At 33.3% G+C, this 121,896-nt stretch overlaps 3 protein-coding genes across 5 annotated transcripts; 2 read left to right on the forward strand and 1 right to left on the reverse strand.

The window, feature by feature from the left end:
- The first annotated feature begins 68,110 nt into the window (after positions 1–68,110).
- Positions 68,111–72,222, forward strand: LOC137926079 (uncharacterized). The gene is made up of 4 exons (XM_068769621.1): positions 68,111–68,188; positions 70,045–70,185; positions 71,032–71,241; positions 71,989–72,222. Exons 1-4 carry the CDS (start codon positions 68,111–68,113, stop codon positions 72,220–72,222), a joined length of 663 nt encoding a protein of 220 aa, XP_068625722.1.
- A 12,137-nt stretch (positions 72,223–84,359) lies between these two features.
- LOC137925888 (uncharacterized) lies at positions 84,360–92,596 on the reverse strand. 2 transcript variants are annotated; one of them, XM_068769366.1, is made up of 12 exons: positions 92,397–92,596; positions 92,056–92,224; positions 91,638–91,835; positions 91,213–91,347; positions 90,908–90,984; positions 90,230–90,426; positions 89,536–89,631; positions 87,349–87,483; positions 86,583–86,693; positions 86,280–86,485; positions 85,403–85,491; positions 84,360–84,616 (listed from the first exon to the last, which is right to left on the reverse strand). In XM_068769366.1, the coding sequence occupies exons 1-12, from the start codon at positions 92,514–92,516 to the stop codon at positions 84,563–84,565; spliced, it is 1,587 nt and encodes a 528-aa protein (XP_068625467.1). In that variant the 5' UTR covers positions 92,517–92,596; the 3' UTR covers positions 84,360–84,562. The 2 variants fall into 2 exon arrangements, with proteins under 2 accessions (XP_068625467.1, XP_068625466.1); XM_068769365.1 differs by lacking the exon at positions 87,349–87,483 and adding an exon at positions 88,111–88,245 and having other exon boundaries at positions 84,361–84,616.
- Positions 92,597–93,022: 426 nt separating this feature from the next.
- On the forward strand, positions 93,023–120,094 carry sp3 (spermathreecae). 2 transcript variants are annotated; one of them, XM_068769613.1, is made up of 19 exons: positions 93,023–93,179; positions 93,320–93,705; positions 94,506–94,790; positions 97,665–97,849; positions 98,446–98,557; positions 103,022–103,094; positions 105,160–105,352; positions 106,152–106,317; positions 107,138–107,299; positions 107,901–107,971; positions 110,061–110,184; positions 111,381–111,508; positions 112,310–112,478; positions 112,862–113,024; positions 113,872–113,978; positions 114,794–114,923; positions 117,614–118,419; positions 119,527–119,658; positions 119,879–120,094. In XM_068769613.1, exons 1-18 carry the CDS (start codon positions 93,083–93,085, stop codon positions 119,626–119,628), a joined length of 3,459 nt encoding a protein of 1,152 aa, XP_068625714.1. In that variant the 5' UTR covers positions 93,023–93,082; the 3' UTR covers positions 119,629–119,658; positions 119,879–120,094. The 2 variants fall into 2 exon arrangements, with proteins under 2 accessions (XP_068625714.1, XP_068625713.1); XM_068769612.1 differs by having other exon boundaries at positions 119,527–120,094.
- Positions 120,095–121,896: the final 1,802 nt, after the last annotated feature.

A 121,896-nucleotide genomic window follows, 5' to 3' on the forward strand; every position in this document is an offset into this window, starting at 1 on the left:
AATATTTTACATCTGAACATATCATATGTGTCACCGTTGGCAGATATTTTATGTTGAAATATAATATATATTCACGCTCAAACTTATTAAGAATATCCACTGAAATAAGTAATCTAATTACCGTTTTGGGTGAATAGGACATGCAAGTTTCGTTTTATGGTTAAAAAGATATGAGATTTACTAAAATAGGAACAAATTAGACTCGGGCCTGAGGTGTGACCGCGATCAAAGTCGCGATGCATCCGTGACGACGGTAATGACTGTAAATCTACATTTAATTAAAAATAATACGCCGGTTTCCTCGGTGTAGCTCATCAATTTTATACGTCTCTACTTAAGGCGGAGTTTTATTATAGTTTCTTGTAATGCATTTCGATCTGTAATTGCAATTAGATTTAAGTTTATGTTACAGAATGAAGGTTTCATGTTTATTATATATTATTGATTATATATATTATATAGGTTTTATTTTTTATGGGCGATTTTCAAAATAGTGTTTCGAATAGTTAGTAGTTTTCTTCAGTGAAAATTAATAGTTTATCCAAGTGTTATCATTATTTTTTGACATCTGATGAGTGTTATGTTGACCTTGGCTCAGATCTTCTCAACAACTACACTCAAGTCATCTTTAAAAGAAATTGGCGTTATCTAACTACTCGCATCGCCTTCTTGCTCAGTGCCATACTTGCATGTGTCACAAGGTATTTTGACACTTTCTCTTTCTCACTTATCAGACCTCCTTATATGAGACTGGCATAGTAGAAAAAAATTTTTGAACAGCAAAAGTAAAATATTATGTAAGAAACCATTGCAGTAGGTTCTGGTCAAACAGTGGTTGTGATTTAGCTGTAGCGTATCCCCGGATAGAGTTAATAGCAGAAAATGCTTATGTAATTAGTTAGTGATTACAAACTTAACATGCATTTACATACGTCATTGCACGAGGCAGATGCGTTCTTTTGCCTTCGTGTTGAATTATTTTATTGACCTTATCTAATGCCAGTGTATGGACTGATTTCTATTATTTTTAGTACTAATTGATTTTGTGTTCCTGTATTAATACTTGTTTAATCCATGTGTTTAAACTGTGTGTTTTACAGGTAATCAAAGCATTTTTCAATCTGTTTTATAAACGAGTGAAAGAGACAAATGTTTGTGGCGGGCATTCACAATCGTAAATTCTTTTAAGGATGCGTTTTTAAAGTAACCGTACATTTTTTTCATATTAAAAGAAATTCGTAAATATCTGCTCAATTGCCAGGAATTTTTCTATGTGCAATTAATGAATGGGTATGGTAAGGCATTGTTTTTTGTATTTATTAATATTTGATACGATTTTAAGACAATAGCAAATGAATAAATCAATGAAAGTGCATTTATATAAAGTTATGTTTAAAGAATCAGAACAAAAAGTGATTTAAAAATAATAAAAATTCAATGAAAAGATCTTTTGATTTTATCTCTGATTTGTTTAAAAACATAAAATATATATATTTTTATACATTATTGTGTAGAACGTAAGTGAAGGAATAAATACTAAAAATTAATCAGAAAACCGTTAATGGAATGGTACCTAATCTGAAGCGTGCCTGTAAACGTTACTCTAGGAATATTCATCTCTCTCCGCATTATTATGTTAAACAGAGACACAAACAGACTTCAAGCAATGCTAGTTTAAATTAAGCAGGGAACTGAAGCTCTTTGATAATGTGCGGTCTGCGCTAGGTGGGTGCATTCGACGAATATTAAGGCGGGCGTTTCTAAATGCAAATGGTGTTTATTGTTTCCTAGTTTATACCTGAGATTACGACATACGGACGAATTACGTTTTTCACGAATGAAAAATATTCTTCTGAAAAATATCAGTTACTCCGTTTGATATTGATAATGTTCATCATTTTATTTCAGTAGCAGGACGTCTACTGCTAATCATAGGTGGGAAGCGACCTGCATCCTGCCTTCTCCTACTATATTAAAAAGATCGTCTATAGATTTTGTGGGTGAATGTCATAAGCTGCGATATGTCTGTGGTCGCTGCTCCAGTACCTTAATTCTCTTACTCTTAATGTAAAGTACTCTTAATTCTCCGCCCCCTATAGTTTACGCGTTACGTGCCTGCCCACTGCTACTCCTAATATACGTAACTGACGATGAACATATTACAATTACGTTTATATAGCTTGATAACAAGCTATGACAGAAACATCTACATTACATAGTAATTCTTCTCTGTCTGCTTCTCTTGCTTTGCACTGCTTTTTGTTGGTGTAATTTCATAAAATCTATTCTATGTAATTTTTAACACGATAATAAGTATATTTTTGCAAAGTTTTACATTTATTAGAGCTGTAGTTTAAATATTTGCTTTTTTTAATAAACGCTCTTCCATCCCTTTTCTATAGGACTTTCTTAAAATGGCCTATACTTGGTTCATGGAATATTCTTACCAAATTTCAATTCTTATAGTTCTATTAACATCTTGATGCGCCAGTACGTTAGTATAAAATTCATACTTTTTTTTGTGTTTTTTTTTTGCTACGCCTAAAACCTCTCCCATAGACCAGAAGGGAACATTTCGTGCAATAGTTACAGGTTAATGGATGGATTCTTTAAAGTTTTATTTTCACTTAATTAAATATCAGAATTTATATAAATTAGTTTTTTAAATTTTTTTAAGCGTCTTTGTATCTTGAGGTAACACAGTCCAGCTAAGCTGATCTAATCTTCATGAGACGGTAATCTGAGTATCCAATTATTAGTTGTATCATAATATGTAATGGTTTATATACAAAGCTACGTAGTTATATGAGTAATAGTCTAAATAAAGCTAATTAAACTTAATGTAAGCTTAAACTACAAAATCTGTAACCTGATAAACGGAATAGATTTCACATTTCGATAAATAAAATAAATAATAATAAAAAATAAATAAATAATACCAAGGTACTTTATTTTTATGGAAGCAGACTTTAAATTCAATTGTAAAATGTTACACTACATAAAGAGCTTCTGTAGTATCTATTTATCCATTTTATAAATGTATACTTAACTTTATTGCCTTTATCTAAGGTGGATTTCAGAAAGGTTATCTGAGAACTGTAACAGAATGTTTACTTTAGACGATGTATTGGCATTGATAAAACATTTAATGCTCGAATTTGTTCAAAGTTACATACATAGAGCTATTTGCTTCGAGAAATCTTCTGCATTACTTTTAAAAGTCACAGATTTTTTATTCACTACGAACTTCTGTTGTTTGTAAGACAGTACAGAGTGATTGGTTATGGGTGTAAAAGCTTTTCAGTGGTAAATGTGTAGCTCATTTTCTTTCAACCAACTTACAGTACACCCTATTCGAATATCAATTGTGACAGAATTAAAAAGAATCGTAAAAACACAGTAATAAAAAGCGTTTTCGAAATTTAAATTACTACATATTAAAATTTATTACTATTTTCTATCCGTCCCAGCAGTCGTTGGCCTGTCATTTTTGTAGAATAAAGTAAATTAAAGACTGTAGTAAGAACTACAGCCAAACTTCTAATCTTGATATGACTTGATATGAGTACTCGACTATTACTTCAGTTATTGGTTTATTTTATCATTGTTTGTATAAAATATTCAGATCGTCATAATTTAAAAAAATATAGCTTATGTATAGCGATTTTAACTTCTCCTGTAACTTAACGATGAGAAGTGAATTATTTTAAATCTTCTTTTTTCTCCTTTTAAGCTGATAGATGCCCATTGCAAGGCACCGGCTTCCCTCATACATCGTCACGACGACCGGTCCAGCGCCAACCGCTTCTTCCCGCAACCAACATGTCTTCGATCCACCTATACGGGGATCCACCCACGCCACGTCTACCGGGTCGTGGTCGCCATTAGAGAACCTTTCAGCCCCAACATATATTGGTTGCGCGAGCTATGTGCTTCGCCCGATGTCACTTCAGACGAACAATTCTTCGAGTTACGTCAGTAACCTTGGTTCTTCTATTGATCTCTTAATTTAAATCTTAATAATTAATTAATTTTAATTTTAATCTAATAATTTTTTAAAAACTTTTCAATATTAGGGCAAGAGCTAACCGGTCACCACCACGTATTTGCCACCATTAGTAAATTTCATCGTAGTATAAATTATAAATAGTAATTTATTTGCAACTCGTGTTTTCGCTTCCTGAATGGCGGTTGAACCGTAATTCATTTTATATGTGGTTAAAATTATGAATATGTACTTGTTTTTGAATACAAACATATGGTTATAGAAAAATATAGAAATGTAAACAAGATGGCGGCCAGGGTGTACTTTGCATGCGCTGTTGAGAACGTGATATCGAGCGTGGCTCCGTTACCACTTACATATTTGATGAACGTGTCGGTTAAAGCCACTGCTGAGGGAGACGCTTTGCTTGTAAAGCGAGATCTACACCGGCGCTGCATGTGTTTTTATTTTTGTTCATTCATTACGCATACATTCACTGAAGTATATACGCGCTGCCCTCTTTATTAATCTAAACCTTAATCAAACATACACGAAGATTTTATATATTAACATTTGATCTGTCGAGTACAAGAAATAAAATGAACTCGGAACGATTTAAATTTGTTTTTTTTTTTAAATAACAAATTTATATTCTGTGTGTAAGCAAATATATCAAAGTTCCACAAGATATCTCAAACTTTCTTTGTCTTATGTTTAAATCTAAAATTAAAATTATATATTTGGTTAAATATAATAATAGCATTAAAGACTTTTTTATTGATCGAAATGTGTGCAACTTGCTCTGTTGACTCATTTACATGATTGATGTTTAGAGGTACGGAATTTTCGCAAAAAAAATCACCGATTTCGCATTTAAATTTTTAAAAATATTAAAATTTCGCATTTATTATTTCGAAATAAAATTCGGAATAAAAAAGTTGGGTAAATTAGGTATTTTTTTATTAAATACTTGTTTAGTAATTTTGTTACTAATTATGTAAGTAAAGTTTAACAAAATACAAAATTTCAAAGTACAAGTCTTAACATTAAATAATTTTAATTAATTTGAAGATAACATTGTAGAAATTTTAACATTCGACTCCTTAAGCGTCGTTCTTGGGTCTGTTACGACGACATTGTATATGCTGAAGAAGCGTTCAGCGTCCACGCTGTTGGTTGGACTCCAAATACTCTGTAATGCTGCTTCAGCAAAGGACGGAAAGTTGCATTTGACAGACAATAATATGTCCTTTATATTGGGGTTTTCATTTATATTAATAGACCGAAGAATAAACCTATAAAAGTGCGCATACCCATCAATTAGCTCATTTTAAGGAGGTCTTTGAAAAAAAAATAGCATACTGTCGACGTCGGTCGGAAAGTTACGTAGGAAGTAATGAAATTGTTATAAAACCGCCATCCCTCTTCTAAGATATTTAATTAAATATCTTAAAAGGGGTTTGGAACCAATCATATGAGAAATCACATATGATTTCCATATGATTGGTGCCATCAGCGGTACGTATCATAACAGATGCCGCCTGGAGTCTGCACCATACATTTCGCATTTATTCGCATTTATGTGTAATTTTCGCATTTATTCGCATCTATTTCGTAAATACGAAATTTCCGTACCCCTATTGATGTTATAATGAATACATCCAACATTGTTAAATATCTTTTAAAAGGAGCAATTGTTGATTGTAGGTAGTTCTTCTCAGCAGAGCCAGTAGTAGCTTTAGACTTATAATTATAAAATAATTGAAAATTCAAAAATGCATTTACTACTCAAAAAAAAGTATATTGAAATTTGAATAGCTTTGAAAACACATACGAACTTTTTTTTTAGTTATCAATCTTTTTTGCTCCTAACTATCTAGATAGTTAGCACAGCTTGGTTACAATCATTTGAGCTATAGGAAGTTAACCGCTGGTTTTCTAATACGACCTTATGGAAACGGAAGATGGACTATGCTGCCCTTCTCGGTCCGTGGTAAATGTGGGAAATTAATTGGTTTTAAGTAGAATATACTAAGTTTTAACACCAAAAATATAATTATTTATTGAACTTAGGATGACACATATACACGCCTTTCTCAAAAATATCTATGGGGGTATATACCATAATTATCACACTTTGCAGGCGAGTTGACGATCGCAATGTAGTGATTCTTGTGTGAAGTGGCAATTTTATGATTATTATTATATAATATTATTAAGGCACACAGTATGAATTATATGTAAGACTCTATCTCGGTAGTCGAACCCGTGACATTCGATCGCAAGTTTCAGTCCTTTACCGCTGAGCTACAACTGCTTGAACATTCTTATTTTAAATAAATTGAAATACATATCTTTATGCAAGTAACCATTTACATGACTTTTAGAAACAATTATTTTAACGTGTTGTAGTAAGTAACTACAGGCTTAAATTTAACAGTTGCTCTTTGTAAATAATATATTACAATTTTTGATGTGGAGATTATAATATCGACCATCTAAGTGAGCTAACAAACCGAACTCCACACTTCGATCAATCTAAAACTCCTAAATGCTATAACATGATTTATCTAATAACATACTTTTAATTATAGATTTAAAACTAAAAAAAGGAGATTCTAGGTTATCTTGTGTAACTTTTATATGCGTACACTCGAACCCTTGAAGGTTTTGTTAACTTTTAACAGTAAAATTTACGCGTTATGCATTTATTTTCATTTACTGAGAATTATGCAGAGTTCTGTTAAAATGTCTTCTCGTTTTTTATCCTCTTTTTTTGTTTTCAAATTCATGAAAGTCACCAGATAAGAGTCGGACTACACATAAAATAATGAATTCATCGTGCCTTATACAGGATAGTTTAATATTTCGGTCAACAGAGAGCACCAATATGTCTAACCGAGACTTTAAAACTACATTGTTACGATAATAAATAATTATATTAAGTAGTAGTAAATGGAATGTCTATCTAAAAATGGGAAGAGACCTGTGATTATAAAACCTTTAACGAAGAATAATGTATATTTTTTATTTTATAATCAAGTAATGATTTACTTATAGCTTTTAAATCAAGAGAAATTAAGTTAAATGTTACTACAGTGTCAAGATATTTTTTCTTAAATAACGGCTTAACGCTGCTATTTTATCATCCACTCTGAATGCAAACCACTCTTAGCCGGCTCTATTGAAAATCTATGGGGTGACCTATGTCCAGCTGTGGGCAGAAATGATGACGATAAAGATGTTATAATTTTTTTACGGTGATCTCACAAGTCGTCGTAAGGTGCTTTGAATTAATTTTAAATACAAAACATTGGATTGCATCGCATTATTATGGATGGATTATATTTTAAGTATTGTTTGATAACTGGAATAAAAAAGTGTCACAGAGGGATTACTTAAATAATGGATGAATATTCTTTCGTCGCTTTTAGGAATATATATTTAAATATTAACTCTCCTTCTTCCTTCTCCAGTGAGCCTATTTAAATCGGCTAGAGGGGATCTCGACGTCGGGCAATCGGCACTTAAACGTCACGAATCGCCAGTAATTGAGTATTCAATTCTTTAATAAATTGCTACTGGGATCATGGCGCTCTCTGCCTGTATTGTTTCCACTTCTCGCACTGTATATTTAATATTATTTTTTTATATGTTTTATTACATTGATAACATAAGCACAAATATACGAAAAACATTACAAGTAATCTTAAAACTAAGAGCGTACGTTAATGACAGACGTGTACACTTCAAACTTAAACATTTTTAAATAAAAACTAAAATATAAGAAGAATGAAAAAAAGAAGAAAAATGAAAGTGCAGCATAGTTTATCCTCAGCTTCCATTAGGTCGTATTGGATTTTGCTGAAATATTGTCTATCTTTTTGGTTTATAAATGGATTAGAATAGTATGTTATCAATAAACACAAAAGTTTGCAAACTGTAAAAACCGAATCGGAACGTTGAAAGCAAAAACCGCCCACATTGTCTTTAACAAATGAAGAATTTATAAAAAAAAATCTTTCATTTATCACACCGGTCGACATCGTAGATCAGCTTCGCTGGATTGACTTCACAGCATATCGTAGTCGCTATTTTCCGCCACACTATCCTGTGTAATATACAGACGACCATGCGAAAGGCAAATTTATCAAAAACAATGTCAACTTTACAAGAATGTAAAATTGACTACAATTTTTACATAGAAATATATTGAAAATACCTGGCAGTTATGATAACCATTAAAATAAAATCGTACTTACGTAATTGTTGAGCAGCGTTTTATCATCATCGGTATTTAAGCTTGGCTAGATGACCGCTGCCAGACAAGCCTTCTCCACAGATTTTCAATAAGTTTTGATGGAAACGGCCTGCATCCAGGGTCTTCTGATGATCTTAACAAGTGGTCTTCGCACTATAACCATAAGGCTCCAGTGGTCATCTGTTTTTCTTTCACTCCATGACATTGTATTTAAGTAAAATATTAAAAAAATATGTATGTTCGTAATAATCTTGAAATAAACTTTATGTCTTGATAAATTCATAATTAATTAATAATATGTAGAAGGGCAATGTATTCGTTATTTATTTTTTGAATCAGTCGTTATATTTCATAATAACTTCGATTTCATAAACTTTATTGTTTAACAAAGTAACAAATTTATTTTACAAAATTTGGAGCGCTCTATTTGATGCAAATATTGACCTCCGAATTACATTATCTCTTATAAATCTTAAAATTTTAACAATATCGTGTTCGTCAAACCTAAAACCACTAATTAATTGTTTTACCAAGGATAGCATTAAAGAAGTTTCATTCTGCAGGTATAGAATTGCATGGTTTTACGATGTAGTTAGCGAGACATCCCATTACTTCATCTCAATAACCCAAGCGCGTGTGACTATATTTTTACTACTTACTGCACGTGATAATTCTTGTCGTGTGACAATGGAAACGTAGACGTCTAAGACTTCATTTAAAAGCTGCATATTTAGGCGAATCCTGAACGTGCTTTAAGCTTTTAAAAAGAATCATACCGACGGCAGAGTACACATAGACGCAATGTAGTAAAAAGATAATTTAATATACTTTTAACTGTATTAAAATTTAAGAGATTAATACCTAAGTATTTATACAGTCTATTTTAACATTTTTTTATTATTAGAGTTTATAATATAATATTAACTTTTAAAAAATACTTAATTTACTTATTAGAAATAATTATCGTACATCAAAAAATATTGATATTGTTCGTATGTTCGTAATATACACTACTTAAAATTTGATCGACATTTTGGAATTTTTATTTTACTTTTTCAAGCCTTTTGAAGTTTTTTTTTGCATACCACGTCTCTTTTTTCACTTGAATACATACAATATCATAGTAGTTGCAATGTGTTTCCTGTTATAGAAACGATTATCTACCATATAGATCCATAACAGATTAAACATCGCATACCTTTCGTATTTCCTAGGAGACGGCTAGGAGGCTTGATTACCTTAATTTTAAACAATAGAAAGAAAGTGTCCGATTGACGGAAAGTGAACCCGGAACCCACGACTGTTAATCACAATCGTGGACAACTAAATGATTAAGTAAATAACGTCAGTATACATAATCTGTGGTTTTCATTCCATAATAACTATAGGTCATAATGTTGAATAAAGTTTATATTATATTAATAAATAAGATCTATGAAACCAACATAGCCGCCGGGTGTACAGACGCTTGACGCAGTAAAAGCTCGCATTAAATCCGTATGAGAAAATTGCCTTCCTCGATTTGTTTTGTTAGACGCATAAGCTTTTCAACATGGCTAAGTTCCGCATCCTGCATTCAAAGCATTCCGCTAAACTTTTAATTTTTAATTGTGTTTTACAATATTTAATACTGAATTCATATTAGTAGAATTGTTGTTCATCCATAGCGTCTCATACATACCTTGTTAAGACAAAGATTCAGAAGTCCAGAAGATCACGATCCATAGCAATGAAGAAAAGTATGCATGACGGAATAAAAAATAAAAGAATCTAAACAGAACATATCGCATTTATCGTTAATTTTAAAATCAAAATTCATAACACTGATGATAAAACAATCATCGTAATTGTACGTGGTTGTGATAGAGTCCGAGATTATTCATAATTTAAAAATCTGACCGTTATAATACCTAACAAGTTTAATGATATTCTACTTAATTCTTTATTTTATTGTAATTAGATTAAGTAAAGATCTTGGTTAAAAAAAACATCATTTCCTTCTTATTGGCTTAAACGGTATGCTCGCCTCTTATCTATTTTAAAGCTTAACTTAAAAAACTTGTGTATTATCTTAAATTTATATACAGGAAATTTAAAATATATTTTCCATTTTGTGCAATATTACATCCAATTGATTATTGAATGATGTACATATTTTTATTATCCCTGTCCGTCCAAGCTCTCCGTTGACGATTAGTCGTCTCTATCAAACGGCGTTACATTGTGAGTGTCCCCATACAATTTTCGGCTTTATTAAGTCACCATCGAGGCGTGTAATTAAAAAATGGATCAGCGAGAGGCGCTTCACACAGACAATTGTATAATTATTTGTTCCATATACTTTATTATCTTATTTTGATGCAAACACTAGTTATAAAACGATTTTACAATTATAAATTGTTACGTTAGTTGTTTAATTTGAAAATAATCTCATAATTAACTTCAGTTTAATTTACTTAACCACCACTGCTGCCCAAGTGGTATTTCCCGGGTTCCAGGGGTAGGGTTCAGAGGAGGTTTAGCCCAAGACCTTATTTAAGGTAGTGAAGTTCCTGGAACTCCCTGGAGAGTCTCGGCTCGAGCCGCTACGTACCACTGTTTACCAGATACGTTTTTTCGGATTGGGACGAATTGACGAGGGAATCTTGTGAATTCAATATATACAATTAACATTTCGACTCACGAGCATCCGAAACGGCTGGAACTTGACTTGGTCGGTTGTTTTTTACGTGGCTATCATTACTGTCATTTGGGATAGCAATAGAAAGAAGTGGTGGGAGAAACTACACCAACACTTCTATTTAGTATGTTCGAGAGCTGACGACTCCTGTGATGCACGGGCTGACCTCGATTCCGATGAGGTCGGTTGGTTTTCGAAAGCTTTCGTTAATTTCAGTTGTGGTGTACTTTGTGTTGAAATTTATTGAGTATGGACACGAACGCAAATGCGCGCGCACGGTAATTCGTTATTACTAACAAAACAAGTATTTGTCTAACAATTTAACAATCAAGAATTTTTGTAACGTAGCCTTATCGACACAAAATTATACACTAACTATAAAACTACAAGAGAATGGCGCGTATAATTAAAATTATCAAAGATAAAGAATAAATAGTAATTTGTTATATTTATACGTTTTTTTTAAAAGTACACCATTCTGTTTTGCAAATTTATCATTATTTTACTGTGCTAAATTTTAATTAAGGCGCTACAAAACCATAGAGATGAGAACTTTTCATTTGACGGTGGTCATAGGGACAACCTTTTGTAAAACGACACTAATCACCAAATAGAATCTTGCCGCATGTTAATTATTCGCCGGTAATGTAACAAATCCACACGGCAAACCAGGGGTCAGTAAAGAAATTATCAAAGCGCCGCTACAAACCGTTTGACAAAGCACCCAAGACATCAACGTTGGAAAATTGAGGAGATTCGTTCCGCTCGAGCCGACAAGAGCCAATCCCGCTTACCCGCATATTATTCTATAACTACCCTCCAATATCGCGCGTTCTACGGTATTAGCTGCTTACTCGGTCGTGTGATTAAAAATTATGCAAGCAATCGCTGGCGCTAGTGTTGTCCGCTGAACGTTATCGATAGATTTCTGTTTAATTATTTTTTATTACTTTATTTTCTTTATTCGATAAAACAGAAGTACTCATGATGTTGAAAGTAAACACTCGATAGATAGTTATGTAATGTAAATTTCTGTACAGCAAATCATCTGCCTATATTTTAAAAAATCTGTAAGAAATTTTTTTGGAACGATTTTGTAATAACCAGCATCACATTTCACCCATAGGACGTCCACTGTTGGGACATAGGGCACCTTTATAAATTTATAATAGAACCTCTGAAAGCCGTCTTCACGCGGTATCTTTTGAAGATCTTAACGAGGTCTTCTTTCATCCCAGCCAATCCGCTGTGCTGTGTCGGTTGCTTACATTCGTCGACGGGTCTCATCTTTCCTAATTCAATCTCAGACATGCTTTGATGTTATATGGTTGTATATGATTTGTAATTTGAATAATTGACTTAATGTCATATTGGTTACCTTATTATACATTTAGTTGCTGTTTCATATATTTTTTAAAAAAAGTTGTTATTAGGATACGTTTTAACTTTCAATTATTATTTCAGTAAATATAATAATAAATATTAATAGGACACAATCCATTTTTGTCGATAAATGAAGTTATGGGAACATGCCTTAAGGTGCGCACAAACGAAGTCGTGAAGCGGCGGCCGCTCGGCGCGTGTGGCTATTATTGCTTTAAAAGCTTTTTAAAAAGATAATATGCGGTCGTAGTAGCGACGTAGCGATTTTTAATTGTTTTCGAGAGGAATTTATCGGATAGGGACGTACTTTCACATACTTTGCTAACCACACATGATATTATATTTATCGTGGATTGGTTTATTCACCAAAATGTCTTGTAATTTCCATTTTAATTTTGACATTCACTTTTTAAATATCGTCATATTAAGGTACACAGTCAATTAACTTAATAAAATCTTAATGGTCGCTTTGTTTTACAATTAGATTTCTTAATATTAATAAATATAAATAAAAAAGATTATATATAACTCATAACGTTTATACTCGTAAATTTTAAATCAAAAGTTTACATATTCTGATTTTTTATCTACATGTATATGATGGAAAGGTATGTAAAATTTTTAAAACATACATGTTTAAACATATGAAAATATAAAAGTTTCTTTGTTTTTTATAAAAACGGTGGAGTAGAGATATAGTAACTTCTTTTTTAAACTTTTAGTTTCTTTATCGTTTTTAATGTTCATACAACAATAATATGTATCGGAATAAATATATTATAGTTAATGACCTATGTCATAAAGTATAACATAGCAGATTTTTATTTTGTGCTGTTGATTTGAACAAGCTATTAAAATAGACGTAACATTACAGGTGTAGATTGAAAAATTAATAAATATATATATATCTCAATCGCAGTAAGACATCAAAGTGAGATTGTGTAATAAATAAATTCTCTTTAAATATCTCAAAGAGTCTCCGTCCGGCGCACATGGGAGAGGGAGTGGGTGGGGGTGTTCGTGCATGAAATCGTTCGCTCTTGCCGTATATCGATTCGGGGCTTAAGCCCTCCTGAAAGGCATTAATAGACTACCGGGGGTGCATGACAGCCACTGAGATTTCGTATGATGTCAGTGTGAAGGCTGTTAGTGGGTACTCAGCTCTATATTACATGTTATAAGATGTTATTTTTTGTAAATGTTGTTTCACTATCGGTTCTTAATTGGTTAAGAAAAGAAAAAAATGATATCTTTATCCAAGTAGGCATTTACACGCACTTTTAAATTGTCATTTATTTTAACATTATGTAAGTTATGTTTAAGTTTAAATATGGTTAAGTAAGCTACCACCGGTTGGAATGTTGATTCTCTGAGAAATGACAGCCAGTAAAACAACAGTTGATCTTTTTAAATGAAATTTAATACTAAAAGGATTTAGATTACTAATTAAATAACTAATCTACATACTATCTTGGATAGTCAAACTAAGCAAGCCACTGTAAGGGAACTGTAAGGATTAAAGATATAAAAAGATATATTATAATCGTTACGCTTGGTAGGCGGTTTGGTGGTCGCAGCGTGTTATTTGGTACGTAGAAGACGCTACTGCCAATCCTGTGGAAAGTTGTTTGTGAGCAGTGGAACACCTATAAAATTAATGCACAAAATGTGAACATATAAGTTTTTAGAACACATTTAGGTTTATTTAAACAGATTTTTTAATAAAGTCTTTCTTAAACCTGTATACAATAATTCACACATCCTCTTAGAAAAGTATAAGTTTATTAATAATTAGAAAATCAGATATAGTAATTATTATGTACATATAGTATGTGGGATTTTAAATGTTCTTTATTATTTTTCTACGGTGACACTTGCATACTTGTTTATATTTGCACCGCTCTGGTTTTGTTTTTTTGTTCCTTTTGGTGTTTTCCTTTTCTTTTGGTGCCCTTTTCAAACATTAGATTATCATATTACTCCATCTGTTGTGTGTGAGGAAAAAAAATCATTTTGAAGTTGTTATGATTGGACAAGGCCTCGCTTGAAATGCTCCATTATTTTTAATTGTGTTTTTTTTTTTACCAAATAGCACTCTTTTGGCAAATAGCACTCTTTCACATAGCATACATAAGTGATCACTACATTTATATTAAAAACGTGTAAATGTAAAAAGTGACATTTTTTTATTTTATATTAAACACTTTAACTCACATAATATTGCTTGAATATTATGGTAATCAAATTTTTATTATAACAGCTACATTTCAGTAACATTATTTGCGTTATTATCTCTAAATAAATGTCTTATTTTATTAACTACCATTTATCCATAAGTATAATATCTCTGATTAGTTTAATAAACATAAATTAATTAGTCAATCGAAGCGTGAATTACCAGGGGATCATAGCGGGGCTACAAGTATGCAAAACAATGGAGCCGACTCAGAAAGTTGGGTACGATCTTGAAACTTCCAAATTCTCGTGCAAACAATCCAATTATATAGAGCCGGTATGATGACGCGACAGCTGCTCGAAGAGTTGTTCCGAACTTAGTGAAGTCCTTTCTTGTTGATTTGACGTTGTTTTAACATTGGTTTTAAGTGCTTATCAAGAATATTAAGATATATTACAAGAGTAACTTTATAATATTATGTAATAAAATTATATATAAATATAATATCTCTGGCAACGATATACCAGAGACTACGGATCGTCAAGCACAGTGTAGAAAATCCGAAAGGTGGGCAAACGACTTTGTTATTGTTGTCAGAATACACTGGTTACATGCTGCTTTCAACATATTCTATTGGAAAACTAGGAGTGAGGTCTATCTCCAGTAGTGGACGTCCTGTGGCTGAATTGATGATGATGACGACAGGTTATCATAAAACTAGAATTAAATGAGACATCTAACCGTGAGAATATGGTAAACACATAATTTTAAAATCCAGAAGATATAGACCATGGTGATGACATTTAATAATAATAATATCGTGGTTAGAATGATGTTATTCTTCTTTAAATCTTATAACCTTTTATAATATTGCTGATTATTACGTACATTACTTATTTTTTCCAGATAAAAAATTCATTTAATAACAATTCATTTCATATATGATATCACATAGGCCGTACCTATGTCCCATCTCGTACCAAATAGGTAAGAATCTTTATATATTCGGTACAAAGATAGACATAAAAATTAGTATGCTTGTGTATGCGTGTATTTTTTTAAGAAGACGATTTGCACAGGGTGCAAATGTTCGCGTAATTGGTTAGGAACGGTACAAACCCCTACTTTGACTTATAGAGGGGAAACATTCGTTTTACATGGAATCGGGTAATAAAAAGACATTGTAAAAGTTACCCATTAGTTCTACGTTACAGTAGGTCATCACTGGAAACACTTATATACACACACACACACATATATATATGTATATGTATATATATTTATATATACACCTGCTTTCTTGTTATCTCTACACCGCAATAGGTTTACTGTATAAGTATATAACGTAATATTTTATGTGTTAGGTACTAGAAACATTAGGAAATTTTCCGTCTTATCGAAAAAGGCTTTAAAAATATCGTCCACTCGCGGCAGTGGAGGAGTGTATGGAAACTGGGCGGCAGTTGTGCGGTGCAGGCGGCTTTGTGATGCAGATAACCTTAATCCGTGTCTGTCGGCTGCGTGTCAACACCAGCCGCAGGCCCGCGCTACCGTAACATGGACATGCCACGTTGTCATTTATTTTTATTAACTTAACTTTTACTTGCGTACAAACTTTTAACAAGTTAATTTGATTATAGATGATACATTCTATTCACAGCCCAGCTAATTAGCAAGTGGGACTGACAATAGCCAAACCACATAGGCCTTAAAGTTCTGGAGTAGAGAGCACGGACCGGCAAGCGCAGCGAAGAACTCCCTTCCGCAAGATGGACGGACAGACAACCTTGTTAAGGTCTTCGAAAGACGCTGTATAGAAGTGGTTTCTAGTTCCAGGATCCCTTGGAACTTCTTGGAAGCACTTCTATTGGAAATATTTGAAGGAGGCATATCTAACAATGGACGTACTATACCGGAAATGATAATGCGATATACTGTTTATTATTATTTTTTTTTTATTATTTTATTATTAACACCATAGTCTAATAATTATAAACCATAGTCTTTGATCCCTGTTTAGTAATGTTTTTATTTTTATTTGTTTTTTTCATTGTTTGACTATAAATCATTATATGTTCTCAGTGAGATAGTTATAAGGTAACAACTGTAACTAATTTTATATTTCTAAGCTTCTAAGTTTGTACTTTCTCAATGCCTTTTGTTACTGTTTATCTCCAATAAAGTAAATAAATAAATAATCACACGCATAATTAACCCACGGTACAGCGGCTTTGGTCGCTTTATAGTGACGTTGTCATATCCATAGATTCTTAGCTAAAAACATAAATATTTATCAGGTTTTTGAAACTTTTTTATTTTCTAAATAAAAGTTAATGTATATTTTTGCCAACAAATCAATTACTAATTTACGTTAACGGCAATGCCTTATCCACACAACATTAACGTTATACGGTACAAGCAACAGCGCGAAAGGATTATGAAGGGCTGAGATAGCAATTTGCGGTGTACTTAATTACAAGATAAATTAGTATGTAAATTAATCGTCGTATACACAACGAGCGAATGGCGCCGTCTGAGCGTAGCCCACTCCGTCTGTGTAGATGAGGGCTATCAAGAGTTGACGGTATTAATTATTCGTCACATGAAAAAAACATTTGGCAGAAGCTATTCAATGTGAGTAGACGTAATTATGCCATGAGTGCTACGAAGTCCTCAATGGCATGACGTTACTTTGTTTAAAGAATTCCATTTTCAAACCTCTTATGTCTAAAATTATATATCATATTCAGAAAGTTCAAAATAAATAAATGCAATAGTATACAACGAGAAGGTTTTTCGTAAAAGCTTCGTAAAAGGGGTCAATAGCTACATTTTCAGAGAATATATCAGTTTTTATACCAATTTCATATTATTCTGTATAAAATTACAACACTGAAATGTGCAACACTAATTTATTTTTTTATTATAACGTGTCACGTCAATTACTTCCACAGGTACAAAGTCACACGGACAGATAATAGACAATAATTCATTTTAATATGTAGTAATGCGAAATTATTTTAAAACGTTTTTAGGCAGTTAGGTAACTTTAAGATAAAATAATGTTAGTGAAAGTCAATTGCTGATAATATATTTTTAACTCCACTTAGGTTATTTGTATTATATGAATTAAGTCATGGAAAAATATACACAAATTAATAATTCTGAAATTCGAAATAAATTTGTAGTTCTTTGAGTTAAAAATAATGTACATTGAAAAAATAATTTATAAATATATCGTTATTCCTTATTAGGTCATATATATATTCCTTAGGTCACAGTTTGGGTTCGGATGCATTCTTATATATAATTCACACCTTGTGCATTAATTATAATATATCGGATTGCCGCCGCTCCCGATAAAGTTTACAGAGGACAGGCAGCAGTGTGTATCTATTGGCTGAAATAACGATTACCGGTGTAAAAAAGTCGTCGTTGGCGAAAAGATACTTTCTAATAGTCTTATTCTAATAGATGATAACATTTTATGTACCATCAATTTTTCCATTAGATACAAACATAGAACAGGATATGTTATAATTATATCTAACCTCGGATCGGTAAATTGGTAACAAAAAATGAAATTCTATTTATAATACAATTCCCACCGAAATCACTACTTCCCCTAACTTTACTTACTAGCTCTGAGGTTAGCTTTACACTTTATCTAATAACAGGGGATGGATATGGTCAACACAAAAATTATATTTTCGATATTCCCCTCGTTAAGAACAATGTGTTTGCTCATATAATATTAATAACAATTACATTCCGCTATCGGCGGCCATGTTTATTTAGCTGTCAAACGCGTGCCGCGACGCATGCGCTACACGTGACTCTTTGAAAAAGTTAAAATGTTATCTAATAGGCTCAAGAATAATGCCAAAGGCAAAAAATGTTATTAAATCTAAATTTCGGTTATTATATTTCACAAAAAATTACTATTCTTTAAAATCGTTCGGATAGTATTTGACTTTTCGTTTTAATTATTTACTTTTACTACTGGTACAGTAATGATAATGTTTTTTTTAGTTTAACATACAAAGTTGATAGATTTACCTCGTTTTTAGGTGACAGTTAAAATTTTTGTAATATATAATAAAATCATGAAAACAACGTTCACGGAAAAATATAAAGACTGTTGCATCTGCCAACAGTTGTAATTTTTTTTAAAAACAATTGATGAAATAAACGACTCAGAATATTCAGGGTGATTGGTTACATGTGTAAAACTAATAAGGGAATGAATGTTTAGTTCATTAGTCGGCAAAAAGCCTTAAAGCTTGCACATTTATTTCAAAACAGCCTATATAAAGTGATCACGCTAAAATATGTAAAATTCATTAATTTTTTCTATTGTAATACGACAGGCCAAAATAACTTCTGGTAGTACAAAGTCTGCAGAGACAGATAATAAACAAATTTAATTAAATCTGAATTATAACAACGCTTTTTTTACTATATTATTCTTACGTTATTTATTATTTCTAAAACCATATATTTTTGGATAGAGTGCCCCATATATTAGTTGACAGTAAATGTACTTAACATTCGCCTTTTAATAAAGCTTTTACACCTATTACATATTACACGTATACCAAATATAAGTGTTAGTTATATTATTTTGTAGATAGATTATATTATATGTCATTTATATAGCCAATTGGGACCTTCTTCATAGTTATTCCATAACAAAATCATTATAACGTTACTTTATAAGTACTAAAAAGTTTTTTTTTTAATTTTTTAAAAACAACAAAGTAAAAATACAGAAAATATAAAGTGGAATGAAATGACAAGTGATGATATTATTAGTAAAGAACATTATACAGTCGGGGGTTACTGTCAAAAGATATTAGATATCAAATCGCAATTTGGCGGGAGATGGTGTCGTCAGATCGGTTGTCGATAAGTCCTGGCAACCCTTGTTTGTTTGATTAGGTGTTTTTATCACGGCAGGGGAAGTTCAATTATTATTTGTTGCCAGAGAAAATTATATTCGGATGCCTGGGGGAACTTGAGCAAGAAATAGACGAATATGAAATCAATTTTATTTTATTTGTTTCGAACAATGTTTACTAAAGACATTTCTTTATATATAGATCTACCGTATATGGTTATATTGGGTTCTGAAGTACTTTTCAATCCCTCACTCGTGGTAAAAAAACATATTTAACATCAGTTTGATTCTAGTTTCTACCCATTTAGTCTCTAGTAGCATTCTCATTGAGTAATTAGTTTATATTGTGCTTTAAAATGTAAATCTATTTTTAAACATTTTTATACTGATAGGCGATGTTAGAAGAAGAGCGTTCAATTAAATAAGAAATTTAATAATGGTCAGGTCAATGAGGGTGCGATGCTTTATCAAACAATATGATAAAATATCCTACCTTTCTTCACATCTTATCACCAATTATCAAATATTCAAAAGCCTATAGTGGATGGGTGGCTAATAAAGAAGATACTTTCGAAAGTAGATGCGAACGCAAATAAGGAGTATTATTGATACTTATTTCTACAAGTAAGATGATAAACTAGACTTATACGTGTAGGAGTACAAGTTCCAAAATAGAACCTTTTGTCTATTTCTCTATTAGTAAATTATAAAAGCTGCTTCCATTATTAAATTTGTGTTACAACATTCTAAAAAATAATTAAAGACGCTTTCATATTTCTTCAAAATAATTTAAGCTAAATATGTACCTTGTGTGACGAGGTACACATGATTATCTTATTTGTCCAGTCATTTCTTTAGCTTTATCTTTCTTATTTTTTTGATCAGCCGATAGACACTCACTGAAAAGTATAGGCCTCCACCAAAGTCATCTATAGGGGGTTAAACCATAATCGCATTGACAGGCGGGTTGACGATCACAATGTGATGTTATGACACGCAGAGAACGCTGCTGCCTATCATATCTTTTGCTATATTGCTGTTCAATTAGAACACATTAATTACTAAGTAGAAATTTTGTGGCAGATATAATTGTTGTGTAGGGCGTACCTAGTTGCTCAGAGAAACAGTCGTAATAACAAAAACGTAACAATTACTAATTGACAGGTAATTAAAATAAACACTGCAAAACCCATTTGTCTTAATTAAGATACCGATTAATCTGAAATTAGTGACGCCATTGTTCCCCAAGTTAATTCGGAAGCAATTTGAACGTTTCGCGCGCTGCGGCCAAACGATAGCTTTGACATTTCTCTTTAAAGCATAATGGAATAAAGAAACGGTAAACTGGCAACCCTCGTTTGGGGGAGCACTTCGTTACTGGACGTACTGTACGTTCGAACCATTTTGATTGATTGATTTATTTCATTTGTACAATTTATATCGTTTCATTAATAACAACCAGATTCTTGATATTTCTTTAATGCGTTGTAAAAATAGTTTACATATTGTAAATTCTATTTTACTACACTCAAAACGTTATACACATAATAAATCATTTTATTTATAAAAAATCATGAGATAATAATTATTTTATCTGTCGCAAGCTTATTGAAATAACCAGAAATTTAGTATTGTCAATAACTGTATTCAGATGCTATTGATTAAAGATGAGATTTATTACAATTATTACATAAAGTATCAAGGACAATGGAACGCCGTACACCGTAATGCCAGAGGTAGCACCATTCATAGCGAATCACCGTACAAAATGATATTATTTGTAACGTAATCCGCGAACAACTATACGCGAGATTGATATTACACAGGGGTGAAATTGACATTAATTTATATGGATACGGTTTAAAAATGTATAATGGGTGGGTCGCCGACGCTAATAAAGTCCCTCGAGACGTACACGAGTTTTGGCGCCGAATTAATACATAACTTTAAAGGTTAGGAGCTGTAATATGAGTATTTACAAAGCGGTATATATTGTTTGCCAACACAGACACAAAACAGTATTACACTTATACACAACTGACGATTTGATAAACACACGACACTGAAAAGGTGTCTCTTTTAGAGCTTCATTGGCAAGCTAACAATTGCTCAACAACCCATGATCGGGATTTTTTACGAGATCGAATCATGAATGAGGTATTTCATAGAAGAAGGAACATAACCGACATAGCCCAGCGGATTGGTGTAAAGTGAGCTGGCCACATAGCGCGCAGAACAGACTTCGGGACAAAAGGTTCAGCAGTTGGATCTACGGACTGGTCAGCAAAACATGACAATCGATCTTGTCAAGGTGTTTGAAAGACGCTGGTTGCTGGCTGCTTTCAACTGATTGTAATGGAAAACTATAGGAAGCCCCATGTATGTTTAGTAATTCATATCCTAAGCCCAAAATGATCATAATGAAAATATGAAAACAAATCTTTTTTTTATTAACTATTATAATTATTTTCATGCAGCAAATACTCCATTGGATTGCTGAACCGTTGAGCGTTCAACCAGAAGATGTGAATTTAATCCAAGGAATGAGATTAATATTAACGTTAAAAAAACATTTCTGTTACTATGAAAAATGTGCATTGAATTTTATATAAAATACCTCTTATATTATTTTAGTAAAATAATTAGAGTATTCAGTTATGACTTGTTCATGTTTTAATCAATATTTATTCATTTATATGTATATTTATTTAAAACACTTTTTTATGCATTTTATATATAACGACGAATTTAATGCCCAAGACATTCTCTACCAACTATTAGTTAGGCTGTGCAGAGAAAAATTAAGAAAGGTTTTTAATCTTATTTAATAAACAAGTTAATGACTTAAAAATCGAAAAACGAAAAAAAAGTAAAATCAAAATATTCGTACTGCGAATTCTTAAATGTTAAAATGTATCTATGAAACAACGATTAACGTTTTAAAAATACAATTGCCTTAATCTTAAATTAGTAGGTTATTTCTGTTTGTCAAAGTTAAAACGAGTTCTTGATAGGTAGCCCGCCCATACAAGGTCATTACAATGTAAAAACGGCAAGGAATATCGATGCGTTCAAAAATGATGGATCGGTTAATTGTGCAGGATGACATAGAGGCGGCGTCCGATAACGCTGCTTGTCACGGAGCGGACTCTTTTTTTATCTGTGGTTATATAAAGCGCGGGAATTCCACTTAATTGCGGGTTGGTTGACAGCATTGCTGGCGTGATTGATAGCTTTATTTCGTGATAATCTAATTACTGTACTATTAGAAGTAAATAACATTTACCAATACATAAATTACTTTTAACGTTTTCGGATAGTTATCTAGCTGATAGCTTAGAAAATAATTTTCGGATTGAGATTTTAGTAGAAAGCCGCTAGCTTGTTGATCACTATGAAAGTTAAAATGTTACCATTAATTAAAATTCAAATAAATTAAAGATATTCGTTATAATTGAGTTATTTTACAATTTTCTATTGTAATTTTAAGTTATGTAAAGGTCATACAAGCTTGCAATTCTTTTGATAATTAGTGCGAACTTGAAAACGAGTAAAGATGAAAGTTGGAACAATGTTCATTATTTAGTTTGATAACCAATTAGGATTACTTCGTTTACAATTAAGCTCTTATTTCTATACATTCAATTCTGTGTATATATATTGAAATAGAAATAATAATATATAATTCTTATAACTCAGCGGTGCTTATAAGGATCGCTAAAGGGGAAAAGTCTGAACTCCGCCAGATATTAATATAAAATTCATAGTTTTTTACTGCTAGAAAGAAAAATGGGCAGAGAATCTACATTTATACATTTAATAGCATTGGAAATAATGTTGTCGTTCTATTTAGGGAACTCGTTGATTTACAATATTTGTATATAAATTTTGCAAGTCATTTCAGAAGAATCCCACAGATATATTAAAGGAAAATCTTTGTGTATACAGTCCATTTCATAGAGAATACTTGAACGAGTAAGTAATCAAATGGTTCTTTATTAGAAAGTCTACCTCACAGTGACCAGTTTGAAGATTTTTGAACGCAATTGCTACTTTTGGATAATTAACGACGAACAAAAATGATATAATGTATTCTTAACGTGAACGAACTGAATCGTGATGTAACAATCGCAGCAATATTTGACAATGTTATTTAGCATATATTTAACATTACCAATAATGCTGGCAAATAAATTATCGTGTCACGCTATTAATAGAATTATTGGCTCAATAAATTAATTTAACTTTTAATAAATTTGATTATGCAAATTACGCTAAACACAATCACGTGGCCATGTCGATGTTAAATAGCGTGTAAAATTTATCCTTGCCGCCTTTGTATCGAGACAAGACAGACGGAGGGTAGTTGAAAATTTTTCGACCGGCTATTCTTCGTCATTCGAAATCAACTGCGTGTTAAATTAAAATAAACGATACTGATGCCCTTCCAAATTCAAATTTCAGCCAAACGCCGCGGTTTTGATGTCTTTATACAAAATGAGCGTAATAAGAAATTAGGTACGCATCAGTGAGCGCTTTCATATTTAAAATATATAAATTCTACCATTAGCGTCGTAATGATTTATTTTGTTAGGCTCCGTTAATTTTAATAAATAATTGTTCATATTTTTTTCTAAATTAAAAAAGTTTTTTCTCTCTAATCGGACAGCCGTAACTTGTTTTTAAATTGAGAGTCACTGTCGTTTTGTTTAGTCTACAATTACGTATTTAATTGAGTTTTATTAAAAAAAAATAATAAAATTAGAACAAAAATTACATTCTATTAGTACAAAACAAATAAAATAATTTTTTGCACTGTTCATTGGTACTATATAAAAACCAACCTTGTATGTTTTTTTTTAAATTACGGACTGGACGACAAAGACCAAGAGTTACGGATATTCTCCCAATCGTATTTTGTTGCCGCATATATAACTTTCCGTAAGCATTTTAAAAATTTAAATTAGAAAAAAAATCATGGATTTTTGAAAGAACAAAAAATTATGTATTTATAATTATTGGTGAACCGCGTTATTTCAAAAACGCTTAAGAAACAGAATGAAGATTAAATTTTTTTATTATTTATTTAAAATTGGTAAACGCCATCATAGTATGAAGGTACTAATTATCCCTGTATCATCCAAAAACGAACACCTAACGCTCCCAGGGCGGTGATAAATCAACGAAACTGAAATAACTCCCCCCTTGGGTGCTCTCGTATCTGTCAGTTGACATAATAGGGTCCTTTGTACCCCCGTATCCTGGTAACGAGCCGACCCAGCGATAGTTTTATCTTTCCGATCGTGTTAATGGAAAACTATGCTTTTCGATTGCGTCCTTTTGCATCTATCCGGCAAGCAGAAATTAAAAACCAAGAGTACATTATTATAGCATTCAACAGTTTTTAAGTGATCGAAATGTGTGTAAATTGGTTTGTTGGCTCATTAGAAGGGTTGTTATAATAATGTTTACATCAACTTCGTGATATTTTACGTAAAAAGAGCGACTGTAGACTCTTCTCGGCAGATCAGCATTCTAAGCCTATTGTAGTTTATTACTAATAAAGCAAAAATAATTAACGATTCAAAGATGCCTACTTAAAATTTTTATTTGAACATGCATACAACACAACTTTTTTAAGGATTCTGTTTCACCAGAAAATCGACAGATGTTATGTGGTTTTCGAAAGTCGAATGAATAGGCTGTCTACTCATTTGATTTTCGAACGTGAGATATTTGGAAAGCCGGGTGAATAGGCAGCCTATTCATCAAGACAAATTTGGAAGAAAACACGTCGGAAAAATATATAAATTGTGTTTTATTAATTTTATTTATAAAACTGTCATGAAAAATAATAACTAACTGTTTTATTCTCTTTTAAGCTGTTTAAATGGTTACTTAACAGATAATGTTTATATTATACTATGACCTTTTCATTTTTCGTTTTTTACTCAATACTAAATTTAATAATGTCTGTGGGTTATTTTGTCTTCTTTGCATGAAAATCTATCACGTGTAGAACATTCTAATTGTTCACAGTAGACGTGTGTTTTTATTACTCAAGTTTACGTGTAAAACAATAGTGCCCTTTATTATACATTCTTATATATTTGTATAATTATTAATATTTAGTTCAATTTTATTTTTAGTTTCAAAATAATTTGACGTTTTATTATTTAAAGTAATCAACATTACAACACACTGATATCATACTATGTAATATCACAGTGGAGTAATAACGCAGTAGAAACAGAAGGACGACCAAATGAAGTGTGCACTGAGAATTGAGAATTATGGAGAAATTTACTAACGGGAGACAATATGCTTAACAAGATATTATACATCAAAATGTCTTATTAACATCGGAGAAAACGTCCACCGCGGCACGTGTCCACGTAATTTTCCCCGCTTTAGTCTGCCCATTAAGATTCCCTCAGGATTAGCGGAATCAATGCGGTGCGTTAGCGCAGCGGGTGTCCGATCACTGTCATCCCTCGCGATGCAGTTGCTGCACTCCCGTTATGGTCGATGCATGTAATCTGGAATATTTATTTTTGCATAAAAACTAGTTATGAGCAACGATGTTGAAACGTGGTCTCTTACTGTGGAAACAAAAGCGCACAGTCGGCCAACGAGCCATGGAGAGGGCTACACTCGGAAATTCTCTTCGAGATCGATTGAGGCCAGCGAATTGGCAGTGAGAAGATTATATAGCACGCAGAAAAAATGGCGGCTAAGTCTTTAAAGTGAAAACCAAGGACACCCAAACGCAGCGCAGGATGTTCATTGGCAAAGTGGACAGGTGGCTTTATTAAGGTTCGAAAACTCTTTACCTTCCCCTACTGTAAATCTATGGAGAGGCTATACTGGACATAGTATATCTTAGCAAATATTCGGATGGTACAGATGGTTTATGAATAGTACTATCTCTTTCTATGGGAACGCATGTTCTCAAGTTCTGGTAATTTTACTTTACTATTAACGTAATGTAACAATTTTTTAATAGACGCCGCGGTGGTGTAGGTAGATCAAGGCTCATAGCTGATCATATTTGCCATTATACTTAAGTTATAAAGTCCAAATTCAAAAATAAAATTTTATTTAATCTTAATATGCAAGTAAAGTATTAAAAAAAATTAACACATGGTGTACAAAAATTTAAATGTCCAGATGCTATAGCAATTAGTTGATGATAGTTAAAGTATTTTTGATAAAATTCCACTTGTATGCTTCATTTAGTGAATTTTTAACAATAAAATGAAACAGAGTTGAACTCGAGAGTCCGTTATTCGAACAAATTCATTGCACACAGCGGTGACCGCATGCAGTGCTTCCGCCGTTGATTTATTGCCTGGTCCACCTGTTAACGTGGATTACGCGTAACACATTTTGTCACTGCGACAACGATGAACTGGTAACATCTAAGTAGATGACTTCACAACTTTACAAGGCCGTTTAGGCTTTCTGGACTTCACCCACCTATGTTGTATTTGTAAGTGACTTGTTCACTTTCAGCCGACTCAATGGTTACTTTTTTTTAATATATGTAAGTATTCTAACAAAAACGAATATTTAATCCGCATTTTATAATAAAGCTATAAATATAAAGAACAAAATTTTAAAAACTTTAATAAGTATATATAATCTCTCTATTTCCTACAAAAGTTAGAATATTTTCTTTCTTTGTATTATCATCATGATTATCATGATGTGCGCCAAGTATGGGGCCTAATTAGAAACTATTTTACCGAAGTACCTCGCGTCGGTGTCCCTTTCTTCTACTGATCTCCCCTCTCTCCATTTCTTATTCGATCCGCAGCATAACTTTAAGCATAGCCCTCTCCATTGTTCTCTTGTGCTGGAATATAATAATACTATTTCGTAGAAAAAAGTTCTAAAATTCTTCACTTTTGGGATGCTTTTTTTCTTTGCATAACAGTACGAATATATTCTTGCACAAGCTTGTGTAATATTCAAGTCAACGGAAAAAGAGGCATAATAGTGACATAACGAGTCTAACGTCAAAAGACCTTGAGATGAGATTTGTACTAGATTTAGTATAAGTCTACGTTATTTAATTATAACGCACAGCTGATACTGATACAGAAATAACTGAAATCACATTTTGCGGTCGTACCCTCCCCATGGGAGTCGGGATACTGGGTAGAAATCGATTCCGTATTCGAATAACTATTTGACTCGGACTCGCGGGCGCTTCCGTCGAGTGTTTGTACATCGGTTAGTTTGACCACAAAAGTTGGCTACGCATAGACATTTTATGCAGCATTATTTTACCCATTAAGTACAACACTAGCGTATTAGTAATGGTGTAGTAACTTAGTTAATGATATTTATTTATCATCATCGTTGCCGCTGTTGATATTTAATTTAGTTAAACATATTTGCTATAATCATCATTTCATTAGAACATTTACTGTTCTAATGAAATGATGATTATAGATATGAGAGTCCTCTTTATATTTCCAAAAGAACGGGTTGGATTTTTTAAAACACTATTTAATTTTGTCGATAAAATACAACCCTGGCATATTAGAAATGATGTAGGTATTTATTTTATTTACGAGTATTCATCATCATAACAGAGAGATGATGTCCTCGACCTCCTCAATAAAATTTCTATACCGATTGTAGCAGCCTGCGTGTAGTCTTCTGATGCCCTGTCTTCTTCTTTTTCTGCCACGTGCAAGTGGACGTTCTGTGCTGTGCAGCCGGTTCGTTGTCTCCATTCCAGAATCATAAAATCGAAGCGGCCATCTGTTCTGCGCGCTTTATGGCCTGCGCAGTGTCAGTTTTTGCAATCCGCCGGACTCCGTATTGTATTTAAAATTTTTATATTCAGCATTAAACGTAATATATCCTAACCGTATAACGTAAGTAGTTTTGAAATGTGGTACTTCAGTATAGTGTTTTTTTATATATATTTAACTTGCATAAATTAAAAGTGAGAATCTCATACCAAAAAAGTTTTTATGTAAGGTAAAAACTCTTACTATTTAACAGATAAGCAAAATATAAATTCTAGAATAGCAAATTAGCGACAACTTTTTTTCCAGCAATTGAAATCATTTTATTTACTTTATGTAAAAATAATGTTCTTATCACATATGTATTTGTAAACTTTGCTATAATTTGCATAGATTATTTTTAATATATTGCCTCTAACAATTCAAAAATTTTGGTCACCCTATAACGGTGGTAAAGAGTGTAATCGAAGATGTCGGACCTATTTGATGTGTTGTTGGCATAGGAAAGTAGGTTTCAAACAGCATTCGGCGAGTTCTTATTTGTGTACTAAAAGTTGTTATTTAAATTCGACCGGTTTCGATCCTATCAAATAAGAATTTGTATGCATTATACTTATGCGTTTGAATGATTTCGAGCCCTTCTCTTGATATGAAGTCGTTGATTGTTGTTGACGCGGAGTAATTTTTTACGACTGAAATAATGATAATAATTTAATTTTTTTCTTGAACATTGCCAATTATTTTTACATTGTTAACTATTTAGTTCTGATTTTCAAAAATAATAATAATCAAGTCGATCTTATTTTACCAATAAAACTAAATATATTAACGCTAAATGTAAAATAATTCTTTGAAAGACCTAATTTACTTTTATATTTGATTTTTAAATGGAAAAACGGTGCAAGACCTTTATTCTCCAATTACTTGGAAAAATAACCGTAATTTAAAGTCTATCACTTTAAAAGATTATTTTGTATTCCATTGACTTAAAACCGTTTAAGTTGTTACTTACTCTTTCCGTGTCCAATAATTGAAGTTACAGAGAAAATATAACGATTGGCATCATGTGAACTTATGTGTAATTTGTTATATTATCTGCTAAAGCTTCCTAAGCTTGACAAAGCCTAGCACTGATATCAGTACAATTTAGATACCATTTACACAAGCTCGGTCTTTAAGTAGTTAGGTAGATCATGTAGACCAAACTCTATTGATGTTAGAAGCGTTAGTGGAGTATCCTGAATGTTCACTGAAATTCTCCCAATGGTCCGATAGTATCAGTTGATCGAGCTGCCGAAACCGCTATACCGCTACTTAAGAAACTGAAGCAAGGTGGGGGCCAATAACAAAAGAATATAAGTGCCATCCCGAGCGTTGACGGCAACGTAACGGAATGGAACGGCCGATACTCCTCCGGCCTCAAATAAAGGTTAGGCAGTTTAGGCATTTGTTATTTCAAGAGAAGATTAAAATATGATATTCTTTGTCACTCATACTTATGTCTACTATTAATTAACTAATTATTCGTTCTTGAAACTATTGATACGTCTAACTAGTTTAATTTGCTGCTGATATCCATACACAAGTTCCCGGCGGCTAGAGTTCCAAGCGGATCCGGGGGGCGAGCGCCGGGCCTTTGGGGGAGGGAGGAGCCTGTTAAAACGTTAATCGAATTTGAACGTAATGGGATTTCTTTCTTGAGGGGCGCATTGCTAAAGGATTAATTTATATCAATTTAAATGGGTCTGATGTTTACAGGATGTCGCATTTTCGTTTATAACTTTAAACATCATATTAACTGTTACATCTGTGGCGATGAAACCTCCACGATGTCATATAATAATACTGTACATATAATTTACTTTTTTCTAAACTTAATTAAAAAAAATAAAAGTACGTATTTTAACAAAATAAAACATTTTTTAAGCTTAAAGCCGAAAATTTTATTACAGACTATATATACTCGTAGCATTGTACTTTATTTTAATCCCGGATCCTTTTTTGTTTATTATAGAAATGAAGTTACTTTTTCATGATACTGGTAAAAATATCTGCACGTGTGTTTAGTGTGTTACACCCATAACATGGTCAAAGCATTATTCTTAAGATTTTAGGATTTACGCCCATTTAGGGTGATAAACAGTGATCACTTATATAAGTCAAGAGAAGAATATCAGAAGACCCCATTTTTTTGAAATTAGAAGTACATCGAGTTCCCCTATAATGATATCTATCAACGCACAAGAGATACATTTATTTGTACAAGTATTTCAGTTGTTTAAATTCACAGACAACAGTTTTTTTGTCTGTTAATTATACTGGTAAATCATCATCTATGTAGACGTACTGATTTATCATCATCATTTTAGCCGTAGGACGTTCACAGCTGGCAAGATTCACCCTTAGATTTGCAATAAGACAGATAGAAGCTGCCCACATCCAGACGGTTATCGTCCATGATTTATATCTGGAGGGAATATTTAAAGTTTGATCGAGGAATTTCAATTAAAGAAATAAAATTTACTTTATTGTATACCAATTAGTTTGAACGTGCGATTGTCTTTTACTATGTGATATATTTTTTTAATCTTTTATAGAAAAAGTAACACGCTGTATATCATTCGCAGACCGCTCTTACGGGCCAGTCTAATCCGGGGCGTTTGTTTGCGTCGATCGTAATGTATGTGGGAGCGCGTGCACGCGGACAAATTAAGAACGAGCCGGAACACAGATAAAGAATACATATGAACATTTAAATTGATACTTTTGTTTTACGCTTTTTTTAAGGAATACGTCAATGCGAAAGTGATAAGTTTTTTTTTCGAGAATTATCGCTTTTTAACAAGTACTTTACCAATTAGTGGTATTTGTACTATTGAATTGTTATAATATTTAATTTAAATCAATTCACTTAACGCTGAGAGGGTGAATCAACGAAATAGTTAAGGTCGCGGGAAGTCATCAGTGCAAGACGGGTCATCGTGGCGATCACCGTGGGAGATTTGTGCCTTGCAGTGGACGTCTATTTTTTTACATGATGATGATGATGATGATGAATTGACTTGACTGGAATAAAATATTACACTCGTTGGTTAATTAGATTGTACTTCATGGTTGCAATAGTCTACAAAAGAACAAAGAAAGTTAATGAAATAGTACTGAGAATAAGTAGCAATACAAATTAGAAATGGACCAACAGTTTCACATTGTAATTCTTCTTTAATTTTTTAATGAATTTTATGAAAAGGTTATTTTTTTTACGCCATAAAATTTTAATTAAAATCAAATTCTAGACTTGCAAAACGTAGACATGTTTATTATAAGAGAATGTATATTCGATGAAATAACTGTTAATGGCTAATTAACTATGGCACTGTTAGATAAATATTGATCAAATAAATTACCCAAATTCTACCGCCTTTTCCTCCATCATAACTGCGTTTAAAAGCACCGTATCCCGTAAACTACTAAATTCACAAGACACTCGTTTTCATGCCATATTGCACAAATAGTTCAGCTATTAAATTTTGTTGTATAAAACCTTTAGCAACATTTCTTGTTGGAGATCGCTATAGCTTATTAAAACGTTGATGTCCTACTTGTTACGTCATCTTCAAGATTTAAAAAGGTTTTGATTCATTTAGGGTAATGATATCAGCGTGATGTGCCGCAAAAAACATTGTTGAGGATGTATGGATATTTGCAAGTATTTTTGGAGGTGTAAATGATAACACATCAGTGGCACAGACGGAGATGTCGCTCGCCGCCAGAATGTTCAGATATTGCTAGGACATTATCAATCTGTTCATCGAATGTAAGAATATCCTTCGAAATCATGTTTAATTGGAAAAAGAATTATCCAAAATTATATTAGTGTAATAGAGCAGCTACGGTCACTCTTTTTTTTTAAACACTCTAAAAGACGGGGAGTCACAAGAGACTTGAAACCACATCAGTTCATCAGCGAAATAATGTTTATGACCTCGTCATATACAATTCTCAAAAAAAAAAATGTTAATTTGTAACTTTCTCTTAAAGCACTGAGACCGGGTTCTCAAAGTACACGAGACCGTTTTCATTCAAACGACAAGTATCGGAGTCTCGCCCCCGGTCTGCAGGAGTGCGTGTAATCTGCGCCGGTCACTTTTTGCTCGCACTGGCGGCGCTTACAAAGCCCCGGATCTCTTTACGCTCGTAAACGAACTCTTTTTTATGTACATTCAAATATATTTCATTTACTTCCCCATATTAGAAAAGAGAATAGAGGGAAATAATAAAAAGAGCGAATTAATATGATCAGGAAATGATACGTAAGAAAACACGAACCGTATAACATATGATACCTCTTCTTGTCAAACATATTCTTAACTTCTGTGTACACTTATAATGAATGTTTTAATGACATTAATTAAACAATAAGAACTTATATGTATTGCACTTGCAAGCTATTGACAACTTGATAATTTACGATAGTGAAACGTGGTGTCTCTTCAGGCCTCATTGGTTAGCTCGCAGTTGCTAGTACGAAGAGATCTATTGACGGATCAATATAAACCAAATACCTCCGTAATGGCAATGTGAAATGGCAGTTGGCGTAGAGCGTAGAACTGGTTTTTGCCGGTACCTTAAGGTTTTAGAGTGAAGCAGACAGAAGACGCTAGATGTTAGCAGCGTAAATGGGGAACCGTCGAAATCTATGGAAAACGCATATACACAATAGTACATTTACGGCTGAAGTGATGTATTGAGTGTTGTTGAAGACAAAGATAAATTTACATTTAAATTACAAAAATAATTTCTGTAATTCATTAACGTGCAATACTATAACCAACATAATCCCTGAAACCACGTTCGAATGAGAAGGTTAAAACTTTTGCAACGACGGAAAAAACAGAATTGCAGAACCACGAACGTTCCAATCGTGTTTGCGGATACAAACACAAACTATATATTCAATGTTCATTAAACTTTCTGGAAGCGCCAAAATATAAGTATCATTGCCTTTTATTTTAAATTTTTCAACAAATTTTTTAAAACTTTCTGCAATACAAGATCTTGAACAGCGGCAATACAAAGTCTTCAAGGAAAAATAGTAAACAATAATTAATTTTAATAGCGGTAGTAGCAAGCAATAATATCCCAGCCATAGAGGATTAAAATTTGCGGTCGTAGGTCTCGGGTTCGATTCCTGAAATACAATCTTATATAATTCACACTTTGTGCATTAATTATATAGGACTGTCACTGCTCACAAACAGGTTCCAGGGGGTTTAGTAGCAGCGTCCCCTGCATACCATAATACCACACTGCGATCGCCAACCCGCCTGTCAATCGTTAAAATTATGGTACATCCCCATCGATATATTTAGGAGAGACCTATGCCTTGTAGTGAGTCTATGGACTAAAACGGCGACTACGAATTAATTCAAATATGTAGTATTTCAAATTTCGAAACCTTTCCTTGCTATGATAGTATCGTTACGTTGTTTATAACTTATGAAACCAATGACTTTGTAAAGTGTTTATCATACATTTATCCCTTTAAAGCTAACTGGTACTAATATTATATAAATTAACATTAGCCTATGAGATTTTTACAAATATTCGTTTTAATAGTAGTATAATAGAGATATATATTGATGTATTTCTAACATATTTTGAATGCGAGCTCTAAAATCGACATAGCTATAAAATGTTTTGTTAGTCGTCACCGAATATGAATAAAAGTATTAAAGCGACTTGAATATTTAATTTACTGACTGGAATGTTAAAAAGAGATAAAGCAAGGTAGACAAGTAATTAGATAACGGTTATCACTTCCTATGGGAACTAACATGGCAAATATCACAAAGGAGTACATTGTGACCAAGAAGCTAGATGTGTTCACAACACTCGCATAATATTTTATGACTACTTTTCATTGCTTGTTTATGTTCAAGATTCGAATCCAGCCTCATATATATTACTATTATAAATGTAATAATGAGCGTGAACACCCCATCATCGTCATCATCATTTCAATCGTAGCACAGACACTGCAGAATCCAAGTCCTTCCACCCCCCACTCTACCAGATCTCGAGGCTTTGTGAATAGATCGGAATAACAGTTTTTCTATATTTTATTTCAAAGGAAATTCTTAAACCATTCGTTTAGCCATGGATGTATACGAATTGACCGACTAAGTTTTTTTTTTATTTCGATTAACAAAAGTGATTTGAATTGAATTTATTTTCACAATTATAGCCACAATTGATTATAACTTGCATATGATTTTTATTTTTTTACTGTCGCAGTACTTAGAATAAAGTTTAGACCACAATTAATTTAAACTTATAATTTAAGTTCGTTAACATTTTTCTCCTTGAGATTACGGATCCATGAAATAATTCAAGGATCTAGGCGATCAGTATACAAGCGAATTTCAACCTAAATTCGTTCGACACAATGATGACTCAAATGTTATGCAGTTGCACACGAAACTACACGGACGTGATGTATTGATTTAATTCCAGAAGTAATTTTGGCGAATCAATTTAACCGTGAAAAAATTTATACACATATTGAGGTCCTACAAGAAACCAAGTTGTATTTAAATAAAAACCTATCAACACTAATGTCTCTCTTGACGTTGCCAATGTTCATGAATGTTGTCTTCAAGTCTATTCACCATGTCTACATAAAAATAGGTTTTAAATGTCTCATCCAGAAAACCAAATGCCGCGTACGAACGCCTGGTGAAATATTGATACACCGCCGCAATACGCGAACGAATGCGATCAAAAGATTTAGCAATTAACAAAACTGCGGTTTATCTAACGAACTCGACTGTGAATCGCTAGCTACAGATTTAAATAAAAATTCGAATTATTTTATTGAAACTTTTCACAAATATTTTTATATGACATTTGCAGATAGTCCTCGTAATTTGTGATTAATATCATTATGATTAAAGTAAGTTTTAATTTATTTATTCATGTGTATAACCTTTTAGTTATTTATTTTATTTACTGATATTTATTTTATGCGTAATACAAAAAGATTAGAGTTATTAAAACTAAAACAAAGTTTAATGGGCAGCGTTATCACCCGAGGCAATTTCTTACTGTCAACCATAGTATATAAATAGAAGAAGAACAAGTAGCTCGTAGTCGAGTTATATGTATAAATAGAAACGCATACTATATTACTTCAATTAATAAAAAAAAAACTAAATGTACCATACATAGGTGGGCAACGTAATCGTATACGCGCCCACGGCAAGGCATAGACCTCACCACAAGATATTTATGGAGGGACATACAGTAATCACTACACTTACCTATTAAACTACTACACGTGCACCTACACCGCTTGGCAGGCAGGTTAGCGATCGCATTGTGGTATTATAGTACGCAGAAGACACTAGTGCCGATCCCGGAAGCATGTTTGTGATCAGGGGCAATCCTCTATAATTAATGCACAAAGAGTGAATTATGTAAGATTCTAACCGCTGGGGTACCACTATTACCAGATTGCGTAACGTAATGACGGGTAATATACTGTAATTTAATTCTGGTAGACACCGTATTGATTTACCATATAACTTATGAGATTTACCTTTTCATTACTTTAATTCTGGGGCACCAGATACTTATTTTAAAACCTAATATCTCCAGAGATCAAAAATACTTCACAGAGTATCTAAAATAACTGATAACTTGAGTTTAGTGGTAGAAAATGTACTACTTTTGTAGATGTGACTAATTCAACAAATTAGTAAGATGGTAAATTTGTCAACACAATAGTACCAATATAAAAACAATTAATTGTATTTGGCTTCGCGACTATACAATTAGACAACGGAAATCATTAACACATATTGTAGGCACCAACAAAAGTAAATAATATGACAAAAGTATTATATTAGAATTTAATATCAGATCTATTTTCACGAAGAATATTGTCTAATAAGGTATAGTAATTTGGAAATAAATAGAAAGGTCACCCAAACTAATAATGTACCAGTATTTATTATTGTTTTCTACGTAATTAATTATTAAGAATTATATTTAGCTTTTAGGAATAATAAAGGCAATACAGGTAAATTTAAAAAGTCACTAATTAAAAATAGAGCTTTTAGTGTTTATTCATTTATTCACATTATTATCTACATATAGTCATTTAAAGTGACCACTTATGTACGTCATAAGAATGCCGAAAGAGACCAATTTGATAAAAGCTAGAATCAAATTAAGCTTCCTTATATGGGCATCCTCCAACTTATCTACGAGGATTCCAAACACGCCCTGATCTGTTATGAGTCAACAACAATCACGAACGAGGTTTTTTTGGGTCAGTTTTACAACATATCTTACTTTCATACTATTTTTTTATTTTGTATAAGTTTTCCTATAAATAATTTCTTAATTTTTTAATAGTTAATTTAGAGTTATAACTTTATTATAATACAATATTGTCATATACTACTGCGTGCATACTAGCAACACGTAGCAATCGGCCATGACGGTTCACCGCTCGTTGCGTAGCAACGCGACTAATTGGCGGGAAATCGGCGAACGGATTAATGTTACGGGCCAGCGACGCGTGAACCGAATGAATTTTACTCATACTCGTATCCATTAAATAATGCTTTTATTTACGGTTCGAATTGATTTTGATGCGTTCCTATAATTTATCTTTACAGACTATAAATGTTTTACTTATTTTTTACTCCTGTTCAAAGAATCACGCCAGAAATTTTATAGCTCCTTTAATAATTATGACCAAGACGCTCTGAGGGTAGGCCCTCTGCTAGTCGAAAAGAAGACATAGTTAAGATCTCCGGGATTAGCTGGACGTAGGCAGGAATTGTCTTGCCGGTCGTAGTGGGATCTTCAGGGGAGGTATGTGCCTTGCAACGGACGTCTATCGGCTGATATGATGACGACCAATCAACGTAATAAAAAGCCTCGCATTATTTATAAATATATACCACACTAATTTTTTTTAATTTAAGAATTATTTAAATAACATTGGCATAATAGACCGATTACCATTAGTACGCAAAACAGGTGCGAAAAATTCGTGTTAAAAAAAAAATAAGAAACACGTGTGGGTCGACCCCCGGCACGTGCCATGCACTTTATGTCAAAACCTGCATGTCACTTCACAATAATTGTCACGAAATCTGTGGGGTTGCTTGTACAATGATTTCTGCTACCAGCACCTGCTACAGATTATTTTTATAGCAGTGAAGTCACCGAATTAATCGGTTATGTCAATTAAGGAGGATTATAAAGTGTATGCGCTTTTTGAGACAATTTTTTATTAACGTTGAAATCTTTTTTAAGAATAATAACATAATGTTTTATTGTCGGAAAACTTTGGATGTGGTCCGCTTTAAAGTGGTCTTGTGGAAATGAATATATTGGAGGCCTATATCTAACTGTGAACGTTACACGGCTGAAGTGATAATTATTATTTTGTTTTATCATACGTAAAACGGAAATATTAATAATTTTAAAGTTAAGTAGTTTTATGTTAATGCTTGTATCTAAATATTACGTTTGTGCCTTAAAGAAGTAAACCTCTTTCAAAAATTATGGAGGATAAACCATAATTGGCATGTTTGGCAGGCGGTCTGGCAGTGTGTTATTATGGCATTATGGCAGATAAGTGATCGCATTGTGCAATTATAGTAAGAAGACGCTGCTGCCCATCCTCTGGAAACTTATTTGTGGGCAGTAGTAATCCTATATAAATAATGCACAAAGTATGAATTATTTATGAACCTGTAATCTGTGAACTTGCGACCTACGATCGGAAGTCTCACCCCTCTACCGCTGAGCTAACACTGTTCAGCTGTTTGTCGATCGTTATGCAAAAATACCTTCTTCTGGCACTCGCATAAAACAACTAGCTCGAAAACTACAAAACTTATTAATTTATAATTTAAATTTTAGATGTAATTAATTATTGTTACTGTTTTATAAATGTAATTTATATGCGGTGTTTTCTGTCTATTCATGGTTACACTTGTTACTATATTTTGTACAGATTGCTTGGTTATATATGCCACATTGAAAGCCATGAATATATAGCTTATTTACTGTCAATTATTGTATGGTACACTCTATCCAAATATCAATGGTTTCTATTGTAATTAACGTAATGATAATATAGTAAGAAAAATAGTTTTCAACATAATAAAATCGATTATTGTTCATCATCTGTCTCTGCAGATTTTATACTACCAACATTTATTGGTCTGTCGCGTTTCCATAGAAAATATAAGTTAAAGTAACATAAATCAGAGTGTTTATCATTATAACAAGGTGATTGCAAATATATGTAAAAACTATAAAGCAGCTACATAGCAGCATAAAGCTCCCAAATAAGCTATAAATTGACCCCTTTAAAGTTTTTACGACTATGCTTTAATTATAGTTTATAATTTAATTTATTTTCCTGTATTTTGATGTAGAAGTAAGATTTAAATAAAATACTTATTTTAAAAGCCTAATTTACGGCTGCGAATTTTCGCATTCGTAAAATGATAAACAGATACCTAGTTCAAAAGAAATAGTTCTGGATTTCGTACCATTGTGTAACACTCAAATTTCTATAGCTACTAACTAAAATATCAGAGGTAGAACGTCTACCTACAAGGTGGATAGAAAAGTTTATCGAAAGGTGTTGGATACAGGCTGCTTCCAGCCGGTTCTAATGGAAGGCTCTGGAGGACGCGTAGGTCTAACAGTGGACATGAATTAATATAAATGACAATATGTTTCTAAGAATATTATACGTGAAAAATAGTATGTATATAAAGTTATCACTGATGATGAAATGATAAAAATAAACTAAATATAACATTTAATATGATCATATATATATTCATCGTTTATTGGTCGAAGCTTATTAAGCCGTCTATCAGAGGCGGGGGCAGCGTTATCTTCCCAATTATAACTCACCGGGCAAATGACGCCGTCATTAACGGCCGTTCATAACCGGCTTATCCGTGTACCCGGCAGCCTGTGTACCGTTGTCAAAAACAACAGCGCAAAGAAACCTTTGTAGTCTTTTGTTACAATTCCGGAAGCAATATACAGATTGATTAGTAACAGGTGTAATAGCCTTAATAGGGTGAATGTATAGCATATACGCTATGGTTCATTCTATCCAAAAATCAACGGCTTCAAAAATAATAACGTAACAATAATACATAGACAAAAACCGTTTAAATACAGATATCTACGTAAAAAAAATTATTATTGTTTATTATCTGTCCCTGCAGACGTTGTACTGTCATAAGTTAGTGGCCTACCGCACTCTAGTGATAACTTTATATATGGTGATTGTAAATAGGTGTAAAAGCTCTAAAGCTTTTTGTTGACAAACGAACTTTACCTTAACCTCTTTAAAACCTATTAGCGATCACCATTACACTAACATAAATTTGTAAATTTTGTATTCTCTCTCTATTATTCTTATAATCGATGATGGTGTAATTTATCTGATCTAGAAACTTGACGTAAAGTTAACCTGGAATATTAGACATGAAGTAACTATTTAAATATTTATTTAAACTTCTTCTTACATGTTGCTTTCAAGTGTCTTCTTCTGCAATCAGACCGGATAAAGCAGTCTGGAGTTTTACGGCAATCTTAACAAGGTTTTCTGTTCACTTTGGTGGACGTCTTCCACTCCAGAGTATGTTGATTACTTCTTCTCCTTCTTATTTTTAACCGAAAGACGCTCACTGCAAAGCATGGGCTTCCCGCAAACATCGACATGACTACCGGTCCTTCGCTGCCGGCATCCAGCGACATCTTACGATCTTAATTATCGTCATTTCTCCAAGTGGGTAACTTACCCACGCCACGCTTATTAGCTTGTGGTCGTAACTTGAAAACCTATCAGCCCCAACGGCCTTCGATCGCATGAGCAATGTGCCCGGTCCACAGTCACTTCAGATGAGCAATTTATTGAATTACGTCGGTGACCTTGGTTCTTCTGAGGATCTCTCAATTTCTAATTCGACCTCGCAGCGAAACTCTAAGCATTGCTTTCTCAAAATGTAAAAAAAAATTTGCTAGGTTTAAAATTCTTGCTATGATTTAAGTAGACAGATACTGTGGCTATGACTTATATTGTAAATCAATACTAATTATAAAAATAAATCAAATGGAACAACCAAAACATGAAGTATATAGTATATAGTAATAGTGATGTTAATGCAAAAGGCCGATATCGAGCAGATAATATTGGAAATCTACGAAAGAATTTTATGTTCAGCAAGGGACGTTTTACGATGATGATGATAATTATGATTTGGGAGTACATCCAGGAAAAAGGTGTTTGGAAATTAATTGTTCTTATATTAAGGATGAAAGACATTTTTTGTTAATACAACAATCAAAAAAATTACAAACTCTACTCAGTTTCTTGTTAGTTCTTCTCAGTAGGTAGCGCGTTACGAACGCGTTAACGTATACTTAATTTCAAGCTGACGAATATATATGAATGTAATGACCTAAAAAGCTATATTCTTTTACTTTGATGTTAACCCATTGGATTGGCTTGTTTAATAAAGAAAAAACAGTGTGATAAAGACAGTGATCAAAACAAGGATCGGGATTGGATATGAAAGTGTAATTATGTATAATACAGATTACTTATAAAAAAGATAACGACACTTATAACGAATATATCTGTGTTTTTAAAATAGTTTTATCAACCAAAAACAACGTAATATCACTTGGTGTCAAAACTGCATTCAGTCATGACTTTAATAATTTTCATGGTAATAATGAAAATAAATAAACGAGCGTGTTCATTTCTGAAGACTGTACCGAAGTGGGTGGCCACACAATCTGACCCCTCCCACCCCGTTAAACAAAGGGAAGCCAATTATTATTAAATATTCGGCGGTGAATTTACGAGCAGCCAACTCGGTAATTGTCCATCGGGACAATGCAACTTTATAATCGCCACTCCAACTTAATTAGGGTAATTAATGCGTTTACAATAGTTAATAAGCTGTATCAAATTAACACAATGTGACGGAAACTTAATTACATGAATTACAACATACATATTCATGAAGTACTAGCTGTGCCTACAGACTTCGTATTATCAAAAATTATTTGCTTGTCGCAGACAGATAAAACATTTCAGAGTAATATGAATGAATGATCCTTCATCGATAATTCATTCATTCAACATTTACTGTGTTGTCATAAGAAGAATGCTAGAAGAGCATAACTTTTTAGAAACTGGAATCAGATTGAACTCCCCTGTGATGCCATTCTTAAACATAAATATACGTGGGTTCCAAAACGCGCTGATTTGAAAAGAGCTCTCAACAAACTCATACCGGTTTTTATTGTGGCTACTTTTACAATATCCTTAATAAAGCGGTAGAATAATTTAATTCCAGGCTTGTAATTATCAATTGAAAATTCTTCATATCGTAATAGGATTTTTTAGGTCATAAACTCATTAAATTTATTACATGAAAAATTAAAGACATTTTATAAGTATTTATATATTTATTAATATTAAAGAACGATTGCTAACATTTTTTTTATGTTATTACAACACTTTACTAGTAATTTTTGTAAAAATACTCTTGTGTATCAACATCCTTCGCTGCGCTTGTAGATTCGTAGTTTTTAGTGTGGATGTATTAAAGTCATAGTGGTCATCTGTTGTGCGCGGTATGAGGCCTGCCACTTCAAACAATCCTCGTTCGTGACTTATACGCTGTGAATTTATCGATTTATGAGATGTAATGAGGAAGCGTATGTATACCGTAACACATATTAATATTAGAAACAATGAAACACATACTCTTTCGAATAGACTTTTCTAAGGGCCTTAGAAATTCAAGACTTTGACACAATATGTATTTATACTGAGTATTATTGGTCTCAATTTTCGTCTCATTAGTAGAAGCAAGTTCTTAATGTTGATTCTAAAGAAAATAACATGACAAGAAAATCGATAGTTACTACTTAAAATCAACTATGCAATTATTTTTCTGTTATAAATATTATATTCGTTAGTGTCTAAAATTTTATTTTGCCAACTAGCAACAAAGAACGCCACAAACACCAAATTAACTTTATCTTATCGCGCTAACGATATTTCAAACGAACACCCAAATGTGACCCCAATCACGCTCCATTCAGAGCAAAGCGCGGCATATGGGCGCGCTGTAAACGCCTGTCATTAAGAATAACTAGCAACAGGACGTCGGTTCAGTTCCCCGGCCGCGCAACTCTCTAAGGAGCGCTATTCGCTTTATGGCGACTCGTTTATTTTTAATGAATTATCACGAACGATATCGCGTTTGTACATTATATCGCACATTGTCTGTGGGGTCGGATGTTAATTTTAGCAGCAGATATGATTGCTTTTTTTGATGGGTATGTTTAAAATGAGAGTTTTCAAACATTATCATTACTTACCCTATTTTCTTTCCTTTTAGTTAGTTGCCAAATACATCTGTCAGTCTGCGCTATCAGGCAGTTCTATTTTGTGAAAATTTTAAGGTACAATGTACGGTGGTGTTGCACGCTTTTAAGATTATTTCAGTCCAGCGAGAAAGTGACTGTCCTCTAGCCTATTTTATAGTAATATCCCATTCACATCAGGCAACTCAGACTCGTCCAAGCGCAGAGGGTTAGTCCTAGCGCCTAATAAATCTTCATACCTATCGTAACTGTTAATATTTGCTTTTTTTTTAATAAAGATAGTTTCCTATTCTTTTCCGTATCCATCTTTTGAATGTCTCCTGGCCACTGAAGCCTTCCTGCAAGCAGGCTCGTCGAATTTATTAACAGTTGGTCGGTGCTCGGTGCCGCTACTCATTAACTCCACCCAGGCAGCACGTACAAGTTTTTCTTAGGAGGGTCTTTAAACCTTGTAATTTCATTGAGCGTTTGCCTAAGCGATCTAAGAGCTTCATGGTGTCACTATAGTATGTAGCAGCTCGTGTTAAGGTACCCCAGGGAACCCTCTAGTTACGCTTTTTTTAAAGAGGTTTTCAGCTAGCGCCCTTTGTGCCCTACATCCTCAAACCCGCGGAAACTGCGAATGCCACTTGGATAGCCAAGTAAGCTAGCCCAAAAAATATTTTTTACTATTAAAATAATTATTTACTATGAATACATTAAGCACAAGGATACACGCAGACAAAACAACATAAATATTCTCTTCAAAAATATTTACGGGTTTAACAAACTTTATTTAGCCATAGAACATTAAATAACCTTGTTAACCAGTGTAAGTTTAAATATGCTATGTACTACGATACTGGAACTGTTAGAAGATCAAAATAAGTTCAACGGTTTTGACACCAAAGCAAATCAACGTTATACTATCCTAATCTATGTGTACATATGTGTTGTTTATCACAGTATTTTTTAATATGATACTTTTATTCTTCGAATGGATCTATGCCATATTTACACGGAAACAATAAATCAGGCAACCTATAACTTCTATTTAATATACAAAAGACGATGAAACATCCCGCGTTTGATAAGGAAAGTCATACAACGGTGAATCATAATCATATAAGGCAATAGCCGCCCACTGCAATTGAGCCCGCATTCAATGACTTCCCCCGACCTTGACTATCTTTCACCTGGTGTGGGAGTAACTCCACGCCGAGTCTAGCGGCGCCAAAGACCGTCAGTTCCACAAGCGATGTGCCCCGCTTATTGCTACGTCGTTGATCTTGATTCTTCTGCGGATTTCCTCATCTCTCGCAGCGAAGCTCCTAACATAGCTCTCTCTAGACATACTCACTGTCGATCACATCTCAGATCCGTACGGTATCTGCAACCGTGCTTCATCGGCAATACTCACTTGTCAAAAACCTTCATCTTAAGACATTGGGGTATTTTGAACGGAGGAGCTTCCCGGTTAAATAAATACTGAATATTAACCTAATAAAATGTTATGTTATCAAATATTGTATGCTCTCAAAAAATATTTTAAGTCATTAATGCTAAAAAAAATTATTACGACACCTTGTTTATAAATAAAATTGTACATTATAATTCTGTGTAAGCGATAATAAGTGAATAAAAAGATATAAAAAATTCTCTAAATTACTTACGCAAATAATAAAACAGGCCGCTCATTAACGTCCGACTTTGTAAAGGCCTCTAAATAATAGAAGCGTAATCTATATTAATGATGCACAGAGCACAGAATAACTTCAATTGTTACAACTTATACGTTAAAGCTTGATAAATGAAACGCAAGTTGAAAAAATTCCGAACTAGCTCTAATCGATTTGCTAACACGGATTTTTTTGATCCAGATATAATATTTATTTATACATAATACAAGCGATAGTAATTAAAAGATTTGTAAGATATTTATACATTTGTAATAGATGCCGTGGACTAGTTTTGAAAGAAAATAAAACATTTATGACAATGCAAATACAAATTATTATACACTATATCCATCTGTGCAGACCGTGATTGAAAATATTGTGCTGTGCCAATAGCCAAGTGGCATTAAAAGACATGTAGTCGTTTATTTTTTTTTAATAATCTTTGTTTTCAATTGTATTAGGTACTTGCCGACCGTCTTAATTCGGCTTGGCGTTGATTTAAGGGACAATTTGTATAATTAAAATGCCAATAATATTGTTAACCCTTTTTCATTTCTTTAAAACAAAAGCTTAAAATGTGCTACATATAATGTTACTTGTATTAACTCAATTAGCGACATTAATTACAATAGAAGATTAAGTAATGTAGTTGCCGATAATTTTTTAATAATTGTGTCACCTACTGAAGAAAAAATGTTATTATGTAAAGCACTGAGGATGTAAAAAATCAATTACTATGATTAATAATAAATATGTTTATGACAGAGCCTAAAAACAACGTCTATGACAATCGTATGTTACTAGTAATGATTTATGGCACTGAAATGTGGACTCTCATGTCGCATTGGCAAGTTCAGCGTCGCTCAACAAGCCAGGGTAGAGGGCTATGCTCGGGATTTTTCTAATAGATCCAAACAAAAATTAGAAGATTTGTGACAAACTGACGTAGCTCAGCGGATTGGCAAGTTGAAGTGGCAGTTAGTAGTCAAACACAAAACAGAAAGAAACGGAGGCCTTAAGATTCCGGAGTGGAGAACGCGGACCGACGCACTCAAATTACGACATGCACAAAGACAGACTTTACAGATATTAACAACGGTCGTCAGAAGACGTCAGATGCAGGCTTCTATATAATACGAAATAAGGGAGAAGTTACGACAATTAAGACAAAGATCAATATCTAGCCACTTCCACACATGCAGTGGTAGTCGTGCAACAAAGTGCACCGCCTGCTAGCCCGATGATAAATGCGTTTGCGGCAAACAATGCGAATCACAAAACTGACACCGTCAAATCACTCAACACGTGTTTCACCCCTCCACGGGGCATCTTCAAGAGTTAAGTTACACCGGAGACTGTGTTTGGCACTAATCGCAAGGTAACGCCTGATTCCATTAAATAGTTACGACAATTCTTCCACCACATAGGTCTCGGGTAATCTTTTTGAACATGTAACGGTTTGCTGTCTTAAATTTCGACGGGAAGATTATTTGAAAGTAGAAGTCTTTGGTCAATTGGTCTTATTAGAAATTTATAATAGTGGCCTATATCCAACTGTGGACGACCTGCGACTGAAGGAATGATAGACATTAAACATTAATTCCAATTGTTTTAAACAAAATAACACTATCAAATTGTTGAAACAACTATATTCCAAAGCAAATATACGTATAGATATAACTAGATAGAATATAGAACTACAGGTAGTCGCAACAGAGCATAAATTAAGACGTAGCGTCTAATATGGAAACGTTAGGCTTTGGAATTACCTCACAAATCAAAGCTCGAATCTCCCTCCGCCCTGCCGACCTGCAATCAGAGTAACGACAATGTACTGATCTTACCTTAGAGCTGGCAAAACAAACAACACATTGCATTTAGCAAAACGACGGCCAAACAAAATGTAACCTTGTTAACGCTAATTAAGTTCCGATTTCGTGCGTCTTAAACGTAAAATAATTTGAAGATGCTCCCGCCACTTCATTTGCGAAAATGTTGGCACGCCCGGCTTAAGTGTTGCACGCTGTTAAATTAATGAGCCAATCTCAGCCGACAGGGGTTACCAGCCCGGGGTATATTTTACAAGGTGGTAATGTATTTTAGAGTAGTGCTTAAGCTACGAATTTGTAGCAATGATTTTTTAACGTGACTTTGTGAAATTACAGCTACTTCAGAGGACTTTATATATAAAGTGTTTATATGAACTTCTTATTCGATAATATGAAACCTTTGAATTCGCAAGGCCTTTCCTTGAAACCTATATATAGCGGCATATCTTTTCTTCGACGAATCGTTTCATGACAATACTGAAAAAAATTAATTTACGTGTATAAGTAATCCATGTGGATCGATTGACATTTATAAATATTCTAAATCGGATTCATGATTTTCTTAAAGTCTAGAGTTTTATGGGTGTTATTATATTTAAAATATTTATTGCCATAGTGATATTAGTTATATTCATGCCATTTATGAGTATTATATGGCATAGTATGATATAAAATAAACATCTGCGTCCACTAAATGTTTTCTGATTTTTTTAAATATTATACGCAGCTATTGCCTGCCCTATTGCCCAGGAAGAGCTCTACTTGGTTAATGATTGCCTTAACATAGTCGAGCTCTCCCTGGACAATTTACTGATCCCTAACCTCCTATGCCTCAAGGGTAGCGGCACTCGCGACCTACAAATGTGGCTATTAGACCCGTTCTCTAGACTAATGGCCATTGGGCCATGATTAAGACGAGTCTGAAGACAGCGCGTATCGTGAGGCCTCTATTACGTATACAAGTCGCTACAAATGCAATCTATATTCATCATTTAAAAATGTTATACGTCTACAGGGTAATTGGAAGTAAGCAGTAAATGCTTCAAAGTGGTGATAAATTGCTATAAATTCAAGTTCATAGATTCATCGATTCAATTTTAACGACTATAACTTCTAACAGAATAAACTTTGCAGAGACAGGCAATAAAAAAATATTTAAATTAATATAATTATATATATAATATTATCGATATGTTATTTATAATTTCTGAAACCATTTATATGACGTACCATATATCCCCTATACACCCCATTAAAATTTGCATCCATTACTCTGTATAACCGTGCAATTAAATGGTTCGATGAAGATAATCTATCAATTTGTTTTATAAAATTAATTTATATTGAGGATGATAGTAAAAATTTGACATTCCATTCACAAATAACGTGTAATATCTAAAGATATTATGTTTTCACAGTCAAGCACAATATTCGCTACAGAATAAAGATAGATGTCAAGATAATCACTGTCACATCTCTATGACGTTTATAATTTTAGAGTTATCTATTTCTTTAGCTTTGTTTATTAAACAATATGCAGTAGGCCTCCATGTGACCAGGTAGTTCCAAAATTAATCGAAATTAAAGGTCAACTCATTAAAATCTCCATATTTTCGTTCAAATAATAGATGGCAATTACTATTAGAAGCATTATTGCTATTGAGATACGTAATAAGGCAAAGGCGAACGCTTTCATGGGGTGCGTAGGTTGATAAGTAGTTCGGCAAAATCTTATTTGTTTTCGTTAAACAACTGTTTATTCATCCCGACCGCTCAATTAATAAAGGCATTCGATAGATTGGCCTATTCGGGAGCTGCGAGGGTCATTTTGGATATATTAGTAAGCACCGATGTAATACAGGTTTGAGATAAAGTACCACAATCTTTCTTGTTATAAGAATTATTCTTGAAATGAAACACTTAACTTTTACCGTATCCTTTCATCTCAATATGCTTTAGAATATATTATCCGATCACTTTATATACGATGATTGGTTATAGGTGTAAATGTTTTAAAGGGATGAATATATAGCAAGCAAATCGAAAGAAGACACTCGATGTAGGAAGGTGTACAAAGGAGGAGATATACTCCATCCAGTTAACGATATTTTATACGATGTTTTAAGAATTGCTCTACAGGTCCTTTTTGACTGACTTACGCCTTAGTCTATTAAATTTATTGATGAGGAATACTGTTTGTTTATTTTGATTTAATTTTTCAGAGATTCGTAGTTACCAGTCTAAAACTTTGAAGCATATTCGAGTCAAATGTAATGCGAGTATTAAAATAAAAAATAACAATCGGAATCTGCTTAGCATATCTATGTCCATAAGAAAAAAAGAAGTTATTAAGTTTCGGTTGATACAATGAAGTGACGTTTGAATTATCAATGTTAATCTACTTGTCGCACCATTTTGTAGCGACTCAATAATTCAGATTTGTGAAGTGCGAGGTGTCAAAACTAGTTCGCCGCAGTCGGAGGAGGCGACGAAGCCTTGGGAAGGAATAATGCGACCACAATTCTTTGATTTACGCATATTTTAATAACTCTTTTAAATTGGATTTGAACTTCTATGAGTCCTGTTCCTTACGAAATGACAAGGCAAATAGAATAATAAATTTATGATTTTTTGCATACTTTTTATTTATTTAAAATTACAGTATACCTATTATATTATGTCCTTGGCAGCTGTGCTAGTTATAAACATTTTGAAAGCCGTCAGCGTCCTTCTCCTTAAATATTAAGTAATACGTTAAAATGTTTTACGTATACAACATAAAAATTCAACTTTAAAAAATTAAATAGTTACAATTTATTACTATATGCAGCCCATATTTATTTATACGTTTATACGTTTGTGTGAATATGTGTAATTTATTTGTATGTATTTGAAGTCAACGTACCCTCTACGTACAGTTACTTCAATTTCCCAACCATAAATGCTTTCAGAGCTCCTGAAAGAACTACTTTAAGAAAGCCATTCAAAACCCAAATCAACATGGCGAGCGCATATCGCTACTTCTCCCTCCCTCTAAGACTATCAAGAGACATCCTTGAAACGCCCTCGCTGATCCACTCTTAGAAGCCTCACGGTCCACTCACAACATCATCTCTACACTTAGGCATCACCACAGCAGTTAAACTCATTTCATTCACTTTATTGCACATATATATCTATGTTTACATAACGTTATCATGGTCACCCTAAAAGCGCCGATGTAGAAATAATATATGAGTGCATTAAGTACACGTGTCGGACATCTTTTATTCATTCGCAACCTCCTCTCAAACGTCTCGGCTGCGATTCACACACCGAGTAAGGTGGCGTACGGAATCTAAAGAACTCACTGAATTCTGTTATGAAGCCTAGCTGCGGAAATGAAGAGCGCGGTAAAGAAATGAATGCTGTAGCCTTCTGAAGTCTTACAAGTTGCAAGACGTGATATTACAACGTTATTTTACATTTACTCGCGAAAAACTTCATTGCTAAGATTATATGAATTAGTATGATCTTTTTAAGTGACAAATAGAAAGATATACAATATGATAAATTTGTAAAATTTTCGTTAAGAGTGTAAGAATCGAGTTTCTTGCCAGGTTGATCTCGATGTAATCAACATTAAGAACCTGATAGTAGTCTGGGGAAATTAGGACTAATTATACTATATGTTATATCATAATACATGTTAACAAGGTTAAGCACAAAGCTTTTTTGTAATAATAAATATCCATTTCATTAATTCAAGGAAATATATATATATATATAATATCAATGAAATAAAGAAGTGTCGATTTGTGTTTAATGTCGACATTTTTGTTTATCTAGATATTTACTCACTGCGATTTTTGGATTACCGAAATAGTTCCTGAAGGCTGTCATGTCCAGAAACGGGGTCACCAATTTGGAGAATGTGGAGTGCTCCAATTAATATTTAATAACATTTACGGAACGCAATTAATTCGACCGATGCTTATTACGTCATTGTCGCACTGACGTTCTCATGTCATTCGTATTACTAATAAATTTATATGACATTTGAGGGGTTGCCCACAAGTGTATAGGCCCTTGGTTAGAAAGAACTAAGACCACAATACTTTAGTATTTGAGTATTCTTAAATTGAAATATATATCTGAAAACGTTATCGCTTTCAGTGCAAGTTATTTTTAACGTTTCGCTGTTACCGAAATAAAAATAACCATGTTATGGTATTTAATGTTTGCAAAACCAAAGACATGATAAAAAATTGAAAATACAAATGTGAAAGACCCATGGCATCTAAGCAATTTTTATGTCAACGTTGTTAAACTAATATCTATGCTATTTATTTTATGATTTTTTTCCTTTTGGCCGTACATCATCATTATTATTTTACGTTCACTGCTGGACATACTCTTCTCACAACCAACCTTTAATGTCCTCTACGTATCATAATAATACGATCGTCATCCAACCTGCCAAACGTGGCGATTATGGTATATATACATATCTTTGAGGGAGGCATATGCTGTACAGTATCTAGACGCCCAGTCTTTGGATTGAAACGACGAAGTCAATTCACTTGTACTTATAATGAGTATATAAAAATGAACGCAACTTGCATAAAAGAGAAAAGAAGAAAAAAAAACTTTACATATAATAAATCAACGATAAGAAAATACTACTAAGTTCTTTTTATATTAATTTTCTTTGTTGTACACGCTAAGATACATTTAAATAGTTTCATAATGTTAAACAAAAAAGTACAAAGAGCGTTCTTATCACACAAGGCAACCTCCTACAGACAACCATAGTATGGGAAGGGTAAAATTACAAATAATGGGTAGTGAACGTGTACAAAACATACATATTTACAAACATACATAGACATACATCCATAAACATGCACACTTATGTATATAACACACACACAAACACACATATATACATATACGTATGTGTGTAATAGTGTAAAGTATAAATAAGGTATTATGGGGACCGGAAAGGAATATCGTTTCTGTCGATATATTTTTTTCAGATAAAACCGATTGATTTTTACCGCTCCGGCATTGAAAATTTGTATACTAGATGACAAAGGTTGTTGATAGCGAAGGTGAATATATTGTGTATAATGTAATCTTGTTAATTTTACTTATGAAAGCGACATTACTTTCCGGTCCCCCTAATATAATACGTATTATAAATATAATACAATAATAAATAAAAACATCTAACTGATTTGGATCGCAGTTGCCTAACATTGGCACTTTTTAATACGCACAAAATGAAAACCGAAATTAAAATATTCTTTATTCATATAGGCACTTTTGAATCGTTAATCAACATAAAATGACGGCATTGACGTGCAAGAAGCTTGGAAGGCAGTTCTGCTGAGAAGAGCCGGCTAAAAATATAGTTTTTTTAAGAGTGCTTGACAGTAATTAGCTTCCTGAGTGAGCATCCAAAGCATTCTATTCCACGCATTCATCAGTATAGCATTCTTGGTTAAAATAATTTACTATATATATACATTTTTTTAATATTGCTTTTAAATCTTTCCAGTGGCAGATCTGTAAATTGATTATAGATAATAAGGATACGTATTGTACATATTTATATAGAATAAGGCGTACTATTAATGTAACGAGTTAAAAATTTAAGTATAGTTTATGCACTAATTATATAAATAAATAAACTCTACGACTTCATCTATCGGCAATGGTAAATAAAAAATATGATTACTATAACAAAAAATAATATTTATAGAGCAGTACATAAAACTTATCAACAAGATTCATTTGTTTATGTAATTATTTATTGAAAATAATCGCAGGACAGTAATCAATTTTAATGAATATGTAGAAATAAAGGCAAAGGCATTCACCCATCCAGCCCTAGAACTATGTACTACAAATTTCATTCGGAGCGTCCGAACACGAAACACCCTCTTAACTCTATCCAGCACTTAGTAATTTCGTCTAATCCGATATACAAGTTTTAATACCCGGCCCCACTCAGCCGGCGGCTAGGGAAAAAAGGGACAGTGCTAAGTCTCGAAAAACTGCAGCAATTCACACGGTCACGCCCTGAATTAGAAATGAAAACTCCACACACGGTTCGAGCTGCTTGTGATTTACTTAGTACTTAAAATTAAAACTCCGGTTTCGCTCCATATTAATTTTATAACTTTATTAAATGCAGAAATAAAGTAGGTCAATTCATTCATAAGACTAAAATTATATAAAATCTTTAATGAATATTTAAAAAAATACAACGAATTCACTTTTACTATGACATAGGCATCCCTCAAAGATTTCCTATAAGACCGGTTGAAAACGGTCTGTATTTTTAACCACCTTAGAAAGTTCATTTGTCCACCTTGTAAGCGGATGTTCAGCGACCATCAGTTCTGCACGCTATGTGGCCTGTCCGCTACCACTTCAACTAGCCAATTCCCTGGGCTACATCGATTACTACTGATCGATCTCGTAGACAAATCCTGAACATAGAACATAATTCATTTTTCTTAAAATATCTCTTTACTCATACGGGGTATGTGGCAATTCTCGACACTATATGGTTTAGCAAGCGCAGTTCTTTTTTAAATTCAACTATGTTTGAAAGATACTGCCGCCAGGAGATGGTTTATTCACCGTGATCATTTTTAGCAGACTCTTAGAGCAGCCACTGCAGATAAAGGTGGAGAAGGGGACAATTCTTTGTTTCGGTGACACCACGGCGAGATCCATGTCCAACAATGGACATCTTGATATCAAATGATAATTAAAAACATTTTTCACAGTTTTGAAATCTTTCCAGCTGATTTTTTTAATTTGTTTTATAAGTCTTAAGCATAGATATCTGTCGACAAGTGCGTGTCTATAGTTTTGAAAAGTACGTATTAACTTGGCAAACTGTATGTTTTTTACTTTTACGATAATTCGCATTTTTTAGCAATAGAAGTTCTTTTAAAATTTGCAAAGTCATGAAATGTATCATCATCATGTCATTGTTGTGTTCATATATTATTATCACTTCTAAACACAGGCCTTAGGGCTCGGGCATCCATCTATTGCGCTATGTTGCCTACACACTTCAACTTGCCATTCTTATGTATATATGATAAATAAATTACCAATTTACGTATATTCACAGTGTTCCTACATTTTGTGGGTTTTTGTGATTTTATGTTCTTTAAAAACCTAGTAGAACAAATTAATTGTTATTATAGATACTTTAATCGGATGCATATTTATCTGAAATTATTTTGTTGAAGTTGTTTTCTAAAAATTCTGTAGGAAGCTTTGACGAATTACTAATAGATAAATTATCAGAAGGAACTTTTTTCGAAGTTCATATTAAGCCGGCAGTGTCTATCGTCTCACTAGACCAGTAACATCCCTAGAAGTTTTTGATGTAAAAGTATTTTTCATAATCAATCAACAATTTAGAAATATAAAGATACGATTATGCGATTTCTGTCTATTACTAACAATTGCATGCCCAACACTAAGTTTAACTAAAATTCTTTTAAATTCCATCCAACGAATCCACAATTTAAATATATACGCTAACAATTGAACGCCGGCGAAACTCCGGTGTCGAAAGTTAACAATGTAATTTTTCGTATCGCATAAACCGCTACCGCAATCAACAAAAGAAACAAGACGAAACTTGAAGCGCAGACTGACTCCCCGCTCGATACAAAAGGGAGGGAGCAGTCAGTACCTCGTTACCATTCATAATTCAAGCAAAACTCCGCGTACGTTTTCCCATTAGAAATTTTATAAGGTTTTTATTGCTGCTAGGGATGTTTATTACGATAAAAGCTCTGCTTATTTTTCTCTGAGCTTAAATTTTTGCAATAAAATCTCAATACAGCCTTATGGATTTTCTCAAGTGTAACTGTACTATTGAGAATATTTAAAAATAATTAAAAATATCTTCTTAGTTTTTTGTGAGCTCTGAGAGGTCAAAAAGAACTTTGAAGAACTCAGAAAAAGATACGTTTGCATCAACTTTGACTCTTTTAGAACTCTTTTTTTGACACAAGTGATTACTATAAATAATCCAGCATGGAAACTAAGATGAATGAAGAAATTAATATTGCAATTTATTCTTTTTAATAGTACACTCTAAGAATTTTAAAAAATCTGCTCCATTTTCATTTAAAAATATGTAAATGGTTGTTATAAGCCTTTGTTTAATTTAATAATAGTTCAGAAATATCTGTCACCAGTCTAGTAGAGTTCCAACGGTTGAAATACACTCCTCCCATCACAGAGATAGCGTGATCCTCTAAGGAGACCTCTTGCGTATTGTTCGCGTCGTTCAAATTTCTGAAATTTTTCCAAATATTTCACTCTACAATAATTTTTAACTTTTGTAAATATTGGCGAATAAATCACATATAGTGCTTGCGTTCCACTATATAAATAAGTATCGCGTTTCTCAACCACTGGGTTTCTAATATTCTACAAATTAATACTTTTTGAATTATTTTATTAAGAAAAACGACATTTGTTATTATGATTCCGATTTCGATGGTTCAGCTATTAACATCACTAACAGCGACGCCCCCCTAGCGTCAAAAGTTCGCGCGTTGTGGTATTTGACAGCTCACGAAAGCGGGAAACGGGATGCGTTCACGTGAAATTCGTTTTACTTTTTAATAATTAAAAAAAGAACATATGCAACATCCAGTTAGAACATTTTTATTCAATTTGAAAATTTTATCTAGATTTTCAAGGAAATTTTTATAAACCTAATTAAAGAGAAACATTTATATCTACGTTGTTAATGAAACAGTACTACTATCGTCTTGCTAATCCTTAAGGCTGGACATACTAGTAGAGGTCATTATATAGTTCTGATGACTTAATTAACTACACGCCTTTTCTCCTGTTTAGCTCCAACTTTCTTCTAAGTTTATTTAGAAGGATTGCCATGCTGAACAAATCCGTCGATCTTGCTGGCAATCTTCTCTAATTCCTTTTCTTATGACCTGTATTCTGCCTTGCACCTGTAAACTTTCTTTAGACATAATAAAATACAGCATTCTCACAGGAAAATGAAAATTTTTAGACGTTGACAAGGTAATGCTAAATAATTGTTATTGTCATTTATATGTTACGACACAAATTTAAATTTTTACTTTTTATCTTTGTTTTCACTCTTTCGGATTATATTTCTATGAAACATCTGTTTTTTTATAACCACGGCTTGACGCAATGAAACTCAAAAAAATATAAAATCAATTACATATTGTAATACAGTTTATTTATTATACAATATTATTTTATCATTAATTACAATGTCAAAAACGTATATAAAAAAAGTGTGAAATTATTTCTAAATTTTATTTACTCCAATTTTATTTCTTAGAAACAAATTTAGTAGAAAATGAAAACGGTACGTCCTTTGCGGCCAAGAAGTTAATTTGTGCCTTGGAACACGATCTCAAAGATTATTTCCTACCCTTTAAAATAGATTTTAAAGTATTATTAAAGCTACTCTGAGAGGAATATAATTTTTTTAGTATAAAAATTGAGTATTTGTGCCAAATAAAGGAATTTAGAAGTGTTTTTACAGCTATATTCTTGCTATTGAGATGAAAGCCTCATCTGAGGTCTTAGACCATAAAAACGGACTTAAGACTCGTCCCGGCTCAGTCCACACATCCGGACTTCTTGACCATGCGTTGTGCCGACCAGATCTGAACTATGCACTACTTTGAAACACCCTGACACAAAATTTACAAAAAGGGTCACGAGCTTCAGTAGTGAGGAATACGACGTAAGGTATAGTTTATTTTTATTATATTATTATGTATCGGTTTTCCCGAGACATTTCACCGTTTGTAAGTAGTGCTGTTATAATTTACGTAAAACGGACGGTAGGAAATTAAATCTGTAAACTCCTATCGTAAATTACCATTGCTGAAATTACTTTTGCTATATTATTCAGCGCGATTGGTTATAGATATAAACGCGGTGAATATATTGCTCATTTGCTCTTAATTAACGTGTGGCATACCCTATTCAAAAATCAATAGTTTCAGAAATAATGAATAACGTTATAATCATTTAGTTAGAAAAAGAGTCTTCGAAATTCGGATTTCTGCATGTATAAATTAATTATTTTTGTTATCTGCACAGGGTGCGATCAGAAAATGTAACTTACTTCAGAGCAACTTTTTTTGTGTTCCGTGAGCTGACAAATGAGCTCTTTAAAGCCTTTAAACATTTAACCATCTGTATATCGGTCATATCTATATCCCAAGTCTCTTTCATAATATAATTGCTACTAATCTATTAAAGAAATATTTCTCCTTTTTAAATAACTACCACTACCTAAAATTACTATATAATACAAAAATCTATATGTAATAAACAACACTTTTTTCTTCGTTAAATTAATCAAAGTGAGGACACATAATCGAAGTACTTAATATCGTTGTGGTATCAAAACAAAAACATTTTTACCGAAAAACGACTTGAAAACCAATCGTTAATCTTTGAAACAAAAGGTAGTAAATGTCGCAGCCGAGGGAGTTTCTCGACTTGATTACATTAAATTTGGTGAAATCATTCTCCGAGAATTTCCACAGCTAACTTTAAAAGAGACTGTATCAAAGTTTTATGCCAGGAGACATTTGTTTACAAACTTTCGTCACAGAATTACATTTCGAGAAAATTATCAAAGATTGAGTATATTTAATAACTAAAACGACGGAGACACAAAAACATCATCATCATTGTTTCCTTCGTTAAACGTCTACTGTTGGACATAGGCCTTCACTAGAGATTTCAAGTTATTTCACATAAGGAATGGTTAGAAGTTAATCCAGTCTAGTGTCTTTCGAAGACCATTGGTTGGTTATAGGTGCAAAAGATTTAAAGGTGAACGTATAGCTCGTTTGTCAGTACACTTTTAATGTTTTTATATCTGTATCCAATTACACTATATAAAGTGAATACTCTGGAATTTGTTACTTAAATTTATTTTTTCTTTTAGAACACGAAAGGTTTATAATTTCTGGCATCATAAAATCTGCAGGAACAGATAGTAAACAATAATTGAATTTATTCTGCAGTAATTTTATTACTTATATTTATTATTTCGCAAACAATTGAATTTGGATAGAGCTTCGATGTCGTCGTTTCAGCCCATAGACGCCTACTGCAAGGCATATGCCTCCTCCAAAGATATCTATGGGGGATATGCCACAATCGTCACGCTGGGCACGCGAGTTGGCGATCGCAGTGTGGTATTGTGGTACGCAGAGGATGGTGCTGCCCATCCTATAGAAACTTGTTTGTGAACAGTGGCAATCCTAAATCATTAATGCATAAAATGTGGATTATGAAAAATTGCATCCCGGGAATCAAACCCGAGACCTACAACCGCAAGTCCCAGTCCTCTACCGCTGAGCTAGTGCTGTTCAACACATACATTAATTGACAGCAAATGAATTTTGAAACCAATTATAATGTATACTCACTAATGTATGCTTAAATTAATCAAGACACATAAGTTAATGTATAACGCATATAACGGAAAAAAAGAATAATTGAATTTAAAAAACACAAAAGAATTAGACGCATATATTTGTTGTTATTATCTGTGTCAACCCTAACGTGACTGCGTACTCTATTAATTAAAGCGCTGTGTAAACCGAGCTTTAACGGGCGGCGGCCGCGGCACCCAATTAGGGAGAGGCAACCAACGCTACGCGCCAAAAATTACGCGGCTTAACGATTCCCGCTAATTTTGACGAGCGAACGTTCGGAAATCATGGACAATGGTCTATGATACATTACCGTATTATGCACGACAAATCATAATAATGGATTTTTATTTATCAATATCACGTAATAAATAACATAACCTATAACAATTTATATTTACTACATACAAAGATATACATGAACAGGTACGTTAGACTGTTGATTGTTTATTGCTGATTTCATTTATACATTTTAGTATAATTAGGTGTATCTAATATTTGTAGATCTAAATTAAAAAAAATGTGAATAAACGATTAATGCAAAAATGTCCCTGTGAACTCAAGATGAGGGTTGTATGAGACGTCCCCAATAGCGGGGACCATATAAAAAATTTGTAGGTACTAATTATTGCTATTAATAAGCATTGGTATGCTTCCTGTTAATTGGAGGACATAGTCAAGGCCGCGGGAAGTCGATCGATGCGGGCAGAGCAATATCGGTCATCAAGAGGCCCATGTTTACAGTTAAGCGTATATCAGCTGACATAATGATGATAAAAATATTCAAAAAGTTTACTCCTAATTATTATAAGGGATTAACTACATCTTATACGGAAACCTTTCAGAAAAAAATGACTTTATTATACCAACATGAAGCAGAATTTCGGTCGATTTTCATTTGATCATTTCTTTTCTATTTTATCAACACGCGTACGAAAGGCGTACGCCTTTCCTACTTATTTTTGTTTAATTAAAAAAATGAGCAGGTTTTCTTGCTAAAATTTTAATAGTTTTAAAGTCTCTTCGTAATAGAATGAAATATCGATTATGGTACAGCTCGATTATCTAATTAATATTTTTACAAGTTTATGCAAATTTTAAACGCTAATAAAACGGTGCCGCTCTAGTTTTACGTAATAGCATTCCATTCATCAGTAAAGGCACCGCTAAAGACCGGCGGCTGCCAGAGATAACCACGCAGTAAACCGGCAACAATACCCGGTCTCGCACTCAATAAAATATGATAACACATGAAATATGAACTGACGACACCCCTCTAGAAAATTAATGCCTTGACACGAATATACACTTTAAAGCTCACATATAAAGTACAAATTTCTAACATAATATTTCCGTGTTAAGATGATTTGGAACGCAAATAACTGTAAGCATAATAAACTAGAGCCAACGAAAACAAACCGCAGTCCGATCATGAATACAGCGAAATTCGCCAAAGGAAACAATCTAAGTTACTACGTTTTGGAACGGTGTAGTCACGGTGCGAAACAAAAGCGCGGGAACCGACGCCATTGGCGGAGGAGGTAGGCGGACGCCCGCATAATATGGCGGAAATATTACCAGCCGAGGAGGTATTCAAGGTACAGTTGGAGGAAGGGGAACGAGGGAGAATGGAGGCTCCCTCGGAGAGGTTAATTACCCACCGGCCGATAAGGCAGCGGCTCGCTAATTACGTACTTATGGCGGACTGAAATTAAGTTATCGTTGGCGGGAAAACGACGCTCACTTTGTTTGCGTTCCGTTTTACGGATAATATGTATTCTGCGGTGCTTGAGAGTAATGGAACAAAATTGGCGGCAATTCAGTTTTATCTTTTATGTCTAAGAACGAGCGTCGCCTCGTTTCTAGATAATGGAATCATTGTTCAAGAGCACTCGACTCCCGAGGCTCCTTTTAATCGTTTACTTAATTTTTTCCTTTGTTTTCTATTCAAGGGGTATCTTTCGCGAATGGAGCGTTAATCGTATTTTATATCCACGATAAAAACAATATTTGAAAGCGAAACGAGATAAACAAATTAGCATTCTGAATTATGTAAAGGATATTATTTACGTATACTGGAGACGTACAAAAGATATTTCTACAAGCACACACAACGCCACTGGCAGCTGAGCTTCTAACGCAAAAAACAATAAAATGAAAAGACTGCGGCGACAAAATATAGATACGTACGTACACAAAAAACTCGATAGAAGCCAATTTTCACCGAACGCAGTAAAAGTTCCAAAGAAATACGATTGAAATTCGAATGTCTGTTGGTAAGACCGAGAGCATGTCGTATTTTGGTTGGTTTATACATATTTACCACAAAAGCGGCTCAGCGAGAGATCGCGGGATCCGTTCGCCGGTTTTATTTTTCCAAGCTCTAAATGGAGTCGGTGGAGCATTTAAATAAGCTTCGCCGCCTGAAGTATGGTAATGTTAGTACTTAATACACGAAAAGAAACCGCACGCTGTCGTTTCAACAGTCGGCCATTTTGAATTTTTGTACAACAGACAAACAATGAAATTTTACTCTATTTAAATGGCAATTATTTACTCATGTTATCTACAAGACTGGTCTGCGTGGCATCTTTGGGGTAGGTCTAGGTTCTGCAGTGGGCTTATGGACTGCCATTATGATGACGATTATCTACATAAGTGCATTTATAGTGACGACTATATAAGAACAATGCCAGAAGGGCCGAATTGTAAAGAAACTATAACCAGATTCAATCGCCTATAAAGGCTACTAGATTAGGCTTCAAATTATTACCAAAAATAATACCTTTTTTTTCTCATTTATCGAATATTTTCACATTAATTTAATATTATAACAATTCTTAGCGACAAGTCCATTAAGTTGTATGTCTTTTAAAAACGTCTACAATTTATTAGTCTTATCTGACTGTACGCGACTTTCATAATTCTTTTAAGAAACTTACATGTTTAAAAGCAAAAAAACAAATAAAAGTTAACTCATTAGTGTTGTAAACAAGAAAAAGTGTCTGCATATGGACAGCGCAAAAACTTAGTTGCATTTTGTTTAATAATATGTTACAAATTACGTTGAGAAAAAAATTGAGCAGGAAAAAAGGAAGCGGTAGAACAGTGTGAGGTATTGTTACGCATGAGCTCGTGACATTTTACTCGAGTATCCAAAAACCAAAAGTTTTTTCTTTGACAAACGCTGTTAGCTCATTGGTATTTTCACTGCTTCATTGAATTTGGGGTGACAAAGCGGTAAAGGCATTCGGCCTTTGCTTGAAGACTCCCTTAATAACCTGAAATAGACCATCTATAGAATATTTATTTTACCGGATTGTGAAGATACGTAGAAGTTAGCGAGCCGTTTCCAAAAGTAATGTGATTAGAACGTGTTTTCATAAAAATAATTTTGTGCTTGCCGTTTGATTACCCAGAGACTGCAATTAATTTCATACTCAGAAAAGTCAATACAGGCTTATTAATTTTGTTAAATACCCATGTTTCTATTAAAAACATTGACGATAAACTTGAACTTGAAATTTAAAATTTCACACTAATTTTTCTGCTGCTTGAGAATGAGAAACAACTTTTCATGCAAAATTTAAATTTAGGTCTTGTTTTAAAGTATATTCAGTTTAAATACATTGCAAAACATTAATTTTTAATTAAATTTAACACCCTTTATTGTACGCGCTAGAAAATGCTTGTATAATTGCATAATAGTAAAGAAAAATAACAACAGTCGGGGTCATCGAACGAGACAATTTCATCTAGTAACCCATAGTATGGAAATAGAAGAAAGATAAGTACAGAGTAGTTAACGTGAACATATAGACAAAACCTACATACACATTTTTAATATATACTTATACTAAAAAATAGCCTAGAATTAATTTTATTTTAAATCTTCATCACCATTATATCATATAGAACACTGTATACATATTAAATCATTATTAAGTGTCCTATTTCATATTCAACAGTGTAACCACAGATTTTAATAAATAAGATTTTTTAATTTTATCATCTAATATAAATTATTTTTTTAACGCTCATTAGACAATCATAATTAACTAAAATTGTACAGTACTTTGCATCAGTAATAATTAAAAAGATGATGTTAACGAGTCGACGTACGACTTTTATAGCTATTCGTCTACTTTGTTCATAAAATACCCAAAAAAAAATATGTGTCGCACCACAAACGGCCCGTGAAAGGCATTCCGTTCCTCCCACACTACTTAATTAGCTTCCGTAAGCTGTAAATCTAACGCACTCTGCCGACATCATCGCTGCGCTCTTTGATCACGCTACAAGTGAAACGGAACGTTTCAGCCGAACGAACAAATGACGCGGGCGGTTTTTGAACGCGGTATTTAATGTCAAATGTGGCGGGAATCGAGTCGCTTACTGTTAATTGCTTCATTATGTGACAGTCCAATGTTATACAAAGAGTATGCCATATCTAATATGATTCGTCGTAAAGAAATATTCTATATTGGTGCAATAATTTAATAATATAGCAATCTAATCTTGGACATTTTTATATATTACTAGTTATTTGTCTCTTTCGGCTCGCACTGTTTTATGTACGTGTATTTACATAAAATTAATTAGTAATTTTAAATGTGACAAAAAATATCTTCTCTGCTTACTTTAACTAATCTAGTCTATTAAACATATTCAAAACTAAATAATTACATAAAAATTAAACCATATGTTTAACTTTCTAAGTGAACACACAAGCATGCGTGTAACATAAAATGTAGACTAAGTTACACTGCAAACTACGCTTTATTACAGACCAAGTTACACTACACAATCAAACAGGAGTAATTAAATTTATATATTTATTAGAGATATTTTAATTTTTTTTTATTATGATGAATACCTACACAGACATATTCCACAGACTACCTAGCCTCTTCTTAAACTATTGCCTAACTTAATCCTTAAACTAAATATTTTCAATAAAATATTTTTTTTTCTCGACACGTCCTCACAATGTCTAGTTTTTAACATAACAGTTTAAGCGACCACTTTCTCATCCCTCTTCCACATTACTATCATCAAGTTGTACGCCAGTTTATTTAACATTATAAATATATATTTTCTTAACTATGCTATTATACAATTTGCACACGCGTGACATCAGCGAGTACTGAACATAATAAGTTCATCGTGTAGGCAAGTCAAAAGTCACCCTTTTATTCAAAGCACATAATATATACATACGTACAGACTAGCTTTTACAAATTTATTAATGTCAGTATTTGTTCTACAAAATTCTAGGAATTTTCAGTTAAAAAATCTTAAGTTCTGATAATGGAATAGAAAATGAATTAAAATATTGCTTACTGTGTAATATGTACGAGTAAAAAAAACTGCGTCAATTTAAATTTGCGTTATCTTTTCCGAATTTTGAGATTAAGAGGCTATATTTTAGTCTATTAATTTAATCAAGTAAAAAATAATGTTATATTTATTTACTCATATCACTTATATACATAATGAAAAGAAGATGCTATTAGATCCCAAATTGATAGAAACTAGAATCAGGTTGAACTTTTCTGTAACGGCGGCCTTCAGTTTAACGACAGATTCAAACGTACCCTGATCTGAAAATTTTTACAATATCTTAAAAGCTTTATAATCACTCCAAGATCCTTATCGTCATTATTGCGCTGGTTTACAAATTTTTGTTTAATTAACTTCTTAAATTATATGATAATTTAGGAACATTACATGATACCGTAAACAGTTGTTCAAAAAATCTTATCTTTATTCGTCGTAACGAATGTATATTTAACTTACAAATTTATATTTTTCTTCTTATTATTAATAATAAGCCACTTGTGTATTATTATACATGTAGACTACGTGTAGTACGAGGTAGTATTTCAAAATCGTTTCATTTTCGTATCTGTAATCCGTTGTAATTGAACATCGCATTAGTCGAACTGAAACTTAACGCTGCATGATCTGTTATCCGACTGCGGCGGCGAAGCAAATCCAATAGCAAAGCATCCGACTAAATATTAATCCACTACCAATGGTTTCAAAGTCGAAATTAATTGTTATGTAATCACACTATTAGAATATTGCTGTCAAAAATATTAAAGTGACAAAGTAAACATAAATTGACAGTTCATATATCTATACCGGATCAGAAGTGTAAAAAAATTAAAGGAGGAATCCTCAATTCATTTGTCAGCAAAAATCTTTAAAGAACATCTATATTCAATCACCTATATAAAGAGATCAGAATTGCGATATTCATATAACTTCTGGCAGTACAAAGTCTGCAGGGACAGTTAGTAAATAATAACTAATTTGAATACTCAGTAATCCAAAAAAGATTTTTTTATTATATTATGGTCACATGTTGTATAATTTCAGAACCCCCCGACTTTTGGACAGAGTGCATAACACTTGAATGATCAGCAAATTGGCTATAGATTCGTTCCTGTTTAAAGCTGTATTAAACTTGCAACCAATGACCCGTATATCTTTAGAACTATAAAGCTTAGAGACTTGAAGTAGGAATATTAAAATTAAGAACAAATTTTATGAAATTCCACCTCCTAAGTGTGTCCAGAGGCACAGCAGAGGTTGAAGGTATTAAAGCACGAAGGCTCCCTAGGAGGCCTCGACTTGGACATACTACCATTTCACCGGACTGGGAGGCCGCTGAGCTTTTAAACAGCTTCGGTGGACGCTCCATGTAGAGAGACTTGTAAGCAATCGCGAGAGGATCTCGATTTGGGCTGCCACGCGTCGATAATATCCGTTTGGCATTCTGCCTCAAGTGAGCTCTAGAGGGCCGAACTTCGACCTGGTTGGTAGTTATTACAAGGTTAAGGCCTATTGTCCAGTGCACGATTTGAACTGTGTAATCTTGCATATATTACATCTCATCGTCGAGGCAATGGCTTATTGGCGCTCAATTGGGATTTTTATACGCCAAGCTACTGATGTATTCATCATGAATCCTCACGAAAATATTTTTCCTTCCATACTATGTGTGACATGTCAAAGAGAAAGACAAAAACACGCGGCTCGTTGATAGACACAGAGAAAGCGGCGGCAGTGCCTTGAAATTTTACCGCCATTTATTTGACCAAACTCTCATAGTGATCCATATAACACTTATAACCGTCTATACGACAAATCATTCCTTGGTCTTACGGTAACTAAGCTGGCGCTCCTTCTGGAACCTTTATTCAGCCGGATTATCATTTAATTCAACAGATTATTAATTTCATTGATTGAATTCATTGTTGTGCAATGCTTCATTGTTATGAACATAGCATGTGTCAGTTATGAAAAAATATCTGGCATTGCTTCAATTATTCTTCATCATCATCATTTAAGCCGACAGACGTCTACTGCAAGGCATGAGCCACCCCCAAAGATTTTCACATCGGTCTTGGGCTGTCCGTATCCAGCAACTTCCCGCGACCTCGACTAAGTTTTTTTTTAAATGATCCCCGTTTCTGGGGGACTCTTGTTACCCTACCTTATCTCGAACAGGGACGTTACAAATTCAGCTAAAATGAGTATTTCAATATTTATACTATATTCTCTTTTCTTCACTTTATCTTTTATTCATTCATTATAATCTTCACATGATTTCATTCTTCACTTGCTGATCTTCTTTCTTGCATCTCCTTCTCTCCTTCATCTCCCTACTTAGATCACAATTTTTTACATTAATTACCACAGACTTTCTATTAATTTTATTTATTTACATTTTTTATTTTCTACTTTAAAACCTTTCTCTTAAGACTTTTTTATTATGCCTAAAATAAAGTGTGGTTTGTTTTAAATATTAACTATGATAGCGGTCCACGTAGTGAGGTCATACCAACGCTGCGTTTACCGACTTGTAATTGCCACTGAAGTACGTTACTTAAATTGCGTAAATATACTTTAAAAGTGTCGATACCCGGACGACCAATGGTAGAGAGTAGCGTAACTAATTAGGTCGCATATCGCACGCGGCCGCACGCCCACTGTAATCGTTCTATCATATCAATCAGTCGGCCAGAAACAATCAATTAGAAAACGATCCCCATTCAATTATTCGCCGTATCGGTGCGTAATTGCCTCGCCCGGTCCATGGGGCGGGGTGCTTGATCTCATTACGTGTCGTGTTGACTGATGGCGGTGTAATATCTATTACTAAACAACAATGCATACCGTCCCCATCACCTATACACACGTTTACCTTTTCACGAGTTTGAAGCAATGTGAACACCTTTCCACAAAACAGCTAATAATTTAAAATGATATAATAATTGGAATAGATCAACAATAGAGCATAAATAAGTGTAGACAAGAAGCTGTCCTTACTAACGTAGATTGTACATTTAGTTTGAAAATTACTATATAAAATATGAATGTTAAAATATATATAATGTATAATTATAATAATATGTATTTAATTTATACTATACTATATACTAATATAACGGTATGTACTTATATACCGGTCATGTCTTCGTTGTTTTTTTTTTGAAGGAAGTACGTGTAAATAGGTAAATAATCTTTATATTGTAAAAAAATATACCGCTACATGATCAAAACTCGAGAATGGAACTACCAATTCAACAAACAAATTTTTAACAATAAATCGTTTAAATTTTTTTCTTTACATGTGTACTTTCTATTTATATCTTCTTTAAGGCATCTGAAAGGTTCTACGGAAATAAAAACTGATAAGAAAATAATAAAATCCTATATTTAGACAATAAAAAATATATGAAATGATCACAATAATATACGATTTATTTATTCTTTTTGGGTGCGACATGGAACGATCTCTATCAGGGCAGTTGGTGTGTAATGATTTCTATAAAGATACGTAACAAAGTCCGTCAAGTCCGACACCTGAGTCGTCGACAGCCGTGATGGATGACCGCTATTGTCATTGGGCGGCCGAAATTCGTACGCTTTGTATACAGCACCTCTGAATAAACAGACAACGGTTAATTATATGCAGATCACGAACTAAGCGACACTTTATTATCATGCGGTTTTACAACAAAACTAAAAAAAAAATAATGCTCTATAGAATAGGTTACTTACACTTTTTATAGTAGAAATAACATATTGCTATAATGAAAAACCGGCAACATTGAACTTAATTAAGAAAGTAGATACTTCTTGAAATTTTAAGTATTTTTATATGTCGGCAAGGTAAGTCAAGCATTTTCTTGCGTTTGTTATTTATTCTATTTTCTCCTTCCCTTCTTTTACAGGGCAGTAATGGCATTTCGTGTTGTTAATATATTGACCTTTTTCGAATATAATATATATGCACAGAATGATAAGATTTTTAAATATGTTTTACTAATTCTCCGGTATAAGTATCTATAAGTGTCTTACGAGTGGCAGTGGAAAACCACTTGGACAAAAATGATTTCTTCTTTGGTTATACAAGCAAAAGACAATTGTAATTTATATCTGGTGCATATTAAAGAGAGTGTTTATAATAAAAATTGACAAAATAAGAATATGAGCGACTATACATTTGTGTAGCAGTCAGCGTTCGAATTCCAACCGACATTTGAATTTGAATTCGAGCAAGATTAAAAATATTTCTTAATAAAATCCTGTATAGATAGTCTTAGAATGTCTGAAGACGGAAGTATTTGCCCAATGTGTGTTGTCAGTGATGACATACGGATCCGAGACGTGGTCGCTAACGATGGGCCTCATAAGAAAGGCTCTATATCTCCCAGAGAGTGATAGTGAGGGCTATGCTCGGAGATCCACTGCGAGGTCGAATCAGAAATGATGAGATGCGTATAAAAACAAAATTTACCGACATGTTAAGAAGTGCTCGTCTGAGGGAAGTTGCTGGATTCGTGCAGCGCAAGATCGGTCATCATAGCGATCTTTGAAGGAGGACTTGTAAAGCGTTTTCTCTCGAACACTACTTATTATGGTGAAACACAAATAATTGTTAAAAATTCCACGTCTTTTAACTCCTATGTAGAACAGAACCGTTATAATAATAACCTTGTGTGTGTTCCAATTCCTTGTGTGTCGCTTCACTGGTGTGTTGTGCAAAAACATGGACGGTAAAAAAGAGTGTAAACCCATCGATGTATAAATGTGGCGCTCATGTTACTGATAGATATAGACACAGCTTCGGATCATAATGCTACCGAAACCGCTATTCGTAACTATGGGAAACGCTAGACGCATGCCGCTTCCAACTTGTTCTATTGTGTTTTCTTTAGGTCTGTGTCCACCAGTGCATGTCTTATGGATGAAACGATGAGGCTAGATTTTATAATTTCAAAAACAAATTAAGTAATTAAATAGAATTTTTCAAGAAATAAATTTTAAAAAATATTAAAACCTCTTTCCCGCTTTAAATTCCAACTGTCACTATCGAAAATACTCCTTCGCAATTAAAGTTTATAAAGATATTTGACATTGACAAATCTTTGTGTGAGCAACGAAAATGATGAACTTTCGAAAAATTATTGTCGAGTGGTAGAATGGTAGACACCATTCGGTGTGACCATGTACACTACGGTCGTTGTGAGCATAGGACTAGTATGCATCGCGGCTCTGTTCTATTTTAAACGGACACGGAAACAGGTTTGAATTCCACTTTTGACATTACACTGAGATTAGCTAAACATTGTCGAAGTCTCTGTACTTATAATCATAAGTTGTTCATTCATCATAAGCTGGTTTAAATTATAAAGATGTTTCGTTATATAGCACTGGATAAATCGGCAGACAAATAGGGCGAATGCTAACGGTCAAATATAAATATATAACAATATTTTTAAATCAGTTTTCGTGAAATACCATTACTAAAAATCATGTTTGTCACATTCTATTCTTCAAGTTCTATTCTTGACCTCTTTTTATTTCTAGTTCATATTAATGACTTTCTGTTTTTCGCCTAAGGTATATATCTTATTTTTCTTCTTTTTTTAGCGCAATAGTAATTATGATAAATAAAAAGTGCACTGTCACGTGTTCTTCATTGATTCGAAATTAATAGTTTAGTCATAAATACTATGAAATCTAAATGCATTAAGTTTACACTGATGAAAAAAATTCATTCAATTTTTCAAAATTGTCGCTTACTTATTAACAATGAAGTGTTAAAACTGACTGACTTAGTTTTCTTGAGCATTGCTTCATGGATATAAGGCTCCTGTGAAACCCCCGTTTCTCAACACTCGCTGGAATAAGTCTGTTAATGAAAGTTTAATAGATCTCGGCTCGGCTCGTATATTTTAATTATTTTCATAATATTTTATCCTACGGTATTTAAATAGGGGGCAGTGCCGACAAAATTATTTTTAAATTTATTTTATAAAAACAGAGAAGTGCGGGTTATTTATAACTTAAAAACTAATGATTTCTTAATAGAAGTTTTAAAAGAAATTGGTATTTTACTCTGATTGCTTCTCAATACGTATTTAATAACTTCTTATTTATATGCATAAATTTAAAATCCTTAATAAAAATATTGACAGAAACATGATAAGTCCAAGAAATAAAAATAAACTCATAGCGCCTAAATTTCGGCTTTAAAAAGTGTATAAATCCTTCTTGAGTCTAGGGCCTTCCTTTTCTTATCTTTCCTTGTCCAAAATCTAAAATAAAAATTAAATTCAAGAGTTTTCGTTTGCTCGACATGCGCGGAATTTGTTTTGTTAACTTATTTACATGTTTACACATAAAAAAATTATTAAATTTCATTTAAAAAAAGGAACAGTTGGAGTACTCAACTCAACCCTTCTCGGCAGGTCAGCTTTACGAGCTGGTAGTAGCTTACTATTTATAATGTTTAAATAATCAAAGGTTCGAAAGTGCAGGTCAATATCTACTTAAATAAAGATATATTGATTTTTTATGTTAATAATTAAAATAATAAAATATATGAAATTTCTAAAATCAACTTAATTTCAAAGGCGAAATTAATGAATTTATAATAGGGAAATTATTTGCTGCTAAAAATCATGTTATAAATGGCAAACTATAAAGCCTTGTTTAGATTACTTTCCATCGAAATATTGTCACATTCTTTAGGTGAATATAATTATGTATGATCTCAAGTTACCTATAATTAATATTGAAATATCTTATAGCAAACCCATTAATTTCTATAGTTAAATAACTAAAAGCTCATTATTCATTAGTTGTCGGAGCAGGCATTTTCGAGAAATATCTGTTCATCTCATGAACTCGTTGGACATATAGGCCATATAGTGATCATGTCGTGATAACCGTTTTGATCAGTCGATTGGACTCACATGCGGCTTGTTTTTACAAAACGATCTAGCGTCGAATCGTGCCTAATAACAATTGAAGTGACCCCCCTGTACTTTGCCACCAATGCTTTGTATCAATTAATGAAATACATTCGTCGAATACCCATATAACGACTAAAAAAGTGTGATTTGAAAGATATACTTCTATGTCTTTAATTGCAGGAGGAGTACCCTCCCCCTGCCCCAGTGCAGCTGGTGCACCGCCTGTGTCCTCATCACAACGTGGTGCAACGGTTCGCTGTTGAGCAGAAGGACAGTCTTGATGACCACCTCGATGCCCTCACTAGGAAGCTCGCGGAGAAGGTTAGTTAGTTCCTTCTTTAGAGACTATTACTTGCCTTTATTCATCAATAAGTGTGTGCCGGTCACAGCGCACGGTGTGTGTGCGTTAAGATGCCTTGACGTTTATCTATCTTCTTCGTCTTAACTATCATATACCTCTAAACTATTCAGACTTATATGTTTAGCAAGTAGCTTAATGTAAACAATATTTGTTATCGTTGTCTGATTTTATACTCGTTCAAAACACTAAACAGTTGAAATAGACAAACCCATTCCATTGTTTCGCCAGTTTTTACAATTTTTTTCTTTTATACAGGAGTTTTCTGTTCGGTCACATTTTATACACATATTTAAATATTTTTATCGTTGTTAGCTTCTGTAAAGAAGTCAAGAGTTTTATTGGTGATGGCAAAGCAAGTAACGAATTTACCTGGCTTATACCTGGCTCGGGATCTCTAGTTTTCCAATAAAAAATTGTCTGGCCTAACATTAATTATGGAAAAAATCAAATAGATAAAAACTGAAATTAGATGAAAACTAAAAAAAAACGTAAAAATGCAAATGTACGCGCAACAGAAAACATTTCTAATCCATTTTGGCGCCTAATTAGTAAACGAAATAAAAACAGTTGCTGATCTGAATCCTCCGTCATATTATCGTATTACTTTATCACAGAACATTCTTCGTTGATTTTATTAGTTTTGTGGTAGCTTGTAATTTAGATTTTTTATAATAAGAGAACTTTATAGAGAGATGTCTTCACTTTAAAATGTATCAAACTCTGATACGGTTTCTTTACAAGTTTTTATTTTATATATTTCTTAATTTTATTACATGATAATTTAAAGACATTACATTATACAACAGGAAGGCCGACTTCGCCTCTCCAAATCGAAGATTCGAGAAACCCAAAATGAAATCGACAACCTTCACGCAATCGACCATAACGTCCGCCAGAAATACCACGAGGTGATGGATTCCCTGCGCACGGACCTGCTGAACAACGAAACTGAGTGCAAACGCCTTCAGGACCAAATAGAGTGGGTGTCGCGGAGGAGGGCCGAGCTTCACGATGAGGTCTACCTAACCAATTTAATTTTTTTATGATCTTTGAAATGACGTTTAGGGGACTTATGAGTACGTAAGGATCTGAAGTGGTCAAACGATCTTGTTCAAGTCGTCAATCATCGTATTTGAAATATATGGGGCAAGCCTATGTACAGCATTGGTCATACTACGTCTGAAAAAATAAGATTTAACCACAACGACCTTAATAAGTGACTTACTTGATCACTTTGTGGGTGCAAGCTCTATCCTCTCCAAAGCCTTAAGATCACCTGCTCTCTGTAACTCCGAAATGAATATAAAAAACTCGACTTTAATATTTTATAACAGTAAGTTCGCGTTTTTGTCTAGAACTCACGAGTCACCTGTATTATACTAGTACAGAATTAATCAATTTGATCTAGACTCGTTCATAGTTATTTCCACAATACATCCTTCCTTTTCTAAAGTTTTAAATCTAAGAATAAATGTACATCATTAAATAAATTAACTATAGCATTTAAGTTTTTAGTGGATCGAAATATGTTGAAATTAGTTAAACGACTAATTTATATGGGTGACTTTATAACGTTTGCATCAATCATTGTTAAATTTCATTTTAAAAGAGCAACTGTTGAGTCGATGTTAGCTCTTCTCAGCAAATAAACAACAGCCATTGGTAGCTTATTAATTGACGCTAAAATGATTGATGTTATGAAAATGCCGACATGAAGAAAGATATTTTAAATTTGAACTAGAATTTAATGTGTCGATATACAGGTGCGGAGAGGTGAAAAGCTGTACGGTGCAGCGGCATTGAAGCTAGCCAACAACCTGGCTGAACTGCACCGCGGGCAGATGAAGGTAACGGACAAGCCGCAAGTGCAAAGCTCGTACGACTCGCTGCGGCAGCGGGCAGAGCCGCGTATGCCACGAGCCGAGCCCCTCTCTACTGTTGTCATAAAGACCTCCATGCACTCTTCGCCGGAGCCCTTCCCTCACTTCAACATGTAACGTTCCCTTGACCCTATACAAACACATTACGAATTTTTATCGTATTTTTATATTTTATTATATATTTATAGTTGTCAAAATAAAATGATTTACGTCAGGCTAAGTTATTTTCAAATAAAATATTATAATTTTATTTTAATATGCATGGTACACAAAACGAAATTAAAAAATGTATAATTTATGTTCATGTAGAGCATAAATTTTAAATTTTGACGTAAAGTCAAAATTTAAAATTTATGCTCTACATGCCAGCCAAGCCAAAATTTAATTTTTTTAATTAAAATCCAAATAAATTCTCTAGTCTTTTGTTAAAACTTTTTTGTAAAGATTGGATAAAAGAATAACAATTCTTCATTTATGTTATTTTAGCTTATAAATATTCCTATATATATATATATATATATATATATATATATATATATATATATATATATATATATATATATATATATATATATATATATATATATATATATATATATATAGACCTTGTATAAATATAAAGGTTAAACACCTTTGAAAATGAATGGTGGTCGAAAAAAGATCATTTTACTTTTATTAATGTTATTTCTCACTTGCACAATATAACTTTAATATTATGTTGAAATTTATTGTAGTAAATTGGAAGTATGCATATTACAGGAGTGGCCAACCTGCGGCCCGCGAGCCACATGCGGCTCTTTGAAGGATATTTGTGGCTCTTCATAAATGTATACGAGCTCCTTATTCATATTAGTGTTTTAATATTTTTTTTAAATTATTACTTTAAAAGTCAAAAACAAATCAGTATCAACTTAGCGATATATACAGACTGAACTTTTATTTATATGTTGTCAATCTGAATTCTGCATTTTTAATACCTTTTTGCATATCTTTTAAATACGTATTCAGGGTTTTGATTCGGGAAATATTACCAATTTTGAAAAATGATTCGAACTTTGTTAGAAGCTGGTCACCCCGAGCATATTATACAATTGGCGCTTTTGTTTCTTTGAATGGATATACCCGACTGATAAAACTAAAAATAATACATAACGTTTTTATAATATAGTTTTTAAAGTATAAGTTGAATTTGAGATAAACGCGAAATGGTATCAACTAGATAATTTTTTTTACTTAAAAACACCTCGCCAAACAAAGCGTTATAAAGTTGCCATCACGTTAATATCCCAAACGTATCCGAAGAGAGAAAACAACCGCAGCGCAGTCCCTACCCCCTTTTATATCTCGTTAATTCCGAGGGTTAAAATCCCCGAAAAAGTGAGCACTTGCCTTGTTTACAAGGTTTTAGATTTTAATTTAGATTGGGGTCGCATATCGTGCGCGCGCGAAATGACGTAAACGTCAGACGAAGTGGCGCGAAAATTAGGTCCTTTTACGAGTGCGATTGGGTCTCGCGGATTCGCCGAGGGGTGGTTCGAGCGTATCCATTAAGATCGCATTCGTATGTGATCACCTAATACAATATCATCAAGTCCGTGCCGGGGGCGCTTTGTGAATAATTTCGCGGCAATCTGCTCGCATTTGCGACGGATTTGTATAATTTTAATTTCATAATTACTGTGTGAACGAGATATGTGTGTATCGGAAGTAATGTTTTACTAATACTTGTCTATTTCATTTAACGTGTTTCACTTCAGGCACCATTGGAAAGCTTACAGTCAGTTAACGAGCCATAACTATGCTCGAGATCTGTTTATAAGACCGAATTAGGAATTTAGAGATCGAATCAGAATACGAAGACAAACTACAGTAAAGTAAAGGCCTGGCAAGTTGAATTGGCAGTGGGCAGGCAACATTGCGCTCAGAACTGATGTCTGCTGGGGCTTTGGCACAAGTTCTGCGCACGCTCCAGAAGCTTAAGAACTTCTTGTCGTCTTGATCTTGATCTAGTCTCGTCGGAAGACGTTGAATGCCGACTGTTTCCAACCGGTCCCTGTTAAAAATTTATAGGAGAGCCCTGTGTCCAGAGGTAGAAAAGTCCTTTAGCTGAAATGGCAATGTTGAAAAAAATTACAGTTTCTATTTATTTATTTTTATTTTTTTATTTATTTATTTATCTGTTTGTTTGTTTATTTATTTATTTACTTTATTGAAGATAAGCAGTAACAAAAGGTAGTAAGATAGTACAAACTTAGAAACTTAGAAATATAAAATTAGTTACAATTTTTACCTCATAACTATATCACTAAGAACATTTAATCATTTAAAATCAAACAATAACAAAACAAAGAAAAACATTACTAAACAGTGATCAAAGATCCAGCGCATTCTACAGATCACACCGCAATAATTAAGTCACAGCAAGCCGTCACGTGCCAATGAGGTTTAAATTGTATTGTGTGTATTCAATAATTTCGATTATTAATAGATAACATAGAGACAACCATTAAGATTTATGTTTATGTGTCAGCTGAAAGCTGACAATGAAAACGATTTCATATGATGCAAGTGAAAACAAAGCAATTGTCCCCTTTCACTAATTTCAATGAAAATTAGTGAAAGAAGACAATTGCTATCTATTACCATCGTCGTCGTCGTCGCTGCAGCAGCTCAAAGACCCGCACTGCAAGGCACAGGCCTTCCTCAAAGATATCTGTGGGAGATAAACCATATTCGCCACGCATAGTAAGGAGGTTGGCGTACGTATTGTGGTGTGTATCAGAGGACGCTACTACTGACAATTGTCTGTTACTTGCTTTTCTTCTGACTTCATACAATGGCTGTGTTATAAATTCGATCGAGTAATGAGACTGCCACGAAGTGGTGTGCAATCTGCGTCTTACGACGAATTTAACAACGTCATCTGTCTACCTTGCGGTTCGTCCTAAGCTGCGCTTGCCGGTCCGCGGCTCCCATTCCAGAAACTAAAAGCCCCAGTAGGCACATGTTCTACCCGTAGTCTGCCCATTGGTTCTACTCTCTATTGTGCTATTTATACTTATCTGAAAACTTTTATACATTTTTGTATAACGGCGAACTTAATGCTGAAGGCATACTCTGTCAGTTAACCGTTTAGGCTTTGCAGAGATGAATTGAAAAAGATAGATGAAACTAGTTAATACCATAAAATACAAAAAATTAAATAATTAATTAATATCAAATTAAAAAGGAAGAGAATCACATAAAACATCTTATGTAAATGTACTAATGGCTACTAAATAATATAATTATGAATTAATATACCACAATAAATAATAAAATCCAGCTATCGTGATGATTCCGTCAGCGTGTCAAATAACAGTTCTCGAACCTTCGCTTTAAATGCACAACGTTTATCATTATACTGTTATCGTTTTTAATGTACATTTACAATGAGGATTATTAAATTAAATCAGAGAAGACAAAATAGTGTACAGATTTCATACATGGTCTTTGCATATTGATATAATAAGCACCTCAAGTTTATCCCACAACCACACATCAGTGAATGCCCTTGCTTTATTAAAAAAAGACTTGTACATCAAACCACTAAGCCAAACGTTAATAAAATTCAATTATAATGTAAGTAGCCATCGCTCAATCAGTGACAGCGTCACATCTGGTCTCCTCAAACAAATTAAATAGAGTTTTGTCTGATTGTTTGTTTTTCTTTGCGCGTGTTTGTTTCGCCGGGGGCCCTGAGCGCTTGTTCAATTGCTTCGACAAACACGCTTGTATGTCAATAGGGCAAGGGATGTCCATGCTAATTGATTAGTAGTGGTTTTATATTTGGAAACTTGATTTTTTTTCTTTCAGCTTAACTAATTGCGTGCTGGCTAGAATACAAGATGATTGGTTATAGTAAAAAGAGTATAAAAGCTATAAACAGGTTAATCATTTGCCAGCGAAAAGCTTTTAAAATTTGACTTCTTTATGGTCTTGTATAGAGTGATCACTGTGAAATATTACATTATTTTTTCTATTGTAATGACCCCTAATATTAATAAAGCCTAACGGTAATTATATTTAAAGTGTAGTAGTATTTTGTAGTAATCCGCCTGTATAGTTTTTCTTACAATATTATCATTACGTTATTTATTATATCTAAAACCATTAAATTTGGATAACACATAATATAACTGCTAAACATTTACCCTTTTAAACCTTTGACACCTATAACCAACTATTCTGTGCATGGATTGCATCTGATCCGTCGATTTAAAGTTCAATTATTTGTCTCATAGATAAATACTGTAAAATGAAAATTTACAACTTCTCGTATTATTAAATTCGGAATCATAAGACGTAAATAACTATTATGTACATGGATTTGTAATGTATATATTCTCTAATTAGAGTGCGTTTGAAATTTTTATAGCTTTAAGTTGAAGAATGCTCTTATATAGGAGTTGAATCTGATTCTAGTTTTTATCATGTTGGACTCTTCCTGGCATTTTGTTCATAACATACACGTATATGTGGATAATAATATAAGCAAATGTACCTTTATTCACACAGAGGGTATACAAATTCTCGCCACGCTTGGCATACGGATTAGCGAGCGCAGTTTTTGGTTGCCCAATGTACACAATGGTTTGGAGGTTGCCCATTGTACGTGAATATTTTTCCAGAGCCTGCTCTAAGGGTACCACGGGAGGAAAATTTTGGAGATCTATGGGAACGAACTGTGACCAGCTGTGGTCGTCTTTTGATTGAAATGATTAAGATGATGAAATAACTATATGAATAACTTATATTCAGAATGAGAATAACATGCCAAAGTCGAAAACAATAGTTAGATTAGATATAACACAAGCTAGAGTAAACATTAAGCGCAATATTTATAGAAACTGAACGTATTCGTTGAAGACAGCAGGTTGGAGTCAGAAAGAGTCACAATCTTCATCAATGAGAGAAAAGTGCAGGAATTGAACGGAGGGAGAATTAAATTATTAATAACTATTATATTTAACCATTATAAGTAGATATTGTGTTTTCAATATACTGTAATTGTTTTAATATAAAATACATACACATTGTGAAACTATGAAAATGCGAGCCCTGACCGTCGGCACGCTTTGAGCGAAGAGATAACATCCGCCATGCCATGCAACTCAAATTCAAGAACGCCGTTGTAACGGACCGCGCTTCGAGGTACACTGCCGCAAAAGGACATCGCGTTAACAAACGTCAACATGTATATAAAAATAAGCAAAAAATTTTCATAAAATAATAAATATTATTTATTTCAAAAAGTATAAAATATCTTATTTGTGTCATTACAAGCTTTCCGTCTAGAACAGCCGTACGGTTTACTTCGTACAATATTGTTTAATTTTACTTAGAATAGAGAATATCTCTAGTCCTAAGTTATGTTTGAAAAAAAATCTAATTAACGAGTTTCTTCCGCAGAAAAATTAGATTTCCCAAAAAAAAAAAATATGTCCAACACGAAATTATACGCCACCAAAACCTGTAGTAGACAGGTTTAATTCACGATGATTCCAATTAATGCCAAAGGGTGGAAATCAACGGGCCTTAAAAATCTGCAGTCGTCCCGTTAACGAATTCGAATCGGGCTCAACAAAGTTCTGAGTAATTAGGATTCGGTTTACGAGGTCTGTTATCGGTTAACACTGGATTTACAATTACTCCGCCCAATAATAATACAACTAAAAAAGAGAAAAAAGATTAAAATACTTGCATACATTATGAAAAGCAAAAAATTATAGAAAATAGAATCTAATAGCATTCCTCTGCAATAGCATCTCTTATACTAAAATAAAACTACATGAGTTACCAACACGTCCTGAATGAAAAGCGCTCCTAACTGTCTCTGTCAGCTTTTTGTGATCATCTTCATAAATGTTCCTAAGCTGTATTCATTCATGCATTCATTCATTCATGTCAGCGGATAGAAGCCCACAACATACGCATGGTCCTCCTCAAATATCGCCTCAATAACCGGTCTTGCGCTGCCTGAATTCCTCCAACCTTGATTATGTCGTTGATTCCCTTTTCCTCTCATGGATGTCGTACGAGGCGACAGAAGGATCCATTTTCAGAAAATGCGCAGCAGCGTCCTCTGCGAACAATAACAACACCCTGTGATCACCTACCCACCTGCTAAGCGTAGCGATTATGATACACCCCCCAATGAACCTGTATTATCACATAAAATCTTTATATAGGAAAGAAGTACTCTGATTGTTTATAAACTTTATATTGGATATTGATATTACGAATGGCGTTCCTATTATTGATTTTTATCTCTATTTTGCAGTAGTGGAACTATGATATAAACTTTATTGCTTACGTAAATGCTTATCGCCTACTCACAGGTACAAAACAAAAAAATATGTGAGCTTGTCATAAAGTTAATAAAAGATAGTTCTGTGTACAGATGATTTGTGGGCAGATTTAGTATGATTTAAGGACATCGATAGGAATGTAAGTTTTCGTACTGTTTAATTTTTTTTTACTAGCTGAGGTTATCAAGTGGTTGGCCACCGAATCAGAGACATATGGCGATAAAACTCATCGTCTATATACCGTGCTCTAAAACCGCCAAAATGTGCGTAAACATTGTTAATATTGTTCTTGTAAAACGTGTAGTTTTCTCAACGTAGTTCTTTTTCAAGTCCAAGAGCTTCAGATCATCTTTTTATGGAAGTATTGTATAATACTAAACGTTTTTTTCATGTATTTCATTTATTAAAGTCGGCTCTTATCAACATCTATTTATATTCATTGTAATTTGTTTCTCAGTTCTTTTAAAATCGTATTACTAATTTCACTATTTCACTAGATTATTTTTAAATAATTACCATTTTAATGCCACACGTTATTAAAAACAAAGCCCTATAATCAGTGAAACATGAAAAAGGCGAAATAAGGAAATAAAAAAAACATTAGTTTAACTATATATTTAAATATTTAATAAAGGAAACACAGCAAAACATAAGTACATACATGTAATACAACATAACATCTACACAAGCATGGAATAAAGTTTTTTTTTTTTATTTTGTTTTAATTAAGGTACAGAGTACATAAAATGTTTATAACGTTTAAACTACGTTAGTCGGGGAATAAATTGAAAATTAAAAAAAATACTTGTAGCTTTTTGACAGTACTAAACACTTCAATTTCGAGCTCACGCTCGCGTGTTAATACATACGTATTCCACTGTTTTAAAAAAAATTTGCAGAAACTGCTCCAAGATTAAAGATTTCTATGTGTAAGAGTAAAAAAAAAAAAACATAAGGTAACAGTAACCGGGATTTTTTTATGTTCTCCATAATTTAAAAAACCGGTTAATGATTTTTATCACAGAGTCGATCTATATGTGTTTTTATCTGTTTTAAAAGACACAAAAAGAAGGTGTAAAATGCTTTTGCCTTATGATTTTATCTCTCAACGAACGAGAGGTGAAAACATGAAATTTTTGAGTACATAAAATAAAAATGATGTCAAATAGCAAGGGCGTGCGACCTCCCCTCCTAATAACGAAATACCACGGTGATGTGCATGGGCAACTTTTGGTACTTATATAATAATTTGTTTATTTCTTATTGTATACATACATGACAACAGTTTACTGAGTACAAACATGTAGAATAGCTTTCAATTTATTTATTTATTAACAAAATACAATTGCCCAAGTGCTTAAAATAGGCATACCATAAAGTGTAAGTTAAGTACTTCATAGGGGATAAGTAGTGTTAAGGCAATAGAAGTTAGTTGGCAGCTGTTTTAGCGGATTAGGCGACATGCTTTTCTAAAGTAAAAGACATTTATTTACATCCCAAGTTGTGTGATAAAAAGCTGTACAAATTAAACTTTTATTAAAATATAACATCGGAATACCCAAACTAGGATATTTTATATACGCAGTAAGAAACATCAAACATATCTATGAATTGCTATTTTTTTACTTAAGTGCCTGTTCTAGAAATCATTTCCATATTTAAACGTTGAATTATGTTCTTTCTGATATATACTTTAACATGACATTAAGATTTTATGTTTTAAAATTATTGTTAAAGTGATTTTTTGCCTTGAATCCTGAATTACGTGTTCATGTTTTAAAGTTTGTAAGTAAATTATAATATGTTTACGTTATGTTACAGTCTACGTACAATTCGTCAACAATTTTCGTACATGCAATTATAACATAAAAAAAAAAAACAAAGATTAAGTCCAAAGGCGCAGCGACGTTGCGAAATACAAAGTAAATAAAATAAAAATGTAAATAACGCGGAGCCGCGCTTCAGTCGTGTCAGTCGTACTCACGCCATGTTGCGCGGACTGTGCTACGGGCAGTGCATCTCAAACTTTTATATGAATTAAATTTATTTATTCAATGGAATCAGGCGTTACTTCGCGGAAGTCCATCCTAAGTAAGAAAAGGACCAATATTTAGCCACACAGACTCTGTGTTTGGCACTAATCGGTGTAACATAGCTCCTGAAGATGCCCCGTGGAGGGGTGAAACACGTGTTGAGTGATTTCTTAGGAATAAAATGATGGTGACGGTTCCAATTCTTTACTTTACAATATTGGTATTTTTTGTCCTTTGGTTCCCCTTCGCATTGGCAAAAGGAAAGCTGTAGCAGTTTAATAGAAAAAAACCTGTTTTACAATGATACCTTTTTTATTTGTAGTCTTAATTAAAAATTCATTAAAACATAGTTCCTTAATTACTAACTTTTTAATTTTTTTCTATAAAAATATGATTTATAAGATAAAAGCGTAATGTTATTTTGACAGACTTTTTTCAAAAGATCATGCACGAAATATATGTACTTTAAAACTTTAAATTTTAGTGTAGCGTGGAATGTCACAAGGTAGACAAATAATCTTGTTAAGATCATGGCAAGATGCTGGATACAGGCCGCTGACAGCCGGTCCTATTAGGAATCTGGGTTGGCAGCTTATGTTTTATAGTCGACGTCGTATGTTTGAAATAATGATGATAATGATTAGTGTTATTTACCTAACGATGTAATATTTAAGAAATGTTTCTTGGAACTATAAAGATATTAAGAACAATTATTAAGAGAATGATAATATATATAATTAACAGAAATAAATAGTAATAAATTTTAAAATTGCTAGATATACATGGATACATCGGTATTTGACGCCAGATTTATCGAATCAGTAGGATAAGAATGCAATAAATATTTTACGATATATCAATATATTTTTATGATGCTTTGAATTAACAACTTCTTTCATAAGCATATGATTTTCAACTCTTACTTAAACCGTCTCTTCCAACATGAAATATCATCAAAACAACATGAAACACAAGTTTAAATCTTGTCAGCTCATAGACACCCACTACAAGGCATAGACCTCTTCTAATGAAGTGGTGTACTATAATCGCCACGTTTGGCAGACGGGTTGGCAAACGCAGTGTGGTATTATGATACGCAGAGGACGCTGCATTCTCTGGAAACTTGTTTATGAGCAATGGCAATTCTATATAATTAGTGCACAGAGTGTGTTTTGTAAGATTTATATCCTGGAAATCGAACTCGCAGCTTACGATCGCAAGTCTCAATCTTCTACCCCTGGGCTACCGCTGCTCAAAAATCTTAAAACTTACTTCATAAAAATATAACTAATGACACATACCATGACATTTAAATTATACATAGTTGTTATTGTTTACATCATTCAAGTTGTATTATATAATAAAAAACAAAAAGTAAATTTTATCATGAATTTGTCACATTTCCTAGATATTTATTGATTGTACAATAATTTTATTTTTGTTTTGTTTTGAATTATGTGGTGTATATGTATACGAGTATATATGTGTATAATTATTACATCGTAGCCTACTTTTCTTACTTATTTGCTTTCATACACCATAGATATTGTTAATGTTATAACCATTTAAATTAGGTGCATCAAAATATTTTATGCTTGAAGTTTAATTGTACCCTTTAAATTCATCAGCTTCTTGTGTGCTTTTTTTCTAAATAAATAAATCATGAAAAAATGCCAGAAATCTGTAATAAAATCTGCACATTAAACTTTGAGAGCCGCACAAAATTTCCCCGCTCGTAATAAGCGCATTAAGGGTGGAAAAATTTAAACTCGCCGCGTCCCAAAACTTTTCGCGTTTTCTTTTTACATTAAGGACAAAGAGAAAAAAAAAGATCGTCTACTTAGAAGGGTGGCACAACTTTTAATATCCCTCGGTGAAACTAGCGACGGTTGGAGTACAAAATTGGTTCCTTTTTCATACAACTGAAAGTCTATTTTCGTTTAATAATAATTGTTGGAAAAATGAAAACAGAAGTTTGTACATTTTAATATAAACGCGCTGTATATGTGAGCCGCTTAGCGAATTTAAAAAACTGATGGGAGCGGCTCGCTGGGGAGTACTTTGCGCCGCCGGTACATTGGTGTAAATTTAGAGAAGTTCTTAGCGTTATGTGTTGGAAGAAATAGCAAATAATTGTTCAAATTATTTTGTCTTGGCACGTTACAAATAAAATGGTATACTAACGAAATTAATAGACAATGACTGCGATTTTACAAAATAACTTTGAACAATTTAAAAGATGAAAAATGATTTTGTTACACATATATTTCTCGTTCGCCCTATTTACGCATATAAATACCGCGGACCGCATGTAAATTATTAATCATTTACAAAACCTTATGTGTAACATTAGAATGAAAAAAAATTCTAGAAAAGATTCCATATACATAATTGAACATAAAAACAATCAAGAAAAGAACAGAAAAACGTTTAACTTAAAAATTATAAAACTTTCCATTCGTGTATCTCTCAGTTTTAGTCGTTATTTTTTATAAATTTCATGGTTATAAATTATTTTAAATTTTTCGCAAACATACGTACTTCTGAATATAGACGTTTGCTTTTCATTTCTCGTCAAAAATGGAAATTTTTTAGGGAACAAATAAGATTTATAAAAATTTTCAATGTTTGGTGAGAAAAATATATTTTTTAAATTGTAACAACTTGAGAGTAACTCATCACAAAAAATGTTTTGGTTTAATATGTACTATTATTGTATTATAATTAATTTTATAACAATATCTTGACGAGAGAAAATTGATTCAATTTTAGAAATGCTTGGCGGGCCACATATACCATGTTTAAAGTGCGGCAAGCGACCCGTGGGCCTCGTGTTGCCTGCCCAATGTCATCACTGGCAACGCACACTGATCAAAGCTTACTTGCTTGATTTTCGATACGTGTATTTTTATACATACATTTTTATGTGGGCATTAATAGATAAAAAGCTGCCGATTTTCCCAAGAAGTGTAAATAGCAGAAGTAAAAAAAAATTTAGTATACCTATGACTAGACATCATTAGACGTGTTTACTACACTGAATGTATGAAATTCATAGAGGATACCAAATCTTGAGAACGATGTGTGTTCACCTCCAGGCTAATACAATGTTAATTCGATTTTATTTATAATTCTCAATTATTCAAAAAAACATATAGTCCCTCTGTTTCTTTCGCCAGTTAAGGTCAATAGGAGATATAAGCCATCCTATATTAAATAAAGAATTTTCGAATTTGACGCAAGTTGCGTATTAAAAAACCAGTGTTCCGCCCACTGGATGATTTGTCATCTTTTTCATACAACAATTAATATTCGAACGAAGTATTGTAATAGCTAGCCAATCTACCTGGGTTTCCAGGCTGTCAATTTGGAATATATTCAAATTGCGTTATAATGTTTACTAGCCTTCCAGTTGTTTTCATACATTGAGTAATTACAGACTCAATACCTTATAGGTATTTTCTGACAGTCTGTCTAAGTACATACAGTAAATTATATAAAAGATTCTGGAGTACATATTATTTTATTAAAACGTTTCATTATAAAGGAAACTAGCGGACAAAATGCTATAAATACTGCTGTTCTGCGCCTTAGGAAAGTATAGTCGGAGTCTTTTTAACTTTACGCTTGCCAGTTAACGGTCGGTTTTTTCGTACGTTCTGACCATGTACATGTTAAATCCAGATATTTTGATTCATTTTGGCCGGCAAACAAAATGATTTGTCGACGACTGGTATAATTTAAACGACGCTGTCTCTAATTTACTTCTTTAATTTCACACATTGAAATCCTTCATAAAATCAGAACGAATGGGGAAGGGAATGAATAAAATAAATCATATTTAATAAATAAAACACATTACATGATAATAATTTTTAATACTACATAATTACAAGTTAAATTAAGCGTATACTGCCTACTTCATAATTACTAGATAAACGTAAATATTAGAAAACATTATTTTACATTGAACACTTTGAATATTTAGACAAAACTGATTGTGAGAGGGACACTAACACATCAAGCTATTTACAAATGTCTTGATCCGTTATGTTGTCATCAATTTGATTGCATTCACTGCTCTTTGCTGTCCTCATCCTCTATACAAAAATCTGTGTCAAGCACAACCTGCAAAAAAAATCAATTTAATCAATTGTTTCCATATGACCTGTAAATTTTTGATCTAAAAGGCTTTGAGGTTTAAAATATATATTTAATTTTATCGTGATGCAATCCGTTGAAAGCAAGATTTATCTCAAATATAAATACACAGATAGTACTCGCGAAGAAGCAGGTTAAGTCATCTCGCTCACAAAACCTGTATAGTTTCCGTCTTACTTGCACACCTTCAGTAAGCCAACACTTAATATGTATCCAAATATTCAATAGCCATAACAGTTTGCCTTGATTAACAAGGTGAAGTAAAGTGCGTTGTATAATCCTCGTCATTAATATTTTAGCTATATGACGTCCACTGGACATGGCCTCCCTCAAATATTTCCCATAGGACAGATTGGAAGTGGTCTGCATTCAATGTTTCATAACTGTATATTTGTGAAACTGTATTTTAAGTAAGAAAATCCTTAGACTTAAAAACAAAATGTAATTCAACATTGCTTTTTCTCGCCCGTTTTGCGACTTTAAGTAATGTCATCAACCCTCCACCCCTTTTGTGGTTGGAATTTCGTAACTGAACTCCACTTAGCAAATGGAATATTAATACCAAATATCAAGTCTCTAAGCCCAGATATATCGAGATCAGTCAGCCGTCATTATCATGATTATATATCAGTTATAGGTGGTCCATTGCTGAATCCCTCTCCCATGATTTCCGACAGGGCAGGTTGCTAACGTCTTACATCATATAAATGGAAATTTCATATATATTAGATTGAAAAAAAAAAATTATCGTACTGCCTGCATGTCCGCGACCGCTTGATTGGTTTCCTTCTCGCTGTCGTCTTCATGCTCCACCACCTCCATCTGCGTCTCCTGTTCACCATCTGTAGACAATATAACACATCAGTCTTATATAATTCACATCATTACCGTTTATGTTGAACCAAAGGCTATAAATCTATTCTACTATATATTCATGCTGTGAAATCTATAGGGCTATCACAGAGCAAATAAAAAAGCGATAAATTGTGATAAACAAAGATTACTCAACATAATTAAAAAATATTATTTCTGTTTCTTCCATTGTAATGCTTAATGGTGCAAACAATATTGTATGTTTCTTTACATATTAACACTTATTTAATTGACGTCAAATGTTTCATATACCTAATTTAATCAGTGGTATATATGAAACAGAATATCCTGTTTGCTTTAATGAAACCATATATTTATTAACAAAGGGGATGCTGTACCAGATGTACCTAAACCACGGTACAGCAGTTGTGGTCTGATATTTTCATTCTTGCTACATTCCAAACTATATAGGGAATCTTTGTGTGGATGTAATATGTAGATGTAAACTTTATAAACACAAAGAGTCAATTCTTAACAGTCAAAAATTTTAAGCAGTGTCTGAAATATCCTATCCTTATGTAGATATATATTCAACTAGCTGACCCGGCGAACTTCTTTCCGATCTGTTTCAACAAGGAAGGCAAATGGAAGACAATTTTTGGATTTTTTTGCATTTTTTCATTTATGATACTTTAAACAGCTCAATAATTCAATAATTCATACACAGGAAACACAAGATGAAATTTCGAGCTTTCTAATGATCTTAATCATATTGAAAATAAATATCCTGAAAACTGCAGTGTAATAAATTGCTTACCCTCAGAAGGCGCCTGTATAAGTTGCAATGTCCCATCAACAATTTGGCCAGAGATCACTCCAGAGAGGTTGCTAACATTCAATTGCTGCCTTAACTTTTTGGCCTCTAACTCTAACTGCTGCTGGATGTACAACTCCTTGTGGTGGACCTTATTGTGATACTTGAGGTGATGAGCTTTGGTAAATTTCTTATTACAAGGGCCGCATCTAAAAACATTTAAGATTTATGGATATTATGGGATCATATTATAGTACCCATTTGAGGTGTAAAAAGAGTCATAGTAAATATATAAATTCTACTTACGAATATTTCTTCTCTCCTGTGTGTGTGAGCATGTGATTCGCCAGTACATAGGAGTATGTGAACGCTTTGCCACAAAGTGAACATGTGTAGGGACGGAGGCCCATGTGTAATCTGTAAATTAAACATTTCCATTAATATTATATTTATTTGACTTATTTTTGTCTTATTCCATAATTCTTAACCATAACCAAACTTATGTAAAACTAACAATAAAACAATCAATTAATTCACTTGCCTTATAATAAGTCAAAGATTTTTTTTAGGAGAAAGCATTAGAACACCCATGTCTAATCTAATAGATTATTTGTTTTTCTATTACTTGATTTCTTTATTACTAATTTTCGTATATCCATTTTTTTCAGTTGGTTTAGTTTTATGACATTATATTTCCAAAGGGGTCAAAAAAGTGTAGTGTGACAAGCAAGGAGTTTCACCATCATCATATCGGCCAATACAAAGCACTACTGCTAATCTCCCTCAAAGAACGCCACGATGACCGGTCCAATGCTGCCTAATTTTAGCAGAAGTGGCCATTTCTGGGAGCCTACCAAAACTATCACCACTCGAGAAGCTTTCAGCCCCAACAGCCTTCCCGTTTACAAGCGATGTGTCCCACCCACTGTCACTTCAGACGATCAATTCTTTGAAATACGTCAATGAGCTTAGGAAGGAGTTTAGATAGCGTATTTTATAGACCACCCCTGACTGCTGCAACGAAGTCTAAGCCCAAATTTCTCTGTTCTGAAAAGATAAGAAGCGATTCTACCTCTCATGCTTTTGCCTGGTGCCGTAGTCGCCGAAGCTTCGGTCGCAGATGCGACATCTGTAGGGGCGCTCGCCCGTATGCCGAAGCATATGTCTCCTGAGCGCCTCGTTGGTCACGAAGGAGTATCCACACGCGCTATGTACACAAACAATGCGCACTGCGAGAACCGACGTCCTAAATCCTTATGCGAACGAATAATGTGGATAATTACATGCTTATTTACATACAGCATGTTTTAAAATGCGTACTTTTATATCCACATTAAACGATCCATAAAAATAGTCACCTCAAATTCTGCATTCCCTTACATGTAGCTTACATTTAAGTTTTCCTTTTTTTATAATCCCTTAGAGACCATCAATAACTGTGTAACATGTTATTTTAACAATAACTTAACTTGAGTTGTAGCAACCTCTTTGAAGAACATTTTCTAATATCAAAATTGCATTATCTAAATACAATTAGAATGAAAACTATAGAAAGGAATTTTAATTTAACACGACTGAACCATACATTTACATGGCAATTCCTTCTTTTTTTCATTTTTTTTTTCTTTGAATTAAGTTTTTTTTAAAGTATAGCCATATGTGCAGCGACCGCCACTTGAAATTTCTGATCCAGGGCAATGTTATTTACTTTTATAACTAATAATGTTAAATTTTTAAAAGCGGCTGGTATCTAGGCATAGCATGATCCCTTACGAGATCTGTAAACGTTTTATTGATGATCTCGCCGGAACAGCAAAGTTTTAACGCGACTAGCCTCTCGTGCTTCTGTCGGCTGCCAAAGTCCCCGAAGCGGCGGTCACACACTCTGCACTTGTACGGCCGCACACCCGTGTGCCGCATCATATGCCGACGCAACTCCATGTTGAGAACGCACGCGTACCCGCAAACACTAAAACGATATAATTTTTTTTTAATCTTCAGTGCATATATATACTTGTTATATATTTAATTATATGTTAATATCAAGCCACTAAATCCACTCACTGTTAATCTTACATGCATGTTTACACGCATTTGCGGGTGCAGGCACGTTTGTGTGACGTATGCAGGTTACTATGGGGCGCAGGTATTGACGTTATACTATATTTGTGTTACTCTAGTCACACCCAAACATTATTTGAGGTGACTATTCGATATTATACATATCTATAGGGATACCGAAACCGCTGTACCTTAGGAAAGTGAGGAGGGGGCCGAAGAAAAAGGACGGAGTAGCAGATATCTCCCGTGCTTACCTAAAACGGGGTACAGCGGTTTCGGTAGCACTATAGTATTAAAGAGATATTTAAATAGGTAAAATAAAAACAATTTACTGCAGAAACTAGACAACAAATTGTTCACTTTAAGAAAGCTTAGCCATGACCCATAACCAATTAAATAGCTATTAATTATAAAGTCAAGGATACAGTGACCAGTAGAATGTATAGTTTCAAATGCAATGAATTGTCATTGAACATTGATTCAACAATTTCATTGATTACAAGGCATGGCTTGTGAAAGTTAATAAATTGCTCATAATTTATAATTTTATTAACACTGGACACATTTAACTTTGTTTTGAAAACATTATCCATTAATGCCACATTCTGATTATTATTTTTAATTAAAATAATAAAAGGCAAGGTATATTTAAGATAAAACTTCAGTGGAAGTAACAAAAATTTTAAGTACGAAGTAGAATTTGTGAGGTAGTTTAAAAATATAAAGTATAATATTTATAATACAATAATTTTCAAAAATTCAAATTTTCTAGGCTACATGAAAGTAGGAGCCTCTTTGTAGGCAGTAGTGTACGCTTTTACTACAAACTTCAATATAATTTTATCATACAAATACTACTAAAATGATATTACAGGAAAAAAGATTAGTAAATTATAATACAGCTTGGGAAATGCTATACTACTGTATTAAGGAAGTTGTAAAAATTGTCACAAAATGTACCACATTTTGTTTATTCTGGGCTCCGATCAGGTCATGATTAGAACCTTCGTAGCCACGTATTTTAAGGTGACAGATGTAAGTTTTTGAGAGCTTAGTTTGATTGTCAGTAAGTGATAACTATAAATTATGTGAATAAGAATTTTATCTGATTAGCCTAATTTATTGCATGCTAATTGTAAGTTTATTGCAATATTTGAAATAAAAAAAAGGCAATGGAATGAAACAACAGAAAACTTACCTGCAGACGAATGGTTTAATGCCCAAATGGCGGCGAATGTGCGCTTGAAGTGACGCATTAGAGGTGAAAGAAGCGCCACAAGTCTCACATGTGTGACTGTAATAGAAACAATCAAATGAAATTTTAGTTAGATAGTTTAGTCAACTTTAAATGGACTTTTAATATATAATATATATAGGGAAATATATATCTAGCATATAGAAATATACCTGCCTACCTATTTTTGTCCTCGCATTAAAACCAACAATATAGTTATCTAAACCATTTGCAATCTATAAATCATTGGTAGGTAATTTAACATATTTACTAAAATATACCAACCAGCATTGGTGATTTAAATATTAAAAATACAATTTCTTCTATAAATTGACATCAAATAAGTCAGATGAAAAGGTGGGTAAATTCCAAAAGTTTAATTATAATAATGTGGCACATAGTTTGACCAAAAATTATTTTCTTTCCAAATCATACCACTGCAGAATTAATTTTTATTTGCTGTTTAGGATTAGTCACAGTAACAGAAAGTGAAAACTCTTTTTTTAAATATTAAGTTATGTGGTCTTCATAGAAAGAAAATCACAAGTTACACAAATTTGATTTAAAGTTGCCTACCATCTGCATCATTCAATTTCGACTAATTGATTTATTGAACACTGTATATGTTAAAAAAATTAGGATACCAAGTAGTTCTTACGTTTTTTCATATGTATATTTCTTTTTCTGTTGATTTATCCGTTTCTTCTTGGGTTTAGGATTTAATATATGGTCTGGAATGGGTTCAGAGAAGGCCAGAATAGTTTCCTTTAAAAGAACATCTTCACCATCTTGAGTCTTCTGTTTGACTGGCTCGATGCGAACTTTCGGTGGCCGTCCACGTTTCTTTGGTGCTGGCTGTTGCAATAAATGCAAAAATACATAAATAAATTATTTCAATTAACTTACTAAAATGTAAAGATACCCATCTTTCATCATTAGGATATCTACTACAGGCTATAGACTTCCCCCAGTTTTCCAATAAAAACAAACCTTAACAAGGTCATATGTTGATCTTCTAAGTAGACATCCTCCCCTATGCTTACCAATCTTTTGTCTTCACTCCAGCACCTTAAATTTCTAGTGTATGCATACAGTGCATTTCAAATAAGCTCCTTTAAACCTGTTATATGAAGGTTACAAAGCCCCAAAAAACTGTTTATGACCCTTTCCCTATACAATACAATAGACCTGACCACCACATGTAATGTAATTCTGAAAGTTATGATAATAATATAATAAGAATACATAAGCTTACATTGAACTATTCAATAAAAAAAAACTATTCAATTGTAAAACCATAAATTACAATAATTATTGATATGTCGAAAATATCTACCTCTTTCTTTATCTCCGGCTCAGAATCTGGATCCTCTGCAGCAGGAATGAAGTCAGGATCATCAGTGTTGTCAAAATCTGTTCACAAAAGTAATATTTACATAATTCATAAAACTATAGATTAGAAATAGACATGTACACTTTAAATTTTTAACTTCTGTTGTTTTTTTGGTGTAATTAAACAATACTAAATTAATATGTTCAATGGGGAGTTCTATGTACATTATGAGAGAGTATGAACTACTTCAATTTAACGCCAGTATGTAGCTCGGTGATTTATAGTTTTTTGTGTTCAAATACACATACTCTCTCCTTCAAAAGGCTCCTCTTCATCTAATGGCTCTTCCTTCAGGTCCAATGATCCAGAAGCAAAAAGCGAAGTTAGAGATTCCTGTTCTTTCTCGGTTTCTTTAGGCTTTTTACGTTGGTATGGTGATACATCTGTCAAATAAACATATCACTTTACAAAAATATTGTTACAGTTACAGTATTCTAAATCAAAGTTTTTGCTTTTCTGTAAATTAATCAATGATGCTCTTTAATTCTTAACTAAAATAAAGTTATAAGTTTCAATCATATCAATTAAAAATAGTGTTAATCTTTCCAAAATAGTATTCATAAATCTACAAAGACTAAAGAACTTGAAATTTTCAAAGACGCATGAGATTAGTTTAATTTTTATAATACATAGTTACTTTGTTATTCCCATTAGTAAATAAAAAATAATTTACCAATTTGTCCTTGTTCATTTGGATATTTTCGAGGTCTTCCTCTTTTCCTTGGTCCTGGAGCTTTTGTCACAACAGCACTACTTGGAGTTTTTGTAAGTGTTCTAGTCCATTGTGCTTGTGGATCATGTTCCACTGGGAGTTCATATTGTAAAAGCAATCCATTCTCTTGCTTTATTGTTATGGTTTCTGTTTCACTTGCTGTAACAGGTGTGTAATGTACAATAATATTTTTTGTCCCATGATATGTAGACAATAATTATGAAATAAGCATGCCTTATTAAAAATATAACAGCTTGGTCTCCAATTCAATAATATTTTGTAGACTTCATTGATTTTGTCATGCATTATTCAATAAAATAAATATTTTAACGTGAAAGTGTTAATATGTGCATAATGTGCAGAAGACTTTGGTACTCACTTTCTTTTTTTGGAATTGTAACTTCTGACTGGCTCTTCATAAACTCTTCGAGACATTCTTTCAAAGTTTCCGTCGATGATATGCATTGTTGTTTGAACTGGTAAGCAAATGTTAAGCGATCTACGCAACTCAAACAAATAAGAGTCGGCAATGCGTCGTTTTTTGTAACCTAAAATATTTATAAGCAATTTGGTAATATTTCAAAAATAACTAATATTTTAGTCTGGGATGTCAGCAAAAAATCTTCACATTGTAACAAATAAACTAATATAGCAACATTATTGCACGAAAAAATTATAGGGTGGCCATCGCAACCATTTTGAGTGGCAATTTTTCCATACCTCAGTGCCGCAGCAGAAGAAATATTTATCGGCAAGTTGTTCATTATTTTCATCCCAATCAAAGAGGGAAACCATATCGCCGGTCTCCAAACATACTCGACATGTTAATTGCCAGTCCATATTTCTATATACACTGACGCAAAAAGGAAAATTGATCTAAAATACAACAAAATGACGATTTAATGGCTCCGGAAATTGTTCAGTACCAACATGAATAACGACGAATAGGCGTCTCTGACGTTCCGTTTTACGCAAAATTCTTCAAGATTGACATGTGAATTAATTTGACTTGACATTCTAAGAATGTTAAGAAGATAAGATATTTCTATTCGTATGAAATTTTTAAAAAGTCAAGGTTGCAAGTAAATAGAATAATTAACAAATGTTAATGATATTGCATTTCATTACTTGTCGTCGTTTGTGCACAGTTTTTAATAAAATAAAAAAATTAACTTAAACCTGAAACGTTAATTTTTAACAACTGATTAATATTAAATATTATTTATTTTTGTATAAACGAAACATAAGTAAGATCAGAAAAAATGCCAACCTTCAGAAAATTACTGTCAGTTACAGCCCCTTCCCCATTCGATTAAAAAACGTCAAACTGGATACAAATTACAACAACAATAAACACAATGAAATTATTAGCAAAGAACGCGAACGTGAAATAAAATTGGCACAAAATGGAATTGTTTAGATCAGAGCTTTATTATATATTTGTAAGAAAAGAATCAAGTTTATGGTGGAATCGCATAACAGGCGCTTTTTCAGTTCGATCAGGTATCTAATTTTCGATTAATTTTCGAGTAAACATTGACCTAAAAAGTATTTCCTTGCTTTAATTATCTCTCTTCTTAAAACAAAAATCAATTAAAATTCTTAGAAAAAAATATTCAATTATGGTAATTTTATATTTTTAGCATGGGATCTCTCCGATATTGAAGATATAGAATGCCTGGGTATAACCGAAGGTATTATAGGGAAAGTAGAACATTCTACTATATATGAACCACGCTTAATTATCATAAGGGAGAGTGTGCCAGTGGGACAAATTTATTTCCATCATACTATTTATAAAATTAAATCAATATGTTTCCTAAATATGGGAGTAGTGAATCAAGAAATTGATTTGTGCCCTTGCACAAAACATAGTTCTTTCAGCTCTATGCAAAGCACAAATAAATCATCTAATAAGAAAATGGGTAGCCGCTTGTTTGAAAATTCTGCTTTCCTAAATAAAACAGTCGGAGCTGTAAAGAATGTTAGTAATACCATCAAAACTACCACACAACATGCAGCGACACAGGTAAGACATTAAAGATATATTGTTATAAACTCATTTACTACCATTTTAAAGTTACTATTATCATTATTGATTTCCAGTACTAAAAACAAATGCAAAATAGATTCAAACTAGAGTAAAATATGTGATTGCATAATCAATAATATATTTCTTTTACATTTAAAAATAGTTTTTGGTAGTAGATATCCACTGATCATTTCAATTTTTCCACACTTTATGTATTAGGTATAAATGAATGGAATTTTTGTGTACCATCATCATTTCAGCCATATTATGTACACTGCTGACCTGCATCCAGCATATTTAGATGCTTATTTGTCTGACTTTAATATTTTATAAGGAATTATGAAGGCTAATTTATAGAGATAATTTATATGTAGACAATTTCCTCTGGTGTCTGTCCAGACATCACCAGTATATTATAATTTTATAGTCAGTTTTATGTAAAATACAGGTTGATTAGTCTAGTATAGGTGTGAAAACTACAGGGTACAGACTACATAGCTAATTTGTCACCAAAAAGCTTGATAACTTACATAGCTACTTCCAATCAAAATTAGTTGCATGATTTTTTCTTATAAATTATGAATGTGACACACCAGTAAATTCTGGCGCCAATCTTATTGGCGGGAATCAATCAAACTAAAATTGATTAGATAAGATTAGATAATTGATAAAATAAGATCGCATTTGACAAAAAAAATGAAATACAATTCCTAGAAGAAGAGCAATGTAAACTCAGGAAATTCACAGATGGCCGTAAAGATTTTTTTGTATAGATGTGTTTTTTTATTTTTGAACAGGTTAAACAAACTGTCAAAAAGCAAAGGGACCCGAAGCTCGCAGAACGTTTCGAGAAACGTCTCACCGACGAATTGCATAAAATATTCGACGATGCCGAGAGTTTCTATTACTCCCGTACCCTAGACATTACGAACAGCTTACAGCGTCAGTACGAGATCGAGAAAATTCTAGAAGCTGAAGACGGTGGCGGGAAGACGGTGACCGATATAACAAGATGGTGGAAGTATGTTGACGATCGATTCTTCTGGAACAAACACATGTTGAAGGACATCATCGCTTTGGATGTGAGTCAAATTTAAATGCAATTGCAACTTACGCAATAATTACGCAGTTGTTTGCAGGAGATATTCATCCGATAGTAACTAACATTTGTGTATTCGTTTTATCAGCTACATACAATCACTTCATAGACTATATTGGTAAATTATAAAAATAATGCCAAAGGAGCCCAATGTGCTAGAAAAAAGAATCAGATTGAGCTCCCATGCATCCTAGGCATCCTTTTACTTAAACCAACGAAACCTCTGAGAAGAACACGTCAGGCTCAGGAGGATTTTTGTAGTTCCATTCCTCGGCTGAGATTTAACAAACGGTCCTTCTGTTTGACGACGGTGTCCTCTGGACTATGTCAGGTTTAAGTTAATGTAGAAAACCCTCTTAATGGCACCTTCTCATGGAATGAAAGAAATAACCCAACTTCCCCTATTACAACACAATTAATTATGTATTTATATATATCCGTGTTTTCCCTCTCTCTCTTTCTCTCTATTTCATCCCCCTCCCCCTCTCCCTTCCTCTACCGCTGTCTCTCTCTCTCTCTAATCACGCTTCTCGTAGTCATAAATAAATGTGTTTGTTTATCAAATTATACTAAAACATGTTATAATAAAACATTAAATTCGGAAAAAGTTCGAACAAAGCACGATTTAAAAAAATAACTAAAACTGAATAATACAATAAAAATTTCCATGTTTTATTTTAACGTTATTCTTATTATTAATCTTATATAATAACAAAATCTTGTTTTATGATGATGGAAGTGTTTCATAGCCTACGAACCTGTTATCTGGTGTAACTATTTGGCGGAATCCCCTTTCGAGGGGAACCAACACTGGTCTTGTGTAATTTTTAAAAAGTATTTTGGAGGAACACCCTCAGTAATGTTTTAAAGAGTGCGATGACAGCTTTGATAACATCACCGACATAAAGTGATTACAACAAACTTCCGATACAACACAGTTTTGAAGAAATCTTTTATATTCGACTGACAGATAGCGTAATAACGCCTTATAGAGATGCGATCGCTGCAGCAGTTCAGGCTACAACGCACTCTGTTTGTTGCGACGGTGCGGTTATTTATACCAATCTACGTGTATTCGTCGACGTTATAAAAACATATCATCATCACCACTTTAGCTGAAAGATGTCCAAAGGACACTTATTTCCAATAGTATGATAACAAAGTCGTGTGACATGTGGATGGACGTTGTAGGTGTGCCTATCCGTGGTGCGAAATAGAACCAAGGGACAGTAAATAACAATGTTTTAAAGTGAAGAAATGCAATCATCATCATCATCATTTTTAAAAATACGACCACTGCTGTACAATGATTACTTCTTCATATTTCCAATAGGAAGAGTAAGAACTGGCCTGCTTCCAGTATCTTCCGACGTCTATAACAAGTACGTCTGTCCATTTTATAGGGAAACGTCTTACGTTGCGCGTGCCGGTTCGTGCTCTTACCTCCAGAACCGTAAGATCCTAACGGTCACCTGTTCTACGCGCTATGTGACCAGCCTGGCGCCACTTCAACTTATTAATCCACAGGGCTATATCGGTTACTTTCGTTTGTCTACGGATCTTATCCATGATTAGCCGCCCTCTCCATGATTTGTTGAGGCAAATAGGCTCGGCGATGTCGATCCTAGGCTACACAATTTTCAACAAATACATGATTATTAATCGCAGTCAGGTCAACTAGTATATTTAAGAAGAGGAAACAATTTTCGCTCGACATATCGATCCGGATATGTTAAGAGTCAGTGAAGTGAGCAGAGAGCATCTGAATAATGTACTTTAATTAATTACATGTTAATACAACGTTTTTCCTTGTTCATATGATACGTTTACACATCTGATTATAGATATACATCTTAAATGTTATGCGATGTAATTTCGCAATTGTTCATTATTATTTATGTAACCTTTAAATTTAAAAATCAAATAGAATTTATTTAAGCTCTATACAAGAATAGAAAACTGAGGAATATATTAGTATAGTTTCCCATACAAACGACAAATAAGATTAAAACAACTATCACTAGCTTTGTAACGTTTGACTTTAAGGAAAAACTTAAAGAGCATGTTAGAATAAAATAAAAAAATATAATCTCATTAGCACTGTTTCCTCGAACCTGTGGTAATCCCGTTCGGTTACCAAACGGTTTCGTTGGAAACGAGGTCGGTTTGTATATCACAGGGGACGTCAGCCCCCGATCATACTAAATAGAAGGGTTGCTGAAATTTATTCCGCCATCTTTTCTCCCAGTGATAACGATTTCCGAAGCGGTAGTAGTGATTAACCAGGCAATGACAATCCACCAAGCCGATGTTCGGTTCTATCCTGCGTCCTTGAAAGGCTAAACGGGTATTATCGAGGAGTATAAGCTGTCCTCTCCGAACGCTATTCGGAGAGGACAGCTTAGGCCGAGATGTCCAGGGGGTCTCTTGTCACTGCATGGAGCGTTCACCGAACCTAAGAATTCGGTTCGATACATTTTTAATTTGCAACAGCTCAAGCCATGATTCCACCGGGAGCCTTCGAGCTTCGGTACTATGATAGAGGTTTTATGCTAAGGCACCCTCTGCGCTCTACAAACTCGTGTAATCAGCAAATGCCACATGGGCAAAGCGCTGATTGACTGTTTACAGTCCTTTAGGACTCAGTATTTTGTATTTTTATAGCCGGCATTACTGCTTGCAAATCGTAATATAAGGAGGGATTCGAAGAAAAAACACAAAAAAACACAGTTTTTCGATACAAAAAGCTTTCGATTTTTATCTTGCTTTATAGATTTTGTCAATGAAATCTGCCTCTTTTAGAAACTTATAAATAGAAACTTTCTTAAAGCAATATTAATTTATATTATCATTCCAGAGTCCGAACTGTGACCAGTGGATTCTGCCGATTATCCAAGGCTACGTACATCTGTCGCAGATAGCCGTAGATCCAGCTGATAGTAACCCACTCAACGTTGAGTCCTTATCTAACTCAAATTCATGCGACGAGACCTTTACTCTGGGTCTTATATCTAGGCGGTCTAGATATCAAGCCGGCACTAGGTTTGTATAGATTTGCTATTCCAATTTGGCGATATTAATCACTTGTTCTGAATTCTATGTTTAATACACTTGTATTTTTTTTAATTATTACGCGGGTTATCTAGCATATAAGTCAGGGTATAGAACAATTTTTTGTTAAAGATATTTAATTAAATATTAAGTAAATTATTACAACAAACATATTAGGTAGTGGAATAGTATTTAAATATACGTATAAATAGAGAACAATAAAATTTCTTTGGCTGTATTATTTGTTACTGGCTGTTTTTGTTGACATTAAAATGGGTTCATTTAACAAAATAACAAGTTAGTACAAGAAGTTTGATCTATTTTAAAATTATAACACGTACTATAAAGTTTGCTTACTATAAACTTGTCTCAATTTTTTATATATAATGCAAGGGAACTTATTTCAGATATGTATAAAATTATATAATCTTTAATAATAAATGTAGAAAGTTCTTACATTAAATCATTCAAAAAAAACTTCACAATTATTTAATATACGGTATACTAAAACAGAATTCTCTTTTTTTATTTTATTTTAAGTTATTTAAATATTAATAAAATATAACATATAATTTCTTTTTTCTAAGGTATAATCGAAGGGGTATCGAGCCCGGCGGCAAAGTGGCCAATTACGTCGAAACTGAACAAATTGTCTCCATTATTTGTTCGGACAGCATTCATAGAGCTTCATTCGTACAGGTAAGTGTAAATAATACTTAAAACTATTAAGGGTTTTACTTAAATAACTTATTTGCAAGCCGTTGTCTGAAACTCGACAAAAATGCGATTAAACAGAACGAATATTAGTAATAAAATTATGGTAATTAAGTTAAGTGCATGTGATTATTTATATATCTGTGTGCATATATGTCAATGTTTATAATTTGTATTTTTAAAATTATGATTGTACCTGCCACGGCCTATATCATAAGAAATCATTTAAATTAAATAAAGATGGGCAGTGTAGTTATAAACACAGCAGACGGTTTAAGCAGAGCAAGAAATAACATTTATTTCTTAGACTTGCCTTTGACGAGTAAGCTGTCTGGAAGACCGACGTCCTCTCCAAGAAAAATAACTGAACGATACGAGAATAGATTCAGTTCTAAGTTAGACTCCGGGAGAATCGCAGTTCATCAGAGTATTAGCTTAGACTCGGATAATCCCAAAATCGACAAATTTAAGTAAGTTAAACATGTTAGCATAAACTAAAAATAGCGTTTTTTATAACTTTTTAAAAAGAAGTCAAACAATGAAACTTGACTTTGTCTTCTATCACATGTATTGCGAGAAAAAATTTAAAGCCAAAATCAAGAAGATCAATAAAGCCTATTATTGTATAAAAGATTACATAGGACATAAACAAGCTCGGGACTAGTATCGTGCTGATTTTTAGGTGACGTAGACGTTTTTTATAAGGATTTTTTTAAATCGGCAAAAAAAGAGTAACTATCAAATTTATTCTTCATAGGAACGACAATCCGAGCCTATAGTCTATTTATAAATACATACGTACAGTACCCGGCGAAAAATATTGTACATCGACTTTTGGAAAGAGACAATCGGCTAATATCGGCTTAGTAGAGCGTTATCTCTGTCGCACGAAATAAAACGACTGACAAAACGTCACATAGGTAGTGTGGGACAGAGATAGTGCTCTACGAAGCTGAAATTAGCCTATTGTCTCTCTCCAAAGGTCGATGTGTAATATTTATCGCCGGATACTGTAAATGTACGTTATATCAATGTCTTGACTTTTCGAAGGTACTTAGCGAAACATATTCGTAAGAATAAATATTTGTTTCATTGCTTCATTATATTGTTAACATGTTATGTTTGTCATTATTAATGATTAGATTTTAGAGTTAGAAAATCATCAGGAAACCGATTCACGTTCGCAGTGAAAGTGTCTGGCAAAAATACACCGTTACTTAATAAAAACTTTACGCGCTGATTGCTTTTATCTCAAGTACGAATCTTTAAAGTTTTTCGTAATATATCATGTATAGGTTGTGGTTTTTTTAGTTATATTATGTCTGTGTATTTTTATTGGAAGTTTTAAAAATTGTTTGCCAAGTTACAATAACTTTTGACGAAGCTAATAATTCGAATAACAATTATTTCAGCACGTTAAAATTAGTTAATTTTGCAAAAATATATAATTTTATTAAGGTAATAAATTTGTATACACGTAATTTTGGTGCAAGTTGAAAAAATATTACATTTATATTCATATTTAATAACATCGCATGATAAATAAAAGAAATAAAAATAAAAACGGTAACGACGACAAGTGTACGTATGTATAATAAAGACTCATAAGATATTTTATTATATCATTCAACAGTTTTTAGTAGATCGAAATTTGTGGAACTTGGTTTTTTGTTTCATTTGCACAGTTAATATTATAATGTACTCAGATCAGTATCAGACATTTTTAAATTTTATTTGAAAAGAATGACTTGAGTTTCTTTTCAGTTAGATGAGCATTTCTAATCGATAGTACACCTTGCTACTTATAACTTTAAAATAACTGTCGATTCAAAAGTGCGTGTAAATGCCCTGCTTGAATAAATGTTTTAAATTTTTAATCGAATTTGCAAATATTTCGGAACGTAGATACACAAAAACATTTTAAAAAACGAACAACACCATCTCATGTGCCATTTCAAAATTCGAATGGCAGATAATAAATCATGCCATTTGGATGTTGATGCTCAAATCTGTTGGCAGCGCGCCTGCACGCGCTTGACCCAAAAACTTGCACGGGCTTTAATCAATATTGAATCGGGCCGAACAACTCGTAAGCCGGAAAATGCTAGAGAAAGGTTTTAAGAGCAATGTTCTAAAGAAAAAAAAGAAAACTAATATTATAACACAAAAAGTGTCTTTTGTACTGTACCGCATTGATAAAAGGTGTTTTGAACATGAACATTATTCTTCAGAACAAAAAGTATCAATAATTTTATTCGAAGATCATTTAATTTTATATTATTCGATTCAACGTTTCTGATCCGCATAATCCAAGCATGAAACGATTTGCCGGCTTGCTTCTTTCCTGAGAATTATAACACAAACTTCTTCGGGGTCAGAGTGAACAAGTACTTACTGAGTCTGCGTGGTTCATCTTTGACCGCATGGTCGCTTTTCATCAGACGAGTTGGTGGTCAAGCACGAATAAGAAAGCTATTCTAGTTTGTGGGTGGACATCATACCATACATTAGCACGGTTTCTACTTCAAAACTTTAAGGCCCCAGTGGCCATTTGCTCTGCGAGATATGTAATATGCCCACTACCACTTTAATTCGGGATCCCCACGGTGTATCGGTTACTTTCGTTCGTCTTCGGAACTCCTTGTACCCGACTCGATCTCCTAGAGAAATCCTAGGCACGGAATATAATAATGTCATTCATTGGTTGTGTAACATACATCATCTTCCCGTTGAAGCTATGTATCAATATTAACCATTATCTCTACGTTGCCTATAAAAACTGACCCAATTAAAAAAAGGCATTAAAATATATTTTAAATTTAGAATCTGTTTATTGTCTTTTAATTTTCACGCCAATCGGATAATAAAAAGAATCGTAATGCTATAATAGTCTTGTACGAAGTCTGTCATGAATCAAATGCGATATTTAAGCTCTTCATCCGCTTGGTAGTAGCGGAATGTCTGTAAACAGACTATAAATAAGTATTATGAAACCTCCTTTGTCAAAGATAAAGATGTGGCATTTGTAATTTAGTTATTTCAAGTTTATATTATGACCAACCAAAATGATATAAAGACTTGTCATAATTTTTAAGTTATCGAAAAGAATTTTCCTCAAATTACATATTAACCGACAAAAATTATTAATATAATACAAATAAATAACATTAGTTTGCGGTAACCGGAAAAAAACTATGAAAATGTTTACGTAAACGATATGACATAGTATTAGTTAAAGCAATTGCGATTTCCTGTTGACGTAGTCGCTTCAAACGGCTGTATGTATCTTCCTAATGCTTATTTATGAAACCTTACGTTATTTATGGCTATTTTTATTAATAATAACTGTTTAAAGTTCAAAAGATCAACATATGAACGTATGTTTGTATGAAGAAGAAATTAACTTTGCGGGTTGAAAGCATAATAAAGTGTACGGAGTAGAAATAAAATGTATGATATTATAAAACGCTCCCTTGTAGTGTGTCTTAATTACTATGTAATAAATTTAAGAAGTTTACTAAAAAAAAAAATTAAAAATCCTTTACACCGTAAAAGGATTTATATTATTAAGTGATATTATAGCTTGCGCTTTAATTGCTTTATAAGAAAAAAAAATGTCATCTAAGTTTGTTAAGGATTTTAGATGCGTTTGAACCCTTTATATAAAAAAGTTAAATCGGATTCTAGTTTCAATCAAATTGGGCTTCTCTGTCGTTCTTCTTATGTCCACAAGTGGTCACTGTAAATGATCCTATGTGAGTAATAAGAATCTCAATAGGTAACCTTTATGAATTCCGCCAGTGAATAATAGTAAATGTGTTTATTTTGCCTAATTGATTAACTATGTTTATGGTTCTTACCGCCTTATGTTTGAAATCGTCAGATATTGATACTCCAAAATTTAATTAATTAAATTAAAATTAGTGATAGACTCATGATAAATACAAAAAATAAAAATAAACTCGTAACGACTAAATTTCACCTTGAAAAAGTTAACAAATCCCTTCAAGGGTTTGAGTGTACACATACAAAGTTCCACAAGATATTATAGACCTTCCTTTTCATAATTTTAAAGTTAAAAATTAATTTTTAAATGAATTTTATTGCATTCAAGAGTTTTTATCAGATTCGAAATGTGTGGAACTTGGTTTGTTGACATATAAGCAAGGTTGATATTATAATGTGTATATCAAACGTTGTTAAATTTCATGTAAAAAGAGTAACTGTTGAATTTCCGACCGCCTCTACTCAGCAGATGAATATTTATAGCTGGTGGTAGCATATTATATTTAGTTTTAAAATAATTGACAAGAGTCAAAAGTGAATGTTGAATGAAATTAAGACCTACGTATCTGGAGTGATGTTAAATTGCCAAAATATAGAAGACGGCTACATCGATTGAAGCGAATCTTATAACGGAGTTAAAGCAATCAAAGTATAAATCCACAGGTTCGAGGTTCCGTGCCAATATTCTGGAGCCAGCCCGAATATAAATTCAGACCACCGCCGCGACTTGACAGAGGTATTTATGACCATATTATTTTAAAATAATTACAATGACGAATAGAGTTTTTATATACAACACTAATATTCATGAAATAAAAATATTTGTATTACCGCGGATATTTTAATTCTTCGGTTTTCTGGAACCTGTTTTTCATAATCCGTTTAAAATTGTTTTATTTCATGTCTGTTGCCCATACTATAATGATAATGTAGTGTTATGTATCCATGTATTATGTTACATTATATTCTTTAAATATACTCGGCTTTCTTTATAATATACATATATTAGAGGAACTGTAAAGTAATGTCGTTTCTATTGACATATTTTTACAGAAAAACCGATTGATTTTTACCGCTCCGGCATTGATTTGTATACTAGACGGCAAAAGATTGTTGATAACGAAGGCGTATATATTGTTGATTAGAAACAAAAACTTGTTAAAAATGTAGTCGTGTGAATTTAACTCAAGAAATGGGCATTACTTACCCCCACCCCCTCCCTAATAGTAACCGGATGAGAACGTTTATTTGTCGTGACGCAATATATTGATTTATGAAGTTTTAATTAGAAATCCTACGCCGCGGTTGTGCAAGTCACTTAAATGTAACATGTACTTACAGATGATGTCGGGAATACAATAATTCTGGTTGGTTTAGGTTGACGTAAAGCATCAGGTTACATGTTATTATATAATTTCATCTCAAGCTCTATGAAAAATCATCCGTATCTCATCGGGACTTTTATTAATAAGAGAAAATACGCTATAAGAAGAAGGATAATATCATAGTAATACTGACCTCTAACAAAATACCCCTTTTGCTTGAAATTTAAAAATAAAAATAATATAGCACATCTCCACGTTTCTATATATTTACGAAAATTTATTCCATCTGTACCCTTTGGTACGATCTAATCGACGATGGCTTCAAATTATTTAGGAAGGTGTATTCCTTGTTTCTGTATTATTCAAAAGGGTCGAGTAGAAGTCGAGGTGAAGATTCTACTGAAAATCATATATATGAAATTTCCCACCTGTGTAGTGATTTATTACGATATCTCTGTAAGCATTGGGCTTGAAGCTTTTGATAAGCATATTCCTCTCGTCGTGTAAAGGTCAGTAAAAAACATATTTTACGAAATTCGATCCGCAAAGGGAGTTGAGAAGGTAGTCATTTAGTTCGCGAAGCGGGGGCGGGTATTGCCTATATTTCATATAAAGTTAGAGTAATCCGCGTGGAGGCGTGTCATGCGTGAATCAAATCTCGTCTGGGATTTTGGTAATCCGACAGTGACAATAGATTTAGTGGAAGTACTCTTCTACGGGTTCTCCTCTCGGAGGCCCTTGCACCTCTGTGTTAATCTAGTTAAATAAGTAATCGGCACAGCTGAGTCTGCTGATAAAACTTGCGCTTAGTTACATTAAAGAGGTCCAAGGTAAGCGCCATTGGCTTCGCTTTATCATCTTGAGACCAAGTAAAGCTTTACATTACTAAGTTAAATACTAGGAGGACCGGAAAGTAATGTCGCTTTCTGAAGTTAAATTCACACAACTACATTTTTAAGAAGTATTCATTTCTAATCAACAATATATTCACCTTCGTTATCATCGACCTTTTGCCATCTAGTATACAAATTTTCAATGCCAGGTCTTTATGGTCCCACTAATGTGAACGGGCAAATAGCGTTAATATTTGACAAAAATATGTTAAATTACGGTCAGACTCTGTTCGTAGCCCCGTCGACTGTTGAGTGTAATTCAGAACACTTCGGTTTATAAATAATATTGACCGACAATCGCAGATTGGGGGGCGTCCACCCACAAGGTGAAGAGACAATCTTGTAAGGGTCATGGGAAAGCCTCGGTTCTTTCGAAATCTACTAGGAAGACCTATCTTCACCAATGGATATTCTAGGGCTGAAATGATGGTAATGATGAATTATACTAGCCATGTTTCGGAACCAATTAAATAGTTAAGTTCACAGTGACCAGTGACCACGCCTTCAAGCATTATTTCGAAGGTAGAGCTTAATTAGCTACGGCAGACACTGATTATGGTTTTTGGTTTACCTACTCTATTAGGCGAGGAAGAAACCCACACGGCGTTCAAGAAGCACTTCGAGGAGGAGCTAAAAAATTACAAGCAGGTGTGCATAGTGAACTTGGTGGAACAACAGGGCCGCGAGCGCGTCATATGGGAGGCGTACGGCAACCACGTGCTCAAGTACAACAGCCCTGATATTATTTACGCGACATTCGACTTCCACGAGTACTGGTAATGTTCTATTTATTACTTTTTTGCTTATTGAACTATTGAAAATTATTCAATTCTTATCCTTTAGGAATCTATGTTGGCTCAATATACAAAATGATTAATTGTATGTGTAAAGGCTTTAATTTGTAGTTTTGAGAACCTTTGATGTTGTTTATGACTAATACAAAAAAAATCCAAAGAGAGGAAGAGATGAAGAGTGAGATAGCGTGTGTATGTGAGAGAGATAAAACTATATCGTATAAGAGAAAAATAGTTCACACTTTACACTTTGTGTTATGAGTGAATCGATGTTTTATATATATAGTATACCTGTCAACCTAAAATGGTGCAGAGATAACAAGTAGGTGGGCGTGTAAAAGAAAAATAATACAGAACATATAATACACTATACAGAGTGATTGGTTATAGGCGTAAAACTTATAAGAGGTTAATGTAAAGACAACAAAAATTTATTAGCTTTCGTCAGTAAAAAGCTTATGAACCTATTTCTCTTTCTAATTCGAATTTTAGAAACGCTTCTCTTACTTTATTATTATTACGTCATTTATTAACTCTGAAATCCTTTTTGGACAGTGTGTACCAGTATAGTTATAAAGTGTAGTTAATGTTTATTAACTGACAACAAATAAACCGTCCAATATACCCTTTATAGCATTTCCGTCTATAACCAAATATATTAGTTAAACTTACAGAAATTCAACAAGGTAAAAGTTTTATCTCGTTAGATTTGATTTGTAAATCGACCAACAACATGTAGAAAAAAAAAACCGTGTTAAATTAAATTAAATCGATCTTCCAGCCGTGGAATGCATTATGAGAATGTGAGTATTCTTATAAATGCGATTGCGGACATTATCGGCGAGATGCGCTTTTGTTGGCGCGACAACCGCGGCGTCATATGCACGCAGACCGGAGTCTTCCGGGTCAACTGTATCGATTGTCTGGACCGGACCAACGTCGTCCAGGTGACCTGCCTTAATACTTACTGTTACATTCATCATCATAATCTCAGCCAATAGACGCTTACTGCATGGCTGTGCCTTCCCGAAAGTCGCCACGATGACCAGTCTTGTGCTGTGGGCATACAACAACATCCCTTGACCTTCGACTATGTCGACAGTTCACTTAGTGCGGGGCCTACCCACGCTGCGACTATGCTCTTGGTTGCAAGTAGAGAACCTTTCGGTGGTTGATTGTACAAGCAACGTGCCACGCCCACTGCCACTTCAGACGACCAATTCATCAAGCTACGTCGATGATCTTGGTTCTGTGGATCTCCTTATTAATGATTTGATCTCGCAGAAACCTCGGGCATAGCAATGGAGAGTGCTTACTGGGTGTTCTAGAAACTTCTTAAAGGGCCTATCGTAAACGACCACGTCTCTGATCCATATGTCATCACTGACAATACATTGTTATTTTTAAATTCATCATTTCACAGACGTAATTAAATACTGGATCTCAATCGTATAAAGATTAAACCGTTTTCCTTGCCCCCGCGACACCTTGACGACAAATTTACTAATTTCATTGTATCTTTTCTTATAAGTTTCAAAAGTCGAAGGGTTTTGTGAAAAAATATAAAATTGTGCATTAAATTGGAATTTTTTTGAAAATATAATGAAATATATATATACGCTATAAATTTTGTGCGTGTAACAGTTCAAAACAATTTATATTGTTAACAACTGCCTCAGTTAGTCTTTATCGATCATAGTATATCTATTTATTCCTTTAAGGCCTCAGCGGGCATATATATGCAAATATATTTTTTGTATATTACAGACTGCTATCGCAAAATATGTTTTGGAGCTCCAGCTATGCAGGTTAGGGTTGGGTACTCCAGGTTGCGGTTTACCACCTATGTTGCGAAACGCCTTTCTCACAATGTGGGCGGACAACGGAGATGTCGTCTCCAGGCAGTATGCTGGCACCAAGGCACTAAAGGTATTTAATATTATTTTTTTTTCTATTCATACAGGATTATTTACAGTGTACGGCATATGAAGAATACCAAAAGAGCCCAATTTGATAGAAACTACAGACAGGTTAAGCTCTATAGTGACATGGTTCAGCTTAAAACCATAAAGGTTCCAAACGCGCCCAGAGCTGGGAAGAGCCGGGAAGAGCCCATAACAAACAAGATTTCTTTGTTATGTCTATCATAATATCCTTGTTACAGTTGTAGCAAAATTCGTTCTAAAACTTTATTATCACTCAGAAATCCCTTTGCAATATAGTTGTACTTTTTTATAAGTTATTGTAAATTGGACTTACATTTATTACGTGATAATTCAGAGACATTACATAGGAGTGTATTGCAATACTGTACACAGAAGTCCACAAAAAAGTTACTAATTTTATGAAGCCTAAAGTAAGGTATACGATCATTATTTTTATTGCTAACCTTACGAAGATCTCTATCTTTTCTATATTTATTAATTAATAATTTATTATGTGATTAAAAGATTATTATCTTATCTGGGGCTATTTTTAATCTATTTTTAAGTTTCAAGTAAATCTAAAAAATTAAATCTGTCTAATACAGGGCGACTACACGCGCACCGGCGAAAGAAAACTTACGGGTATGATGAAAGATGGCGTCGCGTCTGCTAACAGGTACGACATAAACTTAACACTTTATATCTAAAATTATTTTACTAATTTGGTTAAAACAGTCGAATACTAAGATAATTAGAAAAACAATGTAGTATTTTAAACTTAAGAATTATACGAAACCAAAGCATAGACAACAATACGTTTCCCGCCACAGATTCATCATTCGCCATTTTAACGACGCCATGACACAATGCGCCATAGACATCGCTATGGGACAGCCAATCGATGAGTCGACCATAGACGAATTAGACAATCTATGGCGCGATATAAAAACTGCTTCGTTGATGGTATTAGAGAACTTGGAAACTGATAGCCCTAAATTAGGAATGATGCCGTCGTATTTCGGACATCCACTGAGAAGTGAGCTCGCGTCCGCAGAAGTTGCGTATGGATTGGGGAGGTCAGTTTACATTGGATGGTAACTAACCCTTCGTTAAATCCTAGCGAGTAACTTTGGGCAATTAAGTTATTCTCAAATTTATGTGGTAAAGCTTTGACCCTGTACTTTTGCTTACCATCTTCTGCTACCTGCTGTCTATTAGTTAGTATTATTGTAGGATATGATTTAGCTTCTAAAAAATAAAATAACGGTTATAAATAACGTTAATATTAAAATTAGTTATAGCTCTGTCGATTATGCTGCAGCTTAAAAAGGTATAACAGTGTTAATATAAATCAAAAATGCTTTTCCCAGTCTGTGTTTTATCCATACCACATACCGCGTCAAACTTGAGTTGGGTACTTATAACAGCCGAGCTTTATATATACACTTTTGTAGATCTATTCTAATAATTTATTTCTATCAAAGTAAGTAGTTTATTGGAAATCTGTAAAGAAGGCCATTGTCTATTATTGGACCTCCTACGACTGAAATGACGATGAAGTTGTTTCAATATAAAAGTGTAAATAACGCCTTCCATAAACATCTCCAAGTGTAATATATCCAGCCTATTTAAACTATCGACATATTTCCTATGGGTGTTGTCGTGTCGCCTCGCTTTTAACGTGGCCAAAGTATTAGAAATTTGAGGAACCCGTTACCCAGAAACGTTAATACAACTTGAGATCAAAGTTGTAGATACGATTAACTCAACATGTTGAATTAATCGTATCCACAACTTTGCTACCCAACATTACATTCTTTATAAATAAAAATGAATCGCCATGTCTGTCTAAACGCAATCCTCGAGAATAAGTTAACAAACATGAAAGTTATACTTACATATGTCATTCGGCACGACGCTGATTTTTATTACTAGAAAATATAGAAAAAGTGCAATGAATGCACGAAATACACCTTTCGTTTAACATACAAATCACAGTTGATAAAATCGCCTATATAATATTTGACGTCAATCAAAACCAGAGAAATGCGTGTTAAGACGTGAGCATACAAGCAAATTTAAAAAGGGTTACGCTTTTTTAAATCCATTAATTAAGCTTGACAGTGTATAAAATACAAAACATGTTTTTGTAATTTCCATTTATTATTAAGATATTAATTCAATAAATATAGTGCATATACAGAGTGATTTCTTATAGACATAAAACCTTTAAAGCGGTAAATGTATAGTTAATTTATCAAAACTGTAAAACTTGTACACTTCTTTCCAATCACATTTATCACATATTTTCAAAAGAAACTATTCTTAGTAAGGTTAACTAAATTCTTGCTGACTAGTATACAGTGTAATTGGACATAGTTGTATAAGGTACCAATCAGCCTTTATAAAGTGATCACTCTGGAAAATGTTACATTCATTAATTTTTAATATTGAAATGCGGCAGGTTAATAAGTTCTGGTGGTACAAAGTCTTAGGGATAAATAGAAAACATTAATGAATTTTAATATGCAGAATTGGAATTCATTATATCTGAAACAATTTATTTTTGAATAACTATATATTCACCCTTTTAAAGCTTTTTGAAAGATATAAAACACATTTATTGTTAAAACCTTAAATCGATTAAGTGCAATGTTATACATTTTATTATTTCTTAGCTATTATACGGCGACAGGCTGGTAACAACAGTACGAAGTCGTCAGTCTGTCGTGGGAGCGTGTATTAAATGTATGCAATTGTTTTAGGTACTACTTGTCAACGTTCAAGGATGCATTGCGTCAGGTGGCCATCGACGTGATGACGGGCGAGTCGCGCACTATACCGGAGCAACTCATAGTGCCGGAGTGCAGCCGATGCACATCTGTCAAGGTACTGACGCAAGATTTGCAATGGAAAATGGAAGTCCATCCTAACAAAAAAGAGACTAATCCGCTAAGCGGAAGTAGCTATGTATTAGTCCCTTTCTTATGTCTAGAATGTTCTATTTGCAATCATAAAACATTCTAGATATAAGTTCTCTAAAGTCGACACTGCCCTCTAGCGGATTTAAAGGTAAATTAGCAGATTAAAATGTTTATCATATATGGTTTACATAGACATTAAAACCTACGAACAAGCATTAGTATCATTATCATTTTAGCTACAGGATGTTCAGCAGTGATGGACACAGGATTATCGCATTGATTTACAATAGAACCAGTTGGAAGTGGACTGCAGTGTCTTTACGACCTTAACAATATGGTCTTGCCACCTTGTCCTTGGATTTCCGACGCTGTACTTACCCACCCGTTGCCACTTTAACTGGCCAATCCGCTGGGCTGTGTCGACCATTAAATACAAATCAATTAAAATTTAAAGAAGGCAATAGCCCATGAAAGGTTATAAACCTATGTTCTTGTAATGTTATTTTTGTTGTGATTGGTCTATTATATCTAATAGATTCTGGCGTTACTTTGCGGATGTCCATCCTAAGTAAGAAAGAAACTAATATATAGCTACTTCCGCTATGTAGCAATAGTCGTGCAATGAAGTGCACCACCTGCGCGCTGATAAATGCGCATGCGGCAAACAATGCGAATTACACTACCACCGTTAATTCACTCAACACGTATTTCACTCCTCCATGGGGCATCCACATGAGTAATGTTACACCGATCAGTGTCAAACACTTATTATTATGAGTGGTCTTACTATTATGAGTGGCCTATTATTTTAAGAAGTAGAAGAATTGTATTAATATTTTGTATTAGAAATGAGGAAATGCCCAGAAGGTCATTAAATAGCTCAAAGAATTGACAGTGGGCGACATATCGCACGTGAAACCGACGGCTTTTGGGTCCGAAAGGTTTTCGACTGGCGACATTGACCCGGTGGACGCAGCTTGAGAAAGTCATTAAGTCAATCGAGATAGCGGAAAATCGCCGAATAAGGGCAGTGCAAGACCGGTCATTGTGCCGATCTTCAAAAGAGGTTTATTATAGCTTAAAGTAGGCATTTTTCCACTGATATGATGCGAGACATTTTCGTAATTGGCACTATCTGTACTGTTTTACACGTTATTTCAGGAACAAACAGAACCGGACACCGCCGCAATGGCTCTGCACGTGAAGTCCCTCATCGACGACTGCAAGAAATTGCTCGTGGACACTGAACCAATTTTGGGTTCTTGGGGTCTCATTGATGCTGATCCGAAGTAAGATTTTAAATGTTTTAAAATCCTTTAATTCTTAGTGGTTATAGGTAATTTATTTCTGTATCCTATAAAGGTACGCCAACAGCACGACATATTTTCGTAGGTTTTAAATGATGTTGTCTAATTTGAATTATGTTTGTACAGGTCAAAGTACTATTTATCTGTTTGAGTATACCACCAGTATATGAGCCGTTAAGAAGCCAATGCGGCTAAGTCCAAAACAGAAAAATTGAGATAATTAACATTTTTTAACACATTAGTTTTAAAAATTCTTGGTTTGTTAATTAAATTAGAAAATGTATTAAGTCTTTTTTCGAGCTGTCAACTCTGCAAAAAAAAAAAAGAAATGAACAAGATGTGTATCTACACATCCTGTTCATTTCTTGTTACACGTAAGAGAAAACATTTGATCCGACGAGCTATATATCAAAACGTTTTCTACAGCACACAACCTTGTTCAAGTAAAGTGCTAAAAGATTCTAAAATTTGCATGGATACAGTGTTTTATTAAGATGGTCAGACAATCATTTAAGTAGTCTATTGTAAGAACTCTTCACTCGTGAGAAAGAAGAGTGTTGCCAGAAATTTTGTTTGAAAATATTGGCACTCTTTACATTTGGCCCACACAGGATAGGTTACTATAACAAATAACATTAAATTAATAATGAAACAAGTTCCAACTAATCTAGACTAAATAAACTCTGAATTGGTTCCTTTCTTGTTGAATGAAATTCTCGACTTCTATTTGTATCCTTGTAATATCAAATTTAAATACTTGTGTTTTGTTCTTTTCTAACACAGCACCGGTGATCCACACGAGACAGAGATGGACAGTGTGATGGTTCTAACAAGCGATGCGTACTACGTGACGGATTACGACGAGACTTCGGATCGTTTGCTATCTGTACAACGAGTGCCGCTCAGTGACGTCACATCTGTAGAGCTCGGCACCTTGGATAATAGCTCTACGGTAAAAAGAGGCTTGAGTTTTTAATCAAAATAGTAACATATGCATAAAAGTATTACGATTCAACATATGAAATAATTGTATTGTTTTTCTATGTTAAGCCGTTGTTTATTGAATATTCAATAAAAAATACTAATATATATATATATTTATAAAACACGCGTAATATTTAAAAAAAATCAAGCAATCATCCGTCGTTGATCATCATTATCATCATGTCAGCGGATAAAAAGAGTCTAGGCGGGAGTCTAGTGTACTATTCGCATCTACCGACTCTAGTAAATTTCAGCCCCAAACATATGTCAGTTGCACGAGCAAGGCGTTATATGTATGCTAAATAAGGATAACTGCAAGTTGGTTGGTTTAAGCAGTTGCATTTCTTTCAGATCTTCGGCGTGGGACGTAAGAGTAGCGGTGAGCCGGTGCATTGCATCCGTATCAACTACAACTGCAACGGCGAGCCGGGATACTTCCACATGTTCCGCTCCACTTCGCTGCGCTTCTTCAACAATATGGCCGTCGTGATCAACACCAAGGACGAAATGATCGGTAAGAATTGTGATTTCTTGTCACCCATTATATTTTTTTGTCTTTAAGCAGAGACAATCAGAGAGTGTGAGACAAATAGAGAGAAAGTAAAACAGTGTATATTAAAGTACGATGCCAGATAATAGTGTGTGAGAGAGAGAGGGAGACCGAAAGTGAAACAGGGTGTGGTAAGGCCCGACGCCAGACAATAATAAGTGGGTGTGTAAGAGAGAGGGAGCAAGTGAAACAGTGTGTGTTAAGGCAGGGCGCCATCTAATAGAAAATAATAGTTTTCACAATTTTCGGAAGTAGATGCCCATTTGAAATTACTATTAGTATGTACGGAATGTAACAACTTGCTAAGTAATTGAATAATGTATTATTAGATATAGTATGATATTTAAAATAATAAGTTGTGTTTTTTTATTACATTATGCTGTGTGTTTATAGTAAGAAATGTATTCAAGATTTACTATTTATTTGTTTTTCTTTTTGGACCTTTTATATAAGAGCAATGGTAGTCCCTCGGACTAAGTGTTGCCATTGTCGGCCTGGAGTTCCATTCCCAGTAAACAATCTCATATAATTCACTCTTTTTGCATTTAATTAAATAAGAATGCCACTGCTCACAAATAAGTTTCCAGAGGATAAACAGCACTGTCCTCTGCGTACCATAATACTAAACTACAGTCGCCTGCCAAGCGTGGCGATTATGTTCCCCATCTTTGGATGAGACGTTTGCCTTGCAGTGGACATCTATAGGTTGAAACGTCGAAGCTTTAAATAAATAAATAAAACTGAGAAAGGTAGCAATCGTTTAAAGGGCGAAAAATTCAGTATTTATTTGTTGTTTATGTTATTTTTCCAGAATCACTACATTCAATCTGCGAATCGTTAATGGTGGCTCGAGATGTTGCAAAATTACCCGCAGTACCGTTCCACGACGGCATAAAGTTGGAAAGGAAGAAATCTAAGGTAAAGTAACTAATAATGTTTAATAAAACAACTGTTAACTTTTAATAATAAATACAGATTTATTAAAACAAGACGCGCATTGCGTTACAATGCACAATAAGAGAAGAGAAAGTGACAGTTGTCAGTGTTGCTGCCAATTTCTATGTTTCCAGAATTACATAATATTTACGGAATAAATTACAATTAAAACCTAAATAATTTAATTATTTTATGTTCTGTACTGAACATATAACGTTAGACTTACATTCGATCAGATTTAAAGTTTTCCGTTGTAATTCTATATACAAACTTTAGTATTTTTTATAACTAAATATTGGGAGGTGCGATCTTCTGAATATAGGTTTTGGTTTCACAATTAAGCTATAATCGTTTCGGGTTTGACTACACGATACCGAGCATTGTCTTAAAATGACTTTCATTTAAAAAAAATTACATCATAGAGAATCTCGTTGGTACACTTTAGTTCTTTATTATTTCTTTATACACAACATCTAATTCGTTAAAAAAAAAAAACAGTTGAACTATGAACAAATAAATTTTTCTTTTGAATAAACAGATAAGTTTTATTTTCATTCAAAAATATACATGAAAGTACGTACTATTGATGGCAAGAAAACATTTTGTCACTCTTTAAAAACTTTGAAATTTTGTAAATTATCTAACTCTCCGGCTATGGAAAGAGAACACTGATAGTTGTATTGGTCTCTCGCTCTTTCTCTCCTTAAAGTGACACCAGCGCTCTAGTTCTGCACTTTTGCCTTATATATCTTGGTAGTAAAACGTCTTTTAGTTTTATATGTTACTTTTAATTTCAGATACACGGGACGTCTTCTGGTGGCGTGCGGAGTGGCGCTAGGTCTGCGCTGTACTTGGACGTGTCGCGGTTACCCTCACTCACTCGCAATGTGAGCGAGACACAACTAGTGGCGGACATACGAAGCGTTGGTAAGAGTTTCTTTTTGTTTATTCCAACATTACAATTCACAATACTTAGGTCTAGACAGTTATTATTTGAGACTGTCGACTACTTAGGTTTTTTTCAGGCAATAAATGTTTGAAATGGCTTGAAAGTAAATTATATAATGGAATACCGCACTATTTAGTTATAGAAATGAGGAGCTTCGCCTAAATGTGATCAAACATAACATAATTATGAACTGTCGTTACACTTTTCACTACATTATTCTGAGTGTATGTACATATCAAATAATGAAAATGGTAAACGGGGCAATGGCTTTTAATAATAAAAAAAAATAGTATTTAGGAATACATGTATTTTATTCTATTTGTCTATTGAACGAAGCGACGTTATGTGACGAACAAGAGCCATAAACATGGAGTTTACCGAATATTGAGTGACGTCCTTGTTGCCTACAAAGTTGTTTTAACCACAAATACAAAAACCATAGTCAAGAATTTAAAAAAAAATTACTACCTACGGAAATCCTGGTACGGTGATAGTGCTCTCTTATTCTCTATTGATGTTAATGCTGTTAGCCCGAGTGCTTTTACAGCTTCATTGGAACTGAGCTTAGGGAGCGGAAGAGTCCATGAACTTAAAACAAAAGATGGACGGACGCGTTCCAGATGCACGAAGTCGTTCGTATGTAATAAACTGCTCTACCCGAGTAGAGCTGTATAGTGTTGATGTTATGTATATGCGGCTTTGGACGGCAGCGTGGACTACAGGCGAGCCAACGAAGGATCCGGATCCAACATTGGTTTGCCCACGCTATTCGCGATTAGGAAGCGGGCGGCCGCCCCCTAGAACCGAGTGTTATAGTGATAGTGCTTCTTTTTAATGGTTGACTTAGAACAGCTTTCACCATCGGCTATTGCAGAAAAAGTACCATTTCACAATTATATCTTAATTAGAGACAAGACAGAGGAGATCTTTAACGGAAGCGGTTTTAGAACAGATAATACGCCTCGTCAGCGAGTGTACGGAGTGCCGGTTTATTCCCGGCGTCAACGGACGCCTGCATGACTCCACACAGACCGTTAGTCCGCCTAGAGTTACCTTTTTGTACAAACTAATAATACTATAACGATTTTTTAGATTTATTCGTATTCATTTTATTTCACTAGGTAACTCTAGTTTATATAATCGTAGACAGTAGAAATATATAAAACAAAAGTACTTAATGTCGCCATATGATGCCCCAACGAATAATTCTTACACAGATGACAATATATGGTATTTAGTGATCTATTTTAATAAAATACACAAACGACACTGAAGCACAGTTAAACTTTGGTACGCGAAGCCAAGGACTGGCAATCGAGTGGCCAGGTACAAAGCCCCCAGCAACTTCCGCACCTGTTAAATTTTAAAACACAACGCGTTGCACAAGTATTATTTACCTAGTTTAACAAATATGTAGTAATATATAGTAATATGCAATTTTGATGTTGTGCGATTCCAAGGGCCGGTATGTCTTAAGGTAGTAACAACACGGAATCAGAAGTAGAATTGTGTTTATTTATTCGTATTTATATCGAAGCAAATTAAGAAATTTTATTGTTGAGGAATTCCCCTTTTTGATGCGCCCCTGACAATGAAATAATGTTGCCCCTACAGTGTAAATTCAATGAAATCATTCTTAAAAACCACTTTTCAAAAATAGTACCTAGAGCCTTGAGTCTTTGTACCTTATACATTTTATATGAGCTATTAATTAGTTTATTTTAATATAAATTAGTAGTAATAGCAATCAATTTAATAACCTAAAAAGTATTATGAATACATGGTTTAAATTATATAAGGTTAGAAAATTACCATTGAGTTATAGATGTAATTGAGAGAGACTTTTAAATATACATTAGCAAAGTTAGTTCATATTCAATTAAAACAGGTATTTATAAGTTATTTAACTTATTCGTCGTTTCAGCCTGCAAACACCCACTACAAGACATCGGCCTAAAATATTTATTGGGAGATATATGATAATCGCCATGCTTGGCAGGCGGGTTGACAATCGCAGTGTCACATTGTGGTACACAGAGAACGCTGCTGAACATCTGTAAATTTGTTTGTTGGCAGTGGCAGCCCTATGAAATGAATGTATAAAATGTGAATCCCGGGAATCGAACCCGCGACCTAAGTCCTCTCCTGCTGGGCTATCACTGCTCAATTACTTAATATATAAAGTATGTAAGCAGACGGTTTCACTTCTCATAATATGTGTATTTTTAAATTACAAAATGCCATGGTTGTCGGATACTTAAAACTGTATTGTATGATGTCAGGTCATATTTTATGTAGATGAAATCGCACATTGAAACTATTTTTTTAGTAAAGAAAAATCTTTTACCATAATTATTGCACTACTTTTTAATTTATACAATAACCTTGTAAATCTTACAAAAAACGAAATATTTGTTATTTGTAGTTGCAGGAAATAGAAAATATAGCTAAATTAACGAAAAATGTGAATTATTAGTTGAAACTTCCCTATCTAGTTACAATAAATACAAAAATTTTACACTTTCTCCTAATTTTTTTCATATGAAAGTTATTTTTAACATGTATCATAGTGGTAAATTTTTTCGGTGTCAATTATATTGAAACTTGAGGAATTGCTTGCAGGTTTGTCTAAACGTTTTGGATTAATTAATGATTTATAAATTTCCAGGATCCAAAGCCCTGAATAACATGACTGAGCAATTCAACAAGCTCAATAAACTAGGGCACTCGCTTAACGCGAAAGCAAGACCGACTTTACAATTAAAATTCGACCAGGGCGCCTCGCGCACTAAAAAAATATTTACAATCGGACAAAACAAAAACGACAAGAAAAAAGGCAGCCTTTCCGACGGAATGAGCTCAGACTATTCCTCGGACGATGAGAATAGAACAAACATCTTTGAGCCCACTTTAGATAACTTCGAAAACACTCAACACTACATCGGTAAGAAATCGGCAGAAGATAAAACGGAGACAGACAACGATTGCGAGCTAATAGAGAATCCATTGTACTCTTCGAAAATAGAACCTAATGACGTCACAGAGATTTGTCCAGAAGTCGTCGAAACGACCGAGCGACAAACCCTCAAGACACCTAGCAACATTACAAAGAGAAACCCATTCGATACGGACACTTCTAAAACGCCCGAGATACAAGTCGACCCGGGATTCACAAAACCGACGCCGCCAAACACACTTCTACTCTCACAGAAACTATCGCACAGTTCCAACGACGTCAATTACGAGGAGGACCAAGGATCACAGGAAGGTGTGAATTACCATGTGCGATCCAACTCTCAGCATGAGATCACGTTGAACATCGCCCAATCGCACAGCGAATCCGCGCTCAGACAGCTAAAGAATATCGCCAGTCCTATGTCCAGTGCGACAAGGGAAATGGTGCTGTCTCCGTTGTCGAAGCTGGCTAAAGGGGTTCAGACTTTAGGGGCTAATTTAGACCCTAGAAAAATTAAGGTCAGTGCAAATTATATCTCTGTATAATGTGTATAAATGAATTCTGAAACACACTTCTATTGTTAGTAATATTCATTACTAGTTAAACCTACACATACATGTTACATACTTAACAATACAATAATGACTAACGCGCGAACAAAACTAAAGAGTTGTTTGACAAAATTTCAAACAATTTATTTCATATCCCCGCACGAAAACTCTTTTAGAGAGAACAACACCTGTCTTTCCTTGCACAAACCCCATAGAAGAAATAAAAACATGTCTTCAGTTATCAAACATATAATGTCAATCAAAACCAAAAAAGCGTATACTTAAAACAGGGTAGTTTACGTTAAAGTAGGGTAGTTTACGTTAATAAATAAATTTATCGCTTTAAAATATGTTTTATACGTTTATTTTTCTATTGCACCAGTCAGGCCCCAATAATTTGTAACGGTATAATGTCTGCCTGTGTGCGGTTGAACTTGCTGCACTAATGGAGGCTAGAAAAAAGTGAACACAAAAACATAGATTAAAAAACCAAACGCGAATTAGGGATGTGAAACATAAATAGTGTTGTTCATCGATATCGATTGAACACAGTTGCGCTGGTTAAATTTTTTAAACAAGGACATACTATTAATAATTAATTCTTAAGTATTGTAATATTCTCACATCTGCATAATTGTCTTTCCAAAGAGAGGATATGAAATGTAGTCAATTATACAGACCTTGTACAGATTGAAAGATGAATATGGGGGACTGGAAAAGTAGGTGTGAAAGCTTTACAGAGGTAAATGTATAGCTCATTTAGTCAGCAAAAAACTATAGAGTTTTTACATCTATTTCTGTTCAGTTCAAGTGGTCACTCTTAAAAATTTTACATTACTTTATTTAATCAGTAAATAATAATTTATATTAATACATAATTATCTCAATTTAGAAAACGCTATTTCTTACTTTGTAATTGGTACATTACTTCTATTACCATTGTTTTTGGATAGGGTGTACCATACATAAATGTACAGCAGATGAGATATTTTCGTTTAATACTTATAACCAATTATCGTGTATAAAAATTTGCTTAAGTAATTTTTAAATGCACATAATTTTATTTACTTTCAGGCATCCGGCTCAGTGAAACAAATTTCCGAACAGCAGTATGAAGAACACAGGAAACTTCAAGAGAAATGGCAAGGAAGTAACACACGCCTCATAGCCTTGTAACTCCCAGTGTTGCCAACATACATGAAATAGGTGAAAACTTGTATTACTTATAAAATATTTATTGCTTTTTATTAATAGTTAGGTTATAGTTAAAACTTAAATCGTAACAATTCATTGTTAAGATGACAAACATTACTGTCATTAACTGTCTTGTGGACTCTAGGTATTTTGATAGCCTTAGAAGTTTTTAAAAGTAGTCTTTTATATTAAAAAAAATTCTGCGGTTATAATATAAAAACCTTCTTTATAGGTGTCTAAGCAAGTACCTGCTTTACAAAACACAAACCCACTTCATGACTCAAACAACTGTTGGGATATAATTTTAAAATTAAATTAATTTTCACACTACCGTCATTATTCGAATAACCTTCGTGTACATCTAATAGTAAGGAAATGTTCACAATAATAATAAATACTTGATCTCTTTGACAAACTCTTTTCAATTTGTTTCATCTTGCGAATAGTATTGAAGACTCAATTCATCTTCGGTTATAAAAGCAAACCAACAATGACATCAAGTCGTAAAATGTAATTTTTGGTATAAATTATTCGTCTAGTGAGTTTACAATTGTATTTGTGACTACTTTAACAATAATGCAGTATTAGTATTACTTACATAAATGTTTTAATATTTATAATGTTTGTTGACATGTATTCTGATTAACTACATCAGTTTTCTAAATGTAGTATCCTTTATAAATTCAAAAAAGCTAAAATAAAATATTATTTCAAAATACCTTTCATAATGTCGTTTAAATAAATGTTTTATGACAAACTTTTATAATTATCAAGTATTAAATAATAATAAAAAATATAATATGTAAAATTACACATTTAAACCAAATGCCCATAAGTCTTGAATAATTTTCGTCTGAAACAAAAACCTAAAATCATCAACAAAAATTTAAATACTGATCCATTACCACTACACAATAAACTTGTATACCTCAAACTCTTGTATTATACGAGTAAACACTTAGATAAAGTATTAAATACTCATAACTTAAATAAGTTGCAATCCAAAGTTACCAAAATAGATATATAGATTAACGAGCATTGCTACCATGGCCAGATATAAATAAAAAGATGCTTTACGCTACTTATGAGGCCTTAAATTTATAAGTTTGTAAATTGCATGATAGATAACTTAATAGGTAATAACTCTGACACCATATATAAAAAAATTCAAGTTATTGGCATTGACTTATATATATTCAATACATTGACGATTGAACTCAATTCAATATAGATTCATTTGAAATTTAATTCCTGTCACACACTAAAATAACAATTTTTCTAATAACATTGAATATATCATCATGTAGAGGACTGTTTCAGTCGCCACCAATCTGCAATATTTTTATGCAAGAAAAAACCAGAGTTCAATAGTATAAATCAAATTAATATTTGCCATATAAATCGGTTAGCATATGAAGCACACTATGATCAAATTGTATATGGAAACAAATAGATCCAATGAGCTGAATTGACTTACTTGTTTTTTAGCCATAAGCAAAGAATAGTTTTATTTAAAATTTCCTAAAAATTATTAATTAGACTCTGTTTGATTAAACTCTAACTTAGTTAACCTAATAGAAAATCCGGCCCTAATTGCTACTGCCACTTATATGTAATTGTGAAGTTATATAATGTTTGTATATCATTAGAGAAATAAATTTTATTTTATTTTTATCAATCAACTACACATCTCATTTCTGTTTCAAAAATATACTAGCCCGGATAACTTTAATTCAGAAGTAAAAAACTCAATACATTGATCAGTAACTTTTGTAATTCCCAAACGTATCTAAACGTTAAGTGTAATCTACATGTACGATTTTTCATCCACTACAAAAAAATCGGTGCAGTGGCTCGGAATTTCAATTTACATTAAAACCTGATCATCAGATTAATGACTTCGATACGTTACTATGCCATAGACCTTTAGGAGTAAACATGAAAACCGTTGCTTTACAACTATAATTAATGACAGGTGTCAAAATTATTCCCGCCATTTAACTTAGGCTATTCAGTTTTAAATCGAAAAAAAATTATAACTAGAAAGTAGAACGGTATTTAACTGTATTAATAAAATAAATGCGTAGTATTATATAAATTGAACATTGCAGTCTTGTAGTTCAAAATAATGCATTTTATAATAAACTCAATACACCAATTAATACATTGAGATTGACATAAATTTTATTAAGGCTAATATTTAAAATTTAGGTGTTTCGTAAAGCTAGATTAGAAGAATAGTCGCAAATA

The sequence above is a fragment of the Battus philenor genome, unplaced genomic scaffold, assembly GCF_028537555.1.
Source record: "Battus philenor isolate CCGP_79_NKW_IND1 unplaced genomic scaffold, ilBatPhil1.0.hap1 SCAF_28, whole genome shotgun sequence".
Lineage (NCBI taxonomy): Eukaryota > Metazoa > Arthropoda > Insecta > Lepidoptera > Papilionidae > Battus > Battus philenor.

Bases quoted from the DNA above. Each gene is read 5' to 3' on its own strand.
- LOC137926079 (XM_068769621.1), top strand. From the start codon at position 68,111: ATGTACACTACGGTCGTTGTGAGCATAGGACTAGTATGCATCGCGGCT. The intron at 68,189-70,044 runs GTTTGAATTCCA...CTTTAATTGCAG, and splicing joins TTAAACGGACACGGAAACAG to GAGGAGTACCCTCCCCCTGC. The intron at 71,242-71,988 runs GTCTACCTAACC...GTCGATATACAG, and splicing joins GGGCCGAGCTTCACGATGAG to GTGCGGAGAGGTGAAAAGCT.
- LOC137925888 (XM_068769366.1), bottom strand. From the start codon at position 92,516: ATGGACTGGCAATTAACATGTCGAGTATGTTTGGAGACCGGCGATATG. The intron at 89,632-90,229 runs GTAAGAACTACT...TTTCTATTACAG, and splicing joins AAATATACATATGAAAAAAC to TCACACATGTGAGACTTGTG. The intron at 86,486-86,582 runs GTAAGTAGAATT...AAATGTTTTTAG, and splicing joins ACAGGAGAGAAGAAATATTC to ATGCGGCCCTTGTAATAAGA.
- sp3 (XM_068769612.1), top strand. From the start codon at position 93,083: ATGGAATTGTTTAGATCAGAGCTTTATTATATATTTGTAAGAAAAGAA. The intron at 98,558-103,021 runs GTAAGTGTAAAT...ATAAATCCACAG, and splicing joins ATAGAGCTTCATTCGTACAG to GTTCGAGGTTCCGTGCCAAT. The intron at 110,185-111,380 runs GTACTGACGCAA...ACGTTATTTCAG, and splicing joins GCCGATGCACATCTGTCAAG to GAACAAACAGAACCGGACAC.